Here is a 144,179-nt window from a genome sequence, read left to right on the forward strand (position 1 = left end):
AAAAATCGGTCCACTTTTCTCTCCATTATTTTTCTTTTATCTCTTCACTTAACAATCCAAACAACATAAATGGGGAAAAACTCATTATTTTCTTTTATTTTCTCCCCAATTTTTTCAATCCAAACACACCATTACTAAGAGTAACTAAAAATGTGCGATCATTCTTTGTTGGTGTAAGTTATATGGCACATAGTGAATCTTCATTTCACACTCTGGACATCATGAAATTTCGAGGTTGATATACTGCTTATTTTTAGTTCCAAAACATTTTTTTAGTGAATTAGTCACTTTTTATAATCAACGAATTCATTGATATAATACCAATGATTTTGTCATATCAACGGTCTCACTGGTAATTTATCAACTCACGAATTCACTGAAAAAATATGTTTTCGAAATTAAAATGAACATTGTACCAGAAATGGAGTTTTGTCATATGTTGCACACGTTTTTAGACCCCAACTTTTACTTATTCTCAGCCATTCACTATATTTTTAAGAGTGAATCTCAAATTTGTGCGTTGAATATGAGGAAATTTCAAGCTCGATCTACTGTTCATTTTAATTTCCAAAACATGCATTCATCATTGTTACAACCGTCGAACTCGTGAGTTTTTCACTTTTAACATCTATGAATACTAACGAATTCATTGATTATAAAAGTGACGAATTCACTCAAAATGCATGTTTTGGGAATAAAAATCAACAGTGTACCCAAATCGGAATTTTGACATAAGTTGTGCATAGATCTTGAAGTAATTGGATTTCGACATTATCAACCTTTCCCTTCTTATTTTGGGGATGAAGAGGAGGGCGAGAAGCAATAATAGGAGTGGCTTGGGAAGGAGGAAGGTTTTCTGTCAGGTTTGGAGGTTTAGGGGTTTGGACAGTTGGGTTTGGAACAAATTTAGTCTCCTCCATGGATCTGTTCAGGCCTGTTTAGTCGAAGTTGTGGGGATACTTTAGAGTATAGTCTTTTCTTTGGTATCGAGAGATTCTATTGCCACACCAACTTTTACCCTTTATTTGGATAGAGAGAAATGAAGAGAAAAGAAACTCATTAAAAAAAAAAAAAAAAAAAGAGAAGAAGAAATCCAGTTTTTTTCCATCTGGTTTGATTTAACAATAAAAAAACTTAACTTTAAAAAGAAAAAAATGTAGAATTGTAATTTTTAGTGCTCTTAGTCGTGAACATTTTTTTTTCCCTAATTTGGAGAGAAAAAAAGAGAGGAAAAATTGATCCACTTTTCTCTCCGTTATTTTTCTTCTCTCTCTTCACTTAATAATCCAAACAAAAGAAATTGAGAAAAACTCATTATTTTCTTTTATTTTCTCTCTAGTTATCTCAATCCAAAGACACCATCATTAAGAGCAACCAAAAATGTGGGATCATTCTTTCTTGGTGTAAGTTATATAGCATAGGGTGAATCTTCATTTCATGTGTCTGGATATGAAAAAATTTCAAGTCTGATACACTGTTTATTTTAATTTTCAAAACATATACTTTTTAGTGAATTTGTCACTTTTATAATCAACGAATTCATTGCTAAAATATCAACGATTTTGTCATATTAGCGGTCTCACTGGTAATTTATCAACTCACGAATTCACTGGAAAAACATGTTTTGGAAATTAAAATGAACATTATACCGAAAATAGAATTTTGTCATAAGTTGCACATGTTTTTAGACCCCAACTTTTACTTATTCTCAACCATTCACTACATTTTTAAGAGTGAATTTCAATTTTGTGCGTTGAATATGATGAAATTTCAAGTTCGGTCTACTGTTCATTTTAATTCCCAAAACATCCATTTATCATTATTATAACCGTCGAACTCATGAATTTTTCACTTTTAACATCTACAAATACCAGCAAATTCATTGATTATAAAAGTGATGAATTCACTCGAAATGCATGTTTTATTATAACCATTGAACTCGTGAGTTTGTCACTTTTTACATCTACAAATACCAGCGAATTCATTGATTATAAAAGTGATGAATTCACTCGAAATGCATGTTTTGGAAATAAAAATCATTAGTGTACCCAAATCGGAATTTTGACATAAGTTGCGCATGTTTTGGAGAAAAATCCATTTTCTTTATTTTTAATTAAAATGTAATAAATAAAATTGGGGCGCCAATAACAGATTTCAAAATTGTGCTTGCGATGACTAGTAAATCCTGTCGAAACTCAAAATAACTGTTGAAATGACGAAAATACCCTTGCAAAATTTTAAATTCCAACCACTGTCCACTACCTATTTCTTAAAACCAATACAAAAAACTCTTACGCTCTGTTTGGATTGAGAGAAAGGAAGGGAAGGGAAGGGAAAATAACACCCTTTCTCCTGTTTAGATTGTTAAGTGGGAAGGGAAGAGAAGAAAAATGAAGGGAAGGGAAGGGAAAAAAGTAAGAAATTTGTTCCCTCCGAAAATGGAGAGACGTGGAGGGAAGAGAAGAGAGTGATTTTTCTTTTCCAAATTTACCCTCATTCTTTTTAAAATTTCCAAAACTTATTTATATTGACAGACCATATATTACTACTACACCCCATGTAATAAATCACATTAAACTGATTTCAGAAACCCTAGAAATTTGCAAAACGAAGGAACCGAACTTGAACTGAACTCGAAGACGACCTCTCTCTCTCATTCTTCTGATTTTCTTCAAGAAATCTTCTTCAACGTCACACAAATTTCTCTTCTTCAACCTCACACACCTTTCGCTTCTTCTTCTTTTTTCAAAAATCCTAATCTGATGGTGTGTTTCTTTAGCGATTTCGTTGACCAGTCTTCCTTCTTTGGAGGTCGTGAAACTAATTTCCGTCCAAAAGATTGAGAGAGGGAAATCGAGAGATGTTGGCGTTGGTTGGTGGTGAAGGTGCAACAACAGAAATGGAGAAAGATTTCGATTCCAAGCTTCGTCTTCAGAACCCTAATCAATCCGTCCAGCGATCCAAGAGCTTCGCTTTCAGAGCCCCACAAGAAAATTTCACCATCCACGACTTCCAATTGGGAAAGATCTATGGCGTCGGTTCCTATTCCAAGGTTTGATCTTGATCTGATGCTGATGAAATTATTTTATTTATTTATCCCTCAAATTGGTTTTTTTATTAGTGAATTTGGGTTTTCAGTTGTTGCTGATTAAGTTACGTAAATGATAAGATGGAGAAATGGTTTGTTGCAATGATGAAGGATAGAAATTTTGGTTATTCAAGGGCCATGTGGTTTTGTACAAGTAATTTGCAATGGGAAATCCATTCCCCCCACCCCAATTTGCATGGAGTAGGTTTTCCCTTCACAAATAAAATACAATGAGAAAATATTTTTCTATTGATGGCTTCAATTAACAACCCTTACAGAAATGTGGCTCTTGTTCAAAGTCTAACAAGTAATTTTTTTAATGGATGAGGAATCAATCATCATCATCAAGGCCTTAGAGAAACTATTTAATCTTATGTTTCGTCAAGTCTTTCAGAACCTCATCTCAACACTTCGGGTTGGTGTTCGTACACCTTGTGTGATTAAAATTTAAAATTGAATCGTGTTTTGTTTTAGGACAGAAAGATTTTCCAAGATTGGGATGTTTTCTTATGAATTTACTGGAAGATAGATAAATCGACAATGAGTTTTGTGCTTCCTATTTTATGACCAAAACATGCATCAGAAATACTAGTTATGTATATTGTGACAGACAAGTATCTCTCCTTTAATTTGTGTACTGAACACCTGAGTACCTCTTTTCCTCACATCTATTTCTCCCTTTCACATTCTGGGGACTTTAATGGTTTTATAACTGTTGTGATGTTGGAGGATGGGTAGGCAATAATAAACTAGTTTTGGTTCATGTTATGGGTCCAGCTCTGAATTATTGTTAGATTTTTAGCATGGTTGAATGTTGCACAATTGGCAGCAGTTTAGATCATGGAGCATAGTATTTACTTCTCATTTTCGGTTTGTCTGCATTATGTTATTAGTATTTTCTTTATATGAAATTTCTTCATCAGGTTGTGAGGGCAAAGAAGAAGGATACGGGAAAAGTGTATGGTTTGAAGATTATGGACAAAAAGTTCATCACCAAAGAAAACAAAACATCATATGTGAAGTTGGAACGCGTTGTACTTGATCAGTTGGATCATCCGGCATTGTTAGGCTATTTTTCACATTTCAAGACACCTTTTCTCTGTGTAGGTATTCTGGTTTTAGTCATCATCATGTATTCTGTTATATTTGTGTATCATTGCCATAGTTTCACATAGAACCCATACTTTTTTTTTACTTTGTTATAGTTGCTAAGTTTACTCAATTGGGTTCATTATCTGACATGGTTCTGTTTATTATTCCTTGAAGACATGGCACTTGAATCTTGTGAAGGTGGAGAACTTTTCGACCAAATAACCAGGGTAAGTTAATTTCAAATTCTCCAAAGTATATGGAAGGCTACGCAAAGCTGCTCTGTTATGTTTGTTCTTTTGCTTTTTGGATCCTACGGTCATGCGGTGGCAGCCAAGTCGGTCGTTTTATATTATTCAGCTTGTTTGCATGGGTGCAGAAAGGCCGTTTGTTGGAGGATGAAGCTCGCTTCTATGGAGCAGAAGTTGTTAACGCTCTTGAGTATATACATGGTGTTGGATTAATTCATCGGGATATTATGGTACATCTAGGTATATGTGATTGTCTTTCAACGGCCTTCAGCTTTCTAACAGTTTTTTTCAATGGTAGCCAGAGAACTTGTTACTTACAGCAGAAGGACATATTAAAATTGCTGATTTTGGTAGTGTCAAACCTATGAAGGACAGTCGAATCTCATTCCTTCCATCTCTAGCATCAGGTAAGGTTATCATTCTATTATTAGGAAACCATTGACTTGGATGGTTGGGTGAAATCTTATTATTTATTTTGATGCACTATACAGATGACAAATCTTGCACCTTTGTGGGAACAGATGACAAATCTTGCACCTTTAAGAGCTCTAATTACTTCTTATTGTTTTTATGGTAGTTTGGTGTTTAGGCGTTACCCAACTAACTTTAACTAACAAAATGTATGTTGCAGTCTATGGTATCTTCATCCTAATAAGTTCTCTAACAAAATTTTGGGGATGCATTACTAGACTCTAACTGGTTACATCATTTTTTGGGATGGTAAGCTTTAGGCTAGGCAGGACCCCAACCAGCGTTAATTAACAAATATAATGTTAGTGTATGGTATGTACGTTTTGAAGCTGTAGACACCCCAATTTGCACGAACCCGTTAGAAAGATTCAAATTTTCTCGAGTTGATTCCGATTTAGAACTCAAACTCTTTGACGGACCCGCATTGCCACTTGGCATCATATTCATGCATACATGCATACTATTTGCATCTCATATCATGCCCATACTTTGTCCCTAATCCACTTTAGACCTATGTCCATCACCCATACCCTCACCATGGTCTACTACCTAGCCCAACCTAAGCCCAAAACCCAATGCCATTCTAAACCCAATTACCCAAATCCATTACCTAGCCCAACCTATACCCAATGCCACTCTAAACCCATAACCTAAATCCACTTTCTAGCCCAACCTAAGCCCAAAACAAAATCCATTCTCTAAGCCCAAAACCAAACCCACTCCAAGTCCATTCTCTCACCCCTTCACAAGATGACACATGTTGATACCTCATAAGCCTCCAACACCCAATGCATCATCTAATTGGAGGGTCAACTTTTCTTTTGTGAAAACTCTAGAATGCCCTTCTCAAAAAGTTTAGTCAAACCAAAAAGGTTATTGGGTCTTTGGTAATAATCCATCAAGGTGAGAGAACTTCCCATTATACCCTCAAAAGGTGGGAATCTTCAAGTACATACATGGAGTCCTCCCATTGGTCCATTTCAAAAATATACTTCTACCCTTACTTTATGAGTTATTTACAAATGAACCAAAGTCTACTTTTCACCTACCACTTCACCTTTACACATGTCATCCTCCTATTCACCCTCCCAAATGTGCTTTTGTTTTCCCATTGGTCCATTTCAAAACTACACTTCCACCCTTGCTTTATGAGTTATTTACAAATAAACCAAGATCTACTTTTTACCTATCACTCCACCTTTACACATGTCACTCCCCCATTCATCCTCCCAAAAGTACCTTTGTTCTCTCACCTCTATTTACCAAAAAACCAAGGATCAAAGCATGCTTTTAGGGTTTCTTCACAAATGTCATCTTTACCCTCATACAAATGAAAAATCCAAAAAGAAATAACCTAAATCTCATGTCCATGTTCTTTATTTTTAGGGTTGGACCACTTTATCCCCAAAAGTTCTCCAAAAACTCTATAAATACCCTCATTTCCTATGAGCAAGGCATGCTCTCAAGCCCCCATCTCTCAACCTAAAACTCTACCAAATTCTCTACTCATCCCTCATCTCCCAACCTTCAACTCTCAACCCACCCTCAACTACATCCTTCAACTCTCAAGTTCTCAAGCTCAAGTTCTCTCAAGACTTCCAAAAGGGACAAGGTGGGACAATAGTTATTGATTTTTTTTTTTTTTTAACTTGCATCTTCTTCTTCTATACCTCTCTTTTTATTTTTAGAAGCCTTTAGGATGTAATGGAGAACCCTCCTTCATCCCGAGTAGATTGAACCTCAACCTTGGGCATGGAATGCTTGAGGCGGTTTGGTCGAAAGGATGGAGGTTGAAGCCCTTTTTTAACCCATCCTCATATCATGCATCATAATGTACACTATGCACACACATCACACATGTTAGCTATGATGAAGAAATGTGTAACTCTCTTGATGGGGTTAAAACACTAAGTTTCTAGTTAAACATGCATGCATTAAGGTTATAGATCTAAGGGTATTCCATCCATGGAATTTTTCTAAAATCCTAAACCAACATCTCAACTCATGCAAAAGTGTGTTGACTCCATAGAATGTCTTCTTCCATAAGATATTTCTTATGTCAACACAAACATCAAATCCTCTACTAAAGAGGTACATACACACTATGTGCACCCACCCACTTCATGCATCTCATGCATTCTACTTGTTATTTTAATCTTTTCCAAAAAATGGCCAAATCTAAAGGTAACCACCTTAGGTGGAGAAATGGGGTGCTTAACACCTTCCCCATTCTCTAACCGAATCTCCTTACCTAGATCTTAGGTAGACCATACCTTTTCCATGATTGAGAGTCACTACAATGCCATGAAAAAATGATTTTCAAAAAATTGATTCGGGTGCCCATTCACACCCATTTATAAAAAAGAATGGTGGCGACTCCAAACAACGTAGCATTGAGGTTCAAAAGGTGAACATTCTCATGTCTACAACTTGGCGACTCCACTGGGGAGTTTGCGGGTTCAAACCATGACCATTTGGCCATTTTTTTAAAAAAAAAAAAAAGAACAAATTTTAATATGTGTTTCTAACATTGTTGTTGTTTGTGTTTTGTTGGATATTTTACCTTCTTATTCTTGGGGAATGGTTGTAATATTTTCTTTAATATTTTGTGGGTTGAATGCTTGTAAAAGGGGGTTGATACTTGTTTTTTTAAAATGCACTTGCGCACTTACGCTTGCATAGCCCATTACACAAACCTCCTCTACCTATAAAAGTTTAAACCCGGATGCTTAGTAGTTTCACGACTCGAGATCGCTTATTTCGGGTACGGGGACGAACACATCCAACCCAATCACCAACCTAAGACATGTGTACTTCGGTATGCATTGAGGTTTGAAGAATGGGTAACCGTGAAGCCACCTATAGCCGCATGCATTCAATACGATTAGAGGCTTAGGACACAATTTTGGAAAAATGAGTTATCAACCCTCTCATTATTGTAATTTTTCCAATCCAAGGAGATGACTTTGTATTTTTTTTTTTTAGCCCACGAAGGCAAGTTGTATAGGTTTTAGGCTTTTTTTTTTTTTTTTTTTCTTTACATGTCCCCCTAGGTAAAGGGGGAAATCTTTGCTTATGCTTTGCATCATTAAAAAAAAAAAAAAAAATCGGCGAAAATTAAGGTTCTGGTCCGTTTTTAAAGAGCGGACTAGTACAAAAGTACTTCGGTCCGTTCATTAAAAACGGACCCAAAAAAAAAAAAAAAAAAATTTTTTTTTTTTGCTCATTTCGTCCGTGACATCAGTCTTGACAACTTTTCTCTTGGACTTTATTTTTCTTTTGAGTTTTAAGGCTTGAAAATGATTAAATACATCGTTTTTATCGTTAAACTTAGGGCCTACCACTCGTAGTTTGTGTTTGATCCAAACGGAGCTCGCTTACACTCTACCTATCGAAACTGATTTCAACCCAACATGGCCCACTATCAACCTCACCCATGTCCATATTCAAATAGATCCACAACCCATATCCACTCTCAAACGGGTCCACGACCCATATCCACTCTCAAATGGGTCCACGACCCATACCCACTTCCAAATGGGTCCATAACCCATATCCACTCTCAAATGGGTCCACGACCCATATTCGTGTCCAAATGGGTCCACAACCCCTATCCACTCTCAAAATGGGTCCACGACCCATATTCGTGTCAAAATGGGTCCACGACCCATATCCACTCTCAAATAGGTCCACGACCCATACCCACTTCCAAATGGGTCCATAACCCATATCCACTCTCAAATGGGTCCACGACCCATATTCGTGTCCAAATGGGTCCACAACCCCTATCCACTCTCAAAATGGGTCCACGACCCATATTCGTATCCAAATGGGTCCACGACCCATATCCACTCTCAAATGGGTCCACGACCCATACCCACTTCCAATTGGGTCCACCACCCATATCCACTCTCAAAATGGGTTCACGACCCATATTCGTGTCCAAATGGGTCACAACCCATATCCACTTTCGAATGGGTCCACGACCCATACCTACTTCCAATTGGGTCCACGACCCACATCCATATCCTAATAGGCCTACACCCCATATCCATTTCCAATTGGGTCCATGACCTATATCCATATCCTAACGAGTCCACGACTCATATCCACTTTCAATTAGGTCCACGATCCATACCCACTTTCAGATGGGTTCACGACTCATATCCATTTCGAGTCGAATCCCCAACCCGTACCCTATCAATCTTTCAATCTCAACCATGTCCATAATCTATGATAAACCTCCGGCTCCGTGCTGATGAACCCCCAGCTCCGTGCTGATAAACCTCCGGCTCCGTGCTGATGAACCCTCAGCTCCGTGCTGACAAACCCAGCTCCGTGCTGACAAACCTTCGGCTCCGTGCTGATAAACCTTCTGCTCCGTGCTGATAAACCTCCGCTTCATGCTGACAAACCTTCGGCTTCGTGCTGATAAACCTTCGGCTCCGTGCTGATAAACCCCCAGCTCCGTGCTGACAAACCTTCGGCTCCGTGCTGATGAACCTCCGGCTCCGTGCTGACAAACCTTCGGCTCCGTGCTGATGAACCTCCAGCTCCGTGCTGACGAACCTCCAGCCCTGTGCTGATGAACATTCGGTAACGTGCCGATAAACCTCCAGCTCCGTGCTGACAAACCTCTAGCCCTATGCTGATGAACATTCGGTTCCGTGCCGATAAGCCTCCAGCTCCGTGCTTACAAATCTTCAGCTCCATGCTGACAAACCCCAGCTCCGTGCTGATCAATATCTGGCTCCGTGCCGACGAACCCCAGCTCCGTGCTGATAAAAAACCCAACCTCAACCAAATTCAAGATTTTCTTAATGCAACTTTACCAATTAATCCAATCTGACCTAATAAATCATCATGCATCTTCATTGTGTAAATGATATATTAATGCCTAACCTCTTGTCCACAGGTGGCCAAACGACCCAGAAAGAAGTACTTACCACCTGACAATCCTCCATATTTTCTACGCTCACAACCAATTATGAGCACTTCAGAGCAACCTCAGCAGACAGTGACAGAAGTAATAACAGATCTCACTTCAAAGCTAGATATAGTGGTGAAGGCATTGGAAAAACACGATAAGATTCTAGATCTGCTAATGGCAAATCCAAGCATCATTCAAGCTGTTCAACATCAGGCATCCGGCTCAAATCAGGCTATACCCGAACAACTGCAACAACAACCTCAGCAAGCACCGAATACCTTACCACCCACCATCCCTACCAATCAAGGACCACCAATTCACATTCATTGTAATCCACCACGACATGAGGTCATTCAAGAGGAAGAATGTGAATTCAGGGCAGCTGAAGTAAGGAGTACCACAGAAGAGAAACTTGCCAACAAGCTCGAGGCAGTCGAGGAGGAGATTAGAAAGATGAAAGGCAAGGACTCCGTAAGTGGAATGAGATTCAGAGACCTCTACCTATACCCCAATGCATCACTACCACCAAAGTTCAAGTGTATTGATTTCGAGAAGTATAACGGCATTGGATGCCCTCTATCACACTTGAAGCTTTATTGTGGATCCATGTGCCAATTTGGGGATGACGACAGGTTGTTGGTTCAACTCTTTCAAAGGAGTCTAACAGGGGCAGCTCTTTCATGGTTTCACAATTGGATCACTCTCGAATCAAGAGCTGGCAGGATCTGGCTACGATTTTCTCAGAAGAGTACAAATTCAATACAGATATGGGATTGGACAGGAATGACATGGCAAAGATGACTCGGAAGCCAAAGAAAGTGTGAAAGAGTATGCGCAAAGGTGGCGGGAATCGGCCTCCAAAGTAAAACCACCTATGACTGAACAAGAGATGAACACCATATTCATCTCAACTTTGGGCCATTCATTCTATACGCATCTAGTGGGTCATACAACTGCAAGCTTCTCGTCATTGGTCCAAGTGGCGGATCGAGTTGAAGACGGTATTCGGTCAGGTCTGATCTACGACTTGTCCAGTCTAGGGGCACCAGCAGGGGGGTCTACTCAACGGAAACCGGTAGTCTTGAACAAGAAGAAAGAAGAAGCACAAGTTAACAATGTACAACCTGTTCAACCTTTTTTCATCTCAAACCAGAGGCCGCCAATACCTCAGGTCCCTTTCAAGGTGAACCCACCTCAAGCTGCACCGGCTCCACCAGTATTTCAGTTTGGTCAAAATCCAGTATTTGGTCAGAACCCACAGTTCGCCCAGAATCATCAAACCGAGCAGCGTAGACCCAACAGGAATCCCTCGAGTCTTCACTCGTCTGCCTATGACTCTATCCGAACTACTCCCAGCACTACTCAGGGGGAATATCTCACTAAGAGGCAGCCAAACCCAGAGGCGATAAAGGGACCAGGGTACAATCCCAATCAATTCTGCGAATTTCACATGGGGGCACCAGGGCATGCCACTGACCAATGTTGGCAACTCAAGCACCAAGTGCAGAATTTGATCGACAGGAAAACGATCATCTTGGATGGTCCGGCAACCCAAGCACCTCAGCAGAATATCAATCAGAACCCGCTACCGACGCATAATGGGGGAGGTAATGGGCCGACAGTCAATGCCATAGAAAGGATGAACCAAGCTTCAACCCTTCAGTTTTGATAGCACCCATTGGCTCTAAGGTTAGAGTCAATTTGAAAAAAGAACCAACGTCATCAAGCATCAATGCATTACCACAAGATACAACAACCAATCATCATCCCAACTTCCCGTCAGACTGGCCAATCTCTCCATTCATTCAACTCCCAAACCTCAAATTCTTCACGACCACCTCTCATTATACCCTACACATCACCAATTTCAAGCTCTACCGCTCGTCCACCTCTCATTATACCTTGCACCATACCAACGTCAGGCCCTTCTTCCCGACCACCTCTTGTCATACCCTACACTGCACCGACCCCTCAAACTTCAAGCTTTTCCTCCCGACCACCCCTCATCCTATCTTATACCAACCCACAAACCCCAAACACCACTACATCAACCGTCAAACCCAGTCCGCCACCTCTTATCCTCCATGTAAAGCCAGACCCTCAACCCATGACCATTATATCCCCTAAACCATTTCCATTCCGCTCAAGTCAAACCATCCCATGGAGTTATGAGACGATGATTGTGACATCCGCAGGAGTTGAGAAGCCAAAAGAGGCAATGATCACGGACGTCGGTCATATGACTAGATCAGGGAGGTGCTACAAAGTGCCAGAGAAAAAACAAAAAAGGCAGAACGAGGAAGATGATAGAAGAAAAGAAAAAGGAAAAGGAAAGCTGGTAGAAGAGAAACAAATACTTCAAGGGGAACCAGAGAAGAAGAAGAGCAGGGTAACTGACAGGGAGGCAGCTGACCTCCTCAAGCTCATTCGAAAGAGTGAGTACAACATAGTAGAGCAGTTGAACAGAATGCCAGCTCAAATCAGCATCTTTGACCTACTGTTAAACTCAGAACATCATCGGGAAGCACTACTTAAAGTCCTTAGTAATGCACATGTACCTGAGACCACCTCGCCAGAAGAGTTGGAAAAGACAGTAGGTCAGATCATGGCCCCCAATCCGATCACCTTCACCGAGGATGAACTTATTAGCGGAGGATGTGGACACATTGAACCATTGCACATTATGGTAATGTGCAAAGGTATGATGGTAGCAAGGGTATTGATCGACAATGGTTCAGCTCTTAATGTCTGTCCTCTACAAACTGTGCACAAGTTAAACGCGGATTTATCTTACCTCAGGCCAACTAGAAGGACTGTAAGGGCTTTTGATAGTAGAAAAACTGAGTCGTTAGGAGAACTAGATCTCCCAGTCACTATTGGATCATGCACGTTTGAAGTGACATTCGAGATTCTGGACATACCCTCTGCATTCAATCTACTTCTAGGAAGACCCTGGATCCACACCGCAGGGGCAGTCCCCTCTTCCTTGCACCAGCGAGTCAAATTCATCATGGGACAGAGGATGATATCGGTCCTCGCAGAAAATCTTATACCAGCCGATCGATCGCCGGATGTGCCTTATATCGATGTAGAGATGACCGGGGATAAAGAGGGGTTTCACGCCTTTCAGTTTACATCTATCAATCACATCCAAAGGGGAAAAGAGAAGACAAGGGCAAGGTGGTCAAAAGCAAACCTAATGGTCGGACGAGTGATGAAGAAGGCGGGATATCGTCCGAAACAAGGGTTAGGGCCTAAAGGAAAAGGCAGGGTCACTTTGATCAGCATACGAAAACACATTCCCTACTTTGGTCTTGGATTCAAGCCTACGAGGAAGGACATCTCTGATATGAAGGATAAAAAAAGGGAGCTTCGACTTGCACGAAGACAGAACCGAGAGCCTAATGTGTGGAACTTGGGCAAAGTACCACACATCAACATCAGCTTCCCACCATCCTTAAAGAAGTTAGATGACTCATCAGAACTGTCATCGATAAACCGTACCGGAGAACCAAGGGTTGTAAGTATCGAGCCAGTTCAATTGCAAGAAGACTCACTCGTTGAGTCCCCGCATTCCTTTATAGATGGCATGGACATCTTGTTTGGAGGGGATTCCGAATGGAGTCAAAAGGAAGAAGAAGGAGAGCCCGCCAAGGCGGAAGTCGCAATATGCGAAGAAGAGAAATCACTGTTCCCCTTTCAAATCGATTGGGGATCTGTCATAATTCCACCCACCCTACAAATTCCTGCGCCCGGATTTGACGACAGTCACCCGGAAGTGATGGTTATATCTGAACCATCAGGGGAGTCACTCTCCCAACTTATCCGCCCTACAGAAGAAGGGCAAGTTTTCAAGAATTGGGAGGAATACCCAATCACTTACGAGGCCGCCATGGGGTCCAGAATCCCTACGGCCTCCAAAAAAAAACGTCATTAGTAAAATCTCGTCTGCCCGAGGACCATAATGAGCCCTCGTCCTCGGGACAAGACTGTTTTGGGGGCTCACCTTCGTTGCTAATGAATTTGCATGATTTTTCCTTATCTTGTTTCAGGAATACAGATAGTCCACAAAATCAAAAAAATAAAAAGTTTTCAAAATCCGAAAAAATTAAAAATCTTTCAAAATTCAAAAAAATCAAAAACTCTCCAAAATTCAAAAAAATCAAATATTCTCAAAAATTCAAAAAAATCAGAAATCTTTAAAATACCCAAGGTTTTCAAAGAATTTCCTCAGTTGAATGAGCCTTGTGACAGAACAGAGTATGAAAGAGAAGAATACGACTTTGACCTCGAGCTCGACTTTGATCTCATGGGGATTGAAGAAGAGTTAGAGGAAGAGGTTGAGTATCCTCCAAAAGAAATCAAAGAACTCATAGAACGTCACGAGAAAGGTGTTCAGCCAAATATAGAGGATACAGACTCAGTGAACCTAGGCACTGAAGATGACCCACGGATCGTTAAAATCGGAGCCCTATTAACGATTGAACAGAAAAAGGAGATGACAAAGTTCTTACAACAGTACCAAGATGTCTTCGCATGGTCCTACCAAGACATGCCCGGGTTAGACACAGATTTAGTCGTTCACAAGTTACCTATCAAATCAGGAAGCAAGCCAGTCAAGCAGAAATTACGAAGGTTGAAACCAGAATGGACACTTAAGGTCAAGGATGAAGTAATGAAGCAGTTCCAAGCAGGGTTTCTCGCAGTATCCACCTACCCTGAGTGGCTCGCTAATGTCGTTCCTGTACCGAAGAAAGATGGAAAGGTACGTATGTGCGTGGATTACCGAGATCTGAACAGAGCCAGTCCGAAAGATGATTTTCCATTACCACACATCGACACTTTGGTCGATAACACAGCAGGGCACGGTATGTTCTCCTTCATGGATGGCTTCTCGGGTTACAATCAGATAAAAATGGCGGAAGAAGATCAAGAGAAGACTGCGTTCATTACACCTTGGGGTACCTTTCACTATAAGGTAATGCCATTCGGTCTTAAGAACGCTGGGGCAACTTACCAACGAGCCATGACTGCGTTATTTCATGACATGATCCACAAAGAAATAGAGGTATACGTGGACGACATGATAGCTAAATCCAATCTCGATGAGGATCATCTGGTAAACTTGAAGAAATTGTTTGATCGATTAAGGAAGTACAGCTTAAGACTTAATCCGGCAAAATGTGTATTTGGGGCCACGTCAGGAAAGCTATTGGGGTTCATTGTCAGTAGAAGAGGCATCGAAATCGATCCAGCTAAAACGAAATACATCATAAACATGGAGCCACCAAAATCAGAGAAAGAGATCAGGGGATTCCTTGGAAGAATTCAGTACATTAGTCGGTTCATCGCGCAACTAACTCCGATCTGTGAGCCAGTATTCAAACTGCTGAAGAAGAATGAACCGAAAGAATGGAATGAAGACTGTCAAGAAGCTTTCGACAAGATTAAAAGATACTTGCTTAATCCACCAGTTTTAGTTCCACCTACATCGGGTCGACCTCTACTGATGTATCTTTCCGTGCAAGAAAACTCCATGGGCTGTGTATTGGGGCAACATGATGAAACAGGTCGAAAAGAGCGTGCCATCTATTACCTTAGCAAGAAGTTCACAAGTTACGAGGCAAACTATTCAACCCTCGAAAAAACGTGTTGTGCCCTCGTTTGGGCATCACAACGACTACGCCACTACTTGCTTAGCTATTCGACTATGCTCATTGCTCGAATGGATCCTTTGAAGTACCTCTTCGAGAAATCGACGCTAACAGGACGCACTGCAAAATGGCAGCTGCTATTATCCGAGTTTGACATCACCTATGTCACTCAAAAGGCCATTAAAGGACAAGCTATTGCTGACCACTTAGCGGAACACCCTTTGCCCGACTATGAGCCACTAAAGACAAATTTTCCTGATGAAGCCATCTTATTTGCTGAAGCCGAGAGCGACGATGAAAATCTACTTGGAAAATGTATTTCGATGGAGCAGTAAATCAAAAGGGAAATGGAATTGGGGCAGTCTTGGTTAAGCCAGACGGAACACACATCCCCATTGCAGTCAGATTAAGATTTCAATGTTCGAATAACGAAGCGAGTACGAAGCATGCATTGTGGGGTTGAAAGCAGCGATCGACCTCGAAGTGGATGAAATTAGATGTATTTGGAGACTCAAGTCTGGTAGTCTACCAGACAACAGGAGAATGGAAGACCCGAGAGCAGAGACTGGTTCCGTATCATGAGTATCTCGAAGATCTAAGTTCAAACTTCACCCGAATCTCCTTTACTTACATGCCGAGGGCTAAGAACCAGTTTGCAGATGCACTGGCTACTCTGGCCTCAATGATCAGCATCTTTGAAGACACCATAGTCGACCATCTTGAGATTGGTATTCAAGATGAGCCAGCATATTAGTTGTCGGTGGAGATCGAAGAACCTGAAGAAAAACCATGGTACGCAGACATCAAGGCATTCTTAGAGGACCGAACTTTTCCACCTGATGCCACAACGACGGACCGAAAGACTATTCAGAGATTGGCAGGACAGTTCTTCTTGAGTAGCGGAGTCTTGTACAAAAAGTCGCATCACGAGGTCCTCCTCAGGTGTGTAACACAGACAGAAGCTCAACGCTTAATCGAGACCGTGCATGGAGGAGTCTGTGGACCTCACATGAATGGACATATGCTCGCAAAGAAGATTATGAGAATGGGTTACTACTGGATGACTATGGAGAGCGACGGATATCAACATGTTCGAAAATGTCACTTGTGTCAAATCTATGCCAACAAGATCAACGCACCACCTTCAGAATTGCACAATATGACTTCTCCCTGGCCCTTCTCACTCTGGGGCATGGATGTCATCGGACAGATCAATCCTCAAGCTTCCAATGGGCATCGCTTCATCTTAGTCGCCATAGACTACTTTACGAAATGGGTAGAAGCAGCATCTTACGCCAATGTCACGAGAAGCAATGTCTTGAAATTTGTGAAGAACAACATCATATGTCGGTACGGCCTCCCAAGCGGGATAGTAACCGATAACGCCAAAAATCTCAAGAACAAAGACATGTCTAAGATGTGTAAGGATTTTCAGATCACCCATCACAACTCTGTCATTTACAGACCAAAGATGAATGGAGCAGTTGAAGCCGCTAACAAAAACATCAAGAAGATCATCGAGAAAATGGCCGTTACTTATAAGGATTGGCATGAGATGTTACCATTCGCTCTACATGCTTATCGAACGTCAATCCGGACTTCGACTGGGGCAACGCCTTATTCACTGGTCTATGGAATGGAAGCAGTCTTGCCCGTTGAGGTCGAGATTCCCTCCCTTCGGATATTAAAGGAAGTAGAATTGGATGAAGCAGAATGGGTCCAAGCCCGATTCGATCAGTTGAACTTAATAGAGGAGAAACGACTTTCAGCAATCTGTCATGGGCAAACTTATCAACGGAGAATAGCACGAGCTTATAACAAGAAGGTTCGACCTAGAGAGTTCTCGCCAGGAGATCTTGTTTTAAAGAAGATTTTGCCAATACAAGAAGATGCGAGAGGAAAGTTCCGTCCAAATTACGAGGGGCCATTCGTCGTCCAAAAGGTACTGTCCGGAGGAGCGCTGATTCTCACAAAGATGGACGGGGAAGTCTTTCCACAACCGATCAATGCTGATACCGTGAAAAAATATTACGCCTAAAGTCGTTCCTTGAAATGAAGAGAGGCCAGCTTTCTACTACCTGAACAATTATCTACCCTTAGTTAACCCTCTTTGAGCCATCACATTCATTTCTTAACCTAGGACCGGGGCAAGTCACCACCACAAAAAAAAAAAAAAAAAAAAAAAAAAATCGTCAAAAGTCAAAACAAAAATACCAAAGTATACTCCTGGCCCGCATGAGGATAAACTGTGAACGGCTAAAAATACAAAAAAATCAAAAAGTCAAAAACCTCGAATGTCTGATCTTAAGCTCGACCCAAATCTCTTACCTAAACAAGTTCGTGTGACAATGAGAGGAGACATAGATCATATTTTCGAAACAAAAACAGACAAACCCCATGTCCAATCTACCCATCAATAAATTCAGACTCAGCCTTTCTTATATCCTTTCACAACCCTAGCCTAAGCCTATGTTTTGTCCTATTTAAAGTCCTTTCAGATCAAGGAATGGCTCAAGGTAACTCGATCACGGTAGAAGCATGTCATGAAAAACAACGTCAGGGTATAATTGATTTTGCTACTTAAGTCAGATTTCAAGCTACCAAAGTCGTTGGAAGACGCGAGAGGGGAGACCAGATCGAATATTTGAAAAAAAAGAGCGACTCGAAGGGTAGAGTCATTAATCTCGAAGCTCAACTTGAGTCACCGTACCATGAAAATCGTCGGAGGAACTCGAGAGGGGAGTCCAGATTTGTTACTCAAGAAAGAACGCCACTAGAAGAGTAGAGTGTTCGATTTCGTAGCTCAACTTGAGTCACCAAGCCATGAGGGGCACGGAGAAATCAAGGAGGTATTCAAAGTGAAAATCTATAAATTAAGCATAGACTGAAAGGGCATGGTGAAAACCCGTCAGGGCACTGTGAGTAAAAAAATCAAGCTATGGCAAGATCAAAACCACCGGCACGATGAAAACCCAAAAAGGGCGTCGATGCGCAAAAATGTGGAAATCGGGTCTGGTGAAAACCGTAATTGGCGCCAGGGGCAAAAAATGAAAAAAACAAAAAAAAATAGAAAAAACAAAAAAAAAAAACAAAAAAATAATAAAAAAAAAACAAAAACAACTCCTGGCCCGCAAGAGTATAAACTGTGAACGGTAAAAATCTCGAAGTCTTCAAGGTTCCAACTGATACAACCCAGTCAAAATTCTCAATCTCGGGGATGACTCTAAAGAGGCGAAGGATTAGCTGACACTTGTATCCTCGACATTTGGCAAAGGCACCATGATCGTTAACTTTCAGAGTTTTCAAACACAGTCTGTCACAGATTATTCGACAAAGGCAATCTTTTAAAACATGAAACAAAAAAAAATGCATCATCAAAATTACTATTTTTGGCCTATGACGAAGAATCTAGGACTTTTCTTAAAATCAAGTATTTTCGAAAGCAGTAGATATATCTGAGGCCACTATGTAAAAAACCTATTTCATTCATTTCAAATAGTGCTACATCATTCTCATTAAAAGCAGGGTACAAGAAGGAATAGCGGGCAAAGAGCCACTCAAGCATTTCCCTGGAAAGTGTAGTAGGCATCAAGTCATCCTTTAAGGCTTCGTTCTGAGCAGCTTGGTCAACGATGATTCTCTCCATATCCGAGGCATGACAACATACCAAATACTCAAATATCATACCATCATGCAAGTCTCTCTCAAGGACGGTCACGCTACGCTAAGCTATCTCAAGATGATCCTACAACTCCCATGAAGGAGAAACTAAGTTCGAAATTCAAAACCAACGACGAAAAAAAAAAGAAAAAAATATCTCAAAATTGCATTGCATGGTTTAAAACGTCGATCATTAAAAAAAAAATTCATCAAAAATCAATCCAAGATTTCAAACGAGCTCCGTGCCACTAAATCAAGGGTTTTAAAAAGGCTAATCCTGTCAGACCCCGTGCTTGGGTAGCCACATCTTACAAAAATCTTCAATCCATCCGGCGTTTTTAATCATCATGCAATAAATTACTTCGGATTCGTGCAAATAAAGGGTCTAATTTATTCTTTGCAGTTCTTTGCAAGCAACTCCTGCAAAGAGGGGCAGCTGTAGACACCCCAATTTGCACGAACCCGTTAGAAAGATTCAAATTTTCTCGAGTTGATTCCGATTTAGAACTCAAACTCTTTGACGGACCCGCATTGCCACTTGGCATCATATTCATGCATACATGCATACTATTTGCATCTCATATCATGCCCATACCTTGTCCCTAATCCACTTTAGACCTATGTCCATCACCCATACCCTCACCATGGTCTACTACCTAGCCCAACCTAAGCCCAAAACCCAATGCCATTCTAAACCCAATTACCCAAATCCATTACCTAGCCCAACCTATACCCAATGCCACTCTAAACCCATAACCTAAATCCACTTCTAGCCCAACCTAAGCCCGAAACAAAATCCATTCTCTAAGCCCAAAACCAAACTCACTCCAAGTCCATTCTCTCACCCCTTCACAAGATGACACATGTTGATACCTCATAAGCCTCCAACACCCAATGCATCATCTAATTGGAGGGTCAACTTTTCTTTTGTGAAAACTCTAGAATGCCCTTCTCAAAAAGTTTAGTCAAACCAAAAAGGTTATTGGGTCTTTGGTAATAATCCATCAAGGTGAGAGAACTTCCCATTATACCCTCAAAAGGTGGGAATCTTCAAGTACATACATGGAGTCCTCCCATTGGTCCATTTCAAAAATATACTTCTACCCTTGCTTTATGAGTTATTTACAAATGAACCAAAGTCTACTTTTCACCTACCACTTCACCTTTACACATGTCATCCTCCTATTCACCCTCCCAAATGTGTTTTTGTTTTCCCATTGGTCCATTTCAAAACTACACTTCCACCCTTGCTTTATGAGTTATTTACAAATAAACCAAGATCTACTTTTTACCTACCACTCCACCTTTACACATGTCACTCCCCCATTCATCCTCCCAAAAGTACCTTTGTTCTCTCACCTCTATTTATCAAAAAACCAAGGATCAAAGCATGCTTTTAGGGTTTCTTCACAAATGTCATCTTTACCCTCATACAAATGAAAAATCCAAAAAGAAATAACCTAAATCTCATGTCCATGTTCTTTATTTTTAGGGTTGGACCACTTTATCCCCAAAAGTTCTCCAAAAACTCTATAAATACCCTCATTTCCTATGAGCAAGGCATGCTCTCAAGCCCCCATCTCTCAACCTAAAACTCTACCAAATTCTCTACTCATCCCTCATCTCCCAACCTTCAACTTTCTCAACCCACCCTCAACTACATCCTTCAACTCTCAAGTTCTCAAGCTCAAGTTCTCTCAAGACTTCCAAAAGGGACAAGGTGGGACAATAGTTATTGATTTTTTTTTTTTAACTTGCATCTTCTTCTTCTATACCTCTCTTTTTATTTTTAGAAGCCTTTAGGATGTAATGGAGAACCCTCCTTCATCCCGAGTAGATTGAACCTCCACCTTGGGCATGGAATGCTTGAGGCGGTTTGGTCGAAAGGATGGAGGTTGAAGCCCTTTTTTAACCCATCCTCATATCATGCATCATAATGTACACTATGCACACACATCACACATGTTAGCTATGATGAAGAAATGTGTAACTCTCTTGATGGGGTTAAAACACTAAGTTTCTAGCTAAACATGCATGCATTAAGGTTATGGATCTAAGGGTATTCCATCCATGGAATTTTTCTAAAATCCTAAACCAACATCTCAACTCATGCAAAAGTGTGTTGACTCCATAGAATGTCTTCTTCCATAAGATATTTCTTATGTCAACACAAACATCAAATCCTCTACTAAAGAGGTACATACACACTATGTGCACCCACCCACTTCATGCATCTCATGCATTCTACTTGTTATTTTAATCTTTTCCAAAAAATGGCCAAATCTAAAGGTAACCACCTTAGGTGGAGAGAATGGGGTGCTTAACACCTTCCTCATTCTCTAACCGAATCTCCTTACCTAGATCTTAGGTAGACCATACATTTTCCATGATTGAGAGTCACTACAATGCCATGAAAAAATGATTTTCAAAAAATTGATTCGGGTGCCCATTCACACCCATTTATAAAAAAGAATGGTGGCGACTCCAAACAACGTAGCATTGAGGTTCAAAAGGTGAACATTCTCATGTCTACAGAAGCATCGGCATACTGAATTCTTTCAAGTTCATCATAAAAAGGAGGATGCATTACTACAAAGGAATTCCTTTGCAACTTCCATAAAATTAACCATAATCCTCCAACACCTCTTAAAGAGTAAAAGAGATAGTTCTCTCCAACCAATCCTCTGATTTAGGATCAAGATTGCAAATTCAATACTGTCAAGAGTAAGTATTGACTGTTTAATTGTGCTCACTTCAAAGATATTGGTCTTCAATTGAATCAATTTATTTAAGTTCATTTCTGTTCTTTTGACTCTGCTCTACATGGATGCATCTTTCTAATAAGAAGCAGAATGTGGTTCCATTGAATGAATGTTGGACACCAGCTTTGACACTAACAATTGTGTCCAACCCATTTTAGCTCATTCTAGATGCAGTTACTACTTAGTATCTCTGTCTATACTTCATAGCTTGGATTCTTGGAATCGTATCAGAAGTTTGGATACCAGACCACCCTCATAATCTCATTGTGCTGTTTTTTTTATAGGTAAAGATGATAATTGTGCTTTTTGGTTAATTCTTATCTCTAGATAGTTTATGAGGAGGCTTGTCCTCTCAGGTATCTAGGTTCTTAATGGGCTTACCCATAATGATCTGGATCTTAGACATTTTATCCACCCAAAAAGTTCATATTTATAGTTACTCCCACTACTACACTGAATCGCTGACCTAATGTGTGAAATTAGACGTTGCAAATTATTTATCAGAATACCACTTTGGTATGTTTAAATCCATTTCTTATCATCAATGCCCATGCAGGTTCTTAACAAATGCATATCTTCGTGAGGAGGCTCCAAACAGCCATGTGGTTGATCAACGTGTTGAATGGCAAGTCGTGAAACTTTTACTTTGTTTCTACATCAGAAATATAATAGTTTCTACTTGGTTGAACCTAAGTTTCTAAGCAATGCTGATTTTTCCATTGTGCATAATACTTGGACTGAATTCATAATTTCTATTGCAGATATTTTGGAGGATTATGGTGCATTAAAATTCTTATTCTTATAATTAGCTTAGTTAGAATTGAATAAAGAAACACATTTAGGAGATTTTGCGTATCATCGGTTTTATTTACTTTGTAGGGAAAGCGTGGTATCAAGAAACAACCTTTCCAACTCCCCGATTTTAGTGATGTAAAATACAAAGTTTAAGGGTTGTTTATGACTATTATCACTTTTTCTTGTGACTTCTATTGTGGAGCATATGCATGTAAAGCAATAAGAGCTATGAATATGTTGTTGCTTTGATGACTGCCCTTCCACTATTTCTATTATTTTATTGTTTCTTGAGATATCTCTAACTCAGTTTGATAATAATAAGCTTTAAAATACTATTTGATCTATATATTCTTGTATAGGTGTTGCAGTTGGGGGTGGGTGGCAAGCGTTGGTGGCTTATATTAACTTAGCTTGTTACTATGTTTTTGGGCTCCCTTTTTTGGGTTCTTTCTGGGCTACAAATTGAACTGGGGAGTTGAGGTAAATCTCTCTTTCATTGCCACATTTGCTTTCGGATAATATAGCAATTGAAAGTTTTTGGAGCATATCAAGTTCTATACTAATGTGTAGTGCTATGGTTGTAGGGAATCTGGGCTGGCATGCTTTGTGGAACTGCTCTATAGACCTTGATCCTCTTGATAGTCATTTGGAAAACTAATTGGAACCAAGAGGTAACCAACATTTCATTCTCTTCTAATGCCTATATAAATCAACCTAACAATTAAAAGCAAACCTCTAGATACATATTTACAAATTGGATGGTTGTACAACGTGATCATCTGCTTTAATTTCTTCAAGTTCTGACCTGAAAGATTTTAGTACTCAAACCATTGTATGGTAAGGTCTGAACCTTTCATTAATTATCACTCTCAGATTGAGCTTAGGAAAGAAAGGTCATTTCCTTCAACATAGGACCCTAGATTTCGATGATTGTTTGGATTATCTTTGGAACTTGATCAAGAGTAGAGGTGCAAGATGAAGGACTCGGTAATTGGTATGCGGACTTTGATTGGTGATAAAGTTGTGATTGAGGATTCAGTGGTCATGGGTGCTGATATTTACCAAGTAAGCCTACTATTTAATTTTTAATTTTTAATTTTTTTCCTTTTGCATATTTGTCCTGTCTTTGTTCTCATGTTTGTGTTTCTTCAACAGACAGATGACATACAAATAAGCTATGGGATGGAGGGGAATGTCATCCTTGTCCCCATTGGTATTGGAGAAGGGTCCCGCATAAGGAAAGCCATAGTAGATAAGAATGCAAGGATTGGCAAAAATGTTAGGGTACCGAACGATACAAAATAATCTTTGAATTTCTTCGTATAAAAATTCAGCAACTTCATTTTATTCTATATTAAATGAAGTGATCTACTTGATCCAAAATATTTGTTTCAGTGAATATCTAAATAATAACAAAGAGTTGTGATGAATGCACAACCATATATATTTTTCTTCGGGATACACAAGGAAAAAGATCTGCGGTTATATGCCCTTACTACATCAGTTGCGTATGATTTACTGCGTGCATTCATCATTATTCAATAACAAATACCTGTTTATGTTTTCCTGTTTTTCTATAAATATGTTATAATGTTATTCTCCCTAAAAACAAATACACAAATGGTATCATTCTTTTTGTAAATCTCATTCTCTGTATTTGCATTTTCAGATCAACATATTTTCTTAATTTGGCTTCCTGACTTTTCATTTTATTTTTTATTTTTTATAATAATGTTTATTCTTAGCTTCTCTTGCGTGTCTAACTAATATCTTGTGTAGTTGATATGGGGTTTCTGTATTTTTGTAGATTATTAATAGAGACAATGGCCAAGAAGGAAACAGGAAAGATTGTGGGTACATTATTAGTGGGGGAATAATTATTGTTCTAAAAAGTGCAGTGATCCCAGATGACAGCATCCTATGACGAAGAAAATTTCATTCCTCGCAATTCACGTTATCCTTTGGATTCGTTACTTAAAATAAGCGAATGTGTAACTATCAGAAAATTAATTTTTTTGGTAGGATTTTAATTCTATATTTTGGGAGCAAGCCGATGTCATCATCCATATGTCATTAGTGAATAATATTATGTCAATAAAGGAAAGTTTTAGATTTCTTTGTATATTGTTTTAATTTCATATTTAACATATCAGATGTTATTTTTGTGCAGATAACAAGCATGCTATGGTTAGTAGGTTAGCATTAGGAAATGGGCAACCCTCTTAAGAATTCCAAGAACCTGAAATTTTGTTAAAGAAAATGAAAAAAGAGATATAACAGTAAATATCCACCGCAAAATCCCTTAAAAGTGTCGTTCGACAATAAAAGCCATAACGATAAATATATCCGTTGTTGTAGTAATGAAGTTGACAATTTTGAAAAATTGTTGTATTCTATAATAAAAATGTTGAACTTGACACTGTAAAAATGATTCAGATTTATTTGCTTTTTTATTGTTTTTTAACTTCAATAGTGTATATATATATATATGATAGTTGTGAAAATTAAGAGTATATCATTCTCCATTTCTAAGTTACAATAGAGTATTGTAGGAAATTATTGCACTCATTATTTAAAAACGTAAGTATGTGAAGAAGGGCTGAAAAATGTAGTTTGAATATTTCAAAAACATTATAACAAAATATATCGTTGTAGAAGAGTTAAATGATCAGGATCATATGTTCCCTCATGAGTCATTCAAAAGTATAACTAGAAATATCCATCTCTAATATAAGGGATTTCTATGTGTTTCCTTAGGACACTTATTAACAAAATCCTTATATTAGAGAGATTCTATTGTCACACCAACTTTTGCTTAGGATGTTCTTAGTAAAAGTGGGTGTGACAATAGAAACTCTCATTTATAAGCATTCAAATGAAAGATACCCCTCGAATTGATCTTGAACGTTTGGTCGTTTATATTTTGTATTATTGTATAAGTAGAATTTTGTTTTTTAGATTATGAAGGGTATAATAGTTATTTGACAATAATAATTTCTCTTCTCTTATCTTTTAATCCAAACAGGGTGAAGAGAAACTAGTCTTCTCTTCCCTTCCCTTAACGAGTTTTTCTTCCCTTCCCTTCCCTCAATCCAAACACAGCGTATAGATCGACCTCTTCTATCACGCCGCCACCGCCGCCGCCGTCACTCATCGTCGCGCCGCAGCAGCTCCTCTTTCTCGTCTTCACGCCGTCGCAGCAGCTCCTCCTCCTCCTCGTCACGCAGCCGCCGCAGCAGCTCCTAGTCGTCACGCAGCAGCAGACAAAACCCTAACCTAGAACCATCTTCTTGTTGAGAACAGACCTATTTCCTCAAAACCAAAACAAAACCCTAAACTAAAACCATCTTCTTCTTGAGGACAGACGGCTGTGGGTACTTTTACCTGAAGAGAACCTTTGATCAGCTCCTCCTCCTCGCGAAGATCAACTACACAGTAGCATCTGATCGGCCCCTAGTTTACACCCTGCAACACTCCGCGGCATATTTGCTCAGAGGTACGCTCTCAATACCATCTCTTGTCTGTGTAGTTTGAGTTTTATATAATGAAACATTAATTTTGTGTAATTTGATTTATGGTTTCAAAACATTACTTTTGCTGATACTTTACTTCATAAGCTCTGTTGTTCTTCTACCCTTAATTACCTTTTTTTTTTTTTCCTGCCTTGGCTCTCTGTTGTCCATTTTATATCACAATTGGTTTTTGTTCCAAAACAAGCATAGTTTACTTGACAGGATTGCATTGTTCTTTTATGCACGTGGTTTACTTGTGGTGGTTGTAGAATTTTTTGGGCTTGATATGCTTTTGATCTTGGATTTTTTTTATTATATGATGTTCTTTTATGTGTGTTGATTATTTGTGGGTGTTATAGAAATTGTTGTTTTTTTTTTCTTTTTTAAAACCTTTGATTAGATTTCATATCTACGTCACTGTAGAGAATTCTATTTTTTTGTTACTAGATTGAACCTTGGATTCTATTCTATTTATATATATATAGGGAAATGTTCAGCACCCTAAGTTTTACCACACACTTTAACAAACGTTTTTTGTCCTACATGGGTTAGAAGTTTTGGAATGAGTTGATTTTTTGTGAGGATGATCTCTATGATTAGAAGATCATCCTCCCCAAAAATCAGCTCATTCTGAAATGTTTAGCCCCATGTTTACACGTTGAAAAATCGTGGACCGTCCATTTTTTGTAAATCAATTTTGATGGGGTTAGAAGTTTTGGAATGAGCTGATTTTTGGTGAGGATGATCTCCTCACCATAGAGATCATCCTCACCAAAAATCAGCTCATTCCGAAACTTCTAACCCATGTAAGACAAAACGCGTTTGTTAAAGTGTGTGGTAAAACTAAGGGTGGCGAACGGGACCCATATATATATATATATATATATATAGGGTCAGGTTCAAAGGACAACTATTTCTACACACATATAGACAACGTGTTTTGTCTTATATGGGAAAAAATGTTTGGAATGGACTGATTTTTTGTGAGGATGATCTATGTGATGAGGGGATCATCCTGGCAAAAAATCATCCCATTCCAAAACTTGTAACCCCATCAAAATTGATTTACAAAAATTGGACGGTCTATAATTTTTCAACAAAAATTGGACGGTCTAGAAGTTTCATAATGAGCTGATTTTTGGCAAGGATGATCTCCTCACCATAGAGATCATCCTCACAAAAAATCAGTCCATTCCAAACATTTTTGCCCATATAAGACAAAACACGTTGTCTATATGTGTGTAGAAATGGTTGTCCTTTGAACCTGACCCATATATATATATATATATATATATATATATATATATATATATATATTGTCTCTTTGAATTGCTTTCATAATAAATCAGGTCCAAAAAATTCTGGAGTTTTACTCTGGCATTTTTTATGGACTTGAATTCAACTCTCTTGATCTTTGTTGTGAAATGAATTTTTTTTCATACAGTTATTTCAGAAATCTAAGCTGTTGATTGTTTTGCATGATTCTTAAACCATTGTTTTGCATGTTTGGTATCAAACCCAACTCACTAAAGGTTTGGTATTGAGAGCTTCTATTGACACACCAACTTCTACCCTTTATTTGGATCGAGAAAAGTGAAGAGAAAAGAAACTCATAAAAAGAGAGAGAGAGAGAGAGAGAGAGAGAGAGAGAGAGAGAGCAGTTTCTTTCCATCTTGTTTGATTTAACGATAGGAAGCTTAAGTTTAGAGAGAAAAAAAACAGTAGAATTATAATTTTTAGGGCTCTGTGTGCGTGTGTGTGCGTGCGCCCGTGTGTGTGTGTGTGTGTGTGTGTTTAACACAAACATGTGGGTTGTGGGTAACCATACATGGAGTTTCTTCATTGGTGTTTCTCACTAGTTCTTTAGAAAGTTGAATATCTTATTTTTGTAAATTGCAGGTCATCTGTTCGATTAAATTACTGAGTGAAATACTTTGAGGATATTCAGAGAAATAAAGAAAAAATGGGTAAGAATGGAAACAAGAAGGGCTTATCGGCTCTTGCTTCTGGATTTCATCATAGAGCAACATCACTTAGAGAGGAAATCACTGGTAGAAAGCAATTCAGAGGAGGAGGCTCCAACAGTGTCAAGTCTATCTTGAAACTGCAACATTTGCAGAATCTGGCATTATGGGCTGGTGGGGAAGCTTCTATGCCTTCTTTGGGTGCTCTTTTTGGACACCGTTTGGCCGCTTGTGGGGAGGCTATGGGGACTCCACTTGATCCGTCATTTTTTCCTTGCCAGAGGTGAGACTCTTTTTGTATAGTAGTTTAATCTTGATTGAATAAAGTAATTAAAAAAGTCTGGATACTCATGTATTAAAAAAAAAAGTAATTAAATTTTCAACTTGATTGAAATAGTTTAGGATCTTGGATGTTTGAAGTAGTATAATGTCTGAGCATTTGTCCTTGTGTCATTATTTGATTTGTACTCCTGTGGGGAGATTTCCATTTCTATATACACTTCGAGATATGGACTAGGAACTGTTGAGATTTATGTTACCTGGTTCTTGGGTTCGCTCCGTTCGAATTTGGGTTTGCTACTATAATATTGAACCCGGTAGCATAGGTTGAGATCCAATTATTTCATCCTGGTCTTCACATTGACAGGGTACTCTTTTTTTTCATAAAGAAAAGGGTAGCTATAAGAGTGAAGTGCAGGGTTTCGAACCCAAGTCCGTGGTATTACCAACTCACCAAGGTGGCAACTTCACGTTGGTGGGGTACTTTTTGTTTGATAAGCAAGTGGGTTAGTGGTAAGTAATTAGCAGGTGAAAGCTTGTTTTGAACGCAGGTCATGGGCCTCATGGAAATATTACTCACAAATTTTAACCAATTTGGCAAGTTAGTACCTTTTCTTCAAGCACCTTTCGACTCGAGTGAGTAAATATATGTAAAAGCTCTCTTGCTCACTTCGCATACCCTTTCTCTTTAGCTTCCTTCCTTTTATAGACTTATTGGCATTAATCTCATATGGTATGCTTCCAAGATTCTTACTTTGATTACCAACAATTTGCCTCAGTTCTTAAACACGATGCTTTTGAGGTGTGGCAGTTTGGTCTTGAAACCTCAGTTCCCATAGCTATACTCTGTTTCATCTAAACACTTGCCCATCAATGATTTCAAGATCCAATCTGGGAATCGCATTTGCAATTCTAAGAAGCTTTGGAGACTCTGGAATCATGCTTATGGATTTGAATCTCTTCCATTTTTATCAATCTTGAGGTGGCTGATCAGGGAGTTGGCGTCAAGGATGAGACAATCTTTTCGGTGAAGTCCTTTTATCTTCTCATTGTCTCATTCTAATTCCTTTCCTTAACAACGTCTGTGGTTTGGAGGCCAAATTCCTCGTCAAAGGTAGCTTTCCTCACTTGCTCTGTTGGACAGTATCATGTCTAGGGCATAATTTCAGTTAATTTTTTTGTTATATGTAAGGCTAGTGGTGAATCTGTCAATCACTTGCTAATTTATTTTACCTTAACTCTTAAGGTATGGTCCCAGTGCTTCCTTGGTTCTACCATTTCTTTCTTTCAAAGTTGAAGATTAAGAGCTGTCTTTGGAGGGAAAGGACTTATTGCACCTTTTTTTTTTCTTTTGTCGTGTGTTTGGGGATTTGGAAAGAGATGAAATGATGAATAGCCAAATTTTCAAGGTCTAGGAGCATTTCCTGCAGGAAACTATAATCTTTGTTATGGGATTTTATTCTTCTGGAGCAAGTCTCTGTATATTTTAAAGGGCCTTTTTCATGAACTTTATATATGGGTGTTCCGTTATCCTCCCCCCCCCCCCCCCCTTCCCCCCCTTTTGTGTTTTTTTTTCTTGTTTTCTCTTTGACAGGTCTTCTCGACCTTCCATTACTTGCTCATTTCTTCTGTAATAAAATTTTATTTAAAAAAAAGAAGAAGCTGAAAGCCAAGATTTCCATTCATAGATGTTACTACTTTTTGGTGTAGTAGGTCTTTTATTTTATTGTTGTAAGCAATTTAAATATTTTAGGGGCTTTCTCTTTGAAGATTTCTTGTATAGGTGGGAGCTTGTTTGTAAAAGGGTGATCCGTTTCTGTTTGTATCTTTCTTCTTTAGGACAGCTTGTTCTCCTTTTAATAAATCTTTCATTTATCTTAAAAAAAAGTTACAACTTACTGTTCTATTTTCTTCATGATTTATAAAGGGCTATGTTAGTTATGCATGCATGAGAGAAACCCAAAAGGATCAGTTGCCTACATACAAGGTCCTTGTTATACAGATTGGGTTATGTGTATTCTCTTAATGTATTGTTCGAGTGAGAAGTATACCCAGATACTTAATTCTCTATGCACAGTGTCGAGGTATTGACGTTATATGCCTACTGATGCTAGTGCAGTAGATCGCAGGGGTATGCAATATTATAATATATTTAATTATATCTTGTATTTTGCGTACTTGAAAATTTGTCTTCCCTTATCTTACAATGATTGTTAGATATTGATATTGTACGAAGAATCAACTTTGAATGAAGAATCTAACTGCAAAGTTGTCCAATTTTGAAATTTCGATTTGGTTTTGCATACACTAGTGCTTAGTACTTCACCACCTTAATTACTTATTCACTGTTCTACAGATGTGAGTCAATTCTTCAGCCCGGCTATAATTGCACTGTCCGAATCGAAAAGAACGAAGCCAAGACGCGTCAAAGACACAAGAAATCAAGCATTCCTACCCAAAACAATGTGGTCTATACATGCCACTTCTGTTTGCACCGTAACCTGAAAAGAGGGACCCCAAAAGGTCACATGAAAGATATACTTCCTTCTAAACCAAAGCCAGTTTCTGAATTAAAGCCTGTCTGCACCACTAATGAGAAGTCTGCCTGTTCTTCGAGAGGTATAGAAAGCAACACAGAGATTAATAAGAAGACGGAGGAGATAATATTCCTGTCTCAACCAATATCAGTTTCAGAATCAAAACCCAACGATTCTGTTATGCAACCTGTTGAGAACAGTCCAGCAACTCCACCGGAGGGAATTCGAATGACTTTGTTGGATAGAAAAAGGAGAAAGAAGAGTGGGTCTGGATCTAACAAGCGGGTTGGAACCGAAAAGGTATCTGCCAGAACAGATTCAGGAAATGGGGTTCCTGGGTCAAGTAGAAAAAGGAGAAAATCTTGGACAAGTTTGAAGGAGATTGCTGAGAACAGTTTGCGTGATCACAACCACAACATAACTAATTTAACGATCCCTTTCTTTATATGAAAAAAATGTATCCCTTTAAATTATAGGAAAATTTGTCAATTCTATGTACATAAGAACTTAAAAAAATTTGTTTCTTCAAAACCAATAATTGTTTACAAAAATATTAAAATCATTCATGATTTGAAGGAAATCAAAGGATCACATTGTGATACCATTTTGGGTTATTGTTCTTTCTGTAATCTGAGTTCTTTTTTCGAAATACAATTATTTATCCTTTTAAGAAGTAAATCTGCCATCGTTGCGCCCACATTGGCAAGCCACTGACCTCATGAACTTTACGCATGAGATTCATTTTCTAGGGAAAATGGTATTCTAAGAAAATATGCATACGATCACTTGTTGTAGTTGACATTTTTTCGGAAAACTATTTTTCTGTTGATTTTCGTCCGCCATCATACATACAATTACAACTGTTAGTCGGGTTTGAATCAGGTGAATCTCAAAACCCGACCCATATATCATAAACCCAAGCCCCAGCTCTAGTAATCATTTTTCACAACTGAGGATATCATGGATATTTCCCATAATAGGGACAACTTAGAAATATTGCCAAAAGAGGTGAAAGAAATTGTGTAGGGCTATCAATAGATCTGGTTCGGATTATTGGTACTAACTTAGAATATGGATCGAGGATTTGGATTTCGATATGGATCCGATTTAGTAATCTATTTCATTATTTCTTAAACAACCATATTCTTAATAAAATGTAATGAAGTAAATAAGTTGTATAGTATTTTGTATACAAATCAATTTGATCCGATCAGATAACATTTAGATTTCTATTGGGAACATCGACCACTTGGCATCCTCCACCGCCCCATGGCATTTCCAAACAGGCTTTTAGATCTGATAACAACCCAATCTGACAAGAGTCCGACCCAATTCTTATTAATCAGTCCCGGGTCTGATCCGATCATTATTGGATTGGTCCAGATCTACCCGATCCGGTAACCCGACCCATTTCTTACCCTACCTCCCTAGTCAAAGAGAGACGTCTACAATCTTCTATGTCTGTGATGAAGCAGAAATGGACCCAAAGACAGAAAAGCTGGTGAGAAGAACAACAATGGTGGCCACTGTAACTGCTTCATATTTCCTCCTCACTTCTGACTATGGCCCCCAACCCAATGTCCTTGACCCTGTAATTATTTATTCCTCAATTTTTTTTTTCTTTCCCCCCTTTTATTTATTTATATTTCCTGTTCTGGGTTCTATCTAATTTGTTGGTATCAGTTGATTTTGTGTTTCTTATATTGATATTTCCTTCACATCTTAACAATTAGACATTCTGCTTTTTTTTTGTAAACCATTTTTTATGAGGTTAGAAGTTTCGAAATGGGCTGATTTTTTGTGAGGATGATCTCCTTACCATAGAGATCATCCTCACCAAAAATTATCTCATTGCAAAACTTCTTCTAACTCATGTAGGACAAAACATGTAGGGCAAAACGTAGGATAAATAGTAGGGTGCCGAACATGCCCCTATATGTATATATATAGGTTGGGGATATAAAGTAGAAAATAAATGTGAAAGAAAATAACTTTTGAAGAAAGTAATTTTTAGAAAGTATAAAGAAGTTTCATTTTGTTTTTTAAAATATAAAAATTTTTATTTTTTCGACTTTCAAAGTTAAAGGTTACTTTTTGTTAATTAAATTTATTCTAAGGGTTCATAGATTATGCTTTGAAATCATCTCTCTATTGAAAAACAAAGAAAGTGGCCAAACCTCTGTCTAAACCACCAGAACATTGGAATAACCAACAACTGGATGATACGCAGCACCTTAAAATATTGATGCTAAAAGAAATTTTAGAGAACAAGTTAACCCATAACATCAAATTACTTGAGAAGGGGAGACAGAAAGTTACACAAATGCAATTGAGATAATCAAATTCTATGATTGACCATCAAATTGACTAAGGAAAGGTTTCTGTCGAAAATATTATATATATCAATTGAAATTTGAGACAAGTAAATACCCCAACTTAGGGGTGTGCCCATGTAAATAGAAATATAGAGAGGATCTTTATAAATTATCCCTCCTTAAATATTTGATGTCAAGAAGACAATAATACAGATATAAAGGGAGCCTTTAAAATTTGAATAACAATTGGAAATGGATTTTGCGAAATTCTCTTAATTCTAAGATATGAAGATCGGTTGAAGATGGTCTAAGAGAGATTTAAAACTTGGACGAGCCTAAGTCAAGCCAAGAGAGCCAGCATTGACTCAGGAGATCCAACAAGAACTCGAGGGAGGTTTAAAACTCGGGAGAGTCCAAGTTAACTTGGGAGAGCTAATGAAAGCTTGAGAGGTTTAACACTTAGAGATTACTGAACGAAATTCGATATTTTTGTTCAAATCCGAATCTAAATACAATTCAGATCTTACTAAGTAAAACCATATCCAAATCACTTTGCTTTCACTTAATCTGGATCTAGATCTGACTTGAACCAAAGTGTTTGATTCGGGTCGAGTCATGTTGGATAATTCTGGGTCATTTGTCTTGAAAATGATATTTTAAAAAGTCTAATACTTTCTAGAGCAATATTGCATTTGGATCTAGTTGGATATAGGGATAGATCCGTATCCGACCCGGATGAAGGGACATCAAACACATTCAACCCATTATTATTTATTCAAATCGACTTTAAGGGTCCAAAATTGTTAAACTCGAATTTTGGATCGCTCAAATTTTAGATAAAATCTAACCCATTTTATGCCTTAAAAATCTTGTTAGAGACTGAGATGACTTGCCAATATCGTTCAAGAACGGTTGAGATATTCAATATGAATCATCTAACACAAAATGTCTTATTTGACGCTCGAGATGATTCGGGTGATATTTTAAAAATCTTGGCCGATATAATAAAACTCGGTCGGATAAATAATTTTTTGTATTTTTATTAAATTAATTAGTTTTCGTAAGGTTGGGGGTATTAAGAAATAAAGAAGTGCATTTATAAAAAAGTATCTTCGATAGGGTCCATTAAGTATAAAAGAATATCCTTCTCTCGCATGAGATAATGAGATAGACTCATTCGAGTTATCATGGTATATCATTCGTGAATGAGACAAGATTCTTTTTCAAGGTTTAAAGAATAATACATAATTTTTTTAACATTATGTGACTTGATTATATGATCATAATTTGATCGACAAATAATTCTATTTATCTTGCTTTGGCTAAAGCTGGACCTATATCTGATTGGTCAAATATGTTATATTTTTTTACAATTAACGGTCTTAGACCTATGTGAAAAAATGTAATGGTCAATCTATCATGAAGGGCCCCAAAGAGGTGAGTTGGGGGGCGTAAAAGGAAAATCCTTTCTCTTTGAAGAGGCTATCACATACCTTGTTCAAGGCTGGAAAGTCTTTCAAGTATGTATCTTAGTTTAATTATTAGGTGTATTTCTTAGGTCATACCTTTGAATCTCTATATGCCCCTCCACATAAAAGTGGTAATATTTAACTATTGTCACGTGCAGGGTGATTGGTATGCGTGGTCTGTCAAAGAAAAAAAAAAAAAAATAGGTATCCTTAATTCTCTCATCTCTTGAATCTATTTAGTATTTTCCTGATCAAAGAATAAAATGACCCCTCCCTCGAATCTATAATTTCTCACTTTCTAGTCAAGCAAGTTTATTGTTCTGGATAGTGAGATAGTATAACAAAAATATATATTTCTAATATAAAATTAAATAAATAATCTGATTTTTTTAAAGAATATCCACCCTGTATTTTTTTTGATAAATATGTATATTTATGAAAATGCCTTTGATTAAAATTTATTCAAAATAGAAAAATGACCCTCTATACTTGCGACAACAACATGCATGTGAATTTACAAAAACACCTTTAATCAAATATATATTAGTTTACACATTCAAACTTAATAATAAATAAATAAATAAAGATAACCTCAAGGGATTGGCTCAATGGCAATTTTAGACCAATTGGCGGTTAATGTTCGTAGGTCGTGAGTTCGATACCTAGCATGAGCATTAACTTCTCAGGGGCCATCCACAAGGGAGCACCCTTACTTACTTTGTGCATGTGATGTGTGAGCATTGGCGTTCCACGATCCCTGGGACTAGTCTTTGTACAAGACCATGGTTTATGGACTGGGCAAAGTCTAAATAGTGTCCGATCTGTTGTCTACAAGATACCTGATTATAAAAAAAAAAGTTAAAAAATAAAAAATATCCCTTATCAAATAAATAAAAATAGCCTTTAGTACTCGATACGCAATCATGCATATATGAATTAATGAAAATACTCCTCATCAAATATCTATTAACTTGTATATTAGAATTACAAATCATCAAATACACATATTTGCATATCAGAATTAAAAAATTATGTTCCCATCAAAGAAATTATTCAAATTACCAAAATATGTCTTTGTATTTTCTACATTAACTTGTATGTTAGTTTACAATTATACCACTCATAGAAAATATATTAACTTAAACATTGAAATTACAAAACTCCATGACCTAAGGACATCTCCAATTTCTTCTAAACTCCATAACCTAACTCATCAAATTTGATTCGATGAATAATTGTAAAAAACAGAGATGAAGAGTCGAACCTGATTCTTTCAATTTCTTAAAGATTTTGGAAAATCATGGATCCCTCGTGAGATTCGTGAGGGAGAAGAGAGAGAGAGTGTATGTGTGTGAGAGAGGGGAAATAATGGGAGGAAAAATTTTGCCACATTAACTTAACGTGTAACTAGCGTATTAATGGCCAATCCTTAAATAATGTATTACCGACGTTTAAAAAATATTGTTAAGATTATTTTATATATTTAATTAATTTAAATAAAATGACGGATTTAATTACCAGCAGTAATTAAGAAAACAAATCAATCACCATTAAATCTCTTTTATGTATTTAAATAAATGGACGGAATTAACGACGGTGGCTAAAAAACGTCGTTATTTCTTTGGTATTACCGTCATTTATAAATCGCCGTTAGTTGCATTTTAATAATTAATAATTACAAAAAAAATATTGACGGAGGAATTACTGACAGTTCAACATAAAACGTCATTGTCTCACAGGTATTCTCGGCACAGACAAACCGACGTTAAATCTATTTTATGTATTTAAATAAATTTAAACATTAATCAAGGGAATTAACGGTGGTGTTAAAAAAAATGTTGTTATTTCTTTGGTATTATCGGTATTTACTAATCGTCATTAGTTGCATTTTAATAATTAATAAATTTAAAAAAATATTGAAAGAGGAATTACCGACAGTTCAACATAAAACGTTGTTGTTTTTTTATCGGCAGTGGTGCAAGAAACGCCATTAACCTTCCGCCCTAAAAACACACCATTTTCATAATGCCAATACTACAAAACAATAAGAGGTTTTTATTTTTATTTTTTTTAATGACAAAAATACCTTTTACCCATACTATTTAGAAAAATCATCCCAAAAACATACAAATTATACACTTAGAATCTTATCTAACATTTTCTAAAATCTTATATTTTTTCTAAAAGACCAAAATACTCCTATTAGGGCATGTTTCCATTTCCAAACCAAAATCTTTCAAAATACATGAAAAAATTGTTTTTTAGTGAAAATGTTGCATGTTAAAACCTAGAAAACATCCTCATATTAACAATTCCCATCTTGAGATAAAACAGTCATTTCTCTAAAATGAATTCAATCTCACAAAATTAAAAATTCTAAATCTAATGAGACCAAAAATGTTAATTTTTTTTATATTCAGATGCCAAACAGTTACAGATAGGGGTGCAACTTGGTTCGGTTTGACTTCAAATTGGAATCGAACTAATATAGGTCAGTTCCACTAAATAAGAACCAAAACCGAACCAAATTCCATTGGAACCAACCCAACCTAAACAGAATTAAAGTCGGTTTGGTTCGGTTCTACGGATTGCCAATATACTATAAATTGTAATTAATATTTTTTAATGAAAAAACAAACATAAAATTTCATACAATCAATCACAAATCTATCCATAAAAAGTCATTTGTTTATTCATAAAAAAACACTAATCTATGTCCTAACTCCTAAAATAATTCATAATATATATATATATAATTACGTAGGGATTCGATTTTTGATTTGATTTGATTCTATACAAGCTTGATCCGAGAATGGAACCAAATTGATCGATTCTCCATTTTCGTAATCTAAAATCGAACCGTAACTTATTCCAAATTAAACCAAACCACCCCAAAGTCATCGATTTGGTTCGGTTCTTAGTTTGAACCAAATCAAGTTGCACCCCTAGTTACAGATGTGAGGGTATTTTCATAAATTTATATGCTCCAAGCACTAAGAATATTTTTGTAATTTGAATATTATATTTGATGAGGTTTAATAAATTAAAATTTATTTTAACAAAAAATTGTTACAAAATTTTTGCATTACGGGAAATGATTTTGCAGAAATTTCCTAGTGGGTACCACATTTGTTAATTTTTCACCACAAAACATTTGAGTTACAAATGATTTGTAAATGCAAATGAATTGTAGGGCCTACACCTCAAATCAATATATTGTGTGGGGTTCACCATTCTTAATGTGGCCACAAAAGCATCCAGATAAATCCAGTTACATAAATAGAATTTAGACACACCCCCTCCACGTTTTGGTTTGATCGTTATAGATACTCCTTTGTTTTCAAATTATGAGGTACCCCTAAACTACAATCTTCTCTTATAGACTAAAAAATGACTTAAATGCCCTTATGTTCATTTACCATCAAAATGCCCTTGATTTTCTTTTAATATAAAATAAAAAATAAACAACAAACAAGCAAAAAACGTTCAAAGCTCTTCAACTGGTAAATTATGTTTAATCTTATCTTTTAATACATCGTTTTCACCCTTAACTTAATCTTTTGCGATAAACCCAAGACTTTGTATACAAAATTTTATCGTTTTCAATCTTACCCCTATCTTTTGTGGTAAATCAGTCATTTTTTTAAACAAAAATTTTCACCCTTTATTAGGTCTTAAATTTTGATCTTGCCTTGACTTTTTAAGGTTGAAGTAGATATAATCTTCAAGTTGAAGATGAAGGTAAAAAATTTATCGAAGAGATTGAAGATATGGTTTTTAAAATCGGCATTCCATCTCGTCTTGTGCCACATGAATACTTAGTTGATTCAGATGAGATAAATCATTTATCTCGATTTAAAATTTAATTATTAATATATTATATTCAGAAATTAAAATTTTTTTTTCCTAAAATGTATTCAATTAGAATATGATCAATAAGAAGATCATATTTTTATTTTTTTCAAAAAAATAATATTTAAAATATTAAAAATTAAACATTTTTTTAATGAAAATCACATTAACTCGGATGAATTTTATTAACTCAATCGTCATATTACAACTGAGACAAGACAATGTGAAGCACGATTAGGACATCTTGGTTCCGAATGATTTTCGAAACCATGACTGAATATGACTGATTCTTCGTGTAGGTTTAAAGTTTTTATTTTGTTTTATTTCTTTATAAATTTGTAGAGATTTACCAAGCAGGCAGGCCCATTTGTTGCATTTTTATTACAAAAACTCTCTTACAGTGTGTAGTTTGTTATTTAACAAACTTTACCATATGAACAAAGTCTATCCTTACTAACATAGTAAGATTTCAAATCTTAATAAGGGTCATTGTGCCCATCTGGATAATCCAACTTCATAGTCTTTTAGATTTCATTCAAAAACTCAGATAATTAAAAAAAATCATTTTTAAACTTGATCCCATTTTGAAATTAAAATTGAAGATGAATTTTTTTTTTTTTTTTTTGAAAAGTTCATAGAAATTTTCTTTTAAAAACCCTTAATATGGAACGTGGTTTTTTTCTTAAAAATTAAAACTTAGAGTAGTATTCACATATTTTAAAATAATTAAATACAACAAGTATGATTTTAAAGGAAGAATTAAGGGAATTACAAGTATTAATAATTTTTTTTTATAAGTTGTGGATGCCATTCTAAGGTTCATTGAGTAACGAACTTAGTTAAGGGAATTGCATATAAGGAAATTTAGGTCATTTTGTATTAATCTTTGATAAAAGACAGAAGTCAAGAAATCATCGCATCAGATGTCTGAATTCTGATCCCTATGTTTCTGATTACTGTAATATAACGACAACATTTTTCCACGCTTCATGTCTGATTGGTACGAAAATGGGAGAGGGGAATAACTACTCAACTTCTTCATCTTCGTCTTCGTCATGGTTATCTAATTTATGTTCTTCAGCTCTCAGATCCAAAACCCTAACTCCGTACTCAGCAGACACTCATGTCCGCACCACATCTGGAGAATCTCTGGTTCGTCACCTCGGCCTCTTCGATATCATTCTTATAGGTATTGGTGCTTCGATCGGTGCTGGTATCTTCGTAGTCACTGGTACTGTTGCTCGTGATGCTGGACCTGGTTAGTCTCCTCTTTTTCTCTAGCTTTGAATCTCTTTTTTTTTTTTTTTTTTTACTAATTTGATTTTCTTTTTATTTGTTTGTTTGTTTAATCTCTTCCGTGTCAGTTCTGAAATTTACTTTGAATTTCCTCACTAGATGTGGATTTTGAATCTTTCTTCGGTATCAGTTCTCTAGCTTTGAATCTCTCTCTTTTTTTTTTTTTTTGCTAATTTGATCCTTTTGTTTGTTTGTTTGTTTAATCTTTTCGGTATCAGTTCTGAAATTTACTTTGAATTTCTTCATTAGATGTAGATTTGAATCTCTTCGGTATCAGTTCTCTAGCTTTGAATCTCTCATTTTTTTACTAATTTGATCCTCTTTTTGTTTGATAGTTTAATATCTTTGGTATCAGTTCTGAAATTTACGTTGAATTTCCTCACTTGATGTCAATTTTGATTTCGATATTGTAGCTTGGATCTGTTGGATATCATAATGTTAATTCCGAATTCATTTTCTGTGTTTTCTTCTCTTAGCATTTAGGGTATGAAATAGTTTCATTCAAGATGTGAAATCACATTTGTTGATCGTGATTTGACTGGAACTTGTACTATCTTTGTTGTGAGTTCTGAAATTTCATTTCGGTAGCCTCTTCTGTGTCATTTCTGAAAACTAAGTTGATTTTGCGGATCTTATTTCAGTATGTCATAATGTTAAAAAAATTTAAACTTGTAAAAAAAAAAAAAAAATCATTTTCATTCTCTTTGAATTTAGGGCTTGGAACAGGTCCAGACTAGATGTGGAACTGCATTTGTTGTTTTGGATACGACTAAATTCATACTAACTACTTTCATTTGACCACAAATACATATGACTTGAAAGTTGAAAATACGTAATTATTTCAGAAACTCTGCAATTTGAATGTTCTCCACACTCACCTTTAGATTGGCCCCACAATGTTATTTATCTTCAGCAGACTCAAATATCCCTCTATTACAACCAATTGAATCACTTGAACAATTAGTTTTTAGATGAAATACAAGTCAGATAATTATAGCATCCAAGGCTGTTAAGACATACAAAGCATCCAACATAATTCAGATAGCTAGGTTGTAGCTACACAACTCCATATCTGTTTGCATGCCAATGTCATAGTCATTTGGGCCTTCCTTTGGCAGGCAAAACTTAATCCTCTATGGTTTCAAATCCATGTAGTGGCTCGCTCATAAAGATTTAGTTGGGTGGATGATTTTGTGTCTGATTCAATTGGATACTAAGTCCTCATTTGGATACAAAGTAGAAAGTAATTGTGGGAGAAAGTACTATTTAGAAAGTAGAAGTCATTTTTCTTTCTTTTTTTAATGTTTAGATTTTTTTACATTTTAAAGCTAACTCAAACAACATTTTTTAACTTTTCAATGCCCCCGTTTTTTGTTTTGCTTGCTTACTATTTCCTTTTTCTTATTTATATTATATATTATCAATTTAAACAAATATATTATAAATCTAAAGAAAGAGGCTCCGATAACCCTAGAAAAAAAAATGTAAAATAATCAGTAATATAATAAATAATATATATAGTAATCTTTGACAAACAGGATCAAAAAAACTTTTGAAAGTAAAATAAAGTTACTTTTTTAAATGCATCAAAACACGCTAATTATCCTTACAAAGCAAGTGAACACATATGATTCAATTGATGGTAAATGAGGTCATTTGTCTCTTCTAAAGATATAACATAGTGGCTCTCGAAGGGAGAATTTGTAATGAAATCGATAAAGTTGTGCATGAACAGAATTTTATGAACTGCCGGGGAGAATGTGTAAATGGCACCTACATTTGGGGTTTGCCAGTAAAAAGCTCAATTAAGAAGGAAAAGGTGTGGAATGCCCTAATACCTTTCTGCTGGTCAGGCAGTTTGAAACAGTGTTATAAGCATCTTCAAGTCTTAGGGGCAATTTGGGCTTTTTTTTTTCTTTAATGAAAAATTGGGGTGAAATGTGCAGACTGAAAACTAGGGTCGAAGAAATGTTTCCCCAAAAATCTAACTGATCTCTTTTATTGTGCCACTTCACATATTTAGGACCCACTACCATATCAAAATCATTTATATTACACTTCATCCAAATCTGCCCCCCATTCCAAGCATCTGAACCCACTAAAACGGTAAGGAAACATTGGATCTTGGATTCTACCGCTATATTTTATTCCATCTTCAAGTTTATTTTCTATTCATTTATGTTTCTTATCTATTATTTGATTGTTACCATGCAGGGGTCACAATCAGTTTTATTCTCGCTGGAGCAGCATGTGTGCTTAATGCATTGTGTTACGCCGAGTTGGCTTCTCGTTTTCCTGCCGTTGTTGGGGGAGCATACTTGTATTCATACACGGCTTTCAATGAGATCACTGCTTTCCTTGTTTTCACACAGTTGATGCTTGACTACCATATTGGGGCAGCTAGCATAGCCCGAAGCTTAGCAAGCTATCTAGTGACGGTACTAGAGCTTTTTCCATTTTTCAAGGGTAACATTCCAAGGTGGATTGGACATGGGGGCATTGAGTTCTTTGGAGGAACTCTATCAATTAATATATTAGCGCCAATTCTTCTCACGTTGTTGACAATTATTCTATGTCGAGGTGTTGGAGAATCATCAGCCGTGAATTCAATCATGACTGTAACAAAGGTGGCATTTTTATTCTAGAATGTCTTATCATACCTATTAGTGTTATTAAGTTGGTTGCTGTTAAACATGGTTGGGGAAGAAGTTTAAGGAACCTGTCATGTGGAACATAAGGATAGTCTACCGATAGTATCGAACATGTGCCGTAGTGTCGGGTCCACCACCATTCATGAATATGATTATATGGACATAACTATTTTGGTGTAAGAGGTCTCCTTGGTGGGCTCAACCCCATTATGTTTGCTTTGTACTATATTGCCACTGGAGCTGTCCTTAATTATGAGGCATAACTGCATTGTGTGTGAAGTGTGCATATCCTTGTGAACTCTTTTGTTGGTTAATAAGCTAATCTTTGAATTAACTGACCTTGCCACAATGCCATAAGAATTATATGCTCAGCAATGAAACTGAGTCCTATAATCTCTCTGACAGTATGGAAGATTCTTAGGGAGCCTATTCTCTCCTCAAAATCCCAACAAATAGTGCTACTAGATTTGCCTTGAACCATGATTTTGTTTAGTAATGAAGAAGACCTAGGGCTCCAAATTTTTTTGGAGTCGTATCCTCACTCTCACCCACGTAAACAAGAATAATTATCCCTTGACCAATCCCCTATCATAGCTTTGCATTTAATCACTGTGTAGTCAAGACTTCTCTAGCTTACCCTCTTATTAGACCGTTGTAGTGCTCTGAAACCTCATAAGTGACCTATTGATCTTCAAATTTTATGTCTTGTCAACATCATTCTTTCAAGACCAGCATAGAAACAATAAAATGTTTTGTCACATGAAACTGATACGACAACAATTGTGTTGCAGGTAATCATCGTCCTTGTCGTCATTGCTGTTGGAGCTTTTGAGGTTGATGTATCTAACTGGTCTCCTTTTGCTCCAAATGGTTTTAAAACAATTGTGACTGGAGCAACTGTAGCATTTTTTGCATATGTTGGGTTTGATGCCGTGGCTAATTCAGCTGAAGAATCTAAAAGACCTCAGGTATGTCAACATGAGAATGACCTAATCCCTTTTTGTGCTGAGTGCCCATGATCTAATCTCTTTCATCCATTGTTTTTCCTTCAACATTGCAGAGAGATTTGCCGATAGGTATTATTGGAAGCCTTGTCATTTGTGCAATATTATATGTTGGTGTCTGCCTAGTAATTACTGGAATGGTACCGTACCAATTACTTGGTGAAGATGCTCCTCTGGCTGATGCATTTACATCCAAAGGCTTGAAGTATGTTTCCATTTTGATCAGCATAGGTGCTGTTGCTGGACTTACGACAACCCTTCTGGTTGGTTTATATGTTCAGGTGAATCACTTAGTAACTATTGTGTTTGATTTTCCATCAACATATAATGTGTCATTTACTTAATGAAGTAGTGTTTCTCTTGAGCAGTCCCGGTTGTATCTTGGGCTTGGAAGGGATGGTTTACTACCTTCATTATTTGCAAAAGTACACCCCACACGTCATACTCCCATCCATTCTCAGGTTTGGGTTGGTGTTGTTGCTGGCATATTGGCAGGGCTTTTTAATGTGCACATACTCTCACACATTCTTTCTGTTGGCTCATTGGTACGGTGTTGTCCAACTCTTCTCTGGAATGTGCTAAGATTGTTCTTTAATTTTATTTTAGGGTAAATTACACTTTGACCCCCTGTTGTTTGGCATAATTCCATATTGACCCCCAACATTTTCACAATTGCACCTACCTCCCCTTTCACAGACAATGTTAAGGTTTAATTGTTACTTTAATATTTTACCTCTTATCTTTTTTTTTATTAAAAAAAATTTAATTTCAAACCTACAAGAATGTTCCCATCTAAGCATTCACACTCTCACGCGTGAATCCATTTTTTCACAACGATATTCTTATTTATAAAAAAGAATAAAATTTTAAAATGGGTAAAATGATCTTTATAAAATGTTTTAAAAAAATCATTTTTTAACTATTTGGTCAACCGTAAATAGACGAAAGGGAGGTAAGTGTGCCTGTTAGATAACTATGGGGAGTAAGTGCAATTGTCAAAACATTAGGGGGTCAACATAGAATTATGCCTAACCATAGGGGATGAAAGCGTAATTTACCCTTTATTTTATATGGTTTTGGACCTTATGCATGGTATTCAGACGCACTATTGTGCTCAAGCATTTGGTGGTAATGGGTTATATCATATGGACTTTGTAGAGACATTTACTTGGTTGTTTTGCAGACAGGCTATTCTGTTGTTGCGGCCTGTGTCGTAGCCCTTCGTTGGGAGGATAAGGCAGCAAGTCAAGTTTCTACAAAGAGGATCTCAAAGTGGATCGAAGGTGTCATTTGCCTTGCCACAGTTGCTTGCTGTGGATTTGTTGCTGGACTTTGCTATCGTTTTAATGCTTCATATATCTTTGTGGTAGTTGTTGTACTGATTGCAATACTTGCTGCTATTGCTCTTCATTATCGTCAAGTGAGTACCATTCTATACTATCAATACTAGATCTGGATGTTAATTTTCATTACTTCCATCATGCAAGTTTTGTTCCATTACATTACCTACTTCACAAACCTTTTCAGTTTTGAGTTACTGAATCTATATATGTATGTATTTATACTAAGCACAATGCGTTGATGTTATTTAAGTGAAACGTGGAATTGAAAATAATTTCCAGGGGAAATTAGAAAAGGTTCTTCAAGGGGATCAACCTCCTAAACAATTACTTCAAGGGTGATGGGCCTCCAAATTAAAATCTCTCTTCATTCATGCTAAACTGTCCATTATAACAAGATTAATAGAATTGAGCATCCGATATCCTACCTTTAAAGACTCACTTAGTACATAAACTATATCAGACATTAATCACTTACAAAATTTATTGAGGCACTGTATGGAAACTTAGAAATTTGCTACAAAACACTATCAAATTTATCTAGAAAAAATTATGCAACCCAAAACTCTATGATAAGCAGTACCAAACATATTGTTGACATGAAAAAGTCAACCAATGAAAATTTGAAGTTGAGACTCCAAGCTTGATCAAACTCCATAGGACCCACGATAAACGTTGGAATCTTCTATTAATCCGTAAAAGGCGTTCGGGGTGGTCAGATTTGTTATGGTAAGAGACCAAAATTTTCAGAATTAAACCCTTTTTTTATAACTACCAAATTAATCTACCATTTGTTTGGTTCTATATCAGAGCTTTGAGCGTGTGTCAAGATCGATTTCTCTACTTAAATTGGTCGATGTCCACATGAGCAAAGTTGATAAAATTTCGAAGCATCTCTTCTGTTTGGTTCTAAATAGACATTGAGTAACATATATGGAAAAAGACTCATGCTAGGGTGCGAGTGCAAACTTTTATATCCTTGGGAGGAAGTAAATTGCATAAATTGGGCTTCGTAAAAGTAGCATTGTTGAGTAGTCAAGGAATTAGTATTTTCCTGCAGAGTGTATCTTTCAACTGGATTCACACATATTATCCAAACCTTTGCATGAACCATGCATAATTGTCTACGTTTTAGTTCTCCCACTGTTTCCTTTATCTAAACAGTCTCCTTTTTCATAATTTAATTCAGGTCTCTGCGGATCCATCAGGGTTTTCTTGTCCAGGAGTTCCTGCTGTGCCGGCCATTTCTATCTTCTTCAACATCTTCTTGTTTGCTCAGGTTTGCCTCCTATACATCCTCCCTAGAACACCTGTAACTTTTGCCAAATCGACTAAAAAAGAAAAGTGATTCAAAATTTCAAATAAAATGGAAAATATATCTCTAACCTTAAACACAAATCCCATTCATTGTTCTCCTTGCAGCTACACCATGAAGCATGGATAAGGTTTGTTGTCCTCAGCATCATCTCAGTTGGTATCTATGCATTTTATGGCCAGTATCATGCCTGCCCGGTAAGTTCAAATGAGACTATTGTTTATCAGAGGGCACCTGTAGAAGAAACTTTTAGTTACCAATGATGCTTAGGAATGATTTATATGCCCACTTGATTGAAGTTTTGTTATATTGTTGTGGCATTGGTTCATAATGTATGGTCTTGTGTTTCTTGAAGTCAGTGTAGGACAGTCATATTCTTGTATTATATATACATGGTTTCCTTTAATTGGGGGTTTTATGTCAGAAATGATTACTACATTGGCCACGTAGAGATGTTGATGATAGAAATATAGGTAAAAAATCTTGCCCTCATTTCCTTTGTTTGGCTTCCCACAATGACTAGCCATGTTGTGAACCTTCAAGGTATGGCATTGGCAACTAGATGTGCTTCTTTTTCTTGATGATTGAATTTTTTTATTAGAACAGCTAGTTGAGACGTACAAAAAGAAAAAATGGAAAAGAAAACCGGATTACACATTTGAAATGCTCCCTATCCCAACGAACGAGCAAGTCCTCAAAGAGGGCCCCTTTGAACTCTCTACATGTCATACAGCAAAATAAAAGGAGACTCAAGACAGCATTCTGTACCCTCAAAAGACCTGGTATTCCGCTCCTTCCAAATTCCACCAAGATCTGGCAAACGGGTAAATGCCCCATTATAGTCTCTTTGCATCACAAAAGCTGCAACCCAACTTGGCCCAAGAATCGAAAAGCACTCTAGCTGACATTGGCAAACAGCACATCACACCAAAGAGGGAGCAAATCTCCCTCACAACACGGCAGTGGATAATGAGATGATTAACTGACTGAATTTTCATCTTCTCTACACATGCAACAGATATTTGGCCCACAGTAACCCGTCTTTCCCAATTAGATGAGCTTATTATTATTTTTTTCCTTCTCGTTCTGTTTCCCTCCCCACACGAAAATGCAGAACAAGGAAAATCTGTCGTAATCTTGAGAAGCTAGAAACCAATCTTATAAATGGAAACTAGATCATATACATGAGAAGTTAGAAACCAATCTTATAAATGAAAATGCAGCGGTACACATTGATGTTGCCATCTTTGCAAATTTTTACTAGAAAATCTTTAAAACAGCCGAAGTTAGTATTTGGTAATGGCAAGTGGCATATTTCAATTTTTCACATTGAGAGGAAGGAAAGAGACCAAATCCCACGGTGCAGGTCTCTCTCTCTCTCTCTCTCCGTCCATTTTGCCCCTTTTCCCACTGTTTTCATTATTTTGGTTTGAATTTAAAGGGTCTGATTTTTCTGCAGTCAAGTTTGATTGTCTTTCCAGCAAGAAAATTTAGTCAAAATAAAAAAGAGTTAGGTCCATCTCAATTTGCCCCACCATTCATTCTTACTCAAAATGAATTCTAGTTGAAACAAAATTGTTGATGTTGTGAAATTGAATCGGAGCATCAAAACACAAGAAAGTCTTGTTGGCATCTGAGTTTTCTCATTAAACTGAAAGTATTACAGATAGTTGCAGAGGCATATTATATAACATTGTAGGAAAATTGAACCACTGAACATAAAAAATCACTAAAAATATAGCCAAATATAAATCACCCCATAATTGATCAAAGGCCCCTGATCCCCATTTTCACTACCCCTTTAATCCTCAGAGCTATCTTCATCAGAGTCGGGCAACATGGGCACCGCAGTACAGCAGAATGACTCCCGGTCTTTGAGAAGAACACAACTTCCATCTGAATTCCATTTGAGATCGGAAATGGTAAACTGTGGCAATGGAATACTCACACAGAAGGCACCAGAGGGTGTCCACATGTACAAGTGAGAGCTACCGGTGCACAGAACAAGACGTGGGCATGTTGGATCCCATGCCGCTGCTCGAATGGTTTCTTTCTGCACTAATATGGCGACGAGCTCAAGATGACGAATGTCCCATATCCAAAGAACAGTTGGCATGCTATCGTTACGAGTGAAGATATACTGGCTGTCCTTGCTCCATGACAATAGACCTGAATAAGGGAGGCATAAATAAATATGTTTATTTACTAACCCACTATAGATCGAACCTTTTAAGTAAATAAATGGAGGAACAAGGGCCTCACCAACTCCTTGTTTAGGGTTCGGTTTGTCTGCAGGAGGTTTCTGAGAAGGCAAGTTAGTGGGTAAGTCCATTACTTTGTACCGTACTCGTCCTTCTGTAGGATTTTCTAAAACAAAAGAAACATACCCAAAGATCCAGTTGAAAAAAAAAAAAAAAAATTTTGACCCGAATGGGCAGCACGTAAGAAATTGAAATTTATGGAGCAGAAATTGAGCAAGATCAAAACATTTGAGTAAATAAATAGAGGATTCACTTGCAAAACAAATTCAAAAGATTCATGACTATGATATCTTCTAGAAATATATCTCAATGAACTCTCCCATGTGTGAATAAGGAAAGTTTAATTGGATGATTCAAAACCTATTCTCTAGGCCCACCACCTAGAATTAGGTATCTAATTCGCCAATAAGTATTGGAGGGCGTGTTGGCCTCAATCACGAGCCACCGCCTCATCAAGAAGAGGGCCAAGTGACACCCCCAATGCAACAGTATGAACATGTGAACTGCAGAGCAAAGAGTCTCAACCACTCTTAAGCCCTGTGCACACTCGGCCCGAAGTATTCAAATTAGGACATCTGCCAAACCCTCCTACAAGTAGTAGTTAACTACTAACCAAACACACTAAGTCATGTTATGAGTTATATAAACTATTAAATTTATTCTCTTTAAATTTTGAAATTTTATATAATTAAAAAAAACTATTAAATTACAACATAAAATGATATTTACATTCTGTCCAGGTATGTTCCAAAACAAGTTGAGCAATCGCAATTAATAAATCTACTGTGCTAATCTAAAATGAATTACTTCCTGACATTAGAAATCCAATGTAAGCTGGATTCCCCCTCCAAATTTGGTCAGGACTCGGTATGTTTCTTCTAGAATTACTCAAGAGTTGAGATTGGTTGTTGTAGCCACTAAAGGTCCTCAAATGAACATATCACAAGTTTCAAGTTGTTAAAGCAAACACATATCTTTTACTTACGACAAATTGGGCATGTTTGATATAAGATACGAGAGACTTATAGCGTCTCCTCTTTTAAAGTTTTCGAAATAAGGAATCTCAACAATCATCATCTACACCTTATCCCAATAACTAGGGTTGGCAACATGCATAATATTTTTTCATGAAGGCATGTTCATTTTCGTATCTTTGTTCACTAATACTATTCATGTCATTTTCGGTCTTCCTCTTGCCCTTTTAGAGTCCCCACTTCTACCAAACCCTCCTTGTTACTATTGCTATGAGTATGCTTTGATAATCCCCAAACCCATCTCAAATATAAAAAAATTCTTGTTGAATCTCCCATTGGAGTTATTCCTAAATATCCTTGAATGCATTCATCGTCTTCCCTAGTTTTTCCACTCATCCACCTAAACATAATCTGTCCCTAGTTTTTCCACTCATCCATCTCAACATAATCTGTCACACTCATTCTACAAACAAATTGTTTGTATCAATTGAAAACACTAAGCTCCATTAAGCATGACCGACCTTCTTGTTGTCTTCTAAATTTCCTTAGGTTTTGTATTAGGGAAAGAGAAGCCCTTATCTCATCGTTGTTGAGTGTTGTGTTATCCACCTCCGCTCTCGGGTGTCACTTGCTCACATATCGTGCCTCAGTTTGACCCATGACTTTCTTATATTCGTAGTTGCTCCTTCCCTATCAGGTCGGTCTTTTGAGGTAAATGGTTTGTCAACATGGTATCAAACCATTAGGTTTGTACAGGTCATAGGTTCGAGTCTCCTAGAGGGAATTTTACACCCTTATGGGTGAGGAGTGTTGTGCTATCTGCCTCCACTCCTGGGTGTCACGTGCTAGCGTTTCATGCCCAATTCGACCTGTGACCCTCTTATATTCATAGTTGTGGCTTGCCCATTAGATCGATTTTTTGGAGTAAATGGTTTGTCAACAATCCTAAGTATAAGAACAAGCATTCTAATACGACATTTGATGTATACCTCAAGATTACCCTACTGAATCATGTATAAGACTAGGAATTCAAAAACAATGCTTATGTGTGCTCCAAGTGCTCAAACATGTAAGGAAAAAAACATGCTCAAAATACTTAACATGAATGAAGCACCATTTACAATGTCCAACATGCACAATACAATCTTGATCGAGTCAAATCTCATAGGGACGACATGCAATGATTACAATTTGATAGGAAAAAAATGATTATGAAAAAACTAAGGGAGATAAAACCTAGGATAAACCATCACTACATAAAAGGAAAGTTCAAAAGGCAAAAGTATGCAATTTTCTATTCTAGACCTCATTACTGTGTCAAAATGTGTAATAAATTGACCGTCGAAATATGATCATAAGGTGAAATTCAAACAATTGTCATGAGGAAGAGGAAATAATAATAGCTAAAGTGAACTTTTACCCACAATTATTGACACCGTTAAGGAAAAAGTTTTCCCTCCTTTTTAAATATATTTCTCTACTCAACTTCTTCCTCCATTGTCCAACCTTCTTATTGACTTTTTAGCGAACTTCCTTTTAACCTCTGGGAGGCATAAAAATTGAGAGGGAAATGGAATTGATGACGAGAACTAGGTCAAATGCAACACAAAATGTTGCAAATGTTAATGACGGTGAGGGTATCGATATTCCTAATAGGACAAATACTACAGCAAAAAATTCAATAACGTAATAATTGTGGGTAAAAATTCACTTTGATCGTTATCCTATTCTATCTTCCTCAATGCAATTGCTTGCACTCGATTCTCCACTTTGTGGACTTTATGATCACTTCCACAATAAGTTTAGTAAAAAATTGACAACTTTATGAGGTTCAGGATAAAAAATTGCATACATTTGCCTTTTAAACTCCTTTTTTATGATGGTTGTTTACATTACTTTTATCGGTCTTAATTGGTCGAAATCGTTTTTACTCAGCAAATTGCAATTATTGCATATCACCCTTACGATACTTGACTATTCCAAGATTGTCTTGTGCATGAACACACATCAATATTTGCTAGTTATATTTTCCCCATCTTTAAGTTTCTCGAATATATGTTGTTCCATCACATCATCATATACTTTTCACTTGTGGGGCATGTAATCGCCATTTTCAAATTCCTAGTCCAATGCTTATTTTCTTGAGATAATCTCAAGATACACATCAAAAGTCAGATTGGGATGCTAGTTATCCTATTGGGGATGAGGAAAAAACATTATGTTGTCTCGACAGTTTGATCAATACATGTCGATAATGTAACACTCCCCCAATTTATATACCCTACATCAATTCTTTTTTTTTAATAGGTAAATACCCCTATTTCATTAAAAATGGAGACAGTCAAGATGACCAACCCAATGAATATGGATCTAGAAAGGAAAAAAAATAGGCAACCTTACGACAACGAAATCAGAACGAAATATTGAAAAAACTCCCATAAATTCCTTTAAGATGTTACACCAACAAACATGAACCTCAAAATAGAGACAACTGTTTCATAGGTTGTTAACTCCTTGTTTTCGAAAACCCGAGAAGTCCTTTCTTTCCAAATACCCCAATGACCCATACCAATTTTAAACAAATACATTCACAACAATTTCTCCATCTTTATGTATAATTGAACCCAAATAATGCGGTCTTGAGGGATATCTACCAAGAGGATGGCAAATCCCTTTTCATTCCATCCGGGTAAGTTCCGAAACAAATAGAACAATCGCAATTAAATCCACTATGAGAGCCTAAAATGACATTACTTGCCAATACTGTAGAAATTCAATGAAAGCTGGATTCCAACTAAAACTTTTGTCAAAACTCAATGTGTTCCATTTAGAATAATTGAAAGTTGAAACTGGTTATTTCAGCCACCTTAAGGAGTCCAAATGGATCTGATTTGATGATTGGTGAGGAAGGTGATGTAAGAGAGGTTGAAGTTACAAAACAAATGAGATGAAGTACAAAAACTTTTAGTGAAAATCTACCTACACAAATTTCTCTTCAACTAGATAATTGAAATGATCAAATGAGCTACAAACAATGTCTCAACCATAAGTTCAGTACAAAGGTGATACACAAGTACACAACATTCCCTTAATACTCAACATCATTAAATATACAATTAAGAACAAGATGTGTGTTTTCATGAGGGTCAGAAGAAAGGTATGAAATAGGCAAGCCCTATACATTGGAATCTCTTGTATATGTTGAAAAAGGTTATATTCCTAGACTAAGGTTAAAGTCATTCATATAATGGTAAAAGTGCGGCTCGTTAATACCAAAAGAAATATAATTTTGTTAGTACTCTTTAAACATAACTAATCTTGTACAATTTTCTTGCAGTTTTTTACAGGACAAAAAAATCTCGTCTAATCCTAAGTTCAAAACTAACATCATAACCCTACCACTAATTAGTATCTCATGATTATCCTGAAGAAGTATAAGATTAGGAATTCAAAAACGGCAGTTACGTGCGCCTCAAGTGTCTGAAAACATAAAAGAACAATATATATTCAAAATACCTAACATGGAGGACAATTGGCAAATACCAACACGTGTCCAACATATGCATGTTAATCCCGATAGAGTCAAATCCGTAGTAACGTGTAATGATTGCAATTTGATAAGTAAAAATAATTCTGATAAGACTGAAATTAAAAAAACTATGAATAGATAATAATTATATAAAAAGAGAGTTCAAAAGGAAAAAAGTATGCAATTTTCTATCCCACATCCCATTACTCTGTCAAAATTTCTACAAACTTGATTGTCGAAGTGTGATCACAAGGTGGAGAATTAAGTGCAAATAATTGCAAACAGGAAAAAGACAAGGTAACAAATGGATTGAATTTGCATCCAAAATTATTGGCATCATCTGCGAGAAAAAAATTTCATCTATTTTATTATCTTTCTCCACTCAAACTTCTTGACTTCTTGATGAGCTCTCTTTAGACCTTTGGACGACATCACAATTGAGAGAAAAATGGTTCAGATGACGAGGATTAAGTCAAATGGAGCACGAGATGCTATAAACATCAATGAGGTTGGTGAGGTGATTGACATTCTCAATGGATACATTATATACTCAAAAAATCAAATTGCACAATACTTGTGGGTGAAAATTCACCTATTTGTTACCTTGGCCTCTATTCCTCCTTCAAATTGTTTACATTCGATTCTCCATCATGTAGAACCTTTAATCATACTCTGACAATCAAATCAATAGAAATTTTGACATTGTCACAGTATTAAAAATAAAAAATTGCATACCTTTACTTTTTGAACTCTTCCTTTATATGACGATTGATTATTCTTGCTTTTATCGAATCTTAATCTTATTAGAATTATTTTTACTTATCAAATTGCAATCATTGCAAATCGCATTTGCGATATTTGATTCTACCGAGATTTTTATGTTCATGTTAGACACGTATCGGTAATTGTCAAATACATGTCTTCCTTGTTAAGTTTTTCGACCATACATTCTTTTCTTACATCATTGGACGTTATTTGCTTGGGACACATAATCGCCATTTATAAATTTTTAGTCCAATGTTCATTTCTTCAAAATAATTCTGAGATATACATCAAAGGTTGGGTCAAGGTGTTAGTTCTTAGACTTTGGATGATGCAAGAGCTTCTCTCACCTTGACAATTTGATCAAAACATATCAATAATATAACTCTCCAAAAGCACTCCCCCACTTTATCCTCCCAAAATCAATTCTAAAGGTTTACATCTACAACAATTTCTCTCATCTTTTGTAATTGAACCTAAATAACCTACGTAGTCATCGATGGATTGTTTGTTTGTCCTTTTTAACTGGAGCTTCATCCCTAAAAGAGTCCTAACTAAAGTTGGCACGGGATAGGTTCTATCTTGATCCTACTTGTCTAAAGACCCTTAGTTTCTAATTATAATCCATCTGTGATTTAAACTTTACCTTCTTCTACATCATATGCAAATAACACACCAAGGGAATGGTCCTTGAATATGAGCAGTTAATCCATCCATAACTTATATAAAAATGTACAAGGTTAGTGCTAACCCTGGTGCAAACACATTGCAATTGGAAACTCTTTCGTCATGCCAACATGTATTCCATCATTTAAAAGACCTCAAAAATGTTCTCATTATCTTCCCTTTTGCTCCAATAGAACCTTTAATTTGCATGATTCTTTTAATTGGAGCTGTTACTGGTCTTTGTTGTGCATGACCAAAACATGTCAATCGACTTTCCCCTATTTTATCACATATTGGAGCTATTCATAGATTTCATGAATGCGTTCATTCTAATTTTATAGTTTTAATTTTTTTTCACTCTATCCATCTCAGCATCCTCATCTTTGTTACACTTAGTTTGTGAATATCTTGTTTCTTAATTGCTCAATATTCAGCTCAAGTATAGTTGGTCTTACTTCCGTCTTAATAAGAATTTCCTTTTAATTTGATTGGGAAGCATTGGTCACATAGCAGTTATTATCATCATCAGCAGCAGCAGCAGGAAAAATAGGACATATAAAGAATTAATCCTATGTAAAGGAAATGGTCATCAATCACTCACCAGAATTCCCTTGTATGAACTCATCGCTTAGACATAATCCTGACATATCAAGCTGCAACGGCTCATCAACCTCCTGGAAATTTTGAGAAAAAATCCAATATTTCACGTAAAAAGTAATTCCCCCAATAATAAATTGATAATCAAGTCTGATGACACTATAAATAATTACCTTGAACACAGCAGCACCGCGAGGACCACGAACAGTGGATAGGTGCATGAATTCAGCAAATATTTTCCATGTCAGATGATTCAAAACCCGTAACATCTGGTCATAACTACCCACAGCTAGAAACTGGCCACACGGGGACCATGCAACACTTTTAACACCCAATCCACTTTCGTATGCCTGATACTTAAATAGACACCTCCCATCTGGAGAATAGATCAGAATCTGTACAAAACAATGGTAGCTAAGTTTTCCCCAGCTAAAGATTGTTTTGCATTAAAACCCATTATTTTAAATATCAATGTCTAAGTGTGTATCTTTTTCTTCTTCTTTTTGATGTCTATGTGTGTATCAACCATTGGTCAATATGCATGAATGTGGATTGTCACCATCGAAATAGCCAAAATATTTTAAATAACCTAGAAAACTCATGTGTTGATAGTTGATACACCGTCAATGCACTGAAATGACCAAACTAATTTACTCATAAAAATTGACTGTTTAAACAACTTTGATTAATGAGTGTGTGTATCATTAGATAACAGTGGACAACCATCATAGGGTATTGTTTCAAAATCTCTCAATATCAAAATGTAACACCCAATGTGAAAAGCACGTGGAATTGATGGTTTGACCCAAGTGAAAACCACCCCACATGCATATGAGTTTGAAATGGAAAGGGAAAACTTTGGAAAAATAGGAAAAACGATTATAAAAAAAAGGGGAAAAAGCAGCTGGGCTCAGCTCCTCGAAGTTCCAAGAGAGTGTTGTGGAGTCTAACTCCATTTGCTATTTCTTGAGGTATTTGGAAGGAGCACAATAGCAGATGCTCTGAGGGGATCAAGCAGCCAACTCATGAAGTCCTTACTATGAGCTTTCTATTCTTCTGGTGTAAGACCTTCAAAGACCTCAAAGGGAATATATATATATATGTATGGTGCGTGTGATTGTGGGATTAGTCTCACCCGAAGGGCGGGGAGATACACACAATAAGCGAAAAAAAATACATAACATCAAGACATCATCAATAAATCCCACATTAAACAACATTTGTGAACCATATCACAATCATAAGATCATGGAAATTAACCATAGGCATACAAAAATGGATTTTTTTTGTTATTTTTATTTTGAAAAAATGCGTTTAAAAAGTAAAAAAAAAGTGTTCAAAACATAAGAAACACGTTTTTTTTTTAAGAAGCCAAGTTATTTTATTGTTTTAAACATTAGAGGTACAAAACACATTTTAGACGAGACTTTTTTTTATAGGTCAAAGCATTTATTAATAACGAAAAAAGGTAAGAGGCAAGGAGACCACCTAGAGAAGAAAAAAGAAAAAGAAAAACAACAAACTATACAAATATTGTGCCACCTACAAAGAAAATCCTCAAAAAATAGCCCTCTAAACTCCTTTGAGAGCTTGCTCCAAGAGAAGAGGAACCCAATAATGGACAACAAAACCACTTGCAGCGAATGCTCCTTCCCCTAAAAAACTCTACTGTTCCATTCCTTCCAAATTCCCGAACAAATAGCAAAAAAAAAAAGTTAAACGAGAATTTAAAAAAATACGAAGCTTGTTGTGCCTGACTGCAAGAAAAACGGGTAAATAAACTTTCGAAAAAACTGAGATACTGTTCAGAAGACACGAATTCTAATCTTCCATGTTCCTTTCTTGTGCATCGGTATACGGGACACAATTCAAGGGGGATATTACCCTCCACTCAACAAAACTCAAATAAGAGATATATGCTAAAAATCAACTATAGATCATATGAGTAACCATTAATTTACATATTTTTCCTTTGTTTCCACCGACTATATCCAATATTATACAATGATCAACTGTATCAATCATCAGACCAGTGTGAAATTTAATCTAAAAGATGGGGATCTTTCTAAAAAATCAAATGAAGTCAGATATTTTAAACAAGAGCACATATAAAAGCATAACCATCGGAATCAGTTTGAGGCAGGGAAGATTAAGATAAATGAAAACAATCAAATAAAATACCTTATAATCAAGTGAAGAATCCCAGATCACTATAGCACTATCATCAGGCGACCATTCAATGTCAGCTAAGTCCAACGTGTCAACAGCAAAAACACCCATGATCTCCCATGTATGACAAAATAGGAGATTAATATAGTCCTTGCAGTCACACCTAGTGCAGATCGCAGCAAACTTTCCATCTTTAGTAAAAGAAACACCCTTCGATGCATGTTTTGGCCATTGCACGTGTATACAAGCTGTGTTAACCAGTGACCAAACTGTTAGCCGCAACTGAAAATCTGATGTCGTGAGAATATGACGACTGTCAGGGCTCCACCTTGCATAAGCAATCCCAGCAAGGCCTTCATCTATTTTACATGTCCATTCAGGTTGGGTCAATGACCAAGCTTGTATCATTGGTCTCTTATAAAGACCGCATAGTATGTACTCGGAATCAAGAGCCCATTCAATATAGCTTATTTTATCCAAGCAAGAAAACAATTGTACAACCTGTATCAGGAATACAATGATATTAATATTTAGAGAAACATTTTCCTTACGAACTTAGTAAAGATTGTACGCCTTACTAAGGGTGGTCTTAGTCAAATGGACTAACACATTAACAATCCAACACCACAGCCCTCAAAATTGCATCTAAAAACTCAGATCCAACAAAAAAATTCAAAAAATAATATTTTTTGGGTTTGATCCAAGGTTTTGAAATGAACAACCAAACTTCCACAAAACTCCCAAACTTAAAAGTGAAATTCAATGGTGAAAAATAACTTTTTTTAGGAATTTTTTTTTGAAGTTCATATAACTTTGTCCTCTACCACCTTGAATGATCGGATCATGTTTTTGGATGCCAAAAAGTGAGCCCAAGGACCCTTAGTAAGTGTGAAATCCTTACTAGTAAGGCTAGTCAGACTCTAATATTTAAAACCATTGTCATTGAGTTTTGATTTTTTATTAGATCAGTAAAAAAAAAAAATGATTTTTCTAATATTGTGCATTTCTCTTGCTTTAAAAACTGTTGAAATTCAGAACACATACTACATTATAGAGAAACGCGTAAATTGAAGATTTGCAGTAAATTGAGCCCTCTATTTCAAATTAAACGTGAAAGATGAGAAAATAGATGAACCATTTGATCATCCAGCTTCAAATAATTAACAAATTTGGGGCTTTTAACGAAATCAAGTACCTTAAGAGAGAGAACATCTCGGATCACAAGGCGATAATCGACTGCGACTGCAAGATAACGAGCATTTGGAGAGAAACAACACGGGCCAGTCTGCTTATAAGCTTCCGTGAACTCCATCACCCACCGAAACTTTAAGCAAACAAACAACTCTTGTAACCCTAGTTTTTCAAAATCCGAGATCTTTAGGGCATGAAATGCCCAAGTTTGAGGAACATCTATGAGGTGCTCTAGATCTTTTCCAGGTGAAGATATCACTAGTTGGCGACCTACATGAGGTGCTCTAGATCTATGAGGTGCTCGACATTTTTAGAGATCTGGAGCTATGGCGACCTACATTCGTTGAAACCCTAGATTCTCGGATCGCTCGTGCAAAGGAGTTACGGTTGAAGTGGTTTTAAACTAGAGATAGAGACTGTAAACGAGTATGAAACCTAAAGTGCGCGCTTGTACCGGATTTTGGGATCCGAAAATTTTGAATAATTTTGTAGCAATTTAAAATAGTTTTAAATATTTTTCAAGTCACATGTTTTTATATTACATAGGCCTAGCATTTGATAGATTGCATTCCATTATTGTGGTGCATCTAATGTAAAAATAAATAAAAAAATTTTGTTTAAACCGTTTAATTTAGACTTAAACTTTTGAAGTCTAACATCTATAATTATTTTCAATTTTTTATTTTCTGATTCTTGATTCAAAACTTTTGAATTTCGATTCTGATATTTGAAATCTGAAACGAAACAAGTACGATTAAAATTTTTAAAGTCTGAATTTTAAATGTAAACCACCTCCATTCAAACTTTAGAAGTGTTATCAAACACACACTTATATAGTTCTTCGAATATTAGAAATTTAGATGATGAATATCTAATACAATTAACAACTTCTTTAACAGGAGAACTGATTTTTTTCACAATATTTCATCCACTCTTAGACTACAAGGTTTAATAGATGTAAAGCAGCAAACAAGAAATATTTTTTTAAATATGTCATCAATAATTAATATTTTTTTTTTAGATTTCTTACTGTTGCATCATTATTTGAAGCATTATCTAAAGTAATAGTAAAAGACCTCTACATCGATGAAGTTAATTTTGATGAAATCATAGTACAAAACCCACATCTTCATGATATCGAGGTAAATGTAAGCTTTTGCCTTTGTCACTAAAAATATTTGTATACCATTTGGCATAGATATCAATATACTTCATATAATCCCTAAATGAGAAAGGAGATTCCATATCAAAGTTGAAAAAAAATCATTAATTGATGAAGAAGAGTTGAAGGCGCAAACTTCACACGCACATGTTAATGTTGGCAACGTTCATCTCTTAGGGTGAAAGTTGAAAAGTCCCCTTTTAGCAAGTTGAAGGATTGGGAGAGTTGGTAACTCGCGTGCATTCCAAACACACAAAATTTCTCAACTTTCGCTAGTTGCAGACTCACACACAACTAGCGGTTTTCAAACACGCCCCTAATCTTTATTTCTCCACATTTTTCAATAATTAGATCGCTGAAGCTCCTCAAAGAACGCTTTCGCATCATAAGGAAGCATAATGAGATTGTTCATGCACACATCGCCATTGCTGTGAAAACACCGAAATGACAGAACCAAAACTTTTCTGGATCAACTAGTTGCACATCACCCATTACCAATTGCATTCCAACACTTACAAATTCCCCTTTCCACTCCACTTGGATGATTACAATCCAAAAATAATTTTTTTAAAAAAGTTGCACTCCTTTTTTTATAATTCTCTTCTTCTTTCTCAACAATGCCCATAGAAATGTTATCAACACAAAGAAGATTCTACTAAAATACAACAAAAAGTGTCATGTTTCTTTTTCTTCGTTTTATATTTAAATATCATTTTCAATGAATTTTTTTTTTCTAATGTTGAAAGCTTATGATTCTTTATATTTAAAAAAAGAACAATTGCAACAACAACAACAACAACAACAACAAAAAAAGTAAACAGAAACACAATGATTCTACAATGTAGAAAAACCAAAAACAAAAGGAATTTTTTAAAGTTTGGTGTGCAACCAGTGATTAATGGTGTACAATTAGTCAGTCCCATTTTTTTTTTGAGTACAGATTTAATTTATTAAGAAGTAAAGAGTTTGAGAAGACCTAACTAATTACAAGTATTAGATCACTGTTTATCCTGGATCTACACACAAAGTCTTATTATAACACAAATTCCTAAAAGACACCCCACCTTAAACACATCAAAGAGCTTAACCAAAAATAAGAATAAAAAATTAAATTACTGATGATCACTTCTTGAAGAATCTCCTCTTTCCCTTCAAAGATCCATTTGCTCCTTCCTTTCTAATTCCCCATCATACAACAAAAAGAGTTGGTGACTATAAGATTCTCTCTGCATGCACAAAGGCCACAATTTACCAATTCTTGAATAACTCTAGAAAAATTTAGAGAAGATGCAATGAGTATGGAATAACGACAAAAAAAAAAAAACTACTAATTTCGATAGTAAAAGCTACTCAATCTATTGCAACCATCCATCATTCCTTTCTCTCGGACGTGTTTGGTGAAACAATAGAATGAGAAACAATTGTGAATTCCTTTGATTTTCAGAGTAGCCAGCAGAAATAAAACGCCTGCAATAACAAGTGACCATGACCATGAAAATTGGAATTGCTTGAAAAACTCTTACACCATATTCATGAAATAGTCCCGAATTCAAATTCTCCAAAATCTCCGACAATTTGGAAAAATTGACAAACCAATGCGCTCGTCTAATCCAATAGTATAAAACAACTAATATGCTTCCTCTAATCCAATGTAAATTAGCATACAAAATCTTGAAAAATACTCCATTGGATAGGGAGAAGCATGGCATCAGAGAGCTCAATTGCAAATGACATCAGAGTAAAAAGCTATTGTCCTCCTTTCACAATTTTGCACACTTAGTAGTTCCACATCAAAAACCTCAAATTGTTTTGCACTGAAAAACGTCGATGGTCCCACCTGTAAAATACAACATAATCACCCATCAGCCTTGCTAGTTAGTGACACTGGTCACAGGAATTACATAATATGTGTTTGGGGGGGGGGGGGGGGGGGGGGGAGTTGTTGTGTGAGAAACAGTCTTTAACCTACACCAAATCATTATTAATCATGTAAAATAGTGCAGATCTCAAGAATGCATGTCTCACTAAATTTCTTTTATTTAAATCCCAATGGTAAAAGTCCATTTCATTCCACAGAAGATTAACACTGTAACCTTTCTCATTAAATCCCAATTATAAAAGCCCATTTCATAAAATTTCTTTGATTTAAATCCCACTCATCTGTTCTCCAACGAATTCTCAGTTTTTTGCATAAAGATTTGATTTTCTATATAGGGGAAAACAAGTTTTTACATAGGAGAAATTGTTTTTGCGATCACAGCTATGTTTCAGTTTCCATTGCTCAACTCTCAAAACAATCCTGCTTTGCAAACACACTCTATAGGCTGGCTAATTAAAGGGCAACTGATAAAGCCATATTAGGCAGAAATATAAGGGAGTATCAAATGACCTTATTTGCTATACCAAGCTTTAATGGCAACTGTGAGGGTAGATTCCAGATGGAGATGGTAAAAGCAAATATGAACACTAAATGGAGGACCAGGATTCATTTAGCCTACCCCAAATTTTGGGGATTAGGCTCTGAGGATGAGGATTCTAACTAATAAAAAACAAGAATGGAAAAAAAGAAACCTGCTATTGGCACCCCAACTTGTACTTATTGCACCCCAATTAAAAATAAAGAAAATAAGTGAATGGTTGAGAATAGGTAAAAAGTTGGGGTGCCAATAGAAGATCCCTCATTTTTTTTGCTAGATTTCTATTTTTTGGGTTTAGGATTTTATATGAGCCAAATCATAATTGTAAACAACTACTGAAATTGTTTGAATGAGTGTTATAATGTTTCGTAATGTTGAGATTATAATTTGAGACATAACTTTGTAGTGTTTGAAGAGTGTGTTTTAATCTTCAATCGGGATGTGATAAAAATTTAAGAAATTGGGGTCCAATAAGTAAAAGTTAGGGTGCCAATAGCAGCTCTAAAAAGAGAGGGAGGATTCTAGAGCATTTTTAACTTTGGAGAAGAAATTCTCGGTCCTGGGTTGTAAAAGATGAATAAAATGATCTAACAACAGATATCTATTAATATAGTCATCCACCCCTTCAATACTACTAATTTGGGTAATAGATTGCTCAATTAAGCAGCTTGTGTGTTTCAGAACATCCTGAAGGAAGCTTACCAACAACATCAAAATCAGGAGAATAAAAATAAAATAAAATAAAAGAATAACAGAAAACAAAACTAAAAAAACAAGAAATGCAGAATTGTTAAACTCACTGGGGGTCCAAGTTCTGGAGGAATGATTATTCTTCTCTTTCCCCCAGGTTTCATGTCTCGAATTCCTTCTTCAAATCCTGTATTGGTTTTATATGTCCCTTTTAGCCACTGAGATAATCATACAAAAACACACACACAATATTACTAAATTTTCACCTGGAACCAATGCGTTGGTTCCCATCCGGATCTTGGCTGGAGTTCCCTGGTAATAGGTGCTATCGATACGACGGCCTGATTCATTATAGCCAATATAGTGAAAAGTCACCTGCCATCAAAAGAAACTTATTAGGGGAGATTGCTTTTTCTGATGAAAAAACTTTAGGTGAACATGCGTCATTGATGTTATTTACATGTTCGGTAATTTTATTTTATCTTCACTTCAGCTATGTCAGAGGTTTCAGGTTAGCAAAATCATTTTTTTTTTAAGATTGGAACAATGAATTACATTTTGGGAGTTCATGTATCAGTTGAACTGGACACAACTAGTAAAATAACAAATTTCTTGAAAACAATATGTGTTTGGATGATAAAACTATGTAAAACTGTTTCCATCATCAAGAGATAATTGTACCTAATTAAATCTACTTTCTAGAATTGGTTCAACGCCAAATAGGTTGGAAATGCACTTCTTCTGGTTTAGGGAAAAAAAAAGAGTCTTCGTTCATCTGGAAAAAAAAAAAAGTTTTCTCAAGCTAAAATATTCAACTTCGAGTAACCCGTCCCTGCTATGTTTCTTGACCTGGCTAGTTTCTTTCAGCCTCCAGTTTAGAGGGGACCACATATTGCTATCCATGGAACATAAACAAAATAACTGCTTCTTTGGGTTCCATAGATAGCATTGTTTAATAGTTTCAACATGTTGCTTCCTAATTTATCTCCGACCCAGTCAAGTAATGCTGACTTCACTTCCCAATTTCAACATAGGGAATTCAATATCTACCAAAGGTAGAAAGTGAAATAAACAGAGAGAAAATAGAGATACTGATAAGAAACAAAGGAGAAGTAGACTCTCTCAGTTTCAAGGATGAGGGAGTGGCTTCACAAAATAGAGGAGTCTTGTTGACAACCATTTACCCCAAAAGACCGATCTGATGGGGAAGGTGAAACTATGAATATAAGAGGGTCACAGGTCGAACTAGGGCATGTGACACCCGGGAGCATAGGCAAATAACACAACACTCCCCCTCACAAATAAAAGTGGAAAATTCCTTCAAGGAGACTCGAACACGTGGCTTATATACGAACCCAACGCTCTGATACCATGTTGACAACCATTTACTCCAAAAGACCGATCTAATGGGGAAGGCACAACTATGAATATAAGGCGACACCGAGAGCAGAGCCGGATAACACAACACTCACCCTGAGGACCCATAAGGGTGGAAATTCCTTCGAGGAGACTCGAACTTATAAATATACGAACCCAACACTCTGATACCATGTTGGCAACCATTTACCACAACAGGTTGATCTGATGGGGAAGGCACAACTATGAATATAATACGGTCACGGGTCGAACTAGGGCACAATATCCGCTGAGTGTTGTGTTACCCGCTTCCATTCCCAAGTGTCACGTGCTCACGTATCGTGCCCCACTTCGACCCATAGCCCTCTTATATCCATAGTTGTGCCTTCCCCATCAGATTAGTTTTTTTGGGTAAATGATTGTCAACATAGTAGCAAAGCACTAGGTTCGTATAAGTCACGGGTTCAAATCTCCTCGAAGGAATTTTCCACCCATGTGGGTGAGGAGGAGTGTTGAGTGTTGTGTTATCTACCTTTGCTCCTGGGTGTAACGTGCTCACGTATCATGCCCCAGTTCCAGTGACCCACTTATATTCATAGTTGCACCTTCCCCATTAGATAGGTCTTTTCACCTCAACATGTAGCAACCAAGACAACTTTAACCTCTATTTAACTCAATGTCCAAAACAAAAAGAATATATGGGCCTTTTACAAATAATTGCATTAGTTCCTTCCAAATTTTACACATCACTCTCAATAGAAATACTAGGCTTTTCTTCCGGGAATATGTAAAACCATTTTTTTGTGGGGTCAAGGACCACGTGGATAGTTTGTGGTGGGTCTCTAGTGTATGACATAATCCATTTCTACTTACCACACGTATCTGCTGGTAGGGTGTCTGTGGAAGGGGTGAAAGGCAGGAATTATTTATTTAATTAAAGTAATTTTGAAAGTTAAGTCAGGGCTAAAATTGCGAATGAGAGGGAGGAAAACATAGTTTTTAGAATTGTTTCGTTTCTCCATGGATAATTGTAACATATGAAAATTCTATTTTCTGAATTTTCGGGAAATAAGACTTGATGACGATCATCAAACATTCCCTAGTACTTGATTTAAAGAATAATAGATGTTTCTAATGTTAAGAGTTCGTCTTTTATTATTAATGTAGTGGTCGGCCCACTAAAGTAATGTAGGTGGGCCCCACTTAATTAAGTCATTAATATAAAAGTGGGGTAGAAGAGAGGCCGAACCTATCTAGTTCTCTCTCTCTCTCTCTCTCTCTCTCTCTCATCTTCTCCTCTTCTTTTTATTTTCTTCTACCTCTTGTGTTTTTCAAAGCCTCAAGGCAAAAAATGTTATTGGTTTGGGGCATGAACGGAATGGGCTGCATTTTCTGGATTATAATGAATTGATTGCTGCTTTGAGTGCTACTGTCTCTCCTCTACAATGGCATTATCGCTTGGATCACCAGCCATTGTAGAAGTTACGTCAAGTTGTTCCCACGTTGAGTCTTATTTCAATATTAGAATATGAGGTTTGTCAGTTAGACAAGCATCATCGTAATAGTTTTTATCCTAATCTAGAGAGTCGTTAGTTAAGTCATTTTCATGTACTCCATTCAGACATTCGGGGTCCTACAAGAATAAATAGTACTTCTGGTTTTTCTTATTTAGTCATTTTTGTGGATGATTACTCTAGAATGACCTGCTTTTATTTTATTTTAATGAAAGATCTAAACAAACCAAACTTTTCTTAAACTTTTACAATGAGTTATTTGATTAGTTTGAACGTTGTGTTCAAAAAAATCATTTTGACAATGCTCTTGAACATATCCAAAATTGTATGTCTGATTTCTGCAAGAACCATGGTATTATCCATCACACTACATGTCCACAAACCTCCCATCAGAATGGCTTTTCTAAGAATAAACTCCATCATCTTTTGGATGTCACTCGCACCTTATTTTTTTAACATGTCAATTCCTAAACCTTATTGGGCAGATGGTATTCTTACTGCTTGTTACCTCATTAATCGAGTTCCTACACCAGTCTTGCGTAGTCAGACTCCCTTCTCCTTATTATATCCTAAGGCCAAGCCCTTTCCCCTTGTTCCGCATGTCTTTGGGTGTGTTTCTTTCGTCCACATTCTTGGTCTTAATCATGATAAGTTGTCTCATCGTGTTGTTAAGCGTCTCTTCTTGGTTACTCTAAGACTCCAAAAGGTTATCATCGTTATGATCTTATTAGGCATCGGTATTATACTAGTGTTGATGTCACCTTTTTTAGTCTACACCGTTTTTTTCTACTTTCAGTAGTCGGTTAGATTCTGACTTGTCCATTCTCGTCAAGGGGAGTTAATTTTGCCTGTTGTTCCTCTTCCAGTATCCTCTCCTCTACATTTGCAAGTTTATCAGCACTCTCAGCATCGTTCAGTTGTATCATATGGTCTAGCGCAACCACAATATCACCCGACTCTCCTAAAGACATTCCACCTCCTCCCACAGTTCTCGCATCCTCCACTTTACCCATTGCATTGCGGAATGGTATTTGTTCTTGCACTAAGCATCCTATATCAAGTATTGTGTCTTTCCATAGCCTTTCATCTTCTTTTTGCTCTTTTGCATTTTCGTTGTCTATTGTTTCTGTCCCTAGTACTTATCACCAAGTTCTGACTTCTTTTTTATGGAAACTTGCTATGGATGATGAGATGCATGCACCTTATCAAAATTAGACATGGGAACTCACTCCTCTTCCTTTTGGGAAGACCACTGTTGGTGGTCATTAGGTGTACACAATGAAATATCAACTGGATGGCTCTGTTGATCAACTTAAAGGTCAACTGGTGGCTAAAGGCTCCAACTTATGGTGTGGATTATTATGAGACTTTTTCATCCGTCGCTCAACTCAACTCTGTTAGAATTCTTTTGTTTGACGCGATAAGTTCTAACTAGCCACTATGCCAACTAGACATCAAAAATGCATTTCTTCATGGCGATTTACAGGAGGAAGTGTATATGAATCAACCTCTGGTTATGTTGTTGAAAGGAAATAACACATGGCATGTAAGTTGAAGAAGGCATTGTAATGAATGAAACTGTCTTATCGTGCTTGGTTTGACAAATTTAACTTTGTGGTGCTTCAATATGGATTTCAGCATTCTACTTCTGATCATTCTGTGTTTACTCGTCATTCCACTCCAGGATCTATTATTCTTATTGTCTATGTGGATGACATCATTGTTACTGGTAGTGATTTTGTGGGTATTACTCAATTGAAGGCTCATTTGGGTACTAAATTTCACACAAGAGACTTATGAATTCTTCGTTACTTCCTTGAGATTGAGGTTGCACGTTCTAAAGAAGGTCTCACTCTGTGCAAACGCAAGGACGTGTTGGACTTATTATTTGAGACAGGCACTATGGGATCCCATCCAATTGATATTCCCATGGATTTGTCTATCAAACTTGATGCTAAACATGGGGAAGTATTTGAGGACATTGTAAGGTACAGACAGTTGGTTGGCAAGCTCATAATCTTACAATTACTCGTCCTAACATAACTTATGTTGTAAGAGTGGTCAGTCAGTTTATGCATGCCCCTCAACAACCTTATTGGGAAATTGTCTGCAGTATTTTGAGCTATCTAAAGGGTGTTACTGGAAAGGGTTTCTTGTATTGTCCTTCTTCTTTCTTGATCATTTATGGATACTCTAATGCTAACTGGGCCAGCAGCCATTCTGATCGTCGGTCCACCTCTAGTTATTGCACATTTGTTGGTGGAAAACTTGCTACTTGGTGTAGTAAGAAACAAAACGTGGTGGCCCACTCTAGTATGAAACTAAGTATCGTGCAATGGCCAACACTGCTTCTAAATGTGAGTTCGTTCTCTTCTTTGCAACATGGGTGTTGATACTCCATTACCCATGCAGATGTATCATGACAACCAGACTACCATCTTTATTGCTAGCAACCCGGTCTTTCATGAGCGTACAAAACATATTGAAGTTGATTGTCACACTGTTTGAGATGTACTAACGCATAAACAGATTGTCACACCTTATGTGAGGTCAAGTGATCAGTTGGCTGATTTTCTTACTAAACCCTTATCTCATGTATTATTTTCTGCTTTATATTCCAAGTTGGGCATCTTTGGTATGTATGCTCCAGCTTGAGGGGAGTGTTAAGAGTTTGCTTTTAATTATTAATGTAGTGGTCGGCCCACTATTTAAGTCATTAATATAAAAGGGGATAGAGGAGAGGCAGAACCTATCTAGTTCGGCTCTTTCTCTTTCTCCCATCTTCTCCTCCTCTTTCTCTCTTCTTCTACTTTGCTCTAGAGTTTTTGGTTTCTTACTTCTAAGAATTAGAATTTATTACCATATGTCATGTTGAATTGCTACAGGTCCCAATTGATTAAAGAAACTATCGCTGCAAAGAATACAATGTTTCTTGAGTATCAATTTTCATAGCTTAGGGTAACTTAGTACTTAGGGCTTCAAATTATGGTGTCGTTCAAAATCGTAGGACGATTCATTTAAAATGATTGAGTGGACTGTGAAAAACGGTTAGCAGTTGCCAATACTATCTTTCATCCGAAACATATTAGGCTTGAGTGAGAATATGTGTATTATTTTTCTAAGTGTATTATACTTCCAACTCTTTTTCCAGGAACATTAATGATAATTGCCATTTCTATCAACAATTTTGTTCTAGCATAAAATCCTATTCTGTTTTCATCCATCAATGCTAAAAAACACTTACATTCAGTTTCAATGATATCAACATGCACTAGTAAATGTCCCACACAGCATGAAAAGGCAAAGCTTTCCACTCCATTTATCATCTCTTTACGTTAGAAAGTTTCCACAAGAAACACAATGAAGCTTAGAATAATTTTCAGGAATGGAAGAAGTCGCTACAAAGACAATGAAGAAAAAACCTGTTGACCAGCCTTTGGGCAATCACCTTTACCAACTTCCATATCCAGGTATATAAGTCCAGAGTCAGCTTTTACATAGTTGTCAGAGGCCACAACCTTAACCTGAAAACCTGAATTATTTCCATAAATTATTGTTACTTCATATCTTTTCATATAAAATAATTTTTTACTTGAATGAAGTTGAGCAGAAAGTTTCTAAATTCAATAATATTCAAACAGTGCAAGAGAAGCAATTGCATCTGAGCTTGCAGCAAAAGAAGTTGACATGTTAAAAAGGTATAAATCCATAGTTGGAGTCTATGAAGCTCTATTAGATTCCCATCTTTACATATTATAATTAATAAACATCTCTACCAGTTTTATAAATAGATGCCATGGTAAGCATGTATGACAACATCAGGCATAGCCAGATCATGTTCAAATGACACTGAGGAGGAAAAACATATTTCTGAAGTAGACCCATAAATTTAAGTAGAATTGAGCCAGATTATGTCCAACACTCATTATGCTAGTACCAGATTATACTTCCAATTTCAATGGAAATAACCAGCGCAGATTGCAAAACATTTTTTTAAAGTGCAAAAAATTCATTTATCAATAAAAACAAGGTACAAGGGGGACAAATAAGGGGCCTACCTAACCTAATAGCATGAGAAGAGTATGGAATGAAACAGCTACTAAAAGTAAAGAATCGACAAGAACCATGCTTCCTTACGACCATATCTCAACTAAAGACAGCCTTTCACGTATTTTTCGACAGTAAATTTTTAATTACTTAAAGGAATTCGTGCGCATGTGCAAAAATTTATGGTTGAAAAAGGGAAAGCAAGCACTAGACACCTGCAAATTTTGGTTTTATGCCCATTTATGGGAACTTGCTGTTGTACCAAACAGGGCCTAAATTATGACTCTATGGAGTAGAATTCATTAGTGATTTAAGTTTTGTGAAACTGTTAGCATTTTAAAAGAAGTGCACTCTTTACTCCTAGAGCCTTAGCCAATACTCAAAATAAGAACAAAGAGTACAAAAGGTAAATAATATACCTTCTCTGACAAATTTTGGGAAGTCATCAGGTGCATTGTTTGCTTCCTGTATTCTCCTGTTTTGTTCAAGCAAGCGCTTTTCATCATACGGGCTCTTACTCTTCGCCTTTCCAGAGGCAGAAAATGTTGTAAACAAGCTTGATGAGAACAGAAACAATAAACGTCTCCGCTTCAAATTCTCTTCGGCATACTGTTGGTGTCTGACACATTCTTGACCCATACATAAACTGTTTGTCAAAAGCAATTAGACTATACGGCAAACATGCACGACAAAAGAGTGTTCAAGAAATGGAAAAATCATACCTTCCATCCTTAAGGTTGTGGTTTGAACAACAAATGTGTTTTTGTTTCTTTTGAAAACAGAAAGTTCCCAATGTTTTACAAGGAGACAGAGATCTGCCTGTAAGAAAAGAGCTTTAAAAAATCAAAACAAGGGAACATTACATTGTTTGAATGTTCAAAAGATAGCACAGACAATTGGTAATTCCAAACAATCTTTTTGAACATGGAACAAAGAATTCTAGATGATATCGATTTATATAAGCACCATCCATTGAGCGAGCTAAAACTCAAATCTTTAATTCCTTATTAATTACAGCAACTGTAAAATATATCAATGTTTGCCAGGCATTTTGTGGTAAGTTTCAAATCAAAACAGCAATGTACAAGAACTAGAAATTGACAATTAACTTGTAAAATTAAGAGGAACCCATTCATCCTTCGGCATTAATATAATCAGGAACAATAAATTGCAAGGTTTCCACATAAATAAATAAAAACAAGAATGAACCAAAACCCATTATTCAAAAACCCTTCTTTCTCTTCTCTCACATGTCAGAAGTCATATATTGTGAACCTATGAAGTTAATTTATGACATTTATGAACAATGAGAGGAACCCATTTTGAAATCATCACTATTCGACCAATATGAATGATGATGAAACATACAAAAAAGATTCAGCACACCAATAATGTTTCTTACTTATAAGAGCAAGTATTGTGAATTTGAAAAGTTGCCTCTGAAAATTGAGAAGAACCCATGATTCAAAACCCCTTTTTTCTTACTTATTGTGTTGACAGTGTGTGTGTGTGTGTGTGTGAGAGAGAGAGAGAGAGATACATGGATAAGATGGAGAATTTAGGAGAGAAGAGGTTGAGATTATCTGCATGGCTTTGTAGAGAGGTCTTCAAGCTTCCAGCATCTGTTGTGGCTTTTTTCCTTCCCAGCAAAGATTGGATAGAGAGGGAGACACGCAGACTCAAAATGGGAAAAACGGTGGTGTCGTCCTCAACAGCTTCCAATCCTTGGATCTGAATCGTTCGATATCCTCAAGATGCACATCTTTTGAATTTCAACGGTAAACATCTACTGTATAAGCAAAAGGGAATGTCTTCCCATGACTATCAACGGATCGGGTCCGTATAGGATTGAGGTTATTTGGTACCAATCCAATAAATCTCGGTTCGATCCACACGTATATATATAGAATCCCAGTATTATGATCCAAACCCAATTAGATATACAAAATCTAAACAAACTTCATATATTTAAGTAAAGGGAATGCTAATGTCCAATATTCCATGGGGACGTTAACATTGTCTAACAATATTTTTTCTAATAATACAATTTTTTGTTTTGTCTTTTAATGAAAAAAAACAAGGGTGTATTGAATTTTTATATAATAAATATTGATTTAGATAATAAATACTATGAGCATTTAAGTATTTTAAATTAAATATCTTTTTTTTTTCTATCAAATGTTTAAACAATCGATGCCAACATGATAAATGCATTTATTAATAACATTATAAATGTATTTATTATATAAAAGATTAACATGCCCTCGTCTTTTTAACTAAAAGACAAAACGAAGATGGGGTATTATTAGAAAAAAATGTTGGAAGGACAATGCTAATGTCCCCATAAAGTCTTTGACATTAGCATTTTCCTTTAAGCAAAATCTATATTTATAATATAATTATATATTTTCTCACATTTTATCATATTAGGTATACATTGAATTAGGATATGTTTAATTTTGATAAGATACTAGATTGGAATTTTATCAGCTTAAATCCTTATCAAATCCAAATTCTTGATCAAGACCGAAGTTATCGAATAAAAACAAATAAAAATTCGGGTTTGATCATTGACAACTCAATTCCTAAGGACTATAGTAATACATCTAAAATATAACCATTCTATATTGAGAGCACATACTTATTATATGAAAACTTTTAGAGAGGCCCTCACAAGGTGCTTTTGAATTTGCAGCAACATTTTTGGTAATACCTATTTGATAAAATAAAAAAATTGAGATCTTCTATTGTTATTGATTTTATTTGTGCAAATCATATCAATGATTTTATATTGGAAAATTATATTGACACACCAATTAAGTCTAAGGACCCTCCAATTTTTAGGGGCACCTCTAAAAATTGAAAAATTGTTGTGGGCATACTTGTCATCCTCCACCTATCTTGATGGCTCCGACGAGGAGGAGAAGAAAAAAAAAAAAAAGAGGAGTGAGAAAGAGATCAGGGAAGGAGAAGAAGAAAAATATGAGAAAAAAAACCCAAAGAGGGAGAGAAAGATTGGAGGAGAAGAAGAAGAAGAAAAAGAAAATTGAGAGAGAGTGGGAGATCAGAGGATGAGGATGAGAAAAAAATTGAGAGAAAGAAGGAGGAGCAGGAGGAGGAGGAGGAGGAGAAGAAGAAGAAAAAGAGAAGGAAGGAGTGCCCAAAAAAAATTGTTTTTTTTTCCCACTTTGGAGGGCCCTCAAGTTTCTTGGCGTGTTAATAAAATTTTCATTTTATATTACATAATTTAATCAAATATCGTTAAAGTTCTTCAAATATACTAATTTTTATGGTCTTTTATGCTTTTGACGTTCATTTTTCTTCACATCATTATCTTTATTATGCGTATTTTATGAATATTTCAATTGGTTGATATATTGTATTACAACTTTGAGATCCTGGGTTCAAATTTAATCTACCTATTTAAAAGAAAAGGCATATTTATGAAGTGACCCAGTTAAATATTTTGAAGGTGCCAACTTGCTAAGTTGGGTAAAGTTTATTAGTTTTGATACTACAACTTCAATTCAAAACTTTTTTTCTCCAAAATTACTAACCACTAATCTCTTTTCTTTTTTTTTGTAAGGTAAAATATTTCTAATCTACTTTCTTAATCAAGAAAATAAGACACAAAAACATCAAAATAAATTTTTGAAAAATCTAAATCTTCTTATGTCATCCATGTCATGCACTGGATGGAATGGTCCCAAAGAGTTTGGAGTTTAAGGAAATTTTTTGATGTCTGGGTTGAACCCTGCTAACTAGATGGAATGTGTCCATTGAAAGGCTTGATGGACACTGACTCATGGTTGTGATGGTCCCATTTTGATATTTTTTTAATCAAAAGAATATATTGAAAAGAGGATAAGGAATCCTAAAAAAAAAATACAAGAGCAAAGAAAAATTATGGTTGTATTTGACTAGTAGACAATTTTCATTTTTTACAATGAAGAGTTCTAAGTAGGGAGATTCCATAAGATTTTAGTCCTGATTTAGACCCGGTTTGGATACAATTAGAGCATGCTTATATCTACCTATTTTTTTTTATTACTTTTGAAAGTAGAAAAGTAAAAAATTGTTTGTTTGAATTTATTTTAAATAATTATTATTCTTATTAAATATGACAGTATACTTTCGCTTCTTGAAGAAGCAAGTAAACAATACTCAATGAAAACTAAATTAAAATAAAATGAAAAAAATGAAAAAACAGAAGAAAAAAAATGAATGAGAATGAGACTAAAGTTTGACTCGCCCCGAACTAGTGCTCTCGATCTTTAGTGATTATCTCTCAGGATATAACGATCTCCTTCTTGTGAAAGTAGCACTTCAAACCACAAGAACAACGAAACAAATATGATTTGCACATTCTCTCTATGAAACTAGTGTGAAGAATGATTAAGAAAAATTCTAAGAAAAATACAATGAAGGATGGACTAAACACCTATTCATGGAGGGACATGACTGTTTAAAAGATACATAACTCTTTGAAAAGATATTGTAACTATTACCATTTAATACACATTTTAAAGGGGTACATAACTCTTGAAAAATATACATTTAATACACTTAGAAAATGTACATTTAATATAACTCTTTAAAGAGGTACATAATTCTTGGAAAGGTATTGCAACTTTTAATAATTTTCTCTACACATGATTATTATGAATAGGTTTCGTAAGTACCCATGTGATTTTTGGTATGAATCCAAATTTTGAGACAAATCCAAACTCTAATTTATAATTCATTATTCCAACAATTACTTTTAAAAAATAAAAAAACTCTAATTTTAAAAAATATATAATAAAAAAAAAATAATTACTTTTTATCTTTTAAAATTATTTTATCCTGGAGAAAGTTACTTTTCATCTTCTACCTTCTATCTAAATTGATTCTTAATTTTGTTTATTTATTTTACCTTTTGAAAGTTATCTGCATTAATTTTTTATTTTAAAAGAGTCGTCCTACAGTTCTCTCTTGGGGTGAGATGAAAAAAATAGATAAAAAGTATTCTCTAATCTCTATGGTCTATACTCTTGAAAAAACACGTTAAATTCTAAGATTGGTGTGTTATAAGAAAGAAGTCAAACCACGATTGGGACAAGTCTTAGGCCTTAGTTGGTTAGGTCCATAATTGACAAGCTTGACCCCATGAGCCAACCGGACCATGTTATAAAATTGACTTCCTACTTATTTGATAGTTGATACTTTTGGCATGTTTTTAAATTTCCTACACATGATGTGTATGTGGTGTGGCTAGTGGGTGTCTCTAGTAGTTTTCCACACGCACATGCTCAGATGAACTTGCACATGGGCAGAACCAGACATGTACTGTCATGCATATGGGCCAAAAAGTCACTTAATACGTCTAGGCCTAGGCCAAATCATTTGGATCTTTGAACTATAATAAAACTCATACAATTGGCATTAATTAGTCAGACAAAAATTCTCAAAAATTCATAAAACTCATCATATAACCAATTGATAATCGTTGGATACAATACCATTTTTACCCTTTATTCTCAAATTTTTTTTTCTAACATATGAAACTCGAGAATAAAATAAGATTTTTAAGGAGATGGAAGATGATGGGTTTTATTAAAAAAAACCCAAAACAACATTTGTACAAATTTTTTTCCAATTGAATCCTCATTGAATAATTACCGAATCAAAACTTTTTCTTATCCCAATGAATGATACTCATCGATGAGAAGGTGTCAGTTATCTTATTTGGTAATTAAAAGACTATGGGTCAAGATATCGTAGATCCGAGTAAAAATAACACTTAAAACAAGCTTACCAATTAAAAAAAATGACACTTTTACAGAAAACCACTCATCCCTGCAGTTTTCAAGTATACAGCAATTTCACAAGCTGTGTCTCTCATGCTTTAATATCTGGGAGTTATGTCCATTGTTGGATTGCAATTGAAAACCCCATCTTAGAATCTACTTCATTTATTTGATAAATAGTCTCATATGAAAAAAAAAAAAAAATTAAAATCTACCCATCACACAACATTCAGATCTAGCACAGAAACAATTATTATTATATATGAATAATGTAGGTAAAGAAAGAATGTTCTTATTAAATATAATAATATATTCTTGGTATTAGAATTATTAATTAAGAGATATTACCTACCAACCACCCATTACACACACACACTTACACGGATATCACATTCAGATCCACCACGTTGTGACTTGTGACTTGCGAGAGAAAAAATTATTATTATTATTATTATTATAGAAATAATGTCAGAGAGAATGTTATTGTTATATTTATTTATATAAGAATAAATTCTTGGTATTAGAGTGATTAATTAACAAAGGGATATCATCATCACGAAGATTTCGTGTAGACTTGAGCAATCTTCACATCCTTGATTTTTCTCAATATCTTAAAAAAGTATTTATTATTTTATGTTTTAGGTGTCATTGTTATCATATAATGATATTTTTATGAATCTTAAAAATTATTTACAAGATCATGACACAATGTGAATGGCATCCTTACTTTTTTTTTATTCTAAAATATAAAATAATAAATACTTTTAAGGATAAATGTGAAAAATCCAAGATTGTGGAGGTTGGCAATGTTATCCATTAATTAAATACAACTTGGTGAAAATTAGAGATATTATTTCTGTGTTTGAACTTGATCACATACAGATTAACTTCAATCTTTCAAAAGAGCTTTAGAAAAATTTCTCAGAGTAACCTAAATACCCTCACCTTCAACTAAAAAACACTTAGTCTCTAATGAAAGACCAAAGTCTGGGAGTATACCATCAAGTTCATACAACACAAGATACCTCTCTAAACCCAGACTCAGAAACACCCATTAATGGAATATTGTAATTTATAGGTAAATCATTAATCAGGCAATATTATAAGGTAGATACGACCAGATTTTAGAGATAGAATATTTATTTTTTATTTTATTTATTTGTAATATTTCCACAACAGACAGAAATCAATAAAATGAAAAAGTAGATTTTTTTTTTTTTTTTTGGTGTTAATTGAGAGTACAATATATTAAATTTTGAATAGTAATAAAAGACAAAATAGAGAGTATATTGTACTGTAAAGTGTAAACCATCAACATGAAAATGACACTTTCCTACATTGCCGCTGTGTCTGACCAGTGTACATCAATAATGGGTTAACTACGGAGACAAAAACAGCTAAATTAACTAAGATTATTAGCTTTTATTAAAATGACCCTCATACGCATGTAAATGTTTCAATGTTCTCTAACCCCATAAATAAATAATATAATAAAATGCACTCAACTGAGAAAGCAGAGTAGCGATCGCTACAAAAAAAAAAAAAAGTAATTTTCTTTTACTTTTTAAACATTTTTATTATTATTTTTTTTTTTACTTTTTAAAATAAATTTAAACAAGTTTTAACTTTTCAACTTAAAAAGAAAAAAAAACTTTTTAAGTGTATTCAAATGGATCTCCCATGATTTGTTGTAGAATAAGAAAATCAGCCTTGCCCAACCATTGTTTCCATACTTCATCACCATAAAAGCATTATCTCATAAATTTGGGGTTGGTTAAACCAAGCGAACCATGTTTATCCATTCTATGGACTAGAGTTATGTTCTTTGTCACTACTCCCATCCATGTACTTTTTGAATCTTTCTCTTGTTCTGTTATAAAGCATTATCTTGTAGATTTGGGGTTAGTTAAACGAATCATGTTTGTTCATTCCACGGATTAAAGCTATGTTCTCTGTCACTACTTCCATCATGTATTTTTTGAATCTTTCTCTTGCTCTGTTATAATCCAAAACAAGAAAAAAAAATAAAAACTTTACCCTAAAATTGATTGAAAATTTCCTTGTCAGGTTACAATTCATGAAGTATTAAAAAGAACCCAAATTGCAGTCTGACTACAAATGTTTTTTTCGGTTCGTCAATAACTTAATAGACAATATCCGAGCTGGGGCCTAGATAATTGTATCCTCACAATTTCGTGATGCTAATTACTTGACAATAACGAAAATCCTGAAGCCGACGCATTCAATCAAAATATTTAATATTGTAATTAAATGAATGCAGTTTTCAACTTTCATACCAAGAGATCTCACTAATGTATAAAGCTTTTCCCATCACAGTTGTAATCGTGGTAATGGTGGCCAACTAACCATGTCAACATTATAATATTAAGATATTAGTAATACATTTCAGTACTTCACCATTAAATCATATTTGCAACAAATCTACTAAATCCAAAAGAGCTCTCATTGTCCAATTTCTTCGAGCTTTCTAAGAAGTTGCTTTGTATTCGGTCTCAAAAATGGAGAAGGAGAACAACAAGCCATTGCCAGCTGAACGAACACGAGCAGACGTTCTTTAGTTATCGGGTTTTGGTGATTACTTTGATTAAGAAGTATATCTGGATGAAATGTATCTGAGATTCTGTTATCAAGGACTGCATTTCTCATAAAATCGGGCAGATATAGATCCTGATTCGGGGATGGGTTCGCATTAATTGGTTCCTTCTCGGTAAGCAATTCAAGCAAGATGACTCCTAGGCTGTAGACATCACTCTCTTTGCTTGCATCTTTCATCTTGATCAGTTCGGGGGCTTTGTATCCCTCATCTGCAGACACTTCGAGCATTTCTTGGCCCGCAGTTGGATTCAAGAGGAGATGTAGGCCAAAATCTGACACGTAGGGTTGGTAATTCCCATCCAATAATATATTCTTTGACTTGAGATTTCCATGGATCATGGGTTTTTGCAATCCAGTGTGGAGATGATCTAGGCCTTTAACAATGCCGATGGAGATCTTGTAAATAACAGCCCATTTGTGTGATTCGCCGTTTCCATCTGTCAGTAAGAAACATAGTTGTTACATTTTAGATGTCTTGGGTAACTTGAAACAGGAATCAAGAATAATAAATCAATTTCGACTAAAATATCAAAGAAAGCTTAAAAATAATACCAGAATTGATACCATGGAAAGGAATTCTGAATGCTCAAGAAAGTAAAAGATGCGGACAAAGATTAAAGAATGAAGGTTTTCTTTCGTTTCCAAGAAGAAATAATTGTACTATTTTGAAATCAGACGCAATTATACAGAAAGAAGAAACCACGCCAATAAGGAAAAAAAATTAAAATGGTTCCAATGGATAATAAATCTAAGTCACAAAAGGCAAATTCAACCCAAAACCAAAATGAATATTATTTCACATTTGATTAACTGAAAGATAGGTAAACAAAATCTCATACAAAACTCAAAATTTAAGCCCTATTTCAGATTTCCTCTTCAAAATCAAATTAGATATAGAAAAACCAAGATACGAATTTAAACAAAAGGAATGCGAGAATCAAGCATCGATCTAAGATGATGAGTAAGAGCATACCTCTAATTAATTGGATAACAAATCAACAAAATACAAACCCAAAGACAAAATATTCAAAATTTTCTCACTCAAAACTTGAGCTCTATTTTAGATTTTCTCTTCTTGCTCGAACCAGATACAACCAAAAATAAAAAAAAAGCACAGATGAATCTAAACAAAAGGAATATGAAAATCAAGCATCGATCTGAAATGATGAGCAAGAGAATACCTCCTTATTTGGATAATAAATCAACGAAATACAAAACCCAAAGACAAAAAATTCAATTTTTTCCACTTTCACAATTGGTTAACTAAGAGATGGGTTTTAGAAGGAAAAAAGAAAAGAAAAGAAAAACTCATCCAAAACTCAAAAACCAACTCTATTTTGGATTCCATTTAAAGAACCAGATACAATCTAAACAAAGGAGTGCAAGAATAAAGCTTTCATCAAGATGTAATGATGAGTAAACATCTTTCTCTCTCATCATCTAAATAGTACAATTCTGTATTAAAACTAAATTCAGTAAAGATTTCAATTTTCCCCAATCAATCACAATTTCATTTCTTCTTAGGTAAAAAGAACTGAACCCCATTTCCTCTAAACAACAACAAACAACAGAAAAAACATACTATAGGGCATCTAACAAAAACAGTAAGCGAAAATGCAAAAAATACCTCTAATGAACTGAGCTAGATTTCCGCGAATATAGAACCGATGAACAAGAAGCTTCTCCCCTCTCGGCCCAGCGTAAAAAGCTCGAAGAGGCACCAGATTGGGATGTCTAATCAACCCTAGAATCTGAATAAAAGGTAGATTTTCTTTCATCCTCCTTGAACAAGCAGGACGAATGAATCGAAGCAACGCCACCGAATTGTTCTTCTCTAAAACCGCTTTGTACTGAGTTCCGTAGCTAGATTTCCCAACTACTTCACCTGGAGCATCCAAGATATCATGGATGGTCAGATTCTCGCCACCTGGAAAACTGATCAAATCTTCCGGTTCGAGCTCGCGTTCTTCTTCATTATCGAAGGTTCCCATCTCCCCAGACTGATCTTTTGCGGGGTTTTTACGGTAGAAGTAGATCAGTATCACACATAACAGAATGATGAGAGCAGTTGCAGAGATTGAGCTTAGAATGATTATGATTGTTTGATTTTGTTCCATTTCAAAAGAGTGAAATTGGGGGTTTTGAGCAAGATTGAATCTTTGTTGAAGGTGTGTAATCTTGAAGGATCTTAGACAAAGAAAGGATCAGTTAAATTAGGGAAATGTAGTTGTTGGATTTGAGGGTCTTGAAACCTAGAAATTGTTTGAGAAGTTTCTTTTTTGGAAACTGGTTTCATTCTTGCAGAGAGAGAGAGAGAGACAGAAGAAGAAGAAGAAGAAGAAGAAAGAAAGAAAAGGGAATACTTTTTAATGTAGCAATTCTGATGAGAATCCAATGAGTAGCTGCCACCTGTAAATTTTTTTATAGTGGCCCAGCAAACTTCTTTATGGAAGATTCTCTCTCAACATGTCACATGGGACCACTGGCCATTAAAATCGGATGGAAGTTATCCATTACAGTATATACGCCATCGAGAATATAGAGACATCCAAATTTTTTTCGATCAAAGGAATGCAGTATATACACGTGGCAAAATATTGTTGATGGATCTATAATTAGCTTAAACAGGAAAAGTTTGATGTCAAGTGCCAACGTCTTTGCAGGACATCATGTAAAAAGAAACCCCTCCCCCTCCACCAGTGTCATTTTTTTTCTAGAAATATAGAAAATTCATTTCTTCTTTCGACTCTCACCAAAAATTAGATTAAAAATAGATGATTTGTTTGGTGAGCTACATTTATGAAAGATATTTTAAATCAAAGAAATTTTCTGAAAACTTATTTGTTTGAGAGAGAAAAAAAAAAGAAGATAATTATAATTCAAAATACTTTATAATAATTTTAAAAATCGAATTCATGATCTTTTCTGTGGGGACCATATTTGTCACATTACGCGATAAGGATGTGTGTACTAAAAATAGAAACTAAGATCCAACTTACCTAAATTTATGCAAAATCATAGACTGAGAAGTATATCACTAAAGTTAGAACCAAGTCCATGAGGAACGTAAACGCAGAAGAATGGAAACTCACATCTCATCCTGGTAGCACGGTATAGACCGAGAACATCTAAATAATAGGACATAGAAAATTCAGGAAGATGAAGAATCTAAGAACGACCTACAGACAAATTGAACAACCATTTTTTACATAAATCAATCTCAGGATATAGACCACAATCACATTAGCAAATTAGGCATGAAGTATACAAACAAAAATCGAGATAAACACCCAAGATCGATTATATCAGAGATAAGCTCAAGAAAGATTTGAATATGATTTTCAAGACATTATAATTCAGAGATATTTTCATCCACATTTAAAAACTTGCAACACTTACATTTCAAATCCAATCTTACTGACATGATAAGTTATTTGCCCAAAATACTTGAGCAAACCTAAAATAACACGATTTTTAAAAGATCACGTAGATCAGTAGCAGAACAACACTTGTCCTGAGAACTCCACTATACATGCTAAGTTAGAAATATTAGAGGAAAAGAGGAGCGTTGGGTTGGCAAGATAATAAGACTATGTAACTATATTGTTCATCATCTTCTTTACATTCATAAGTTTGTTCATTCTTTCGTAAGATTATACTAACAAGACCGTCAGAGGAATGTTGATAGACCCCACATTGGGGCCTTTATTTCTTACCTTCACGACTATTATCATTTAAGAGTCTCGAAGCAGTGAAGAAGTTCCAAATGGTTGTCACCAAGGAGAAGAAATAGAAATAGTGGTATAAAATTTGATAGAAAAATGATCCAATCCAATCCCTATCAACAATAGAGAAAAATCGGTCTAAAAAGAAATGATAAAGTCATAATTCAGCAAAGAAAGAGAAGGGATCAATGAATCGAATAAAGAGGCGGAAAAAATGAGTTTTGAAATCGCTTCGACCCTTATTCCACTAAATAGTAAAAAAAGGGGATCTGATTGGTAAATTGGGGATTTTCTGAGAATTATGAGTTATCACCTAGTTTAGGTCTAAGAATAAAAAATAACTTCAAAATGGATTGGATCAGTCCACGGATAAGAGAAATGGTAAGGGATCAAATTACAGGTTTTGGAAGGTGTAGGCATTGAACCCACCCGAACGAAATGATCGGTCTCTACTACGATCCAAAATTATGATATGGTCAACATACAAAGACTAAAGTCAAACTAGGGTCCAATCATCATCAATTTATATTGGATTTACTAAACGAATCTTTCGACTAAATTTTTTCCAATTATTTAAATTATTCCTTGAATTTCGCACAAAAGAATTTTTTTTGAAAAAACCTTAATTTCACCCCATGTTCTAAAGTTTACGTGACAATATTTGTCAATTAAAAATTCACATATGTAAATATTTTTCAAATCAGATAAAATGGGAATTTGTGAAAATTTTTCAAATTAAAAAATTATAAATGTAGACTTTATAAATTGGCAATTTATGAAGTTTCTAAATTAGGAATATGAAAATTTTCAAATTAGAAATTTACAAATATGAATATTATAAAATAAACACATGAAATTTTCGAATTAGAAAGTCATAAATTTTCATGAACATAAAATTTCTAAATTAGAAATTTATGAATATGAATTTTCCCAAATTAGAAAGTTCCAAAAATGAATTTCTTAAAATAGAAGTTATGAATATGAAAATTTCAAAATTAGGAAATTATGAAAACACTGCAACTCAACAAATTGACAAAATTCAATATCACACAAAACCACCAAATTAATGAAATATAAATATACATGAATCTCAAAATTTGTAAAACTCAATATCATGTAAAATTACCAAATCAGAAAAATATGAACATATATAGATTTCACAATCTGCAAAAATCAATACCATGTAGAATTATTAAATCAAGAAAATATAAACATATATGGATCTCAAAATTGGTAAATTATGAACATATTAACAAATCCATGAATTGGAGATTCATACATGTCAAATTTCTAAATTGGGAACATAGTAAACACATAACAAATCAGTAAATCGAGAATTCATACACATACGTAAAATTCTTGAATGCTAACGTTAGGAACACGTGACAAATCAATGAATAAAAAATTCAAATATATATATATATATATATATATATATATATATATATATATATATATATATATATTATTCTTGAATTAAAACATTAAGGACACATGGCAAATCAGTGAATCAAAAAATTCATATAAATATAATTCTTGAATCAAAACGTTAGAGACACGTGGCAAATCAATAAATCAAAAAATTCATATATATATATATATATGTAAAATTCTTGAATCAAAACGTTATAGACGTGTGGTAAATCAGTGAATCAAAAATTCATATATATATATATATGTAAAATTCTTGAATCCAAAAAGTTATGAATAGGTGATAACCATTATGAACACATTAATGAACGTCAGACAATCATCAACACAAAATACAAAATGAGAAAAAAGGATGAGAAAGAAAAAATAAATAAATAAACAAAAAAATAATACAATAAAAGAAATCATGATGGTGAAAAAGAAAATAATAATAATGTTAAAAGTCAGACTTACCTCTGAATCGAATTGGACTATTTGTTCCTTCAGGTGCAACTCGAATCGATGAAAAAAAAAGAAAAAACAAAAGTATTGTTTGCTATTATTGTATATAAAAGAAGAAGAAGGTTGAAGATGTGTTGTTGGGACGTTTAAGGGAAGAAAAAGATTGAAGATGACTGTGTAGTGGGGCGTTCAAGGGAAGAAGAAGAAAACGATTGAGGGTTGTGTTGTGAAGAACGTCCAAGAAAAGAAGAGGATTGAAGATGACTATGTTGTAGGGACGTTCAAGGGAAGAAGAAGAAGAAAATGATTGAAAGCTGTGCTATGAAGGGTGTCCAAGAAAAGAAGAGGATTGAAGATGGTTGTGTTGTGGGGACGTTCAAGGGAAGAAGAAAACGATTAAGGGATGTTACTGGTGTGGGTAACAAATAGATGTGAGTACTTCCTTATTCACTCTTTTCTGTTTTCTTTCTTCTTCATCCTCTTTTGTTTTTTTCCTTTTGTTGTTGACCCAAGAGAAAGAGAGAGAATGTGAGAGACATTGGAAGAGTGGTGTCTACTGTTGTGGAGAGTTACAGATGTAGAATTATTATCCAGAAAGAAAGGGAAACGTGGAGAGACTGTCAAGTAACCAATAACATGGGAGAGAGAGCCCCTGTAGAGAGAGATGTCTAGTCTTTTTTTATAAAAATTAGATGCTATTTTTTCTTCTTTATATATATATATATAAATTTTTTTTTCTTTTTACTTCACATTTCTCTTTAGGAGAATTGGAGTGGCGATCTCACATTGCTCTCAACTTAATAGTCATCCATCGCTTATGTCTTGATTGGTCGATTTTAATTCTATTTTTAATTTTGAATGGTTGTTTTGACTTGAATCTTATGGACCAATTTTGATTTGAAATTTTTATTAGTGGATTAAATTTTAGTTTTAACTTTTACTGATTGATCAAATTTTTCTTCGAATTTGATTTCATTGATTTTGAATTTTAATTGGTTGATTAACTTTTAATTTGGATTTTTGATTTGATTTTGATGAAATTTTACTTTAAATTTTAATTGGTTGATTAATTTTTAATTTGATTTTGATGAAATTTGAATTTGAATTTGATAAAATTTAATTTGTCAATTACTTTTTAATTCAAATTTAAATTTGATTTTGATGAAATTTTAATTTGAATCTTTAACTTGGTTTTGAATTTTTTAGATTTTCGATGCGCGTAATCCTATCGATAATTTTCTATCTCGTTTTCCTAAGAATTAATGTAATGACCTGAAATCCTAAAATGTATCTCGAGGAAAGAATTTTAGATCCGTGCATTAATTTAAAAGTTATCAAATCCTCGAGTTTCGCGTTAGATATTTTACAATAGGTAAATGACACGTTAGAGACGTAATTTGAGGAAACCGATCATATCATTAGATTCGTGTCGAAAAATCACCCGAAATAGAGTATAAGTTTGTCCAATTCGGCATTTGGGAAAAACAATTCCCAAAATGACAAGTATGTCCCAACTTAAGTGATATAAATATCTAAATTCTATTAGAAAAATCAGATTTTTCTTATTCTCCTCTCTAAACAAATCTCAATCATTTTCCTTCAATATTTAAAACTCAGATCTACGCCAAACGAGAACGATCCGAGCTTAGGCGCAAGAAGGAAAGTTGTTCCTCTCGCCGAGAGTTACGCGTGGACGCAAAGAAATCTGATTTTCGCCGGAAGAAAATTTTGGAGATTGGCTGGAGGCGATTTTAAAGTTCGTTCAACCGTTGAAATTAGCTTGAGGTAGGTTGCCTTCCCTTCTACCTTCTAGTTATGCGATAATTTCATAGAAAATCCATATGATTGTTGATAAATCGATTATTTCATTAAGTTTATACATATTTGAACGATTTGAATCATGTTTACATGCTTAGTTATGATCGGTTTTAATTCATTTGATGTAATATAATCATTTTATAGTTAATATGATATTTGGATCGATTTTGGTCGAGTTTCGACGAAAAATCAGCAATTCGGAAAAGTATCCGAATGTTGAGTTTGGTTCTAATTTGTTTTGTGTTGCTTCCATATAGTATGTATACCCATTTCCTACATTTATTTCATTAAAAACAATTACGTATTACTTTAAGTTCTTTAATAAATAAATAAATAGTTCATTTTCAATTTCGACTTTGAAAAAAAAAATTATTTTTCAACACTTAGTTAAATTTGCATAGATTTCCAGCTTTTATGTCTTATGGTTTTATCTTCGTTTTCGAGTCTTTCTACTCAACCAAAACCATCGAATGGAATTGGTTGATGTTCTATGGATTTCGAATTTCTTTAAAAGTAAAATTACTTTGATAGATATGTAGGAAATTAGATGATAGATTGATCGATTTAATCGATGGATGGATAGAGAGAACGTATGTTCTCAACTGATTGATGGGACAGTGCCTCCAGTTCTACGTAGTGGCCATGCCACGTAAAACGTGATAGATAGATAGAGGGATGAGATGGTTGATGGATGGATATGACAGATAACTGTCACTGGAGGGCACTACCAGATTTTGTTTGTATTTTCGATTAAAAGAAATGATATATTATATACAAAATAAATTATTTTGTTTACCAGTAAAGATTTGTAGAAAACCCATAAAGAGTGACGCGTTGCTATGTATCCGGAAGCGGCGAGTCAATCTATGATAACACTAGATGTTATATGCTCTTCGGTAGTATGGGATACCTTAGAGCATATTACAGCTTATGAAATCCGGGAATTTCTCCTACTTATTTCTTGGGAAACGTTGTGTGTAAAGGCGGTCTCTGTATAGTGTAGAGCTAGGCGGGGTTCACATGCATTGCCTCTTGATAGGCTTCGACGCGAAGGGTCTCCTGGGCTAGTTAGTGATCACTATTAGTCTGTAGTCGTCAAACGGTCGACCTCACCGTTAGTTGAACTCAGTATTGGGTTCTTGGTCAACGGCCAGTCTGAGCCGGATAAATGGTCATCCAACCGTGGTATGCTAGACCGACCACAAAATCAGATTATAACGATGGGATTCCACATCGGAGGTTAAGTTTGGAATATCGTATTGTCATAGCCGAGGCGGTTATATCGGCGTGTTCCTCTGCTCTCTTATCGATTACACCGCCGTATTTTTATTATGTATCTTTTTCTTATTTTGTAATGATTGATAGATGTTTTCATTTAAAAGATGCATATGCTACTTTAAATGATAGAAATGATAGGTTGAAATTATTTAACTGTTTATTGAATATGCTTAGACATTTATCGTATGTTACATTATGAAAAACTTACATTATTTAACTGTTCAACTGATTACTCGTGCATGTATGACTCGTTGTTAGAACGGCGTTCATCCTGCTGAGTAACATTCCCCTGTTACTCACCCTATCCTTCCCCTTTCAGATTATTCAACTTTTGAAGAACCGTTCTTTGAGGAGTCTTTTGAGGAGGTCCTTGAGGAGGATCAGATTGATGTCTTGCCGCCGCCATGTCTTTGAGGACTAGTAGAGGATCTTAGCGGTTTTTGGTTGTAGATAAGAAACATGGTAGTTTAGAAAATTTTGTAACCTGATGAATTATGAGATTAAAGATCTTGACTTATATCAGTGTTTGTCGATTTCTTCTGTTTACTCTAGACTTTCGTATGGATGTTAGTTAAATGTTTATTCCGCTGCGTATATTTTCTTTTCATAAGTATTATTATTTATGAATGTTCTATCAGATTGTGTGATTGATTACCTCACACCTCGAGATTCTAACCGATGAATCATAGGGATTCGTGTTGGGATTTCGGGGCGTGACAATTAAGGTCCCTAGGTCAAAGTCAGGCATTGAGGATGTTTCAATCATTTTAATAATTTTTCATAAATTTATTTGTTTTCGTCGATTTGGGTCTCATTAGACTCAAAATCATATTCTAAAGGCAATGAAGTACTTTCGAGACTTTTTAGATGTACGAAATAAATGAAAGATATTTTCGTCATTATATTGATTTTTGTAAATTTTATGAATTTTGAAGTAAGGCTTCTTTCAGTCCTAATGTGATTATTTCTAAGTCTCAAGGTCACATTTTTTTAAACGACGTAATGTCTCTAAGTTACTGAAATGTGTAGCAAACATAAACGTATATACTTGTTGAATCGGGTGTAAGGTGTAGCAATTCTAAGCGTGCATAATTTGTTATGTCAAGTCATAACGAATAAGAGAGATGTAAGAATTAGAAATGAAAATATCGCGGATAGTACTCTCATGCCTGCAAGTTCTTCGCGCTCATCATTAGAAATTTAATGTAACTGGGTAACGAATTTTTAAATTAGGCAGATGCAAACAATAGGGTCTATAAGTTCAAAGTCAAGTCTTCCAACATAAGGAGGCATCTAACATGACGTTGGTCAAAGAAGATGAACCGAGCTATTTTCAGAAGAGAAAGCTCAATCTCTCATACTTCAAGTTTGAAGTGAATCTAGACTTGATCGAAAAAAGGTGTAGATCAAGGGTAGAAACTGAAACCATCAACCAAGTAGGTTGGTCATGACTCAGAAGTACGCTCAAGAAAAGACACCTCGGGTCATCGATCGAAATGAACGGCATTCTTCTACCCAAGTGGGGAAGGCCAAAAGGCTTCAGAGAATATCTAAAAACAACAAACAGAAAGACTTGGGAAGAAGAATTTAAAAATGGAAATCTTCCTAAGATATTTTGAAATTGAGCTCAACCACCTCTTCCACCTTCTCACTTATGATCAACCGAGAAGACATCAGAAGAACAGAAGAAAGTCAAAGTTCAACCATCTAAAGGAAAATAGAGGAAAGTCAAGGCTGAGCTCATCATTTAAAAGGTATAAGCATCTCGAGGAATGGAAAACATAAATACCTTTCCTCATTATTTTCATTTCTCTATCTTTGCATTCTTGTCCTTAACGGATTTTGAAATAAAGGATTTTTTATTATTTGAAAAAAAATGTATTTGACATATAGGATTATAAAAGAGAGAGAGTGTATGTGTGTGTGTGTAACACCATGAAATTTTATTACGTATATCGATGAATTAAGTCAACTATATTGAATTATTTTTCTAATTAATTTTAAAAAAAATATTAAAAATAAATTATAACATTATTGATATAAAATAAAGATTTGCTATAAGGAGAATTTGACAAATGAAATGTACAACTCGAAAAACCTTATCATGATTATAATCGAAGAATTAAAATATTTAGTCAAAATAGATAAAATTCAAAATTTTATAAGAAGTTATTTTGGTCAAACGGACGTTATCATTGAGTTCAAAAGCACCAAAAAATATAGTTTAGATTGTCAACATACTTAAATCCAAGTTTAATATGATAAGTTAAGAAAATATTAATTTTATCAAGAAAAATTAAGACATAAGGGGTATTTTGGTCAATAGAAAAAAATCGGTAAGGAATTTCGAAAATTTGAGTACATAGTTGAAATTGATCTAATGTAACAGACATAAGGAGAATAGAAAAATATATGAACAAAAATATTATATAATTATTATATTTATTATTAAAATATGTTTAAAAATTAAGTTTAAGTATAATTATTTATATTTATATAAGAATGATTGATTTGAAATTATTAAAGTATTAAAGGGGTGAGGTGTAATTAATATAAATATAAATATTATTATGTAATATAATATTATAATATATTACAAGTTATAAATATGTTAACAGATTAGATACTCAGGTGTATTCATTTTATATATTATAATATTATATTATTATATATTATAATTTTATCTGATGTTCATTCAGTTTCTACGAGAGAAAATAGAAAAAAAAACGAGTGAGTTTGACAGTGGATTCGTGTATGTTATCTTCAATTGAGATTTAAATATGTTTTGGTTGTGAATTAAAATCTAACAATGAAGAATAAAATATCTATGACGTCGAGATCTACTTAGTCAACTGAATATTTTGTCGAATTGCCAAAAAAATTAATTAGAAAAATCATTTTAATATCATAGGGACACGTAAAATCCAATTATGAATGTAGGGATATCATTTTAAATTCGTAGTATAGTTTTCAATTAAATATATTTTATTTCACTTTTGATAGTTAGTTTTAAATTTATTAAGATTTAAATTCAAAATTCATGCATCAAATTGTAGAATAATTTATTTTATATATTTTCTATGATATTTTAATATTGTGAAATAAAAATAAATGAATTTGGGTGAGTGTAACCAGAAAATCAATTTGTTTAATTGGTTGATTTTCATAGTAATTTTCGTAGAGTGTTCATTTTAAGAATTGTTAAGACGTCTTGTTTAGAAAGTGTATTTTCTTTGAGTGATAATCTCTTAAAAAAATAAAATGTTTAAGTTTAAATTTGAAATCGCGAATGAAAGTCTCGATTGTTTATAATTAATAATGGGATTCTTGATTGGTTGGAATCGAGAATGCAATTCTTGGTTGTATGTGCTTATGTTAAGGAATTTTCAAGTTTAAAGTACTTTTGAGTATTGTGTAATAGAACATGAGATGCAATTAAGATGACAACCGTGAGACCGTGTACCTGCATCTTTACTACTTTGTATATCTTACTCCATCTTTATAATTCTATAATACCTAGGAAGGTAATCACACTTGCAAATTTATTTTAATTTATTTCAAATAAATTTGGAAGATATATATTATTATATTTATTGTCCATTAAAGGGATAAGAATGTTATACGATTACTCGACAGTTTTTTTCTAGAAGTAACCAATTAATTTAGAATAATAGGGGTTTAATACTCATTCCAGTAATATGAAATATCACTTGAGAATATCATTGTACCTACTATTCGAAAAATTCTTATCTTATCTTTATTGAAAAATAACAAATTATAATATAAAAATAGTTTGTAGATAACTAAATTAATTGAATACATATGTATACCACAGATGTACGATAAAGTTGACTTGTAAAATGATTATTTACAGTCTATAGTAGTCAAATGATTGATCTTCGTTAGGAATCAATAGCCAATCTAAACTAGAAATCACGGTCAATCAATTATGGTAAATTTTCATATAGACCATAAAATTAGAAATTAACGGTGAGTTCCACATTGATTAAGTTCTTGAGCATCGATATATAGATCGGTACTTTTGTATCAATCATGTACATCATCATTCTTATCAAATACGCTACCAAGATTAATATTCTTATGTCATGTTTATATTTATTTTATTTTATTATGATATGAAGATATTTCGTTACTATTTTATTAAAGATTAACTTGTTTCAAGTGTTATTCGTTTTGTTTACTTATTTAAAAATCTGCATTATTTGTAATAGATTAACATGTTAGGACTATTAATTTTAAATGTGAGTTTACCATTGAGTAACTTTCCTACCTACCAATAAGACATTTCAGATGTCCCAACTATTGAGATGTCTATTTCTGATGGGGAACATTATTTAGAGGGATCGCATGATCAAGATGATGCATATTATTTCTGTTGTTATATGTAAGCTGAGATTGGAGTTTAATAAAACTATTTTTGTATATTTTTAGACTTCATTGTATACATTAGCATCGGGTGTGTTGTGTATTCTTGTATATATATATATCCATAGAGTAAGAGTTAGTGTTTATGACGTGGATAACTGTCGATCAATGTGGGATGTGCATTTGATGTATGTACACTTTTGAATTGTAATTATAGTTATGTTTGTTTTTGGAATGATATATATATATTATAATATAGTGACTCGAATGCAGTTGGATATATGAATTTTGATTATACAGGCATGTCTATATAGGTGAAATTTTTTCATAAGTCCAATTTTTAGGAGAAACTTTGTTGAAATTATTTGGAAGAAATCTATATCGTATTTTAGCTTTGAAAATTTTGATTTTGATTTTTTTTCACTCCATCCTCGTGATTTGAGAAAATCTAGATCTTAAATCAGGAACATGATAACGAGTGTGTGATATTTCTGTGCCTTTTACCATAGTCGTTGGATTGGGTTTCAATCTAACAATTAGCATAAGTTCCACTTTTGGAATCTTATAAATAGTAATGTCATTGAATTTTTAGATTTGGATTTGAGTTTTCTCTTGGAAATAATTTTCTAGTTATATTAGGATATTAGTAACCAATACAATCCAATTGGGTTTAGAACTTCACTTCGCCTCTAATTTGAATCTTTATTGATATTTAGCCTTCCCTATATATATATATTTAGGCATTTGGTTGTACTTTGTATTAAGTTAATTCGTCTAGGGTTTGACAGAAAAAGGGAGAGGGGTGTACAAGGGTTTAAGGGTTTGAATTTAGGATTAAAACCCTAAGTGGTTATTTTTTATATTGTTCTCCTTTAATTTCTTAGTGAAGATTAGATACAGTCCTGGATGTTGTCGAGCTACGTAAATCTTGGAGCTTTATTTTTTTTATTTTTTTGATTTTCTTTATAATCATATTGAACATAGATCTCTAAATTCACAACAAAGAGAGAGAAAGAGTCTTTGCCATTCTTCAACAAATAAATAATAAATAAATAAAGACAAAAGAGGATGCAAATCATAATGTACAAAACACATTATGTGTTATAAAAAGAAATCTGGCCCCAATTAAATGTACAAAGTGGCCCCAATTGAATCTGTGTTATAAATAACTATAGTATTTTTATTATTATCTACGAAATATTTGATTTGAGGATCATGGATTAGTGGCCCAAATTAAATGTACAAAGTGGCATTTTTAAGAGAAGAACATCAAAACTATTGTATTTATGGAAGTTTTCTTATAAGTTGTCACTTCTCACCAGTGCTGACACACGTGGAATAATGAAATGACTAAAAAACCCTTAGTCAAATTTTCAAATGACTAATATACCCAAATTGATTGGTGGTTAGAAACGCTATGATGTCCTTGCAATGATCACCACACGAGGAATGATTAATGTGTCAAACTCGTGGTGGGCCCACTCGGTTTTTCTCCAAACTTAGGTCGCTAGGGCTAATTTGGTAAAGTAATCATGTTAAGGTATAAAGTATAAATAAGATGGCTACTTAGGACTTAATCGTTGGGACCCACCATGAGATAGTATACACTCTTAAGAGCCAAATAAAATCTAGAATGGATACATGAAAACCTTGGGATCAACACAATCTCAATTCTCAATATAGACCAAAAGCAAAGATTGAATCGAATGGTTGAGATGCATTTTTGTTTTAGTGAAACAATCAAAAGGAAGATGCCTTATGTAATCAATCAAGATGATCTCCAGACTCAGCAATCAAAGCGAATTAAAGAGTTATTTAATAAGGTGGGACATGTTACAGCTTAATATGATCACCTCAATTTTGACTTGTGTCCTAAGCAATCATAGATTTTTCTTTTAAATAAAAATAACATGTCCAATAATGCAAAAGAATTGACCTATTTATGGGATCATAATATGTGTTTGAACTACTTAACAAGCGAAATGGATCTATTTATCCGTAAAGAGATTCATTGTCCCTAATCCTACTTCACCTTAATTGTTCTTTGAAGTGGCCTTACTTCTTGAGCCTAGCTCAGTCACAAAATTTCGTGATTTATATATATATATATATATATATATAATAAATTTGAAAATATTCTCAAAAAGATTATTTGCATAAGAGTCGTGCTAGAGTGAACTCAAGCTGAAACCTCATATACGTGAAAGTGGATACAATAGATGCTTTTTCACTCGTATCTCGATGAAAAGTATCTATGATTTCCATAAACTTTCACGTTAAGAGGTGTAATATGAGATTTCAGCATGAGGTCACTTCAGCATTATTTTTTGCATATTTCTCAAAAAAAAAAAAAAAAAAAAAAAAAAATGCCCTACCTGTTACTATTAAATAAAACTTTTCAAATAATTTTCAAATCCAAACTTGGTTACTATGGATTCTAAAGCTTGCTAATGGGCCATCATCGTCATTACAAAAGTATTATGTCGACAATTTGGGGTTGATTCAATGATCACGTTTGTCCTCAATTCTATCGAACGATCCAAATTTATCTTAGGAGATGACAAATTTTGTTTACATCGACTACCAATTTGATGTAATTCTTCTCCTAAAGGGTAGGTGGAGCCCTCCGTTGAGTGTATTTCACGTGATCCTTACTATAAGGAACTTGCTTGACAGATTCAGCAAAGTATCCTTCACCCACGTTTTTAGAGAGATCAACAGGATTGTCGACATGCTTACTTCCTATCAGAATAGTTTAGGTTGTATTGAATTAGATTGTGAGTTGCTCTCTATTATTTATCAAGATGCCGTGGTGTCTCGATTATTTGATTGTAGCTGGTTTGGGTCTGTCTTAACCCTGTTGGCCTTTCAAAAAAAAAAAAAACTACTTGACAGAGCTCCAAGTCCAATTAAGGTTGATTAGTGATAGATCAAGATTTCATAAGATACCAAATAGTTATATATTTTGAAAGTTTGCTTGAGAAATTGAAATCCCAAACTTCTTACAATTTCCTCAAGGAATAGAGAATGTGTTCTATCTTGTTGATTAGTCCATATCTTAGGAATCACATAAGGAATATTTAAAATTGGTGGTGGAGTAAGAAATAAGTATATTTAAGAGAATTTAAGAATAAGTATGAGCGTAGATAAAATATAGAGTAGTACGTTAAGAGAGTAGAGTATAATATAGACATGTAAAACAATGACCAATAACTTCCAAAACTCAACCAAAGAGATTAGATAGCTTAACAATGAAATCTAATCGACCAGAAGCGTTAAAACTATCTCAAATTTTCAACCACAAATGGAGTGAGGCACAAGAGACTTTGTAGACATTTTTTGGTTTCAAACCTTGATAGATATTTAGGGGTCTTCGGCTTAGACTCATACTTCAGTTGGTTTCACACATTGCAAACCAACTTTCAAGTCATGATTCAAGTCTATTTTACCCACTAAATAAATAAATAAAAGATATTAAAAGAGGGTGCTTTTGAAGTTTTTTTTTTTTTTTTTTTTTTTTTTTTTCTGTAATCAATCGCACAAGTCATTCTTGACAAATTAAAAAATTTAATTTCTATTGATTTGATGATCGCATGATTTTAAAATTTGTTCTATCGTGATTATAGAATGTTGATGAAATCACATTAATAGAAAAAAGATAACAGGTTCATAATCTAAAGTCCAAACCAAACACCCTTTAAAGTTTTAAAAATTGAAAACTCGACACAACTCAAAAGTTCATTGAGTCAAGTAAAAAACTCATGAGTTGAATCAAATGAGTCAAAAAATATATATTAAATTTATAAAAAAAAATTGAAATTAGTTTTAATATTTTAATATACAAAAAATTATTTATTAGTCACCAAAAAAATATTATGTGTAACCAAATAAATCGACCGAGTTTCTGATCTGACTTGGTGCATTTTCATACTGACTCGGCCAAGTTGACAAGTTGGTTGCATCAAGTTTGGGGACCGAGTCGCCATGAAATCCATTCTCATTAACTCGACTCAGTCAGTTTGAATGGAGTCTAGTCTCAGTTGAATCCCCGGAGATATGACTGCCATGTTCCTTGGACTATTTTCAAGAACTTGTCATCATCCACTCCAAAGAAAGAGATCAAATCATTCTAAAGTTTAAACCCTTTAGAAGTGGACTTAACTGTTAAATAGTTTTCAAATTATTATTATTGTCCAACTTCATTAATGGCTAAGTTTAAACCCTTTAGAAGTGGACTATTATTATTGTCCAGTGAGACCCACAAACATTAATGGGTTTAATGGCTAAGTTGAACAGAAGAGTGTGAAACATGGCAATATCTTATAGGACAGGGTATGTATTATTGACCAACAGCTACATTTCATCTTTTCCTCATCTACTTTTAAAGATTTCTTATTTTCTCGTTTTTTCCTTTGTACTAAGCTAATTTCTTCATTCCTCCAGCCTTATGAAACCACTACTCATCAAGTCAAAACTCAGACCAATTTATTTGTTCATTTAAAATACTTATTACAAAATATTAAAATTTAATTTCAAATTTTCAAAATCAATATATTATATTTGACTCAACTTTGAGATAACCAAACATAGATGGTGAACATGCGAAGGGGGATTCCAAACATTGTTGAGAATGCAAACAACAACAAGAGAATCAGATTGAACTTCAATACGAGAGCACTGATGGGCTACTAAACAGATCCCTTCGAGGATTCCTTGCAGCTCATGATGTAAAATTGATTTAAGAGAGTCCATTCAAAGGGAAAGAGCACCTATTATAGTACCCTCATTGTCCCTAATAATAGCTCCATAACCACCTCTCAAGGGGAAAGAGCACCGTCAGCATTTAGAGCCCACCAACCAATCTGTGACTTTTTCCAAGAGCAATAGATTCCTCTTTTGTGAGAGAAGGATGCTTAGAAGTCCCAAGCATGCATGAAGGGCCTGTTGTGATCCGAGTCTTCAACATTGTCGATTTCATCTTTGAATTTAATCCAAATATCCTCCAAGATGTTATGGAGCATCGAGGATGGACTCTTGAATTTGTTTTGATATTACGATTGCATCTCTCTCACCAAAGTTGATAGATGAAAGCGCAAAAGGCAACTTGTTTAATCCTGTGGATAATAGAGTTCCCTCTGAAGTTAGCCGCAACCCAATTCACTTCCTCTTCCCAAGTCCTCTGAGCTCTATTCAGAAGGCATCTCTTAAGGATGTCAACCCATATACCTCTTGCAAAGGGACATTGGCTGAAGTGATGAGCATCGTCTTCAACATGACCTTTACAAAGTCTGCAATTAGTATCCACCCTAAGCCCCCACTCATTGAGTTTCTTCAATGTTTTAAGCCTACCTCTCATGGCTAGCCACGCTATGAAGTTATGCCTTGGAATTTGAGATTTGTTCCACACTAAATAGGCCCAGATTGGTCTAGGAGTATCAGAGTGGCTCGATCGAATAATAGAAGCTACTGAAAAATTGCCATTGGCAGTCCTTTTACATACTACTATATCAGCAACTCCATAATGGATTGGAATTTGACCAAGTTGGTGCGAGATCTCAAGCAAAGGGCCTTCTCTTCCCTCCGGAAGTCTCCACTGACCATCCCTGATCAAGGCCGAGACTTTAGCCCTTGAACCAACTCTTGAGTCATAGGTAAGATCATCGTTGAACATAAGACTCAAGATGCCATGGATCATCCCATATCTTGGTGGAGCTTCCATTGCCAATGAGATGGGTAATGTTATTCAAGGCATTGTCTCTAGCTTTGATAAATTTTCTCCAGTTCCAAGAGGCCTCCTTAGGGATCTTAAGAGTCTAAGAATTTTTTTCTTTCAATAGATACGATTTGACCCATCTCAACCAAAGGGAGTCTTGGCTCGAAGAAATCATCCAAGCATAGCGTGTGATTGAAGCTTTGTTCTACTCAGTAATGCTCACTAACCCTAGCTTTCCCTCAACAACAGGGGCGGATTTACAGTGGGGGCAGTGGGGGCAATTGCCCCCACAAGAATTTCTAAAATCCATAGGGAGGTATTAATAAATTTAAATTTTTTTTTAACATTCTACTGCTTTGCCCCCACAAAGTTTTGAAAATTTTTTTATTTGTAATTTGCCCCCACAAAATTTTAACATTCTACTACTTTACCCCCATAGAAAATCAGAAAATTTTTCTATTTGTAATTTGCCCCCACGAATACAAAATCCTGGCTCTGCCCTGCTCAACAATAGGTTTGCACACATCCTTCCAACACACCGAGCTATAGTTTTTCTAGCTATTAGGCCCAACCCATAAGAATCGAGCACAAATTCTTTCCATCTCCTTGACAACCTTGGTCGAGAGAATGAAGCAATTGCATCAATAGACTTCGATGCTACGAAGAATCGATCTGACCAAGTCCAATCGTCCAACATAAAAAAGAAATCTGCCTTTCCAAGAGTTTATTCTCAAGGACAACTTCTCAATAAGAAGCTGGCAATGTCTAGCAAAGAGCCTAAAAGAAAGAAGGGGGGGCTCCAAATATCTGACAGGAAGATTCCCTTTCGACTCTTAGAATGTTCACAATATCATTCTCTAAGGCTCTATTATCCCCAACAAGAAAGATTGAGCTTTTATCTGGGTTGATCTCTAGACCAGTTAAGTTACTAAACTCAATCAGAATAGAACAAATTGCCTTAACACTCTTTTTATTACCCTTGAAGAAGATGAGAAGATCGTCTGCAAAGCAAAGATGAGTAATTTCCCGTTTCACACATCTGGGGTGAAAGTCAAACTGCTTGCACTTGACCTTTTCTTGGAATAGAGGGTTGAGAATTTTCATAATGAGGACAAATAGGTATGGAGATAGAGGATCACCTTGTCTTAGACTTCTTTTTCCCTTGAACCACTCAACAAATGAGCCATTGAAGGAGACGGTGTAAGACACACTCGAGATGCATTCCAACACCCAATTAATAAAGATCTAAGGGAATTCAAAGGCTAGGAGGTTAGACCTAACGACTTCCCAATAAATCGTTACGTACGCTTTCTTCAAGTCCACTTTGACAGCACCCCTGGCATTTGTCTTCTTCTTGTGATAGTTTTTGATCAATTTGTAAGCGAGAGAAGAATATTGTCTGAGATGCTTCTTCCTTTGATGAAAGTTGATTGGTTCACCTCTACAAGCTTGTGTACCACCTGACTGAACCTGTTGATAAGAATTTTAGATATAATCTTATAAAGCACATTACAACAAGAAATAGGTCCAAAATTAGAAAGATCCTTGGACAAATCAATCTTAGGAATTAAGAATATAGCTGTTGCATTGGTTTCCTTGAGCATGTTGCCAATCTTAAGTTGATTCGTGAGTTTTCGCACCTTGAATTAATGACATTCACGTCGTGTTTTAGAAATTTGATTTTGTTATATTGATTTTACTCGGGAAATAGTAATCAGAATGTATTAATATGATTTCATATAGAAGAAAAAGGATTCCTTGAAACGGGTGAGTATTATTTGTTAATATGTACACAACACTTCTCATTCCCTTCTTCCCCTCTGCTGATCAAAAGATAGAACCAACAGCTCACTTTCTTAAAATTTGCCAACGTTTACAACTCTTAGTAGACATGAATGTCAACACCAAGTCCAGCCTCAACAGAACAACTCTTCTCCCTGCCTAGCTTCTCCGAGGACATCTTCTGCCGTGCACACCGGAGCCACAAACAAGAAAGCCTAGCCAAAGCTGCCTGGCTGGCAAATTGAACCCTGCACACCAAACTCAGCTCAGCCCACATTTCGTCGCCCACTATGCCACGGCCATGGATCCCGTCATAACCTTCAAGATCCAATTCTGTTACCACCACAATAGAGCCATCTTCGAATGCTGCAAGATCTTGGGTAGATGGCAAGCATTTGGTTTTAGCAACAGGGGACCTTCCGTTCTTCTTCACCCTTAGATGGTAGAATTCTTGAACAGCCTGCAAGTTGGAACAAAGGTAAGGATATTTTTGATAGTCCATGGAACTAATTGTCACACAGATTATAACAAATGCTCTTAAGATTAAAAGGAAAATAACTCTTGGAAAAACACGGTTGAAATGAATCTTTCGACTTTTAGAATAAGGTTTATAAGAGGGGAGTTACCATCATTTCCGTTACAATAGTTGGCTCTGCCACAGTTAATATTTAAAATGTAATTTGAATTAAATATCCGTTTTATTAAGTTTGAAAACTATTTAAGCAAAGAATGATATTTCAAAATACTACCACTATGTCCAGTTATAATGGACATTATTTACCCATTTTACACAAATAACGACCGTTATGAACAGTAAAATTGCTCCGTATTGAAACACTGGTATTCTCCAAGAAAGTGGAAACAGACGACTACTTCTGTTTTGTTACCGTTGGTATAACCATGTTTTAGACTTAAATGATCAGATTTTCAACTCAATGAACAGGTCTTCCAATAGCGTAGAAAAGGATCATGGACCGACAAGTAAATTGAATAACTTCCTTTGATGGAACGACAAGGATCATGGAATCTCTCAAATTATGGGATGCACGTACATTATATACAATCAGGATTAATAGATTTGATGGTAAAAAAATTGATGGTTTTGGACATACTAACATGGATTTTCAAGTCGATCAGATAGCCTATAGTATCCTACATTCCCCACATACGCATATCTAGCTAGTAAACATGGTATATAGATCACGTCCTCTAAGTTATGTATTTTTAAGTTTATGTAGGATCAAATCTGTCAAAGGGGTAGAGCTAAACATGGGCAACATGTAAAGGTCTTTTTTCTGAGAGCTACCTGCCATTGGGAAGAAGCCAAGAGCACCCTTGGTCTGATTGACCTAACAAACTTGTATGCAGCATCAGGTGTCATCTGCTTGTATTGCACCTGTGTAATAAAGACAGCTTAAGGAACTAATTTGAATTGTGTATTAATAATTTGGTTTCTTACTTTTACGGTTTTTGTGATCTATAAAAAAAGAAAAGGTCTTCGTTGGGTTGCACAAACCAGGTAACATAGAACAATAGTTGTGCTTCGTCCACGCCCTGCTTTGCAATGAACATATGTCTTTTTCCCACTAGAAGCATTCTCTTAATGAGGAAACATGAAAAAAGTCAATACTAAAAAGCAACATAGACAAAAGGTTCACCCCCAACCCACCCTCCAAAAAAACATAAAATGCACACACACAAAAGCCCCTATGCCATTTTGTTGCAACCATAGTGACACAATTGATATATATTAAAAATAAAATGAAAAATACTGCTTAAAAAATGCTTAAAACAAAAACAATCTGAGATGTTTTCAAAAAATTATCCCTTAAATCACAATTAATCGTGATTTTTTGAAAACCCAAAGATTTTTTGAAAAAAAAAAAATTTGTGATTTAATTGACAACTATTAAAATCTTGATTTTGTCAAAAAATCACAGATTTTTGTCGCTATGATTGCAACCACCACCTTTGCCCACCACGTCTCTCTCTCTCAAAAGTATTTTTCCTTTAGTTCAGATTTTCCAAAATGCGATAACTTCTAACCTAAAAGTTGGTTTGTGATGACAATAGCATAGACTAGAAAGCTTTTGCCCGAAACCTTTTCAACAATATCCATAAAAGAGTATTTTATTATAAAATTAAATAATTATTTATATTAATGTGAAAATTCCATATGATGTCCTTAAGAAACTAGATTTTTTTGTTTTTTACAACTAACGACAATGTATACAAAAGTAGTATTGACTGTATAATTAACTTACCAACACGCTTACCTTTTTTGGTAAGTTTTAAATCACTTTTATTTTTAAAATGCTTGTTATCCAAAGAAAATCTATTAGTCACAAGAAAAAACTAAACAATGCCAATACTCAGCAACACATGCATTGTCAGTGCTTTTCCCTAGTTATAAATTATAATGGTAGTTTTCAGGCTGGTTCTTGTGTAGGTACAATGATAGACATTTGGATAATGGAAGTATTTTGTGTTGCAAAGTTGGTAAAAACTTAGAAATGGAATCAAGCAATGTTTTCAGACACTGAGGCGTGAGGCAAGGTGCTTGATTGGCCAATGCCTCGAAGTGTAAGCCTCACACGCATTATAGTTTTAAATAAATAAAACAAGATATAAAATAACTAATATTAAACAACAGAATGATTAGAATAACCACCACATATTCCCAATTATCAAATACACAAATATATTCTAAGTATTAATCCATTACAATAAATAATAATGTTTTATATTATTATTTTATATTTAATAGTTGAAAGTTTGCACAGGAAATAATTATTTTATGTTTATTGTAAAAATATAACCAAGTATTTTTTAGATAACTTCTTTTTATATAATATTGAATACTACCAAACCTTATTTATAAATTAAATCAACTCAACCATTTTCTTTGCAAGCAACAAAGAAATGGTAGCAAAGATGAAATTTATAAGATGTTAATTAATAAAACAAGAAGTAAAGAAGAAATAAAAAAAGTGATAAAAAAATATTTAAGAAAAAATAGAACAGTAAATGTGAGGCGTAAGCCTCAGCCAAAAGGTGTATGCCTCATTCATGCCTCACAGTAAGGCATATGCCTTTTGCAAGCTTTTTGGTTTGAGGCGAAAGCCTTCGCTGCTTTTAGGTTTCAACCTTACACCTTAGGGAGTTTTTAATGAGCCTCATTGGCAGGTGTGCCTCAAGGTGTAAGTATCATATGCCTCTAAAAACATTGGAGTAAAGTTCCTTTGTGTTCAAAATAATTTGAAACGGTGATGATATGAAATGAAAATCACTAGATCTCTAAAATCGAGAGGTGGGGAGGCAGAACTAAAGTTTTAAGTGCTCCATCAGAGTAGTCAAGGTGAGAAGAAAATATACCATGGATGAAATCTACAGCTTGGCATATAACTCCATATGATGGAGCAAAAAGATAGTCTCTTGTAGGGATCACCAAATGGTCAATGCCATGAGCCTACAATCAAATAAAAGTTAGCATAGTGTACATAGAATAATCCAAAAAAAAGGGAAAGAAAAAGAAAACAGTAAATGACTGATGATCCCTATATGGTGTCTAAAACAAGTATACAGCAGAAAATGACAAAATTTCAAGCAGTCATAGATACTTCATGCGAGTGGGAACATGTTCCAAAAAAAAGAAAAAAAACAGAGCTTTTTATGTGATTCTAAACATCTGAGTAGTTGTTGGCAAATTAAATTTCCCTACTTGTGGGCAACTTCAGCACCAAACAGAGAGTTCTTGAGAAGCGTGCATTGATTCATATTATGCTAAGAAAATAAGTGAACAGAAAATTTTCATGCTAAAAAAGAGAGTGAAAGAAACTTTATTTTTTAGGAGAAATTTCCACCTAAAAGTCTCATCTGGCAAGCTTGCCTGCTGTCAATAGTACAGTAAATAAGTGGATTTATCCACCTTCTCATGTCATGAATCCAACAGCTTAAAAAATTATTTTAAAAAATGGTGAATTGGAAGCCTTGGTGCGGATCATACGGAATTGGAAACAGCAGTTAAATGACCATTCTGTGCATCTCACACAGGAATACTGATGAGTTGTGAGTTGATAAATGTAATTGCTAAGCAGGACCAGGACTAGGACTGGTGAGTTAACTGTTAATGGCCTTACAAATAAGCCACAAAAACACAATAAATACAAGTTAATCAAGACCTAAAGTACGACTCCCTGGACCAAAGACCTCTTGCACCCTAAGAAAAAATCTACAACTAGATCAAATGCCCTCTATAGTGATGGGTGTGTCCGTGTGTGTCTATATATTATTAGATCGCTCCATAGTGATGGTGTCTATTGTCATATTGGGCATGCAAATATTCCCTAATTCACAAAAGAAGAAACCCTGCCATGATGAATGTCATTCTTATATTAAATGTGTATTCAAGATTAGTATCACCAAACATTGACTCAGATAATTTAGACCAGCCTCCCTTGTTTCGCCTTCTCTTTCTTTGGCCTCATTTTCAGACTTCAGTATAATCTCATTGTTTAACATGGGTATGACTAGTCATGTCATCCAATTCAGTCAAGGGTGGGAGTCAGATTTCACGTAAAGCAATATGTCAGATTACAGTATATTATACATTAATTAGCATTCAATTACCCATTAGGTCATTCCAATGTAAATAAAAAACAATAACGCTACATATATATAATATGAGTAAATCCATACTTACGCCTTATTTTTAGTCCCTATTTGTACAACCACTTGCAGGGCCCACATGAATATCATGTTGAACGATCCAATTGTACAATGAGTTCTCCATTTAGTGGAGACCTCAAAAAGATTATTTCATCCTGACATTCCTCACCTCATGGAAAATAAATTTGAAAATGAAAAGAAATGGATTCTTAAATAAAAACATTAATTCGTATATGGTAAGCAATAATGGAACGGACAAATCTTCAGCAATGTTGATCATCTTGGAAAGGACGACTCGATAGACAGTCGGACCATCTATATATATTGCTAGGCAAGCAAGGGGTTAGTGGTCAGTGTGAAGGCGGGTTCAACTGATTTTGAACCCAGATCGTGATATCAATACTCCCCAAGCTTTATCAACTTAAGCTAAGTTGGCACCTTATGGACTGAAGGACCACATGTCCACGTGGCACCCAAAAACACGATCGGGTTCCACATGTTTATAGAGCATAAAATTCTAAGAACTTTAAAACAAATAAGTTTTAAAAAAAAATTTGCTTTCACCGTTGGATATCAATTTTAAATTTAGGAGTTCAACAGCTGTCCATTTTCAAAGTCTTATATTTAAATAATAAAAAAATCAAATGAGAGGTGCCATTTGGACCTACGTAATAGTCCCCATGGTCAAATGAGAGGCTCAGTCCAGGCTCTACATGGTCCTTCAGTCCATGCACCTTTTTCCTATATTTTATGTATGTGTGTGTGTTGGAACTTGGTTGGATTTGGAAAGCTCAAAACAGGTGCCTGCAAAAGCTGAGCTGGACAAAGCACATCTTTAACTTTCCTAATGATATGCATAGACAATAAGCTGATTTCTGAAAAGTGGAAATAAGCATACATGAATCTCAAAAATACATCTAGTTTTTTAGAAAGCTCAACAGATAAAGATGCAAGTGCCAAACTGCAAACAAATTGAGATGACAATGATGATGATATGATGCTGATGAAACTCACATGATAGAGTGATGTGGGGACCAAAGTCTCATATGGCTCATTTAGCGTTATCACCCCATGAACACCAATTTGCTTTAGTCGGGTAACATCAGTAGGAAATGGAACAGCACCTAACAATATAAACTGATGATAGATGTATCAGTACTGAATAAAAGAAACAGGGCCTCCATGAAAACAAGGTTTCCTCATGAACAAAACACGTAATTCAAAGATTATTCAATGAACCCTAAGATTCCCCAGAAATTATTATTGAGTTCCACTTACTGAAGTTGCAAATAAATTGCTAAATGATCTTACGAAAAACTGTGCCCAGAGGCAGAAGTGTAAATTAACAAAGTCCATGCCATTAAGCAAACTGTCCTGTGATCCATGGGCATTAGAAACGATAGCACCCATAAATACCGGATTTCTTTTGCATGCAAGGAATTCCATCCATTAAATATAGCAAACAAATACCAAGAGTAGTTTCTAAATTTACAGAAATCATTAGTTCTGCAAATAAAAAAACAAAAAACTACACTGAAAAACCAACAATTAGAATTGGACTAAAACAAGGAAATGCAGTTAACTCTCAAATGTCTGCAAATGAAGGAAAATAAACTTGTAGCCTTTTAAGAATATCTGCACATGGCCAAAACCATATAGTAAATAGTGAACAGCTAAAATGGTCCAGAAGTCCATATCAAAGGAAATTAGTGTAGATATCTGCAATGATATAGAGGCTAGAGGCATACTGGGTGTAAGAACAATTCCACATGATTTGGACCCAAGCCTGGATAAGGAGGGTTATTCCAAGTTAGTAGCTGGAACAAAAAATCTTGTCATATTCAAACACGAATATTGATCCTTTGTTTCATTCAGCTTTAGATAGAGTCAAATGAAGGAACATTATCCCTTCAGTAGAACACAAATATTTGGGATAAGGCTTTGATAATAATGATGCATGAAGTAGTCACATCTCCCAAAAATATGATGCCTCAGACTGGATGAGCATCAAACTAGACCTCAATAGAGACTATGATAGGCTTGAATTGTCCTTTCTTAGAGAGACTTAACTTCAATTCAATTTCCATTACCGGTGGTGCCGCGCCCTCATCACGTCTATTTTTTTTTTTCCCAATGACAGTCTTAGTTTCGGAACAACAAATCTTAAGAATTTGACAAGCATTTTTTATATCATATATTCCTTTTGCACAACGTTAGGGTACCAACTTGATTTCATCAACTCTAGATTGATTGTCTCACCTAATGTTCATAAACTCCTCTCAAAGATCCTTCTAGAGCTCTACAACTCCAATAGTATCAAAACTGAGAAAATGTCATGTTTTCCATTGATCTAGGGTAGGCTTACAAAGCAAACCATTGTTGAGACCCTTAACTAATAACAGAAGACTTCAAGGTTGGAAATGTAGAGTTCCTAATTTAGTAAGTAGATCAACCTCAGTAAAATGTAAAGTTTGCAGCTTTGTAAGTAAATCCACCTTGGGGAAGTCTAGACAAGATGCAACTACCACTTCCCACCTTATGCAAGCAATCCCACCTCTTAAAAAAAAATAGAGAAAAGAAAGATATCTCCCATTCGCCAATAAAGTTGGCAATCAATGTATCCATGTTAGATGGGACAAATATTTGTTGCCCCATTGAGGAAGGAAGATTGGGAATTCATGAGTCTTCTTCTACTAACTAGGCTTTCTTGACAAGCTTGCTTTGCACATTTATAAATATTCGTTTTCCCTTCTCCATCCAATTTTACAAACCAAATACTTCAAAGGTGAATATTCCTTCAGAACTAAGTATGGTACCGATGTGTCATGGGTTGAATTACCTTCTATTTTTACAATAAGAAGGGTTCGAACATTATAAAAATTTCAAAAGCCAAAATCAAATGAAATACATGCTAAGATTGAGAGTTAGAACATGCAAGAACACAATCCTTTAAAAATGATATCTAGCTTCTACCCAACCCCTCCAAAATTTATTTCGTAAAACTGTACAATGGGAAGAAAACAACTACATGTGAATTAACAAATCTTAGGGCGTGTTTGATTGCCTGGCAAACTCTAAGGAAAATAATTTGCCATGGAAAACTTATATTTAACAGTGGTTGAGTGCAAAACAAATAAAAATAGTGGGGATGATAGTAGCAAATCCTTTTTCACACACCCTCCCCCGCCCTTCCCCCAAGGAAAATGATTTGCCAAACACCACCAAAATTTGGATCTCATAAATGCCCCCACTTTTATGTTTAAACTTAATCTAATCAGGGTCATTTTGGTCAAAAACCAATAAAATTGCAACCTTGACCCTAGAATCATGGTTGTTAGTTTTCAAAACACAAAAATATTCTTTTTACTATATAATCTTCAAAAACACTTTAATTTGTATTTTAAATTACAAATAAGCTCTTTTGATACATGTGAGTTTGTAGATACCACTTTCTAGTTTAATTAAAAAGAAACTAAAGAATTAAAATAAAAAAAAATGACACCCCCACATTTCAGCAAGACTCTTATTTAATTAATAAAAATAAAAAATATCATGTTTTAATAGGACTCTCTCTCGATTTCGTCAATAATTTTTTCATTTAGAAAAAATAACACCACCACGTTTTATAAGTACTCTTAGTTAATTAAAAAATAGAAAACAACATCATGTTTTAATAAGACTCTCTCCAAATTCCATCAACAAATTATTTAATTTAAAAAATAAAGAATAACACCACCATGTTTAGTTTCGATTGGACTCTTATTTAAATATAAAAAATTGATAATAACATCATGTTTTAATAGGACTCTCTCCAAATTTCTTCAACGATTTATTTAATTTAAAAAAATAAAGAATAAAACGTTTCAATAGGATTCTTACTTAACTAAAAAAATCATGTTTTAGTAGGACTCTTTCCAAATTTTGCAATAATTTAAAAAATAGAAAATAACATCATATTTTAATGGGTCTCTTTCCCAATTTCATCAACTTATTTAATTTAAAAAAATAAAAAATAACACCACCATGTTTCAATGGGACTCTTATTTAACTTTTATTCAAATATTAATTTTTATAATTCATGTAACAACTTATAATCATGTATTAATTTTTATTTTTATTTTGATAGGTAAAGATATTTCATTAATGGAAACAGAGGTAGAGGAGACCAACCGAAAGAAAAGAAAGAGAAACCTATTAAAATGGCGAGCACACCCTCTGAGAAACCAAAAAAAGATCACCCCAAATCTATATTAGAAACCCTCTCCCACCTCACAAGGAAGTCTTCAAAGAAAATTCCCCTAAACTCTTTAAGACCTCCACCACCACATCTTGTGCTTCCTTCCCTTTATCATCGAACATGCACTGATTCCTCTCCCTCCAAATGGTCCAACACACTGCGAAAGGTAACAAACCCAAAGAGTGCATTTTGCCTTGGTGAAATACCTCCCCAAATCCAGTCAACTTTCGACCAAAGCCTTTACGTATTAATTTTTATTATTCATGTATTAGTAATTAATTCAGATTAAATACCAAGAACTTCGATCAAATCCCAAGAATGTCTTCACTATTTTCCATGATGTGCTCAAACAGTGGAAAAAGATTTGCATGTACATCATTTGCCTGGCAAATATTTTCCCTGCAATCAAACACGCCCTTAGTGAATTACAATGCCTCCTCTTCTTGTGTATCTGCCAAAAGATAGCCCACCCACATTAATAAATATGCTAAAGTGTGGTGATGATATCACACCACCATCCTTCGGGTGAGCTGATTGTTAACTCGATCAATGAGCTGGCTTCAAACTCACAACTGCACTTTGGCTCATGTCTGGAAAGCCAAACGTTCAAACAAAGCCTGAAATTATCTTCTGATCCTTTTCTAGAAATAAGATCACTGTTCCCAAAAAAAATCTGGCTTAGAGTAGCAAATGTATTGATCCCCAATCTCTCTTTGCCTTATACTTTTACATACTATTTCACATAATCAGTTGTCATACTTTTTAGTTCTTGTTTTTAAATTTTATAAATGGAAAAACATGCTTAAACCTAAGGAACAGCTACAATTGGAAGATGCAAAGAAAACCAAATCAAATGAAAAGGAACTTTACCTCATCAATCTCATCCCACCAACGGAATTCGGATTGGATCTTGTTCCGAACAACATTATACAGAAGAGTTGGGTAGAAAAGTACTCGAGCCCCAGCTCCAATCAACAAATGTTTCGAAAATGGCACAACGATCTTTTTGGGGAAAACATCTGGAACCAGTTCTTCTTCTCCATTTCCCAATTCTCCCTCCTTCAATTCCTCTATATACATCCTCCCAACGATAGTAAATCTTAAATCACCCCGAAATAACAATAAGAATCAAGAATTAAGAAACCTCTTCAACATCCACCACCGAAACAAAGACGAGACACAGATTTTCATTCCTTTAATTCATCTCTAGTGGGTAAAACTTTCTATAAAACATTGATTCCTTCCTTAATTAGCAGAAATTGATCAAAAAAGCTGTAATACACCGACAAATCCCGAATTTTGAGAGAAATAGCGACAAGATAGTTGATTTTCGATGTGAAATCGAACTTCGAAGCATTGAAAAAAGATCAGATCGACAAACGTACATAATTTTCACGAGATTTCACCAGATCTACCTCGATCTAATTGGAAAATAGAGGAGAAGACAAAGAAAGAGGATTCCTGTCCTGCAAGCGATTCCTTATCTCTCGATCGAATCAAATTGAACCACAAACAAGTTCAAACTTCAGAGAGAGGTCCCGAACAACTATCATCTTCGATCACCAAATAATACAATAAACAAATAGTAAATTTAGAGAAAGAGAAATGGAATGACAAATTGAGGATATTGCAGAAATTCTAGTGAATTTACAATATTACCCCTTTGTAACTTTTACTTAGGGCATGAAATCCGTGGGACTTGGCCCGAAAATCGATTTTACAATTACAGCTTTGGAGCCTTGGACTAGATCCAAATAAAAACGGGTCGAAGATGATTTAATTTACTTTGGCTCAACCCGAATCTACCAATGATTTCTCCAAGCATGAGGATGCTTCTAATGAGAAGTGTAATTCAACCCAACTGTCCTGCCTGATGGGTTTGGGTTTGGGTTTGGATATGGTTTTAATATGCTTTGAGTCGAATTTGGATATGATTTTATAAGTCGAAATCTGATCCGGCCAATCCGAATAATCAGACCCAATAATCTCATGTTATTTTGATAATCTCGTGATAGACTATAGAATGATAAAATCAATAACTAAGAATCAATCATAAATATTAACGATTCAAATAACTATAAGTCATCAATTATACTTGAGTCTTTATATCTAAGCGAATGATTGTGCCACAATACATTTTAGGGGAATACATTAAACTTTTTGTATCGAGAAAATAATATATTCATGCATCTAATTGCATGTTCTCTCTATGGCCTTATGTAAGTATGATACGATCACATCAAACTCGAGACTAGAGAGAGTGATTGGATTTGAGCAAAATATTAATTTGGATTGAAATTATTAATTCTTATAAATTTTTTTTAAAAAAGTAGTTGAAAAATGAAGGATCCCTAGGAGGTATGTAGTGATGTTAAGGAAATCTATATCTTTTCTTCCTTTTATCTTAGCCGTATAATTGATGTTGTGCATCAAATGTCATTTAAGATTACACAAATATAACAAATAAACCCATAATATATATTAGAAAATCAATATGGCATTCTTATTTCAATTTAATATAAATGACAGACCCTTGTCAGTTCTAGACTACTAAAAAAAACATTTTGATTAATATTACTTTTTTATATAGTAGATTCAGGGATTAAGCATACCCCCCAATCAGCGAACACACAAGAAATAAATTACATCCTATAATTCTTCCTTCAACATCCTCTTGTGTAATACAGAGCAGATCATGAGGCATGATGTTAGGTTGGAACTCTACTACATCAACAAAACTACAAAGTCCTGCAAGAAAGTTTGCAATCTGTTACATTCTCTGTAGGAAAAGGAGAAGCAACACCTCATAAACCCAACAACAAGCTCCCTAATTCCTGTGATTGATCTTCTGACATTTCACAGAATTATGGACTTACCTTCGATGCATGCTATAACAACATGAGAGTCTGTGCCACCCTAATGCTTGAGCAATTCAATTCCTTTGTTGTATTTTTTTCTTTTTTTTGCATGCATATCCATTCTTATGGCTTCAAGCTCGTGATAGAGCACAATCCTTTTGTTGTGTTCCATGTGTTGGTTCAATCCCATGAGGAAGTTATATCTTTGGCTCATTCTCTTAAGCCCACCCATCTGTTAAATGAGTGGAATTCTCTAGAGATCGAAGATGTATGTTTCTATTTTGGGGTTCTCAAGACAAAGAAAATAGAAGAGGAAAATAAAAACAAGGTATTAGGTTTATCTTGGAGGCTTCTATTGTACTTAAGAGTAAGTTTGTGTGTGAGAAATCTTCATCTTAGTTCCACCACTTAGTATTTGATTCTTCTCCATCAATAGTGGAAGGTGCCTTATGGTGAGATTTGTTTGTTATTGAAGCATAAAAAAAAGTAACTCTAGTTTTTCTTCAATATCTTGTAATACCTCAAGCTTTGGATAAAAGCTTGAGAAGAAACTTCTGTACCATTATCTTTTGAGTAGTGAAGTTTATTCGGAATTGTCCATGATTTTTCCCTCTCATATTGAGATGGTTTTCCACGTAGAACCTTGGTGTCTTGTTGTTTGCTTTCTATATGTTTGATTAATTGTCTCTTAAACTTATTTGTTTGATTATTTGGTGGTTTAGCTTGAAAATTGTATTTTTTCCTAGTTGACTGGTTTTTCTTTGCTACATAAATAGTCGGGAAGGTTCTCATCATTCCCCAACAAGTGGTATCAAAGTCATGGTTGGATGGGATTGTGGTTTGTGTGTGATTGCATTGGAGAGTGAAACTAATAGGATGGTTAATCTTAATGACCCAAATTAAATGATTTGGAAAGTCAACTTGGAAGACATTTTTTTTTTGGAAGGTTAACAAGGTTAAGGGAGACCCAACCAACTACAACCCAAGGAAGAGGAAACCTCTTTGATCAAGAGAAGTTAGAGGGCTAGAAATAAACCCACACTTAATTTCTAAACAACTCACAGTACTAATAAAGAGGCAAGATAATCCGTCACCTTGTTGGTTACCCTAAAGACATGAATAACTGAAGCTTCCTGGAAGCACGGTAAAAGTTTTTAATCGACAAAATCAAATGGAAAACTCTCCACGGGGAAGTCCACATACCATTAACCATGTTAACAGCCAGCTTGGAGTCTGATTGAACAACAATTCTAGTGAAGCCCTTTGTCATCTTGAGCCCATGAAGGATGCCTTGCAATTCATGGAAAATGATCGAGTTCGGATCTTTACACCCAGCCACAACAGCAAGCATCTCCCCTTCGTGGTCCTTAATAACAGCCCCAAACCCCCCTCTAGTAGCCGAATAAGACCTATCTGTGTTGAAAAATACACCCCAAGGTCTGATTTCAACCAAGATCAATAAAGATTTGTTTATGGGTAAATTCAGCCTGAATCCCCCATGCATACATGAATGACCTGTTATAAACAGAGTCTTCGATCCCATCAGCGATGCCTTCAAAGTTAATCCAAATGTCTTCCACAATCTTCCCAAAAACTTTCTCCGGGATATTGAATTTACTTTGGTAAATTGTTACATCTCTCCCTCCACAAATGATAGATGAAAGCACATAATGCCACCTGTTTCACTCTTTGGGTAGGAGAAGATCCCTTAAAACTGATCGCTGCTCATTCAACCTCACTAGCCCAATCTCCAATCATTCTCTTGATAAGGCTTTATTCAAAAAATGTGTACAAATCCATCTCGCGAAGGGATAACCACTAAAGAGATGGTTTGTGTCCTCTTCTTGAAGTCTATACAACCTGCGAGAAAATTCAATGTTGATACCCCATTCATTTAGCTTTTTCAAAGTCTTAAGTCTACTTCTAAGAATCAAGCAAGAAATGAAACTATGATTAGGGATGTAGCTCTTATTCCAAATGAAGTGTGCCCAAGAAGGATATCTCACGTGATTCAAAGGAGTTTTCACTGTTGACCTTACTATTAATAATCTATTATTATTGCATTTCCAAACCACGTGATCAAATTCACCGTTGTGGATCGAAACTTGATCAATATGAATGGAGATGTCATGCATATGACCTACTCTCCTAGTAGCGATACTCCAAGATCCATCCTTGATAATAGTAGAAACTCTGGTATTCAGACCAACCCTTTAGTCACGAGCGAGCTCATCAAAGAATTTTGAATTCAAAATGCTTAGGCCCCGTTTGATTCAGCTGCCTGAATCTGCTGTCAGCTTCTGCTGTCAGAAGCTGAAACACTGAAAAGCTTGTTTGATAGAGCTTTTATAAAAGTGTTGTGTTGTTGACCAGAATCTGGTTATTATTGTTTGATACAACTTCTAGAATCTGCTGTATTAGGATAAAATGACCAGAATACCCTTAAGGTTGATAATGCACCTAGAATGCATAAAATATTATTAGAAACCCTTATAAATATATAATTACATTAAATATATATAAATAAGATAATTTTATATTAAAAATTTATAAAAATAATATTTTAATTTTTAAAAAAATTTATAATTCTTTAAAAAATTATAAAAATTTATAATTCTATAGAAATTCCGACAGCATCTCCTCTTAAAAAAGGACATATGAAATTTTCCTGATAAACAAAATACCTGCATACAAAGCAATCCAACATCCACATTACAAGGTTTTGAACCCAAAAAAAAAAAATTCTCATTCAACTACAAAATATAATGAGTACATCCCAATTTATAAACTTATCCATTCCTCCAAAATAAAATTTAAAACTTCTACAAAAATTAATCCACGTGCCTGACTTATTAATAACACCTAATTAAACTAAAAGAAAGTCCTAATTAAACCCTAATTATGCATATTCTAGGCCCACTGATCAAACTTAGGCTTGAGACCATTGCACAACTATAAGGGTCTTGGGTTTGGATTGAAACCAAATCCAAATTTTACTCCATCAAATAAAATTCCAAGACAAATTTAACAAAATCTTCACTACGAACAAAATTATTTCCAAACAAAGAACCTGATTGATATATTTATCTTTATTTTTAACAAAGCAACTACAACTACAACAACATTGTGTTAGAACAATTGTGACTTAAAACATCAAACCACCAAGAATTTAGAATATCCGATAATATTCGATTCAATTCAAACTACATTAGGATTTTGATTTTATTTTTCCCAATTTGAATTTGAAATCCAACGGATGTTACAAACTACATCGAATGTTATCGGGTATTCGATTAGATTATAGAATATCCAATAATATTCGATTATCAAATACCCAATAATATTCGATCCAATTTATTAAAAAAAATTTAAATTTATAAATTAGATTATTGAATACACAATAACATTCGATTCGATTTATAAATTTTATAAAATTATAAATTAAATTATCGAATACCCGATTACATTTGATTCGATTTCTAAAAAAAATTCCAAATTCTGTTAAAAAATGTAAGAAATTCTAAACAAAATTCTGAAGCATCAAACAATCAATCTACAAGAACTCCACAACCCACAGATTCTATATAACAAAAAAAAAAAAATAATAATGGAACTCAAAAACCATCACAGATCTAGAAGGGGTAAAAATTCGAAGATCAAAGCGAATGTTCGAAGATCTTCGAACATTAAAGCTCAAAAACCTTCAAATATTTGGATAAAAATCATACCTTCATCAACGATCTAGAGCGAATGTTCGACAACAAAAAGCTGGTTCGCCTTACCGTCGAACAGAAATCGTAACGGCTACTGTTGAAGGGTTGCCTGAGTTTTTCGTCGATTGAGTGTTTGCCGTCGATAGCATGTTTGTCGTCAGAGCTACCAACGAAATCATCAACGTTTATCGTCGATTGGGTGTTTATCGTCGATCAGAAATCGTAACTGGTTGTCGTCGTCGATCGGAGCTACCAATGAAACATTAATGGCTGCTGTGAGGGTTAGGGTGTGTGAGCTCTGTCGAGAAGAAATGGGTTAAAAATCGATGAGGATATGAGTTGTAAATTGATTGAAAAATGAGGGACATTTCGATAATTTCACATGAATCGTTTTTCAGTAATAAAATCTCCCGCAAACACAGTTGGGAAAAGCGACTCATCTCAGCTTTTATTATTTGCGTTTTAAAACGCAAAATTGCGACGCAGTTTCTTGTAACAAACGGTAATTTACACCTCAAACGCAGATTCATACTCAAACGCAGTAGAATCCGCGTTTTGAAGCGGTAACAAACACCACCTTAATGGGTGCCAAGAATCATCCCACAATGAAGTGGATCTGCTATTACCAATCAAGTTAGCTATGCTAGTAAAAGCTAACTCCCTATCTTTCAAGATCTTCCTCCAACTCCAGGATGCCTCTGTTGGAATCTTAATCAACCAGAATTTTTTTTTTTAAGGAGGTGTTGCTTGACCCACCTGTTCCAAAAGGAGTCCTTATTTGAAGCAATCTTCCATGCTTATCTAGTGATTAGAGCAGAGTTCCAAGAAAAGATACTGACCATGCCCAACCCACCTTCTTGAAGGATCTACAAACCTCTTTCCAGCTAACAACACTGTTACTCCTTTGGTTGTTAGGCATTGACCAAAGAAATCTAGCGCACATCTTTTCTAGCTCCTTGACACCCTTAGAGGGAAGAACAAAACAATTGCACCAATAAATTTTGATGCTTAGTAGGACAAACTTAATAAGCTCTAACCTTCCCACATAGGATAGAAACCTCCCATTCCAAAGGTTAATTCTCTCAACCATTTTTTAAACCAATGTAGTGCAGTCTCTAGAAGAGAATCTTGAGGAAATAAGAGGAAAACCCAAGCATTTGACTAGTAGATTGCCCTTCCTAACTCCAAGAGTAAAGAAAAAAGGCTTTTTCCAACCCTTTATCATTTCTAGTAAAAAAGATGGCACTTTTATCCCAGTTAACCTCTATGCTAGTGAGATCTCTAAATTCCTCAAGAATAGCCTGGATAGCAGAGGCATTCTTACGAATCCTTTTAGAGAAGATTAGTAGATCATTAACAAAACAGAGGTGGGAAATACCCAGATTTTTGTACCTTGGGTGATACTCTAACTTTCCACACTTAACTTATTCCTAAATAACAAATTCAAAGCTTCCATGATCATAACAAAAAGGTAGGGGGACAAGGGGTCCTCTTGTCTTAGTCCCCTCTTCCTTTCAAACCAACCCACGAAATAGCCATTTAGGGATATTGTGTAGGAGACACTCGAAATACACTTCAGAATCCAATCAACAAATTTCTGGGGGAACTTGAAAGCATGTAAAGAAGATTTGATGGTTCTTCATTCTATTATGTCATAGGCTTTTCTCAGGTTTACTTTAACTACTCCTCAAGGCATGGTGTCATTTCTATTATAATTTTTGACTGATTCATGAGCCAAGAGAATGTTGTATGCAATGCTTCAACCTTTGTTGAATGTTAACTGATTCAAGCCCACTAGCTTATAAGTCACCTGTTTCAGTTTGTTAGTAAGGACTTTAGAAATAATCTTATAAATCACATTACAAGAAAAAATAGGTTTGAAGTCGGAAAACTTAGATAGCATGTCCACTTTGGGAATTAAGGATATAATCGTGGCATTAGATTCCTTAAGAAGGTTGCCACTACTGAAGAAACTTGACAGCCTTAAGCAGATTGATTTTTATGATGTCCCAAGCCTTATGAAAGAAACATGCATTAAAGTCATCCGGACCAGGGGCCTTGAAGGGATCCATGCTAAAAAGAGCACTATGAATTTTATCGTCACGAATTTCAGCATCCAGCAAGTCTTGATCCATCTTATCAAAATGATTAGCAAATCTGATATTAACACATTTATTATGAGACCTAGACTGATTGGAAGTCCCTATAAAATTTTTGAAATGTCTTATTATTTTTTCTTCCACATATTTGCCTTATGTAAGTAACCTGCCATCCCTATCCACAATATTAGTGATTTTGTTCCTAGATTTTCTGACTTTGATCGAATGATGGAAGAAGACACTATTTCTGTCTCTTAGCTTTAACCACTTGATTCTGGACTTCTATTGGAGTTCAGACTCTAGGATCCTCAAGGAATTAGCATAGGTTGTGGACAATCTTCTCTCCTCAAAAGCATGGCCAGAAAAAAGAAGATTGGCTTGCACAAATACCTGAACCAATACAAACATACTTTTAGCTTTTCTGTGGTTAATGTTTTGGCTGCACTCTTTTCTTTACTCCAGAATTTCAGACTATCTTTGACGGCCTTGAACTTCATGGTAAACCTAAACAAAGGGTGGCCACGAGCCCTGAGGCTCCAAGCCTCCCTAGCAATATCAAGGAACTCCCTGTCTTCAGTCCAAAAATTTTAAATATGAATGATTTTTTACTCAAAGAGAGTGAGAATTCAAAGTCATAAGGCAAGAGCTATGATCTGATAACCCACTGGGAAGGAAAAACCATCAGCCTCATTAAACACAACCCATTTTGAATTGACAAAGATTATATCCAACTTGCACCAAATTCTCCCTGAAACCTATTTGTCGTTCAAAGTAAACTTAGTTCCAAACGATTTGAGATCTATCAAGCAGCTAGATTCCAAACACTCAGAAAATTCTTTAATAATAGTAAGGTTGACTATCATTCTCTCACCTTCTCAGACTGGCTTTTAACACAATTGAAGTCCCTTGCCATCACCCATGATATTCTCATCACTTGAGTTGTTTCATTTAAGTCCTCCCACAGACTTCTTCTACCCGTTCTATCGTTGTTTCCATAAATCACAGTTAAAATAAAGTCTTTACCAATCTTGGTATTAACCAACTCATAAATTTTCTGGTCTGATTTACTAACCAAGAGGATGTTTCATTTTCATAGGGTCCCAACAGAATCATATCCTACCATTAATGCTTTTGTCATAGTGTAAATCCTCTTCATGATCCCATCAGCATTCTAACTTCTAACCCAAGTCTCTATTAAGCCAAGCAAAGCTAATTTATTCACCTTGATAAGGTCTCTGACCTCTCTGTGTTTAGTAGGGTCATTCAAACCCCTTATGTTCCAAGTGGCAAAAATCATTGGGAGTTTGACAAAGAGCTTACCCCCATGTTGTTGCCTCAAGATGGGGCGTAACATTCTGTAGTTTCCTGAGCCTGACTTCAGAGATTACTTGAAGATCTTGGTTGTGGTCATTTGCATTTGCATTAGGAGGCCTGACGATTGACCCCACTTCAAATGTTATCTCAACAGTTCTAGTAGGAGCCTTTTTATCTCTAATCTTCACAGGGTTAGAATTTGCAACTCTTTCCCACTCATGTGACCAAGCCACTTGTGTATAACGTGGGGATTAGAGATAAAAAGGTTCATATGCAAACTTCTGATGAAAGACATTTGTTTTTGTCAGGATTTGTATGAACCAATTGAAAATGATGAAGCCAAGCCAAATAAGATGTTCGAAGGAAAATGAAAGAAATTTAATAGAAATATTATTAAGCATATTAGACAACGATTTGATGACAGTCCTGGTAATAGCCTCCCACATTATGCACATGTAGCTTGGTCACATGAGTGAAAAAAATTATTAATTTTAACAAAAAAAAACTCATTTCATGCACCACCATGAAGCTCTTGCGATTATTGTTCAGAAAGAAAACATAATGTGTTGGATTTAGTTTATTCTGATGTACGTGGTCCTATTGAGATTGAATCTATTGATGGTAATCGTTGCTTTGCATATTTATAAATAATGCATTTAGAAAGGTTTGGGTTTACTTTCTAAAATTCAAAGATCAAATGTTTCGGTTCTTTCAACACTTCCATGTGAAAATAAAAAGAGAAATAGGTAAACCTTTGAAGTGTCTTCGTACTGACAATGGGAATGAGAAGGTTATTATGCATAACGTGGCATAAGACATATGATGTCACGTCCCAAATTTCAAAATCCATGATCCAACCCGTGACCACCATTTGAACCACGATCCATAATTTAAGGGTAATTTAGGAGTAATCCACTTACACACATCGACAAAAAAAATGTTTTAACCCTAACTAAAAACGTCATCTTAATTTATTTCTTGAAAACATTACATAAGATAGACCAACACACCTTCAAACAAAAATTCATGATTTGTTCAATTTTTATCGAAATTTAATGCAACACCCCATTTTAGAAAGATGATCGAAATATTCACAATATAAAAATATTAAATCAAAGAAAATATTTATTTTTCTGGTATGAAAATACCAAACAAAGTTGTTATAATATGATACAAATTAGGATTTAACAACTCATAGTGTGATTTCTAAAATTTACACACACTTTAGTTTTTATCGGAAGGTAGAGATCTTAAACTCTATAGAAACTATTGAAATGTGAAACCCAAGAAAAATTAGAAAAGTATTTTAAAATCATAGCTTGGTATGTGAAATACTTTTACAAAAACAGAAGTACAAAATGGTTTCTTGTAGTCCTATTTAGTAGGTTGGATGGTAAAATCTGAAATAAATTTTCTATCATTAACATGATATGAGAACAAAGTTGCATCAAAGTTAACTTCCAAAACTTAATCCTAAAAAATTTTAGAACCAAAATTGAAGTCTAAGCAAGAAGTGCGATGCTATAAAGTAAGTTTTGTTTTATTTTCATTTATATTGTTTATTAATAGCAACAACAAAAATGACTTGTTATCAAACATAATATTTTTTTTAAATCTAGAAAAATATAAAAATATGCGCATACAAATTATAGAATTTTTCCAAATGATTTCACATTATTTTGACAATAAATGAAAGTTTTATAATTTTTCTCGTAAAACATGTTAAAAAGAATCAACAATATTACAAATCTTCTTTTTTAAGTCAATTAATAACCAAAATCCTTAAAATGAGAATCCAAAATATTTATTCATCAAATTGGTTTAAAACAAGCTCCAATAAACATAAGATAACTTTAACAATTCTTTCCAAAATCCCATATACCCTTAATGATGAAAGTAAATCAACTTAAATAATAAAATATATCAAATCTCGTATAACGATCTCAACGCCCCTAATGTGTTTTCATCAAAATTTGAAATTTTTTACATAAAATGTAAATGAGCGACGAAGCCCAATAGGAGTAACATAACACCCCTCCACATAGTTTAAAAATAATGGAAAATAATATATCGAGTTACACATAGTATAATGACAATAAAATAATACAAAATAGTTATTTCAACACTTCATAAATAACAAAATCACAAAATATTCTTATCACCCATTTTTCATCATTTTATCTTTGGTTTGACTAAATCGTCATATTCAATTCAGTTATTTTATCTTCGATCTAGCGAAATCGCAAATTACCCTATTCCAAGGCCTTCTTCGAGGGCTTATGGGACTTGCACCTAAAGGCCTGCGCCCTACTTGCTTTTAGGGGTGCAACTTAATTCGGTTCAAACCAAGAACCGAACCAATCCGTGAATTTGGATTGAATTGGTTTGGTTTTAGTTAAATGTGGTTCGATTTCGGATTAAAGAAAACAAGAACCGATGAGTTAGTTCGATTTTCGGTTCAGGGTTGATAAATAACCGAACCAACCCGAAAATCGATACTATATATAAAAACAAAAATGTAAATTTTTTTAAAAATAAAACCCTCTTCGTCTCTCTCGTCTCTACAACTGTGGCTACGACTACAACCTGCGCTGCCACCGGCTACAACCGTCTCTCTCTCTCTCTCTCTTTCTCTGCGTCTGCGACTTGCAACCTACAACCTGCAACTGCCATCTGCACATCTCTCTCTCTCGCTGCAGCTACGACCTCCGATTTGGAACCTGCGGCCAGTGATATACGATCTGCAACAGGTTTGAGTTTGGGTTTTTTTCTCTTTTTATTTTTATTTTTATTTTTTATTCCTTCTTTATATTGTGCCGATCTTTAGTAATTATAGGGTTTGAAATTCAAACTTTAAATCGAAGAACTGGGGATCAATTTTGTGTAGAATTCGAATGTTCTCTCTCTTTTGACAATCCATCGAATCGTACCAACCAAACCGAATTAAGGTCGGTTTGGGTTGGTTCGGTTCTAGACCAATTCGGTTCGGTTTTGGTTCTCATATAATAGAACCGATCTGGTCGGTTCGGTTCTGACTTTGCTCTAAATCGAACCAAGTTGCACCCCTACTTGTTTTACATCATCATTTGTTCTCATAAACAAATAATGTATTATTTCTTATACAACTCAAAAATCATGTAGACCATTCATTATTGTCAAAGCATCACCAAAGTCATACTAACATTTGTGCATACAATATCATTATATTTTATAATTATCATCATTGTTTTGTAACAAATATTTTTCTTTAATAACAAGATATATACATGTATAGTTTACTTCCTTTATATCATTATTAAACTACATTAAGGGGGTCAAATTCTATCTTGATCGAATTCTCGATTCTCTCCAATTGAGTCACGCATTTTTCACACCACCTTAACCTCTTGGTCTTCTTCTTCAATTTAGTTTAAAAGAAAAAAAAAATACACAAAAGTTAAGTTAATATAGTGACGGAACTAAAATAAAATAGAAAAGATAAATAGGAAAAGAAAAGAAAAAGTGAAGGAGATTACTTTATGGGAATCTCCACATCACCTACGTCCCTTTTTTCCTCTTCCCATCTTTCTCTTTTTCTACTAAATTGATGATTGGTCAAAATTTGTAAACCCAAGCATTTTCTCTTTCTTTTATTGATTTATCAAAAGAAGCTTTCTAAACTAGACTAAAAAGATAAGGGAACATTTTTTTCAAATTTTCAAAGACAAGAATTCTTCTTTTTTAAGGGTAGAATCTCCATAATAAAGGAAAGCAAAAATGTGGGGAAAATATATTCGAATAAGGGATATATTTTCCATTTCAAAATGGTTGGTACATACCATACACATACACACTCTCTCTCTTTCTCCAGATTTTTCTTTTAATTTTTACCCTAAATGTCCCTCTTTAATCTTGCCTTCTAAAAGAATGATATTTACACCCATTTACCCCTAGCAAAAATATTCTACTAGATTCTTTAGAATATCCCTTACTATAAGCCTAAAAACATGGATTAAGCCAAGAATGTGAGTATAAACCAATAAAATAAATATCTACTAGTAAAGTAAAGAAAAAAAATATTTTGAGTTTCTACATATGAAAATAGTTCTAGCACACCACAATATAACATTATAGCAAAAAAAGATGAATCATACCATTTTATAGAGAGTCAGATGCATGATATCTATGACTAAGTTGCCTAAGAAATTTAGGGTGAAGTTGTTCGAACTGCTTGCTACTTGATTAATAAATCCCCAATCAATTCCTTTAAGTGCTGATATTCCAAAAAGGGTATGGACAAAAAAAGATATCACATATTCTCATCTAAAGGTGTTTGGATGTAAAATATTTATTCATGTTCCCAAAGAGAAGAGATCGAAGTATGATGACAAGGCAGTTCCATGCATATTTGTGGGATAGTAGATGAAAAATCTGGTTACAAGCTATGAGATCCAAAAAAGAAGAAAATTTTCAAAGGCAAAGATGTGATATTTTATGAAAACCAAAATTAAAGATTTTGAAAGACTTGAGAAGCCTAAGCTTGTTGTTGACGGGATTCCTGATCTTACGTAAACCTATTCTTTCTTCATTGTCACATGTACTAGATGAAAAAAAAGTGCAAGAAGAAGATGTTCATGATGATGATATGCAAGAGCATGAGGGTGTTGAGCAGGAGGGCAACCCCCTCAAGAATAGGTTGTTGAACCTCAAGTTAGAAGGTTTATAAAAAATATCAATCATCAAAAAAGCATCTGAATTCTAAGTATATTTAGCTTATTGATGATTGAGGAGCTGAAAAACTTTTAGGAGGCACAATCTCAAAAAGATAAAGATATTTAGATGAAAGTTATGCGGGATGGGATGGATTCTTTGCATAAGAATGATACTAATGAGTTCGTTGAGCTTCCTAAGGGCAGAAAAATATTGAAAAATAAGTGGATTATCAAGTTGAAAAGGGATAGTAATGAAAAATAGGTGAAGTACAAAGTTTGATTGGTGGTTAAATATTTAGGCTAGAATAAGGGAATAGACTTTGATGAGATATTTTATCCAATTGTGAAGATGTCTCCATTCGAGTAGTTTTGAGTTTAGCGACTAGTTGGAATCTTGATATTGAATTGTAAGATGTCAAAACTATATTTCTACATAGTGATTTGAAAGAGATCTACATGGTACAATCAAAAGGATTTGAAGTGAAAGGAAAATAACACTTGGTGAGGCAAACGCTAAGGCAATGGTATAAGAAATTTGACTTATATATTCATGGTGGGTCATGGATACAAAAGAATAATTACAAATCATTGTGTGTAGGTTAAAAAAATTATGATGATAGTTTCATTATCATTTTGCTTTATGTTGATTATATGTTAATTGTTGGTCAAGATGCAAACATGATTGACAAGTTAAAGAAATAATTATTCAAGTCCTTTGACATGATGGACTTAGGGAATGTATAACAGATTTTGTGATGAAGATTGTTCTTGACAGAAAAACTAAGAAATTATGGTTGTCACAAGAAATATATTTTGAATGGGTTCTTGAAAAGTTCAACATGAAATATGTTAAATCAGGTAACACACATTTTTCTAAACATCTCAAGTTAAGAAAGGAGTTGTGTCCCACTACAAAAAAGAAACAAGAAAAGATGACAGATATTCCTTACTCCTCTATATTAAGAAATTTGGCGTAACTATAATTTGTACAAAATCAGACATTGCTCATGTTATTGGTATTGTGAGTGGGTATCTCGTCAATCTAGGGAAGGAACATTGGGAAACAATAACGTGGAGCTTCAACTACTTGAAAGGGAGTTCCAAATCTTGCTTGTGTTTTAAGAATTAAAACCAATTTTAAAAGGATATACTAATTCAGAATGACAGGTGATCCTGATCGTAGAATGTCTACTTCGGGTTATGTATTCACTTTTACAGATAAGAGTTATTTCTTGGCAATCCAAATTGTAGAAGTGTGTTGCTTTTTCTACGACTGAGACCAAGTATAATGTCGCTACTGAAGTAGGAAATATGATGTTATGGATGAAAATATTTCTCCAAGAATTGGATTTGATGCGACAAAAATATGTGGTTTATTGTGATAGTAAGAGTTATGGATTTAAGCAAGAATGCTACATACCATGCATGTACCTAGCATAACGGTGTCCAATTTCACTGGATACGTAATTTTTGGAAAATAAATAAATGCATCTTGAGAACATTTAAATTGACATGAATCCATCTGACATGTTGACGAAGGTTGTTCCTACAGTGAAGCATGAACTTTGTAGAAAGTTGATAGGAATGGACTCCAAGTAACGAGTCAAGGTTGGTGTTCCCCCCTCATGGGTTTGGAGGGGGAGATTGTTGTGTTCCATGGGTTGGTCCAAGCCCATAAGTGAGTTATATCTTTGGCCCATTGTTTAATCCATTTTTTTAAGTCCATCCATTTTTTAAATGAGTAGAATTCTCTAAAGAAGATGTATGTTTCTATTTTGGTGTTTTCAAGATAAAGAAAATAGAAAAGAAAGAAGAATAAAAATATAACAAGGTTCTAGGATTTATCTTGGAGGTTTCGATTATACTCAAAAGTAAGTTTATGTGTAAGAAATCTTCCTCTTGGTTCCACCACTTAGTAATTTATTCTTCTTCATCAAGAGTGGAAGATGTATTGTGGTGAGATTTATTTGTTATTGAAGAAACAAAGAGGCAACTCTTGTTTTTCTCGAATTTCTTGTAATACCACAAACTTTGGACGAGAGCTTGAGAAGAAACTTTTGTACCATTATCTCTTGAATAGTGAAGTTTATTCTTGTCCCGTGATTTTTCTCTCTCACATTGAGATGGTTTTCCACATAAAACCTTGGTGTCTTATTGTTTGTCTTCTATGAGTTTTATTAATCGTCTATACAACTTATTTGCTTGATTATTTGGTGGTTTGGCTTTGAAATTGCATTTTTCCTATTTGATTGGTTTCTCTTTCTTACCTGCGTAGTCGGGAAGATTCTCATCTTTTCCCAACACCTTTCTTTGCAACTTTTCACAGTGGCTAGAATCACATCTCCATGTCGACTCTTATTATGACACCTTAGGACTCCTATTTACATCTCATTATAAGTCTATGAAGATGAAATATGACCTAAATGGACCAAGACCCACCAAAGCTTTTTTTATAGTCTATGTCCCTAACCTGCATTTGTCCCTCACTGAAAAAGATTCTCATCTCCAAAACTATGAAGTTGGTAACCTCTCTTTTCAATATGTTCCTATTAAAGAACACATGTCTGCATCTCTCCTTCCATATATGCTCTTAACTATTTTAGTCTCATATCGATTACGAGAAAGACTTATTATGTCTTTATATACTATCTTACTTTACTTGTGTGGTAAGGTTAGAAAATAAGTGAAGGCACACGCGGACACGAGGCACAACAAAAATCATATTGAACCCGACGAGGCGGACTGAAAACGAGTTAATCGGGCGCGACGCACGTGATTATCACACGTAGGGGGAGTAAATCCTTGGTTTCTAGTCTCGTGTGTGTGCGCGAGACACACGAGACTGGCTAGGTTTTTTTTTTTCTAATTATAGAATTGTTTTGAACCGGGTTTAATTGAATCAAATCATATTCAATCCGATCCATTACCAATTGGTTGTTTTAATTAATCTAACTATTGTGATTATAACATTTTAATCGAATAATTGTAATACCGTGTTTAATAGGATTAATTAAAATTAGAATATTTAATCAAACAATCATAACTTTGGGTCTTTATAATTTCCCTTTCCTAAAACACATAGAAACTTTTTATTTTTCCTTCTACCATTGTTCTCAATTTTTGCATTAAGCCTTTACTTCCAATTCCTTGATAAGGAGTAATCTGAGCTATTCGATTCTTCCAGGCCATTGCGAGTGCACGCTTGGTTTGGGAGTCCAATTATTGTACCATGTAGGGTATTCCACCATAACCAATTGCACCAAAATATTGTCTTTCTGGGGCGCGATATTCTCTTTAGGACAATGATTCATCACGCCTCAATCATTCTTGTCAATTTATATTTTGTCTTTTAGTTGCATTAACACTTTTTTCCAACATCACAAAGTTGTGAAAACATGAATGTGCATCGGGTGGGGATGTCCTCCCCTCTTTATAAGCTTTTTGACCTTCCTAATCTGCCCATCATAGATTAAGGAAGAATCCTAGTAGAGGATATCATTTCATTTTAATTTGGGAAACCACTTACCAATTGAAATCGGAAACTTAACCGATTGCTAATCAGTTTTCCAATTTTGACCCTTGTGTTAGGAAACCAAAATTTTTATTTTACCATAAACTTTATAGAAATCTATGAACCAGGCTAATTTTTTGGGTGTCTACTCCTCAAGGTTTAAGGCTTTATTCTTCTTTGAGGAACATAACTTATCTAATCCTCCTCAGAAGATTAAGATTGCTTGCTTCTTTAAAAATAAAAAATAAAAACCTTTTATTTTCATGCCATTTTTTAGTTACGAACATCCAGATTAATAAAATTATATATTACACACCGACGCATCATTGTTGTGAAACAAAAATTTCCCATTTTAAAGAGAAATACCCTTTAATTACATTTTCCAATCAAAATGTCCCCTTGTCTTCATAGCATTTCCAACAACTTTCTCCCTCGTCTGTTCAAATTGTTTGATTTCCATGTTTCTCACTTATTATGTTTCTCTCATGTTGGGTTTGGCATTTTCCCCACATGCAACATAGACCAAGAAAAAGGAGTAAAATTTTTATAAAAAAAAAAAGATGATATGCAATTCCAACATAATTCAGCTGATTGAAGCTTACAAGATCATTAACACTCGAAATAACGATGTTCTCAAAGACACGCATTTATCATCATTTGTGCATGTGTCACCTTAAGATAAGCATGATCGATATTATATTTTAGAATAAATAATTAATAAAACGAACAAGACATGAGTCCATCATCATGGTTAGAATTGTCCTTGGAGAGGTTGAACCAAAAGGATTAAATGAGATCGCTCATATCCCAAAAAATATCTCAAAGGAGACCGAGATCAATATCAAAACAAGAGTATCTATTAAAAATGGAAAACTTGTCAAAATAAGGCATATTTGAAATAAAATAGTTTTGAACAAAGAATGGGATGAAACTTACTGAAACATAAAAACACAAGAATATATAAATAAGGAAATAATTAATGTGTTTGATGCTTTTGATTTGTGATTAGTTAGTTATAATGTAAGATTGACTCATAATTTGAGTAGTGTAGCATCTTTGTTAGTACCCCCACTGTCGAAGTGTTCAAAGGCAATGGAAGATATATTATATCTTAAGGTACATGGATTTCATGGAAGAATGTTTTTTCCCTCATGTAGGTAGGCCTGTCAATGGGTGGGTTCGGGCTGAGCTTGGTTAAGCCCTAACCTAGCCCAAAAGACAGGCTATACCTATATGTGCCCATATCTCTATTGGATCTAAGTATAGACTACGCCCAAGCCTAGTACGAATTGGTTTGGTCTGAGTTCAAGTTGATTTTTGGGTTTGTAAAAATAATTAAATTAATGGACTATTTAAAGTCATGCTATATTCATTTTCTATCAAAATAGGGAGTCCAATCTCTATCCCAGTTGAATAAACGATGAAGGTAAATCTACCATTTTTAATATATGTTGTAGTTTATTTTTGTTATAAATCTTGTAATCTTGTTATAAATCAAGGTCCTAATCATTGATTTTCATCCAGGACAAGATGGTGGGCCTAAATATGTCATATGGCACATAACTATGTAATATAATCTTTAGTATTAGAGTCGAGCTGGAATTACCTCAAGAATGACATCGATTCACACTTTGCTAATGTGAAGGTATGTAAGGAACCATAGATGCTTTTCATCGGGACACTCTAGCATTGTTCTTACTGTTATAATGATAGTGGAGTAGAAGTGGTTCAACCCAAAAACTTGAGTGGTCATAAGTCATAAAATACCCCTACTTTTACATTGAATTTTAATTTGAGTAGTGGTGGGGTGACAAATGGAGACACAAAGGTGACAAAATGATGTGGTGTCACGCACATTTATGTAGATGCTTTTTGGTGAGATATGAGTAAAAAACATCTATGGTTATGTGCGCGCCACCACATCATTTTTGTGACCTTTGTGTTTCTGTTTGTGTCGTTCCAGCATTTTCCAATTTAATATAATCACTGTCAATCAGGTGGAAAAAAAAAAAAAAAACTAAGAAAATTTCAACCATCACGTTACTTAGTTTTCGTTTCAAAATTATCTATTTTTATTATGTAATATTCATAATCCCTTTAATCAATATTTTAAATTATAAATAAATCATTGTATCCTTCACATGTGTTTGTATACATATATAGGAAAATGTCCGGCACCCTATTATTTGTCATACGTGTTTGGTCCTACATGGGTTAAAAGTTTTGGAATGGATTGATTTTTGGTGAGTATGATCTCTATGGTGAGAAGATCATCCTCACCAAAACTAAGCCTATTCCGAAACTTCTAGCCCCATGTTTACAAATTGAAAAATCATGGACCATTCATTTTTTGTAAACCATTTTTTATGGGATTATAAGTTTTGGAATAGGCTGATTTTTGGTGAGGATAATCTCCTCACCATAAAGATTATCCAACTAAAAATCAGCTCATTTCAATCCTTCTAACCCATATACGACAAAACACGTAAGGTAAATAGTAAGGTGCCGAACATGACACACACACACACACATATATATACACGTAAAAGAAGAGCACTATCTTTCGCTTTGGATTAGAACTTGTAAGAAGAAATGTTACATCAATAAAGTTATATACTCATGAATAAAAATGGAGGTGTGTAGGGAACATTGGTGTGCACAGAACCATCATAGATGCTTCTCACTCGTATCTGAATGAAATACATGTATGGTTCTGTACACATCGACATCAGCAATGTGGGATATGACGTCAACTTCAACGTTACTGGAGCATTTTTCTTCATCGAGATGATACTATAGCATTATTCTTACCATATATTATAATGAGAGAAGCGGAGCGGAGTAGAAGAGGTTTGACAAAATCACGTTGCTTACTTCTCATTACAAAAGTATTCATTTTTATTATGTCATCTTCATAATCCCTTTAATCAATATTATTTTAAAATACAAACAAGACCTTATGATATATGTTCGTTTGCAAATGCCATCTTCTACTAGTAGTAAAAGTAAAAGTAAAAGTAAAAGAAGAACACAACCTTCTCCTTGGATTACAACTTAGAAGAAGAAATGTTACATCAAAAAAGTTATATACTCATGAATTTTTTTTTAACTTTTGACTCCCACTTTTCCTAATTACAGAACTTTACTTAATAACCACAACTGGAAAAAAGCCTAAGAAAAATAAAGATGGCGACGACCAAAACATCTATTTCGGTCATTTTCTAATTCAGAAACAAAGCATTAATTGTTGTCTGTGGATATAATTACGATCGAGGAGGTTGTGGGGCATCAAATGTTCGATGGTGGATGGGAGTGGCGGTCCAAGGGTTGACAGGGATGCCACGATGATGATGTTGATGATGAGGATGGTGGTGGTGGTGTTGTTGGGAGTGGGATCCCATTGGGTGATACTGAGCATCAACGGCTGTTGGTGCAGCGGCAGGAGTTGACACAGCCGAGTTAGTCATTGAGACAGCGACTCGCTCACATGATGGGCACATGGTGAGTGTGGTAGGTGGGGTCATGTGCATGTAAAACTGTGGGGATAGCTTAAGTGCCCTAAGTTCTTGAACCTCCTTTTGTAGTCTCCTGTTCTCCTCTGTTAGATTCTCACAGCATCTCTTTAAGAACTCACAATCTACTTCTGTTTGCTTCAACTTCGTCCTGCATATGTTTTAATTCTTGTTAATAACACTAACATCCAGGGGTATAATGGTAATACAAAATCATGGTTAAAATCATATTAGAATTATATGTATTTATATATATTTTTTAAATTATATAATAGGGTGATTAGAAGATGCACTGTTACAATATCATATTTGATTTAGATAATAAATATTTACATTGTTAAAAATTAATTATTTTTATCTAAAGATTACAAAAGTCCAATTAATTCAGACAAATTTTATTAATTTCAGAGCACCATTCATTTTAATTCCGAAAAAAGGTTAAATTATCATTTTCAATCAAATAGGAAAAAGAAAAAAAGAAATGTTTTAAATTACTAAAATACCCCTTACCTCTAAATATGTATTATTAAATAATATATTTTAAGGAGGGTATTTTTGTAATTTACCCTAGATTTTCTCTGGTTAAAAAAAACCGAAAAAAATAATTTACAATTGCTGGAACAGTCGATAGTGCGCGAATTTCACAATTTTTTTCACCCAACATACTGACAAATCAGCCTTAAAAGTTATGAATAAAGCTGCATATCCAATTAAATTCCGAAAATACCCACAACTAGCTAAAGAAATATCTTACCTTGCCCTCCTATTTTGAAACCATACTTCCACTTGTCGAGGTCTGAGGCTCAGTTGCTTCGCCAAAGCCATTTTTTGTTTCTACAAAATATAAACAAATTGCAAACTTCGTCACACAATTGCCACTATTTTTGGAAAAAAAATAAGTAACAAAAATGACCTTCAAATAAAAACGAATTAAGAACAAGGGAGTAAAGATTTTACTTACAGGGTTGAGAGTGTTATTTTCTTTGAAACTCTCTTCAAGAATCGCAGACTGATCTTTCGACAACCTAAGTTTCTTCCTCGATCCTTCCCCATCTTCTTCATCACTAATTCCACGCGAACAAGCTCTCTCGATCTCATTTTCTTCCCCATTTACATCTCTCTCGTGTCTCTTCCCACTCACACTCGATATTGTGCTATTTGGAGAGGAGACTCCTGCTTCTTCTTCACAGTCAACCGTTGATGGCATTCGATTCACATCGATCCCTTTAAGAAACGATCTTGTATCGCCTCTGTAGATCTCTGTAATTTAAAAACCACAAAGATTCAAAATTTAGGTCTCAAAGATGACCGATCTGTCTAATAAGAAAAATAATGAGATTTTGACGGTTTTATTAATAAAGAACATTTAAATCTCGCTTGTTTTAGCAAATAAAGATTCATAAATGGAGAAATAAAGTAGATCAGAGACTCAGGAAGTAAAAGATTTCATAGATCGGAATCAAGATCATTTGCAGTACTTTCGAATCTTAAAAAGAAACTAAAGGATTTAAAATTCATATTTTTATCTAAGGATCCATTAAAAATCACCAAAAACGACTCAATCGTTTAAAAAAGAACAGATTCTTAACCAGATCTAGAAGTCCGCATGGATCTAAACCTCCTCAAAACAAAAAAATAACATCGAAGTTTGATCTCCAAGTACCTGAAGAAGCGAACGCCTCATTCCAGGACATCTTCTGAAGCAAAAGAGACGAAGAAGAAACCGAAGAAGGCATGAGATTCAGCTGCAAAGGATGTCGATTCTCTGTAGATTTCAAGCTCAAACTCAACCCTAGATCCTCCTTTTCAATCATCATTTTGTTGTTTTTCTTCTTCTTAGATCTGTGTCTAAGATTAAGATTAGGGTTTCGACTTTTAGGGTTTGAGAAAGCAGAGAGAAGGAGAGGTGTAGGGCTTCGCTTACAGCTTTTTGGGTACAATGGTGGCAGGAAAATAAGGGCTTTATATAGAAGTTGTGTTACAATACTTCAATCATAATTGTGTCAGGGCGCCAATTATCACAATCATATCTGTTTTAACCCTAACCTTGACCCGGTTAATCTTAACCACGGTTAACTCCTTCTTACCACTGTTACTGTTACCCACTCTATAGTCTAGAGTGGAAGTTTGCTGTCATTAAATGAAGATGCTAAGCTGTTGAATCAATATTAAATTGACACGTCCCCAAACTAATTGCTTTAAAGCTCTATCAATTAATGACTATTTACTTACTGAGTCTAAATCGTATACATTTAACCACGCAGGGGTGTAACTTATTTCAGTTTGAGGTTAAATTGGAAAAAAACCAACATAGGCGATTTCATTCAAAAAAAAAAAAAATTAGAACCAATCCAAATTTCTTTGAAATCAAATCAACCCAAACAAAATTAAAGTTGGTTTGGTTTGATTCGATTCTACAGATTGCCAATATTTTTATAAATTCTAAGTAATATTTTTTAATAAAAATAAAACATAAAATTTTATATAATAAATCACAAATCTATTCATAAAAAATTATTAGTTTATTCATAAACGATCATTAATCTATGTCCTAACCTCTAAAATAATTCATAATAATTATTATATACATATATATATATATATATATATATATATATATATATATATATGTCTTTATTTGGGTCGGTTTCAAAAATCGAATCAAATTTGATCGATTCTTCATTTTCATAACCCGGAATCAAACTGCAATTTGTTATTGCAAACCGAACCAAACCACCCTAAAGCTATCGATTTGATTCGATTCTCGATTTGAACTGGACCAAGTTGCACCCCTACATTTAGGGAGTCACGTGAACCCCTCAGCCCTCACCTTACAAAAGACTCACGATAATCACGTGGCAAACTCAATCAACTACCTGATGTGACAAGTTCGGGAATCATAGATCTGCACTCTTCGGAATACGAAGTTCATTCAAAATACACTTTTTTTATGGAGAAGTGCAATCGTGTATCCCGAAGAACACAGATATACGATTCTTGAACTTGTCACGTCAAGGTAGTTGATTGAGTTTGCCACGTGGAGTAATCAGATTATCACGATTCCTTACAAAATGCCATTTAATCATGAAAAGTAATGATTTTTTTACTCCCCCCACGTGGCATACTTAAAATACTCTCTTGATGTGACATGTGTTATAACCATAGATCTTTACACCATGAGATACACACATGGACATTTATGAGGATGTGTATATGTGTATCCCGATGCATAAAATCTATGATTCTAGCACATGCCATGTGAGGAGAGTATGCCACATTGGGGAGCAAGATGATCAAGACTCAATCAAGAATGCAAAAAAATAATGCCATAAGGAATTGATTTGAGACTTTGGAAAAAAAAAATGAGATTTTGAATTATGAAAGTCAATTTATATAATTTGAACGTGATCGTGAAAAATCAAAATCACATCGGATTATATTATTCCTAGAAACTAATTTAATAATCTAAAATCAGAATCAATTGTTACTAATCTTGATCCTAAGTTAGGATACCAAATATCACAAACTTAGTGTAAAAGGATCATTTTAATACAAAAACATAAGAAACATGACAAAATCTCATTTCTGATTTTTGTTATTTCAAATTTTGATCATAATTGTTTTTTTCTAATTTTGGTAACAAGAGCTTAAAATCAAATCATAACCATAAATAACTTTCAAAAAATAGTAATGTGGACCACAAATCGACATTTCTCAAATCATAATTGGAAGATTATGATTGCAACTCCCCTATTTTTTATGGCCTTCCTTCACAGCCATTTTACTTGTACTTTACCATAAAAAGTCAAATCAAAATTATATTGACCATCGCATTATGACGACGACATGTCACCAATCAGGATTTAAGATAAAGTATTTGATATGGAACCTAATTTAAAATAGTCCTAAAGATTTTGAAAAATTACAAGCACTCATTCCATTATTTGATCATTCTCTAGTCGAGAATGCGACACCTAAAGATTAGCATAATTGATGATTCCATTATGAAAAGTAAATGAATTACTTATCATCAATAGTAATATCAACATGAGATTGTCAACAGTTTCGGTTCAAAAATTATTTAAACATAATCATACAATTCAAATCCAAGCCAACAAGTTTGTCGTGATCGATACCACCGCTTAATCATTAAAAATTGGAATTTATTAAAATTGATTAATTGAAACTTTAGTAAAGAAACTCCATCAGATTCCTTCAAACTTAGGTTTGATGAATTAGACCTCGGGATCATGAGTAGAGCCAGGATATTTTCTGCATGAGGATAATTAAGTTTGAAAATAATTTTGTGGATACAATTAAATTTGAAAATAATATTTCCCTTATTTACCTGGTGTGTGTGATGTGCGGGTGTTGCATATGCTCCAGGACTAGTCCCTGGACAAGACCCTGGTCTATGGATTGGGCAAAGCCCAGATATGATCTCAATCCCCTATTTACAAAGATACCTGACTATCAAAAATAAAACAAAAAAAGAGAAATTTCTTTTGTGCGTGTGATATCAACAATTTTTTTTTTTTTTTTGTCGCTATTATCTGTCATAATAGCTCATAAATCTTTATAGAGTTGAAAAAAAAAATTGGGGTAAAGTACCCAACTGTAAGTCGCCCATGTTGTTTGAGATAAACAAATTTATCTAAAATCTTTCATTATATATATATATATATATATCGGAAATGTTCAGTAACAAACATTTTGACAAACATTTTGGCAAAACATTTTTCAAAACATGGGTTATAGGTTTTGGAATGGGCTGATTTTTGGTGAGGATGGTCTCTACGGTGAGAAGATCATCATCACGAAAAATCAGCCCATTCCAAAATTTCTAACCCCATTAAAAATGGACGGTCCACGATTTTTCAACTTGTAAACTGGGATTAGAAGTTCTGGAATGGGCTGATTTTTGGTGAGGATTATCTCCTGACCGTAGAGATCATCCTCACCAAAAATCAGCCCATTCCAAAACCTCTAACCCATGTTTTGAAAAATGTTTTGTCAAAATGTTTGCCAAAATGTTTGTTGCTGAACGGACCCTATATATATATTTTGTGAGAAAAATAATTTTTAAATTTAAATAATAAGTGCTAATTATATTATTTTAAAAATGAGGTCCATTGTTTAATGTTAACTCTATTATTAAAACTTCATTATCTAAGATAAAGACACATCACATAAAGCACTACCCATCCGAGTTTGATGCAACTTCCTCACATCAATCTCAATTAATATATGATTAAAATCTTGAATCTGTTATTTTCTTTGTGCAAATAATTTGATGTCCTCGCCTCATAATTCTGTCTACCAAACATGGTAGAGGTACCGAGGGGCCTATACACAAACATTTAACTTTGTCGGTGACTCATACTTATATTTTTTTAATGTGATTTTGTATCACCAATCAAGTTATTATTATGAAGATGACTAAATTGTTCTATAGCTTAATGACGTGTCAACATTAACAATGTTGGGACCACCAAGCTCTATATGCGATGGAAGCACTGTATACATACTCTTTGCTTTTCAAGGTAAAGAGGTTGAGACGTTTGAGTCGAACGGAATGTAGTGTGGGGTCAGACAAGGACACAGAGGGTGTTGGGGGTCACGTGGGGAGGGGGCGAGAGTAGCGGGTGCAAAAGTGAAAACCAGCCCCAATTCACGTGGGACAATAAGACATTGAGTGACACGTGGCAAAGAGACAAAGGAAAGACGTGATAGGTGGGCCCCACTTGTTATAGCCGTGGATGTCATCCTGTCCCCTTCACCCCCAGACACGCACTTCATACAATCATTGGCCCTTCCATACTCCCTGCCTTCACTTGATGTCTATAGCTGAATTTTTATGCCCATCCCCCTCTTTATATCCTTAAATTACAATAACACCCTTTTCTTTATTTATGTCATTGATGTACCCTCCAAATGAAAAGTAGGCATATCATACTTGGTTAGTATCATAGATTACAATAAATTCCTAGGGATCTTCAACACGATGGTTAATATTCCTTGCTCATTACACTGATCTATGAAATAAAAGGATTTTATTCCTAGATCAAGGGTTTGACTCTATTGGATAGTGGTGAATTCTTACATAACTAGTTGTTCGAATGATTCGATTTACCATCTCGAGATAATTTCGTCACAAAATCCAATTAAGATTCGATGATAGTAAATCGGGGATACCACATTTATGCATTTTTTATAGTGAAATTTGTAAATATTGATGATTACGATGAAAAATTTCACCTATACCCTTAGTTTCACAATGCAACCAGATAAAATTTTCAAAGAGCACTTATTATAAGCTTTAGCGTTCTATCTGCCAAAGAAGCTCTAATGTTAAAGTTAGATTCGTAGAAGAAATAATTGTATCAAAATCAATTACCCTCCTATATAAACTTGTAGACTGTCCTTTTATTTTGAGTATTTTTTTCTTTACATTTCTTTAATTTATTTTCTCTGGGACTCTTTTGGTATCTTTCATTTTTTCTTCAATTTGATCATGATTCCCTTCCCTTTTGGTGACATAGTGATCAACTCCTTATATTTTCTCTTAGATGTTTCAGGATTTGAGTTTATCTAACTTTATACATATCGATCTCAAATGTTACTCCCAAGGAAGAACACTTTGCTAGCTTCAACTTATCGCTAGGAATCCCTAGTACTAGCTAGGAGGCTAGTTACCCATGGGTCTCCTTCCTAAGTTTTGTTTCTGGAGTTACTCTACGGATTTCTCAAGAAGGACTCTCGAGAGTATACACATCTTTAGAAAAAGATCAAATGATTGTCCCTAACTGCAAATTAAGCCTACATGATAGTAAAAAATCAATGAAAGAGAACATGATGCACTGATAAAAAAAAGAGACAGAGAGAGTTTCCACGCTCACACACACACACACAAAAAAAAAATGGATGATAAACCTATATAAGAAGAGGTATACACTATGCTTTGATTTTCTACGTGATTCTAACTCAAAATTGAAATGTGAATCTGACTTAGGAATCAAAGGTTTGTCGATGGGTACCAACATCAATGCTAAATAATAAAATGTTAGAAGAAAAAAAAAAAAAGAAGGATTTTAATTGTTGTATCTCAAGGTGTTGAATTGATAATAATAATAAAAATCTTTCACATATTTACTATTATAATGAGGAAGGCCAGGTAGAAATAGTTGGACAACAAGATTTTTATTTGAACTTAGTCCCACACGACCATATAAACAAGTTAGTTTTTTAAATCACAAAAATGCCTTTTATTATCTTTATCATCTTGATATTTGTAATTGTAATATTTTTATGAAAGAAAAGTCTAATGCCCCAAAACCATGTTTGACTTATATCATCCAATGTGTGATCCATATGGTAAGATAAGATTTGTCAAAAGAAAGAATAGATCTTTTAAAAAGAAGTTCTTCCCATCTCAAGTATAGAAATTAAAAAAATCCTTATCTCCTCTATCCCTATCATCAAAAAAGGGTGTTTCATAGACTTTTGAGATGTAAACATCATGTGTGGTCCATGACATTGTCATGATTGGGCATGTTGATAATTGATCGAGAGGTGATGATTATAGTGTATAACATTAAGTGAGAATAAAGATAAATGACACATCAATACTAATTCTAGTACACTTGATTATACACCTTCAAGCCCATACAGTGTAACAAAAACATTGGACAATTGTACAGTTATATATGCCCAATCCACAAGGTCCTACTTGGGTTCATCTGGTTTTAAAATTTGAGCTAAAATATATTACAAAATAATAAATTTTCTTTCATTATTTTTTTTTTTTTCATTTTTAGTCAAAAAAAATATTGGGCATTCATTTTGATGAAAAGTAATATCAAAAGAATCACCATTGGAGGTTAGTTGAAATGGTAAGAAGTGAATAGGTATGTTTCCCATGTCGTGACTTCGAATCTTTATGTTCCCCTTCATAAGAAAGGTGGTGACTTAACTAACTTCATGTGATAGGTTGAGATAGTGCGCGTAGTCCAAAGATTGTTCATGTTGGATAAGGTTGGTTGTTTGGATCTGCAAAGCCTGATGGATCAAATTGGGTCGGTCCTCAACCATACGGATCACCGCATTATACACACACACACACACACAAATTCAAAATCAAAAGACTCTAAATGATTTTAAAAAAATGTATTAATTTATTTTATATGTATATATGAAAATGGTTGGGTACTCTACTACTTGTCCTACGTTTTGTCCTATGTGTTTTGTCCTACTTGAATTAGAAGTTTTGGAATAGATTGATTTTTTATAAAGATGATTTCTATGGTGAAAAGATCATCTTCACCAAAAATCAACTTATTCTGAAACTTTTAATCCCATATTTACAAGTTGAAGAATCGTAGACTATTCATTTTTTGTAAATCATTTTTATGGGGTTAGAAGTTTTAGAATTGACTGATTTTTGGTAAGGATGATCTACTCATCATAGAGATCATTTTCACAAAAAATTAGTCAATTCTAAAATTTCTAACCCATGTAAGACAAAATGTAGGATAAATAATAGGGTGTCGAACATACCACTATGTATATAACTTCAACCAGGATCAAGACTCAACCAGGACCAGGTTAGGAATTAACCGAAAGATAAACCTCATATTGGGTAAAATATATGTTTTAAGTAAAAAAAAAAAATTTTGTAGGAATCATTTTGAGATAATTAAGTCCGAAGTGGTATAGAAGGGGAGGTTACATCTTTGATGAGCAGCAATATGTCGGGTGATGATTGTGTGACGCACGCGTGCGTGTGAGCTGTCCCATGTGTTCCCTCTTGCCCCTAATTATAGGTCTCCTCGCTATCCGACAACCCATATCATAGCAACCCCCACAAACTTAAATGCATCTTTCGACACTCATCCCATGTGATCTACACGTGACTTTGGCCCCTCTATCCCTGATATTCTCTTGTGAAGTGTATATATGTATCATATAGCTTGCCACCTCACCCTATAACTCTTCCTAGACTCTATCCATCATGTGCTCTTTGGCCCACCAAGACCTCTTGAGTGCATGGTTTCCAAATCTCGGTTATCAGTCTTGTCTCCAATACCATCCAAATGACTTGATTATCTCAACCACATAGAATTTTTTTTTTTTCATAAAAGAGAATGTGAAATATACCAAACTTAATCTACATAACTAGTGGATCCGGATCACAGGAAAGCACTTTGTAGTTATGGATAATGCTGAAATAACATTAAAATGTACATCAATTGTACTTTTTGATGTAGTGGTGCACACATAACCATAGATGTGAAAGGTATCTATGGTTATATATGCACCACCACATTAGAATGTTAGAATCGAAATAAATTTCATGTTACTCCAGTACAACTCTTTAGTTATGCTAGAATGACAATCATAGTTTTTTTTTTTATGAATAGTGTAGAAATACCCCCAATAAAATTGATTATATTACTCCTTGCAAAATACAATATTAGGTTTACCCCTCTTAATCGTAAGTCAAGGCTACGTTTTCACGACGATTTAATGTTGAAAATTTGATTTTTTTTTTTTTTTTTTACAAAATTCTCTTTAAATAATTAAATTACTAAATCAAAACTTCACCATTAAAACATCAGGAAAAAAAATAATGTTGACTTATGGTCAAGAGGGGTAAACCTAATCTTATATTTTATAAGAGGGTAAACCTAATATCACTAATTTTATAAAGGGTGTTTCTAAAATATTCTTTTTTAATTTATTTTGTTTTTCTACAGTATAGGTAAAAATGTATAATTTTTGCGATTACTTATTTCTAGAAATTTCTTCTAAAATTTTCAAAAATCCCCTATTATGACCATATGCTAAAGGTGATTGAATTGGTGGATGAACAATTTTTTCCAAAAAAAAAAAGGTTGGAAGATAAACTCATCTGGAAAACTTCAGTCAATGATAAGTTTTCATCAAAAAAAAGCCTATGAAGCGCTAAAATTGGAGAATTTAAAAATTCCATGGATAAAAATTATTTGGAATACTAGAAGAACACCTTGTTATTCTTTTATTACATGGCTTGCGACATACATGAATTTCTCCACATTAGACAATCTCAAAAAGTGTGGGTACAACGTTAAGATGCGTCTTATGTAAAATTGATAATAAAACATTAGATCATTTATCTTTTGAATGCTCATTCTCGTGTTAGATTTGGAAAAAGCTTGAGGTTGTTCGATATTAGTAGAATGGGAATCGATACCCTATAAGAGGAAATCTTTGTGTTTTTAGGTATGAAATTTCCAAATAAACTTCTTTTTAATATGATATGTTTATATTTTTGTGCAGCAATATATCTTATTTGGAAAAGGTTGATTTGCCTCAGACAAGTATTTTTAATTAGATTAAAGAAGTTGTAAAAAGAGTCTTTGATGGGTTAGAAAACCCAGTTGGATGCTACAAGTCTAACTTTGGTGATTATGGGTCGTTGGGGGTGCAACTGTGATTTTGTTCATCCAACGGTATTAACTTATTTTTTGAAATACTCGGATGAAAGATTTGTTAACTAAATTCGGATGGTTCTCTTTCATCTAATAGAGTGGCTTTGGTTTCATTGCTAGGAACCCGAATGGAATTTTTCATTATGCGTGTTGGTTAGACATGAATGCGGATGATATTATCTCCATTGAACTCAAGGCTATTTTGGAAGCAATGAAAACAACAAAAAGGAAGAATTTTCATCAAATTCTTGTGAGTTATGATTTCCTTTATTTAATAAATTGTCTAAAGGGTGAAATTTTGGGGTCTTGAAAAGATGAGGATCAAATTAAGGAGATCCAAATATTGTCGAAAGAAGTTCTTAGTTGTTCTTTTGAGTTCTTTTGGAGAGAACAAATAGTGTAGTTGATTATTTAATGTGTATGGGGTCTTATGGAAAGAGGTTTTTGGTTGTAGAGGAGATTTCTTTTATTCCTCAAGAGCTTCACAGGATGTTGATTGATGGTTTATCATGTAATTATCTAATATTTATGTAATTAATAAAAAGGGAGGGACCCTCTAATCCCAACTTATGGAGGAAAAAAAGGGTATAATCCTCCTATAAGGATGTATGTCACCTAAAGATTCACATTACTTGTAAATACCCTAGATCTTGAGATTAAAATATATAATTAAAAAAAATCTCTCATCAATATAAGATCTCAATTATTCACTAAGAAGGTAATATTTGAAAGGGTTTTGTTAAAGTATATCGTTAGGACACACATTAAGATGTATCAAATGTAATTTGGAAGTGAGCATTTGAAGGTACTTTGATAGAAAAAATATATTTTGAGGGCATTTTTGGTGGGAAAATTATTTTCAAGGTAAAGTTAATGCATCTTAATACATGCCTTTAGGGCAAATGTTAACAAAACCCTATTTCAAATAAGTATTATCTTGTTGTCCTTGACATAATCCCCATAGAGGACTAATTAGAATGACCTGCCATCATACATTGAAAGCATGATTTGCCAACAAAATAATCACATAAATCCCCAAATATCAGGAATAATACTTTATTGGCATGATCATTACAAAATAAAATTGTTAATGAAACTTCCTAAATATAAGGTGAGGATGGAATCTATAAAATATGTTAGATATTTTTCATTGTCGTTCGTTTTTTCAGAAAAATTATACATTGTGACTTAATTTAATCATTAGAGACATTTAAACAATTAACATATCGGTGTCTGAAAATGATGATGGAGAAGGCCATAGTTGAGTAGATCGTCAGGGAAATCTCGAGTTGTACAGATTGATTGAAACATCCCTCACATCTTTTATATATGATCATATCTTATCAATCAAAGGATCTAAACTTTAAACATATTATCTACACTCACGGTTTTAAATCTCATCTGAGATCGAGACAACTTGTCCGAGTTGTCTCAGTATTATCCACCAAGAGACGAGTTGACAAGTCGTCTCGAAGATATGATTTGATTTAATTCTAAAGGCGTATTTTTTAAACCTCGTCAAAAACAACTCAAGTAAATCGGATATCTCATCCGAGACGACTTGGTATTGTTCATGGACAAGACGTCAAAACGAGTTTTAAAACCATGTCTACAATCAAAAATTGTTTATCTCACCAATTCATTGGCTAAAACGATTTATAAGTTTTGCTGACCAACCAAGTTACTCATTGCTAATTTGTTGATCAAAACAAATCAATGTTTGGGACAAGTTTCTATAACTGGTCCACACAAAGAATGATTATATTATTGAGTCGTGCTAGAGTGACCTCAGTGGGAGACACCTTGACGTGGTGGCGCACATGTCCGTAGATGTGTTTTACTTGTATTTTGAGAAAACGCATCTATGGGCATGCGCATGCCACCACGTTAAGATGTTCCCCAATGAGGTCACTCCAGCATTAATCTATATTATTTTAAATATTATCGCTCATAAAATTATGTATTTCACAGTCTAATTTTACTTTCTATTCATCCCTAATTTTGTGTTTAGCCGTAAAAAAAAAAAAGGAAAAAATCAAATAAACCTGGAGATGAATCTATGGATGAAACAAAAGCACTAATATTTTAGGAACATCGTTTTCAACCCTAGTGGTACATATCCTCATCATTGTCTCCATGTCTAATAAGTTATCAGTCTAGATCTTTATTAATTTTTAATATCTAAATACAAATCTAATCTGATAAGTATTGAATCAGGATCAACACTAATTTGATTTGATTAGGTTAAAATTATGTATATATAATATAAAGACATGTCATATAATTATATAATATATATCATAACTGATATATTTTCATGATATTTTAATTAAGATTGGAACATGATTGATAACTAATCCAATGAGTTATCAAAACGCATTTATTTGAACCCTAATATTCAATCTGGATCCTATGCATGTTATCGTATAAGAATAAATATAATTTGGGGTTGGGGTCTTATTTGATACATTGAAAGCTCTAGCTCAACAAAAACAATCATGACAATACGACATTTTCTATCATTTTCCTCCTATGTTGAGATGGCTTCATTGATCTGATTATAAGGTTTTACCTCATCCAAGATGGCCCACATATAAAAAGGTTCATTTATATCCATAATTTTAAATTCGACGAGTTATTAAATACTTAACTAATTCGGCTTGAATAGGTTTTGAGCATAGTAACTGAGTTTGAATTCGACTATTATTTGATGAGGGTACAATTCGATTAATTCAAATGAATTTGAGAAAGTTTTTTTTTTTTTTTTTTAATTGAGTGGAGTTGGCGAAATATATTGAATGGATTGTTTTGTGGAAAAAATCATATTGATTTTTTAATTTATTGAAAATTTGCCCTTTATTGTATTAATCACTTAATTTTCTGGGAAAAAAATGCAATTTTTTTTTTTTTTAAATTTTCACACGACTTTGACAAAATTTGTGATTGTGATTTTGAAATGATTCAGACTCAAAACTAATGAAAATAATTTAGCCGAATCAAATTGAAAATTCACCAAATTCGGTAAGAAACATGATGAAGTTACTCATCTACTTAGATTTTTTTTAGAAGAAAAATTACATATTGTATTTAGGGTCTTGTTAACGTGTGTCCTTAGGGCACATGTTAAAATACTATAAATACACTTTGGAAATTAGATTTTAAATAAAAATTCTCTTAACTTAAAAAAAAAAAAAAAAAATCAAAATACCATTAGATTCCAATTTCCAAGGGCACACGTTAAAGTACAATAAATACACTTGGAAAATTATGTTTTATATCGAAATGCCCTTAAAAAATATTTTTTATACCTTCATATATTTATTCTCAAATTGCATTTATTGCACACACGTTAACAAAACCCTTATTAAAATAGTAACAAAATTAATATATTTATAATTTGACTCTCTTCGTCTTCAATGACGAGTTTTCGAATTTAAAACTATGAATAATAATTTTCTAACTCCCTAATGTGACATGTGGATAGAATCATATATATATATTTTTTCTGATTATATAATTAAAATATTTATGGGGATGTGCAATGTGTATCCCAAGAAAATCTATGATCTATGCTCATGCCACGTCAAGAGAGTAGGGGGAGAGTCCGATTAACACGACTCTGAAATATTAGTCATTATCTAATCATTGCTTTTGAAGAAAATAATGATAATTATATGAGGATATTTTCGTAATTTTATATATCATTATTTTTTAATGGGATTCCCTCCCACTTGCGCTTTTATCATTTCCACTCATGTGGATCCCACGTGAGACATGGACCCCACCGACAACAGCGAACAACAGTGCACGTGTGGTCAAACTTTTACCATACTTATGTTGCTGGATCTTGTCTGCGGTCAAACTGTCAAACCTCATAAACCAAAATCATTGCGATTTTTATATCGTTATTTGCTGTTTCGTTCACCCTTCTCACGGTGGAGACAATCACAGCTAGAAAACCTTTACATTTCAATCCACACTGTTCGATGAATCCTCTAACTTTTCTCAGCCCTTGATCATAAATTTTCCCACGTGAGTAGGAAAATCGAGTGCACGTGTGGTATAATCTAGCTTTGGCTGGATATTAGTGGTCTAGGTATGACCGGGTCCCACATTCCTGACCATGGGATTGGCTAGCTGTTTATAATCACTTGTCTCGTTTAAAAATTTGGATTACTATTGCACGTGCGATATACGGATGAATGATCGGGCTGTCGATATGGCCCATTAACCCGGTCCAGCCCACCCGGAAAAATATGCTTTAGAACCATGAACTTGTATTAAATCTAAAATCATTCCCATTGGGTTAAATTTGGACTTATTTGACTGAAGCCCGACAGGGATTAGGGTAGGTCTAAGGCTGGTTTGCGACTCATCCATGACCCGCCTGAACCCATTCATTTATGTTATTATATTTTTTTCTGAGCAACTTAGTAATACCTCCTCCTAAAATGGTGATATTAAGTTTACCTCATGTGAAATGCAAGATTTGGTACAAATACAACCCCTTGATCGAAAATCAAGGTTAGTTTTTGTTAATGATTTAATGGAGAAATTTT

At 34.6% G+C, this 144,179-nt stretch overlaps 10 protein-coding genes and 1 pseudogene across 23 annotated transcripts; 5 read left to right on the top strand and 6 right to left on the bottom strand.

Moving 5' to 3' along the window:
- Positions 1 to 2,581: 2,581 nt before the first annotated feature.
- Positions 2,582 to 5,020, top strand: LOC147393363 (3-phosphoinositide-dependent protein kinase 2-like; annotated as a pseudogene). Its single transcript, XR_015182330.1, has 6 exons — positions 2,582 to 3,052; positions 4,012 to 4,191; positions 4,355 to 4,407; positions 4,557 to 4,658; positions 4,727 to 4,835; positions 4,920 to 5,020. The product of XR_015182330.1 is annotated as a 3-phosphoinositide-dependent protein kinase 2-like (transcript).
- Positions 5,021 to 23,282: 18,262 nt separating this feature from the next.
- On the top strand, positions 23,283 to 24,814 carry LOC147393364 (inactive glucose-1-phosphate adenylyltransferase small subunit 2, chloroplastic-like). Its single transcript, XM_086456669.1, has 4 exons — positions 23,283 to 23,371; positions 23,574 to 23,765; positions 23,856 to 23,984; positions 24,508 to 24,814. Exons 2-4 carry the CDS (start codon positions 23,676 to 23,678, stop codon positions 24,622 to 24,624), a joined length of 336 nt encoding a protein of 111 aa, XP_086312795.1. The 5' UTR covers positions 23,283 to 23,371; positions 23,574 to 23,675; the 3' UTR covers positions 24,625 to 24,814.
- Positions 24,815 to 25,726: 912 nt separating this feature from the next.
- LOC147393365 (uncharacterized) lies at positions 25,727 to 31,685 on the top strand. Its single transcript, XM_086456734.1, has 3 exons — positions 25,727 to 26,196; positions 28,112 to 28,459; positions 30,812 to 31,685. The coding sequence occupies exons 2-3, from the start codon at positions 28,176 to 28,178 to the stop codon at positions 31,440 to 31,442; spliced, it is 915 nt and encodes a 304-aa protein (XP_086312860.1). The 5' UTR covers positions 25,727 to 26,196; positions 28,112 to 28,175; the 3' UTR covers positions 31,443 to 31,685.
- Positions 31,686 to 32,469: 784 nt separating this feature from the next.
- Positions 32,470 to 32,741, top strand: LOC147393366 (uncharacterized). Its single transcript, XM_086454951.1, has one exon. The coding sequence runs from the start codon at positions 32,470 to 32,472 to the stop codon at positions 32,659 to 32,661; it is 192 nt and encodes a 63-aa protein (XP_086311077.1). The 3' UTR covers positions 32,662 to 32,741.
- Positions 32,742 to 39,512: 6,771 nt separating this feature from the next.
- LOC147393367 (cationic amino acid transporter 9, chloroplastic-like) lies at positions 39,513 to 46,661 on the top strand. Its single transcript, XM_086456873.1, has 8 exons — positions 39,513 to 39,886; positions 42,139 to 42,551; positions 43,367 to 43,543; positions 43,636 to 43,860; positions 43,948 to 44,124; positions 44,763 to 44,999; positions 46,109 to 46,198; positions 46,342 to 46,661. The coding sequence occupies exons 1-8, from the start codon at positions 39,637 to 39,639 to the stop codon at positions 46,495 to 46,497; spliced, it is 1,725 nt and encodes a 574-aa protein (XP_086312999.1). The 5' UTR covers positions 39,513 to 39,636; the 3' UTR covers positions 46,498 to 46,661.
- LOC147393368 (Transducin/WD40 repeat-like superfamily protein) lies at positions 46,339 to 58,866 on the bottom strand. Its single transcript, XM_086456874.1, has 6 exons — positions 58,388 to 58,866; positions 57,205 to 57,693; positions 55,197 to 55,418; positions 55,028 to 55,100; positions 48,497 to 48,601; positions 46,339 to 48,403 (listed from the first exon to the last, which is right to left on the bottom strand). Exons 1-6 carry the CDS (start codon positions 58,502 to 58,504, stop codon positions 48,036 to 48,038), a joined length of 1,374 nt encoding a protein of 457 aa, XP_086313000.1. The 5' UTR covers positions 58,505 to 58,866; the 3' UTR covers positions 46,339 to 48,035.
- Positions 58,867 to 60,385: 1,519 nt separating this feature from the next.
- Positions 60,386 to 71,305, bottom strand: LOC147393369 (FKBP-like peptidyl-prolyl cis-trans isomerase family protein). Of its 13 annotated transcripts, none has more exons than XR_015182002.1 (9): positions 71,110 to 71,270; positions 70,292 to 70,388; positions 69,989 to 70,215; positions 68,945 to 69,054; positions 62,919 to 63,027; positions 62,763 to 62,839; positions 61,228 to 61,382; positions 60,896 to 61,012; positions 60,386 to 60,771 (listed from the first exon to the last, which is right to left on the bottom strand). XR_015182002.1 is itself a non-coding variant. In XM_086455536.1 (8 exons), the coding sequence occupies exons 1-7, from the start codon at positions 71,156 to 71,158 to the stop codon at positions 61,263 to 61,265; spliced, it is 789 nt and encodes a 262-aa protein (XP_086311662.1). In that variant the 5' UTR covers positions 71,159 to 71,270; the 3' UTR covers positions 60,386 to 60,771; positions 61,228 to 61,262. The 13 variants fall into 13 exon arrangements, 6 of the variants coding, with proteins under 6 accessions (XP_086311662.1, XP_086311660.1, XP_086311663.1 ...); XR_015182001.1 differs by having other exon boundaries at positions 61,211 to 61,382; positions 71,110 to 71,268; XR_015182003.1 differs by lacking the exon at positions 60,896 to 61,012 and having other exon boundaries at positions 61,211 to 61,382.
- A 6,294-nt stretch (positions 71,306 to 77,599) lies between these two features.
- LOC147393370 (Protein kinase superfamily protein) lies at positions 77,600 to 80,363 on the bottom strand. The gene is made up of 2 exons (XM_086455532.1): positions 79,602 to 80,363; positions 77,600 to 78,411 (listed from the first exon to the last, which is right to left on the bottom strand). Exons 1-2 carry the CDS (start codon positions 80,089 to 80,091, stop codon positions 77,822 to 77,824), a joined length of 1,080 nt encoding a protein of 359 aa, XP_086311658.1. The 5' UTR covers positions 80,092 to 80,363; the 3' UTR covers positions 77,600 to 77,821.
- A 15,758-nt stretch (positions 80,364 to 96,121) lies between these two features.
- LOC147393371 (uncharacterized) lies at positions 96,122 to 96,772 on the bottom strand. Its single transcript, XM_086455110.1, has one exon. It carries the CDS (start codon positions 96,770 to 96,772, stop codon positions 96,122 to 96,124), a length of 651 nt encoding a protein of 216 aa, XP_086311236.1.
- Positions 96,773 to 98,474: 1,702 nt separating this feature from the next.
- LOC147393372 (phosphatidylglycerophosphate phosphatase PTPMT2-like) lies at positions 98,475 to 109,191 on the bottom strand. Its single transcript, XM_086454945.1, has 6 exons — positions 108,324 to 109,191; positions 104,231 to 104,353; positions 101,924 to 102,017; positions 100,065 to 100,147; positions 99,855 to 99,944; positions 98,475 to 99,008 (listed from the first exon to the last, which is right to left on the bottom strand). The coding sequence occupies exons 1-6, from the start codon at positions 108,531 to 108,533 to the stop codon at positions 98,649 to 98,651; spliced, it is 960 nt and encodes a 319-aa protein (XP_086311071.1). The 5' UTR covers positions 108,534 to 109,191; the 3' UTR covers positions 98,475 to 98,648.
- Positions 109,192 to 128,657: 19,466 nt separating this feature from the next.
- LOC147393373 (homeobox-leucine zipper protein HAT4-like) lies at positions 128,658 to 131,100 on the bottom strand. Its single transcript, XM_086456697.1, has 4 exons — positions 130,815 to 131,100; positions 130,113 to 130,411; positions 129,906 to 129,985; positions 128,658 to 129,302 (listed from the first exon to the last, which is right to left on the bottom strand). Exons 1-4 carry the CDS (start codon positions 130,966 to 130,968, stop codon positions 128,903 to 128,905), a joined length of 933 nt encoding a protein of 310 aa, XP_086312823.1. The 5' UTR covers positions 130,969 to 131,100; the 3' UTR covers positions 128,658 to 128,902.
- Positions 131,101 to 144,179: the final 13,079 nt, after the last annotated feature.

Source organism: Akebia trifoliata, chromosome 10 (assembly GCF_017979445.1).
Source record: "Akebia trifoliata isolate Shusen 1 chromosome 10, ASM1797944v1, whole genome shotgun sequence".
Classification (NCBI taxonomy): Eukaryota; Viridiplantae; Streptophyta; class Magnoliopsida; order Ranunculales; family Lardizabalaceae; genus Akebia; species Akebia trifoliata.

Coding starts and splice junctions, on each gene's coding strand:
- LOC147393367 (XM_086456873.1), top strand. CDS start 39,637: ATGGGAGAGGGGAATAACTACTCAACTTCTTCATCTTCGTCTTCGTCA. Junction 42,552..43,366: donor CAATCATGACTGTAACAAAG/GTGGCATTTTTA, acceptor ATTGTGTTGCAG/GTAATCATCGTCCTTGTCGT. Junction 43,544..43,635: donor AAGAATCTAAAAGACCTCAG/GTATGTCAACAT, acceptor TCAACATTGCAG/AGAGATTTGCCGATAGGTAT.
- LOC147393371 (XM_086455110.1), bottom strand. CDS start 96,772: ATGGAAGCTCCACCAAGATATGGGATGATCCATGGCATCTTGAGTCTT.
- LOC147393370 (XM_086455532.1), bottom strand. CDS start 80,091: ATGGAACAAAATCAAACAATCATAATCATTCTAAGCTCAATCTCTGCA. Junction 78,412..79,601: donor TCTAGCTCAGTTCATTAGAG/GTATTTTTTGCA, acceptor TCTTACTGACAG/ATGGAAACGGCGAATCACAC.
- LOC147393368 (XM_086456874.1), bottom strand. CDS start 58,504: ATGGAGTTCACGGAAGCTTATAAGCAGACTGGCCCGTGTTGTTTCTCT. Junction 57,694..58,387: donor GAGATGTTCTCTCTCTTAAG/GTACTTGATTTC, acceptor TTCCTGATACAG/GTTGTACAATTGTTTTCTTG. Junction 55,419..57,204: donor ATTCTTCACTTGATTATAAG/GTATTTTATTTG, acceptor TGTTTTGTACAG/ATTCTGATCTATTCTCCAGA.
- LOC147393366 (XM_086454951.1), top strand. CDS start 32,470: ATGGACCCAAAGACAGAAAAGCTGGTGAGAAGAACAACAATGGTGGCC.
- LOC147393369 (XM_086455536.1), bottom strand. CDS start 71,158: ATGCAGATAATCTCAACCTCTTCTCTCCTAAATTCTCCATCTTATCCA. Junction 69,055..69,988: donor CCCAAAATTTGTCAGAGAAG/GTATATTATTTA, acceptor GAAATAATTCAG/GTTTTCAGGTTAAGGTTGTG. Junction 62,840..62,918: donor AACCAACGCATTGGTTCCAG/GTGAAAATTTAG, acceptor AAACCAATACAG/GATTTGAAGAAGGAATTCGA.
- LOC147393372 (XM_086454945.1), bottom strand. CDS start 108,533: ATGTATATAGAGGAATTGAAGGAGGGAGAATTGGGAAATGGAGAAGAA. Junction 102,018..104,230: donor TCCCCACATCACTCTATCAT/GTGAGTTTCATC, acceptor ATTTGATTGTAG/GCTCATGGCATTGACCATTT. Junction 99,009..99,854: donor TGGCTTCTTCCCAATGGCAG/GTAGCTCTCAGA, acceptor TCCAACTTGCAG/GCTGTTCAAGAATTCTACCA.
- LOC147393365 (XM_086456734.1), top strand. CDS start 28,176: ATGGGTAAGAATGGAAACAAGAAGGGCTTATCGGCTCTTGCTTCTGGA. Junction 28,460..30,811: donor TCATTTTTTCCTTGCCAGAG/GTGAGACTCTTT, acceptor ACTGTTCTACAG/ATGTGAGTCAATTCTTCAGC.
- LOC147393373 (XM_086456697.1), bottom strand. CDS start 130,968: ATGATGATTGAAAAGGAGGATCTAGGGTTGAGTTTGAGCTTGAAATCT. Junction 129,986..130,112: donor AAAATAACACTCTCAACCCT/GTAAGTAAAATC, acceptor TATATTTTGTAG/AAACAAAAAATGGCTTTGGC. Junction 129,303..129,905: donor TTTCAAAATAGGAGGGCAAG/GTAAGATATTTC, acceptor AAACATATGCAG/GACGAAGTTGAAGCAAACAG.
- LOC147393364 (XM_086456669.1), top strand. CDS start 23,676: ATGAAGGACTCGGTAATTGGTATGCGGACTTTGATTGGTGATAAAGTT. Junction 23,766..23,855: donor TGGGTGCTGATATTTACCAA/GTAAGCCTACTA, acceptor TTTCTTCAACAG/ACAGATGACATACAAATAAG. Junction 23,985..24,507: donor GGATTGGCAAAAATGTTAGG/GTACCGAACGAT, acceptor GTATTTTTGTAG/ATTATTAATAGAGACAATGG.